At 35.8% G+C, this 144,179-nt stretch overlaps 5 protein-coding genes and 2 long non-coding RNA genes across 12 annotated transcripts in view; 2 read left to right on the forward strand and 5 right to left on the reverse strand.

Annotated features, from left to right (window-relative positions):
• Positions 1–12,664, forward strand: part of LOC147844409 (uncharacterized) — a 681,160-nt gene extending 668,496 nt beyond the window's left edge. For all 3 annotated transcript variants that reach the window (XM_087254270.1, XM_087254272.2, XM_087254271.1), the window contains one exon: positions 7,073–12,664. In XM_087254270.1, coding sequence (XP_087110396.1) covers positions 9,538–12,435 — 2,898 coding nt within the window. In that variant the 5' untranslated portion in view covers positions 7,073–9,537 and the 3' untranslated portion in view covers positions 12,436–12,664. The remainder of the gene's footprint in view (positions 1–7,072) is intronic.
• camk4 (calcium/calmodulin-dependent protein kinase IV) overlaps positions 1–13,676 on the reverse strand; it is an 85,283-nt gene extending 71,607 nt beyond the window's left edge. Inside the window, exons 1-2 of one of the 2 annotated variants that reach the window (XR_015490215.1) lie at positions 13,599–13,676; positions 13,363–13,490 (exon numbers count right to left, since the gene is read on the reverse strand). Coding sequence is in view for 1 of the 2 variants with exons in the window: in NM_001017607.1 (NP_001017607.1) it covers positions 13,363–13,472 (110 nt within the window). In the remaining variant the exon portion in view is untranslated. 2 annotated transcript variants of the gene reach the window in all.
• An 18,386-nt stretch (positions 13,677–32,062) lies between these two features.
• Positions 32,063–79,682, reverse strand: wdr36 (WD repeat domain 36). The gene is made up of 23 exons (NM_001308831.1): positions 79,372–79,682; positions 65,367–65,394; positions 65,159–65,259; positions 64,934–65,051; positions 64,714–64,846; positions 61,821–61,875; positions 61,461–61,593; positions 61,209–61,384; positions 60,981–61,101; positions 59,250–59,315; positions 58,652–58,735; positions 55,928–56,082; positions 55,726–55,840; positions 55,482–55,647; positions 53,162–53,270; positions 49,159–49,238; positions 45,093–45,200; positions 41,978–42,075; positions 41,748–41,893; positions 41,521–41,637; positions 39,230–39,311; positions 38,955–39,142; positions 32,063–32,314 (listed from the first exon to the last, which is right to left on the reverse strand). The coding sequence occupies exons 1-23, from the start codon at positions 79,531–79,533 to the stop codon at positions 32,165–32,167; spliced, it is 2,691 nt and encodes an 896-aa protein (NP_001295760.1). The 5' UTR covers positions 79,534–79,682; the 3' UTR covers positions 32,063–32,164.
• Positions 79,683–81,399: 1,717 nt separating this feature from the next.
• LOC137495526 (uncharacterized) lies at positions 81,400–84,087 on the reverse strand. The gene is made up of 5 exons (XR_015491884.1): positions 82,951–84,087; positions 82,728–82,846; positions 82,618–82,644; positions 81,754–81,849; positions 81,400–81,657 (listed from the first exon to the last, which is right to left on the reverse strand). It is a non-coding gene; the product is annotated as an uncharacterized LOC137495526 (long non-coding RNA).
• Positions 84,088–86,280: 2,193 nt separating this feature from the next.
• slc25a46 (solute carrier family 25 member 46) lies at positions 86,281–98,695 on the reverse strand. The gene is given in 8 exon segments (NM_001002558.1): positions 86,281–87,481; positions 93,187–93,244; positions 93,550–93,606; positions 93,760–93,860; positions 95,336–95,413; positions 95,898–95,955; positions 96,068–96,110; positions 98,403–98,695. Coding segments are annotated over 8 exon segments (1,218 nt in total). The 5' UTR covers positions 98,638–98,695; the 3' UTR covers positions 86,281–86,893.
• Positions 98,696–99,561: 866 nt separating this feature from the next.
• Positions 99,562–120,839, forward strand: tmem150ab (transmembrane protein 150Ab). Of its 3 annotated transcripts, none has more exons than XM_087251478.1 (8): positions 99,562–100,021; positions 101,723–101,970; positions 103,142–103,189; positions 109,384–109,470; positions 109,572–109,639; positions 111,190–111,317; positions 111,408–111,585; positions 116,725–120,839. In XM_087251478.1, the coding sequence occupies exons 2-8, from the start codon at positions 101,906–101,908 to the stop codon at positions 117,033–117,035; spliced, it is 885 nt and encodes a 294-aa protein (XP_087107604.1). In that variant the 5' UTR covers positions 99,562–100,021; positions 101,723–101,905; the 3' UTR covers positions 117,036–120,839.
• A 20,940-nt stretch (positions 120,840–141,779) lies between these two features.
• si:dkey-189h5.6 overlaps positions 141,780–144,179 on the reverse strand; it is an 8,342-nt gene continuing 5,942 nt past the window's right edge. Inside the window, exon 4 of the long non-coding RNA NR_125780.1 lies at positions 141,780–142,184. This is a non-coding gene — a long non-coding RNA (si:dkey-189h5.6). The remainder of the gene's footprint in view (positions 142,185–144,179) is intronic.

The raw sequence follows: 144,179 nt of genomic DNA on the forward strand, positions 1-144,179 counted from the left end.
AGTCACATTTGGACAGCTTTGAAACGATAGCTTTATTCTAATTTACCTGCTGTTATCCTCTTTGAACTAATACTGTTGTCCATCAGCACCATCTCCTGGACTGATCATTTAAAGAAATGCGATCTAATAGGATGGAAAACAGCTGCTGTGAGGCATTTTCCTGCTACGAGTGTGATATTGCATTTATACAACAGTTTGACGGCATAATATAAATTTATTTTAGTTTTTTATAATTAATCACTATTTATTTTTCTGTTTTGGTTAGTTTAAGGTGTAAATATAATCCAACTTCTATGCAACACATTGGCAGAAAGCCCTCAGCCTTTTGAGTTGTCATGATCCTGTAGTTTGTGTTGTGCATCCATGGCGTCTGCCATTGCTCAGCAACCATCAGCTTAGCCGTTCTCTAATGAAACACCAATACAAACTCTGATACAAGTTTGTTTTACTCATAAAGAAAAATGCATTGTGGTGTTTGTCTATTTTAAATTTGTCTGGAATAAACTGTTTACTAGTAAATGCAACACACATTCCATTTGTTCATTTGCAGAAAGGGCAGTGTAAGCAAATTGCAGAAGGCATTTACCAAACCAGCATCTTTAGCGGTGATTTTTGCACAACCAATCGCAAACATTTTTGGTTCTCAGGAAATGCTTAAATCTGGGTTATTTATAACGTTGTGCCTCAGTGCTGTCCGGTAGGTAAGCACATGAACAGATATATTACACCCCCGTCAGCGCAGATGCATGTGATTACTTTATTTCACGAGTTAATCGCATCAACTGAATTTATCTTTAAGTGCCAGCAGATACACATCACTCTCAGCTCAGCGGATGGCAAAGTTCATTATTCTTGCTTCCCCAGGCTAAACCAGATCTCTGTGCAGGTGTTGTGCTTTAATTTGTTCATGCACTGGATTTCCGTTCCTCAAATTAGACAACTTGATTGCTATTGTTCAACATCTGCCACCAAACAGCCTTATTAAAGTGTGTTCATTTTCAGCAAATTCTATTTAACTTCCTTATAGAAAAAAAATAATAAACACCCCATACATTAAGCTAAACCATGGTGGACACTTTTTTTTTTTTTTTTTTTGAGCAGTAGGACATTATTTTCGTTTACAAAATTTCCAATAAGCATTTTTATATTCACACTCCCTAGAGAGGAACTTAGTGTCCATTTCATGATGGAACATGGCCCAGGTCTTTGCGAGTGTCTGGAAAGTACAGACTGTAACTCTCGTTTGGCTGATTTAGTTGTGTTGTGGCGCAGTCATTGTTAAAGGAAGCAAACAATTTATGGTTGTTCAGCAACAATTCTTGGCCCACCCATCACAGATCGATGAATGTTCCCCCTCCTACGCACTACCTGTGCTCAGTCCAGAGCTGCTGAAACACCACAATTTTATCATCCAAGATAGTTTGGGTTCAGCACAAACACAAAATGTTGTATGTTTGATACCTAAAATGAAATTAATTATTATAATTATAATTATATATATATAGTCTCAGAATAATATTTTAACTAATAAATTTAATGCAAAAACCACAAACTCCATTGCTATGCTATGGGAGTATTTTGTCCACTGGAAATCTTACATCTTGTCATATACTTGCTATTTAAACTTCTTAAAAACAATTCGCATGATACAAAGTCTGTATGCTAAATAATATACACTCTTTTATATATTTGCTTTAGTAACCTGTTAGCATGATCTTACAAAAGTGCCATGATTTCATATTGATCTCTGAACATGTACAGTTGAAGTCAGAATTATTAAACACCCTGAATTATTAGCCCCCCCTGTTTGTTTTCCCCAATTTCTATTTAACGGAGAGAAGATTTTGTGTCAACACATTTCTAACCATGATAGTTTTAATAACTCATTTCTAATAACTGATTTATTTTATTTTTGCCATGATGACAGTATATAATATTTGACAAGATATTATTCAAGACACTTCTAAACAGCTTTAAGTGACATTTAAAGGCTAAACTAGGTTATTTAGGTTAACTAGGCAGGGTAGGGTAATTAGGCAGGTTATTGTATAATTATGGATTGTTCTGTTAAAAAAAATATAGCTTAAAAGGACTAATAATTTTGACCGTAAAAACATTTTTAAAAAACTACAAACTGCTTTTATTCTAGTTGAAATAAAACAAATAAGACTTTCTCCAGAAGACAAAATATTATCAGACATACTGTGAATAATTCCTTGCTCTGTTAAAAATCATTTGGGAAATATTAAAATAATAATAGTAATAATAATTAACTGTGGTTTATTATTTCAACTGTACCTTTTTGTACATGAATATAAATAATAATAAACAGTATAAATATAATTTATTGAATTATTATATTATTATTATAAATAAATATTATAAATAACTAATGTGTTTTAGCAACTGCCTAATTTATTATAATAACTATTATATATCCAATATCTATATACACAAAAATGTTTAATGCATGGGTTATTATAGTGTGATATAGTTGTTTTATCTCCAAAAAAAATTATCAAATTATAACATTATTAAATAATATGTAGATTATGTAGATTATATAGATGGTAATTATATACATAAAAAATAAATATATAAATACATTTTAAAAATATATATACAATTTTCTGAAATGATATATAATTATTGTAGGCACTGATTTTTATTTTAGTATAAATTTGTTTTATAATATATCTTTTTTATAATTTATTTTTAACTCTTGCTTTGCACTGTTCAAATGTATTACCCTTTTCTTTTCTTTCACTTTTTTGACATAAATCTGTAGATCAACCGCAGTCCTGATCATAACTACTAAATGTTTTTAAAAATTACAGGATTTTAACTCTTTAATTGCCAAATTTACAAATGATGCCACTGATTTGGTGAAAAACACACACACACAAAAACATATTTTCAATATAAAAAGTAGATAAAAAATATAGCTTAAAGGGGCTAATAATTTTGTCCCTAAAATAGTGTTTAAAAAAATTAAAACTGCTTTTATTCTAGCTGAAATAAAACAAATAATACTTTCTCCAGAAGAAAAAATATTACCAGACATACTGTAAAACTTCCTTCCTCTGTTAAACATCATTTGAACAATTTTTAAAAAGAAGAAAAAAATTTGAAGGGGGCTAATAATTCTGACTTAAACTGTATATCACATTCTTAGACAAGTAAACAATTAGTAACAACATTGGCTTTTTTTCTTCCTAACTTACTGTTGGTGGCTGTTTTTGCCCCATTGACTTCCAGTATTACCACATTTGATGGAACATTAGGTCTTTGTTTTTGTTTACTCCATGTAGTTCTAAGAGCTGAGATGCTTATTTTGATAAAGGTCCCTGGGGAGGCAGTGGCGCAGTAGATAGTGCTGTCGCCTCACAGCAAGAAGGTCGCTGGGTCGCTGGTTCGAACCTCGGCTCAGTTGGCGTTTATGTGTGGAGTTTGCATGTTCTCCCTGCCTTCGCGTGGGTTTCCTCCGGGTGCTCCAGTTTCCCCCACAGTCCAAAGACATGTGGTACAGGTCAATTGGGTAGGCTAAATTGTCTGTAGTGTATGAGTGTGTGTGTGTGAATGTGTGTGTGGGTTAATGGGTTGCAGCTGGAAGAGCATCCGCTACATAAAAACTTGCTGGATAAGTTGGCGGTTCATTCCGCTGTGGTGACCCCGGATTAATAAAGGGACTAAGCCGACAAGAAAATGAATGAATGAATGAATAAAGGTCCCTCTCACACACTTACAAGCTATGTTTCCATCCAAAAATGCAAATTAACTTTATGCGCAAAACTGGATTATTGCATAAAAGATATGGGAATAAAGCAGCCTTTCCATACAATGAGTCAAAGAGATCAAAATTGTCACTTCCAGATCCAGAAACTAAGCTTTTTTTTTGCACAGGCCTATCTAAAGGGTTAATGGTGCCAAGTGAAGATCAACAGTAAAAAACAACAAATTTTACCTCTTTCCACCAGAGAAAACCACCAACAATCAAAACTGCATGATTACATGGCTTTATGGTTTTGCAGTCAAAAAATATGTCTATAATGAAGGTCAATGGGGCAAAAACCACGAGCGGTAAGTTAGATGAAAATCAATGCATCAAGGGCAATGTTGTTTCACATGTTCAAGACATAAAGTTTAAAAATCCAGTTCACAAATACTTTTATATTAAAAATATGTCATTTTGTGTTTGTTTTTCCACCAAATCAGTTAAATCATTTATGAATTTGGCAATAAAAGAGTTAAAATCCTGTAATTTTCTAAGCAATTTAGTAGTTATGATAAGGACTGAAGTTGATTAACAGACTTATTGAAAAAATAAATGAACAAAAAATGTTATCTGATCAAGTGGATGTTTTCATCCCGAACATAACAAAAGAGTAGTGACATTCCCAGAGTGTATCATTAAATATGTTTCAAAATACATTTTTTTTTCAACAAGAATCATTCTGCAAGCTGAAACACAAAAAGGTTAGACTCAAAAATTAAGACTCAAATTAAGACTCAAAATCAGCCCAGAGTGGATGAAAACATCCCCAACGGTACATATGGGTTAAAATATAAACCGAAACATAAACCAAAACATCAGATGCAAGCTCTTTACTTTCCCTTTTCATTTCCCATGTCATCTGCACAGCAAGAACTTGAAAGCATTGCTTCAGTTGTGTATATGCAAGTGTGTGTGTGTGTGTGTGTGTGTGTGTGTGTGTGTGTGTGTGTGTGTGTGTGTGTGTGTGTGTGTGTGTGTGTGTGTGTGTGTGTGTGTGTGTGTGTGTGTGTGTGTGTGTGTGTGTGTGTGTGTTATAAAAAGGTTTTCTTATGGGTTGTTTGAGAAGAGATTTAATATCATAATAAAACATTGTCTCTACACAGTTCTAATATGTACATTTGTTAAACTGAAGCAAGCCTTTCCTGCATCTCGCCCTAGATTACTTGCAAAACAAAGTGCACTATGAAGTTCTGCTGATTTAATGATACTGTCGAACAGTTCAGACTTAGTGTCCTGGAAACATTTTGTGTTTGATAATGTCCTCTCCTGTTACACTTATTGCCTGGTTACAAATAAATATGGTATAATGTAAACACTAAAGACTAATGACACCTGTCTTAGACTTATGAATCCTTTTCTAATGATGATATAAGTTTTCCTATGAGACTCGTAAAAATGTCAAACTCATAGTTGTCATAAATATATATATATATATATATATATATATATATATATATATATATATATATATATATATATATATATATATATATATATTTGTTTATTTACATATTTATTTTACCGTATTTCATGTAAAAGGGCATGTGTGACCAGGTCAGTTCAGTCGAGGACTTATTTCCTCTATACAGGGTAAGTAACAGAGATATTAAATTTATGATCTATATCTATTTATATTCATATAATTTTCTTCTTAATTACTACTATTATGCATAATCGGTCACAGACATCCCAATGCTTTTAACGCAGTAAATGTATCACATTTAGTCCATTTTTGCTACTTTTGTCGTTTATAAGCTTACTTGTTTAATCTAAAGAAATGTAAGAGTAACTTCAAACTCATTTGTGAATTTCAGATGCTGTGACATCTTATATCATCTAAAGAGAAAAGGTCCCACTCAATTTTACCAAAATGCACTCATAACAGTGTACATTAATGTATCATATAGCATTGTGAAGAGATTTCACATTCACAAGAACTTGGTCTTCACTGTATCTATATCCTGTTTCTGTTTCCTGTTTCACTTCTTTACGTACTAATTATAGTGGTACAATTTCAGTGTGTATGCATATATATATATATATATATATATATATATATATATATATATATATATATATATATATATATATATATATATATATATATATATATAGTTGAAGTCAGAATTATTAGCCCTCTGAATTATCAACCACACTGTTTATTTTTTTCCCTAATTTCTGTTTAACAGAGAGAAGATTTTTGTAACACATTTCTAATTCTAACAGTTTTAGTAACTAATTTCTATAAACTGATTTATTTTGATCTTTACCATGATGTCAGCACATAATATTTGACAAGATATTTTTCAAGACACTTCTATACAGCCTAAAGTGACATTTAAAGGCTTAAATAGGTTAATGTGGTTAAATAGGCAGGTTAGGGTAATTAGGGTAATTAAGTCATTGTATAATGATGGTTTGTTCTGTAGACTATCGAAAAAATATATAGGTTAAAGGGGCTAATAATTTTGACCTTAAAATGGGTTTGAAAAAATCAAAAACAGCTTTTATTCTAGCCAAAATAAAACAAATAAGACTTTCTCTAGAAGACAAAATATTCTCAGAATTACTGTGAAATTTTTCTTGCTCTGTTAAACATAATTTGGGAAATATTTCATTACGAAAAAAATCATTTATAAAAAAAACACAATGGCATTTAAATTGTGTTTTATGGTCAAGACTAGATAAACAACAACAACAAAAATACTATCAGTACTACTACCGCTAATAATAATAATAAAAGTAAAATATATACACAGATAAAGTCAAAACTATTAGCCCCCCTTTGAATTTTTTTCTCCTTTAAATATTTTCCAAATTATGTTTAATAAAGTAAGGAAATTTTCACAGTATTTTTTTATTCTAGAGACGGTCTAATTTGTTTAATTTTGGCTATAATCAAAGCAGTTCTTAATTTTTAAAAGTCATTTTAAGGACAAAATTATTGGTCCCCTTAAGCAATACTTTTTCGATTAATTACAGAACAAACCACTGTTATACAATTATTTGCCTAATTACCCTAACCAGTTACCATAATTAACCTAGTTAAGCCTTTAAATTGTTTTTGACTTGACAAATATCTAATAAAATATTATTTAATGTCATTATGGCAACGATAAAAGAAATCAGTTATTAGAAATGAGTAATTAAAACTATTATGTTTACAAATGTGTTGAAAAAATCTTTGGGAAAAAATAAACTGGGGGCTAATAATTCTGACTTCAACAGTATATATATATATATATATATATATATATATAGCACTCAAAGGATTCTGCTTCGCGTCGTCCGCCTCAGTTTCGGCCCTTGTTTTGACTCGGGAGGCGTGTCCAAACGCCAGGTAACCACTATATAGTGAGCACGGTAGCATTAGTCGGCAGGAGAAGCACTTTAGCAGCATCTAGAACAGCAGCCTGTAAGTACATTTAAGATTTGTTTCAGTTGTTGTGTATGGTTTGAGGACTTGTTTCCAGCTGTTTGTGTAAAGTTGTAGGACATTTAAACTTGCTTTCAGTTGTGTATAATACTAGAAGTTGTTTAGCCACTGTTTCCTTGGTTACTATAAGAGCTTGTGTAGCGAACGCAGACGCGGTTCGCGTCGTCCGCCTCAGTTTCGGCCCTTGTTTTGACTCGGGAGGCGTGTCCAAACGCCAGGTAACCACTATATAGTGAGCACGGTAGCATTAGTCGGCAGGAGAAGCACTTTAGCAGCATCTAGAACAGCAGCCTGTAAGTACATTTAAGATTTGTTTCAGTTGTTGTGTATGGTTTGAGGACTTGTTTCCAGCTGTTTGTGTAAAGTTGTAGGACATTTAAACTTGCTTTCAGTTGTGTATAATACTAGAAGTTGTTTAGCCACTGTTTCCTTGGTTACTATAAGAGCTTGTGTAGCGAACGCAGACGCGGTTCGCGTCGTCCGCCTCAGTTTCGGCCCTTGTTTTGACTCGGGAGGCGTGTCCAAACGCCAGGTAACCACTATATAGTGAGCACGGTAGCATTAGTCGGCAGGAGAAGCACTTTAGCAGCATCTAGAACAGCAGCCTGTAAGTACATTTAAGATTTGTTTCAGTTGTTGTGTATGGTTTGAGGACTTGTTTCCAGCTGTTTGTGTAAAGTTGTAGGACATTTAAACTTGCTTTCAGTTGTGTATAATACTAGAAGTTGTTTAGCCACTGTTTCCTTGGTTACTATAAGAGCTTGTGTAGCGAACGCAGACGCGGTTCGCGTCGTCCGCCTCAGTTTCGGCCCTTGTTTTGACTCGGGAGGCGTGTCCAAACGCCAGGTAACCACTATATAGTGAGCACGGTAGCATTAGTCGGCAGGAGAAGCACTTTAGCAGCATCTAGAACAGCAGCCTGTAAGTACATTTAAGATTTGTTTCAGTTGTTGTGTATGGTTTGAGGACTTGTTTCCAGCTGTTTGTGTAAAGTTGTAGGACATTTAAACTTGCTTTCAGTTGTGTATAATACTAGAAGTTGTTTAGCCACTGTTTCCTTGGTTACTATAAGAGCTTGTGTAGCGAACGCAGACGCGGTTCGCGTCGTCCGCCTCAGTTTCGGCCCTTGTTTTGACTCGGGAGGCGTGTCCAAACGCCAGGTAACCACTATATAGTGAGCACGGTAGCATTAGTCGGCAGGAGAAGCACTTTAGCAGCATCTAGAACAGCAGCCTGTAAGTACATTTAAGATTTGTTTCAGTTGTTGTGTATGGTTTGAGGACTTGTTTCCAGCTGTTTGTGTAAAGTTGTAGGACATTTAAACTTGCTTTCAGTTGTGTATAATACTAGAAGTTGTTTAGCCACTGTTTCCTTGGTTACTATAAGAGCTTGTGTAGCGAACGCAGACGCGGTTCGCGTCGTCCGCCTCAGTTTCGGCCCTTGTTTTGACTCGGGAGGCGTGTCCAAACGCCAGGTAACCACTATATAGTGAGCACGGTAGCATTAGTCGGCAGGAGAAGCACTTTAGCAGCATCTAGAACAGCAGCCTGTAAGTACATTTAAGATTTGTTTCAGTTGTTGTGTATGGTTTGAGGACTTGTTTCCAGCTGTTTGTGTAAAGTTGTAGGACATTTAAACTTGCTTTCAGTTGTGTATAATACTAGAAGTTGTTTAGCCACTGTTTCCTTGGTTACTATAAGAGCTTGTGTAGCGAACGCAGACGCGGTTCGCGTCGTCCGCCTCAGTTTCGGCCCTTGTTTTGACTCGGGAGGCGTGTCCAAACGCCAGGTAACCACTATATAGTGAGCACGGTAGCATTAGTCGGCAGGAGAAGCACTTTAGCAGCATCTAGAACAGCAGCCTGTAAGTACATTTAAGATTTGTTTCAGTTGTTGTGTATGGTTTGAGGACTTGTTTCCAGCTGTTTGTGTAAAGTTGTAGGACATTTAAACTTGCTTTCAGTTGTGTATAATACTAGAAGTTGTTTAGCCACTGTTTCCTTGGTTACTATAAGAGCTTGTGTAGCGAACGCAGACGCGGTTCGCGTCGTCCGCCTCAGTTTCGGCCCTTGTTTTGACTCTCGAGGCGTGTCCAGCTGAATTCAATCAGCTAGTGCTTTAGGGGTTATATAAACAACTAGTTCACCGCGGCAGCGGTCGCGGCAGCCTCGTGTGAAGACCGCCTCGTGTGAAGACCGACGAGGGTAAAGACCATCGACTCTACCTGCGCGACTCCACCGAGCAAAGACACCGACAAAGCACTTGAGTACTTTACTTTGTTGTTTTACTTTACACTTATTTTTTTTTGTTGTCAGTGCACTTTTATTATGTGTTTTCTAATTCCTGTTGTTACTAACACTCGCAAAACACGGGAGGTACGCTGCAGGCGTAATCCTCACAACCTTCGTTCAATACATGTATCTACTATTTCACAACTCTCTCTCTCCGTGGGCCTCTGGAATTGTCAATCAGCTGTTAACAAGGCTGATTTTATTACCTCCATAGCTACATATTCTGACTATAATCTCATGGCTCTAACTGAGACCTGGTTGAGGCCGGAGGACACTGCTACACATGCTACTCTTTCTGCTAATTTCTCTTTTTCCCACACTCCTCGTCACACAGGGAGAGGGGGTGGGACTGGACTACTAATTTCCAAAGAATGGAAATTTACTCTGATACCGTCCCTGCCAACAATCAGCTCCTTTGAATTCCATGCAGTCACCATTATCCACCCCTTCTACATAAATGTGGTTGTCATCTACCGCCCACCAGGTAAATTAGGTCACTTCCTAGATGAACTGGATGTTCTTCTCTCATCTTTTTCTAATTTTGCCACTCCCTTATTGGTGCTAGGTGACTTCAACATTTACGTTGACAAACCGCAAGCTGCAGACTTTCAGACTCTGCTTGCCTCTTTTGACCTAAAAAGAGCACCTACTTCTGCTACCCACAAATCAGGTAATCAGCTAGACCTTATTTACACACGACACTGCTTCACTGATCAAACAATAGTAACTCCACTACAAATATCTGATCATTTCCTTCTGTCTCTCAACATCCACATTACTCCTGAGCCGCCACACACTCCAACACTGGTTACCTTTCGCAGAAACCTACGATCTCTCTCACCCAATAGACTATCCACCATTGTTTCAGACTCTCTTCCTCCATCTCGCAAACTCACTGCACTTGATTCGAACAGTGCCACTAATACACTCTGCTCCACACTAGCATCATGTCTAGACCGATTATGTCCTCTTGCATCCAGGCCAGCCCGTGCCAGTCCTCCTGCACCCTGGCTCTCGGATGCTCTCCGTGAGCATCGCTCAAAACTTCGGGCTGCAGAGAGAATTTGGCGGAAAACTAAAAATCCTGCACACCTCTTAACATACCAAACTCTTCTGTCCTCTTTCTCAGCTGAGGTTACTTCTGCAAAGCAGACGTATTACCGTCTGAAAATCAACAATGCCACTAATCCTCGCCTACTTTTTAAAACATTTTCCTCCCTCCTCTATCCTCCTCCTCCACCCGCATCCTCCACACTTACTACTGATGACTTTGCTACATTCTTCTGCACCAAAACTGCAAAAATCAGTGCTCAATTTGCTGCACCTACAACAAACACGCAAGATACAACACCAACACCACACACACTCACCTCCTTTTCTCAGCTCTCTGAGTCTGAGGTGTCCAAACTTGTGCTATCTAGCCATGCAACCACCTGTCCACTCGATCCCATTCCCTCTCATCTCTTGCAAGCCATCTCTCCTGCAGTCATACCAACACTGACTCACATAATTAACACATCTCTTGACTCTGGTTTATTCCCCACTACATTTAAGCAGGCTAGGGTAACCCCACTGCTAAAGAAACCCAACCTGGACCATACGCTACTTGAAAACTACAGACCAGTATCCCTGCTTCCATTCATGGCCAAGATTCTGGAGAAAGTAGTGTTCAATCAAGTCCTGGACTTTCTTACTCAAAACAATCTCATGGACAACAAGCAATCCGGCTTTAAGAAAGGCCACTCAACTGAGACTGCCCTGCTCTCGGTCATGGAGGATCTCAGACTGGCTAAAGCAGACTCTAAATCATCAGTCCTCATTTTGCTGGACTTGTCAGCTGCTTTTGACACTGTCAACCACCAGATCCTGCTATCTACGCTTGAGTCACTGGGCGTTGCGGGCACTGTTATACAATGGTTTAGATCTTACCTCTCTGACAGGTCATTCAGGGTGTCTTGGAGGGGAGAGGTGTCCAACCTACAGCATCTAAACACTGGGGTACCTCAAGGCTCTGTTCTTGGGCCACTTCTCTTCTCCATCTACACATCATCTCTAGGACCAGTCATCCAGAGACATGGATTCTCCTACCACTGCTATGCTGATGACACCCAGCTATACCTCTCTTTTCATCCTGATGATCCCTCGGTTCCAGCTCGTATCTCAGCCTGCCTATTGGATATTTCACACTGGATGAAAGATCATCATCTTCAGCTGAACCTCGCAAAAACAGAAATGCTTGTAGTTTCTGCCAACTCGACTCTACACCATAACTTTTCAATCCAGATGGATGGGGCAACCATTACTGCATCCAAAATGGTGAAAAGCCTTGGAGTAACGATTGATGACCAACTAAACTTCTCTGACCACATTTCTAGAACTGCTCGATCGTGCAGATTTGCACTCTATAACATCAGAAAGATCCGACCCTTCTTATCTGAACATGCAGCTCAACTCCTTGTTCAAGCTCTTGTTCTCTCCAAACTGGATTACTGCAACTCTCTACTAGCTGGGCTTCCAGCTAACTCTATCAAGCCTCTTCAACTGCTCCAGAATGCAGCAGCACGAGTTGTCTTCAATGAACCTAAACGAGCACATGTCACTCCACTGCTAGTCCGTTTGCACTGGCTGCCAGTTGCTGCTCGCATCAAATTCAAAACTCTGATGTTTGCCTACAAAGTGACTTCTGGCCTAGCACCTTCTTATCTGCACTCACTTCTGCAGATCTATGTGCCCTCCAGAAAATTGCGTTCTGTGAATGAACGTCGCCTCGTGGTTCCATCCCAAAGAGGGAAAAAATCACTTTCGCGAACGCTCACGCTCAATCTGCCCAGTTGGTGGAATGAACTCCCTAACTGCATCAGAACAGCAGAGTCACTCGCTATTTTCAAGAAACGACTAAAAACTCAACTATTTAGTCTCCACTTCACTTCCTAAGCTGCAATTGCCTCTTTGAATATCACACTAATTGTACAAAAAAAAAAAAAAAAAAAAAAAAAAAAAAAAAAAAACTACTAACACTTCCCTTCTTAGACTTTACAGACCTGAAACTTGCCTTTAGTACTTATTCATTGTTGCTCTTGGTTGTGTAAATTGCTTCCTTGTCCTCATTTGTAAGTCGCTTTGGATAAAAGCGTCTGCTAAATGACTAAATGTAAATGTAAATGTAAATGCTATTGTTGCAAGTCGAATAACCTTTTTTTCCCTAAGATTGTGGCCTTCTTATTTTTATAGAACTTTCCTTGTATTGTTGAGTATATTTTACTCAAATGTGTTACCTAAATGACTGTTAAAAGAATTAGCAAATAATTCTGAATATTTAAGGAATATTAATATTTAAGGAATATTTAAGGAATAGCTTAAATATTGGACTAGTCCATCGGTCTCTAATATTATAAATCCCTCAGTATTAACCTTTCTAAAGCAGCATATAAATAAGTGGCTAAATATTAATTTCAACAGACAATTTTAAAAGATGAACTCGGTGAGAAGTAAGATTTAGATTAGTGGACCTAATAATTTATTTGCGACAAAAATATTTGCATGAAATTAAAGATCGGACTGCTTATATCGAGTTCAGCTGTTATTAAAACAATTATTTATTGCAAAGAGAAATAAGCAAAATCAACATAACAACTATAAGTTTATTAATAGTAACTCTAAAACCAGTTTCCATGTCAGCCAGACACTCCACAATGACGATAAATCTGCAACTCTGATATGGTGTGTATTAAAATAGGGGTATAAGCAGTGAATCATATCTTAATAATCGTTTGGATGTAGGCTTATTTACAGAGCTATCATGCATACAGCACATCCGCCCCCAAAACTCGTATCTGACATGACTGCTGCACTTGCACTTACCGTCCCAATTCAGACTCCAGCTCGTAGAAGTCCGCCAGCGTCTCCTTCTTGGATCCATCGATCCAGTATTCAGGAGCGGCTCTAGAGGCGGGCATTGTCACTTTCAGCATCTCCAGCGCTTCACTTCACTATCAGCGGAGCACAAACAACAACATCGTCAGGGAATGGCGTGGAAGAGCGAGCACAAAATATGAAGAGGCAAAAAATGGACATCATTTCGAAGAGTTTGACATTACGTGTAATGTATGTTGGTGATGTGCGCTGAGTGGCCGTGAATGTGTGTATCCTCAGTTGATCGCGGTTGTCATGTCGCTCTCTGAACGGGGCGCGCGCGGCTTCCACTGGGTCTTACTGTCGCCTACATGTAGGGCGCTGTGTGTGTGAGAGAGAGAGAGAGAGAGAGAGAGAGAGAGAGAGAGAGCGTCAGTGAGTAATTTACCTGGATTCAGTGAACGTCACTTATATTACATAACACACTTCCTAATCTCCTAATGTTTAAACGATATTTACATTTCAAGATATCGGTAGATTTGATCCATTTCCTTCATTAAGAATTATTTTCTCTCCAAGGTGAACAAAAGCCACACATTGTAACATCCACTTTGGTGAAAGACTCTCATAATAAGAAATTTTACACGATTTTGAATTTTCTTAAGCATTACTTGGCTAAAACACAAGTTAAGTGTAAACTGATTAAGGACTTAAAATAAAAATAAAATGTAATGTCAAGCTGTGGGTGTAATAATGTTTCGTATAGTTATTCAGCGTAGGCTATGTAAACTGCTACAGGCTTAATTTTTAAACAACATATTCATTCTGACTTAAGGCAAAGTCCCTTTATGTAGTATATAGTGTTTGCTTAAGCATATAGCTGGTAAAAAAATTTTTTTTTTAAGTTTTTAAGCACACTTAACTGTATTTTTTTTTAATCATTAAAACACAATGCGGACCAATTGATATATCTATTAGTTGGGATGGGAGGATATAAACATTAAAACACAATTCTAATTAATATTTTAGGGCTTGCACCTCATTTCATAGATGTAATCAAATAAATTGTAAATGTCTCACAAGACATATTTACTGACCGATGTACCATCCATGCAAATATTTATTTATTTATTTATTTAAAAAACAGAACATGCTCTAGTGTATGGGTATTTTTTTTAAAAAGTGGTATAACACTTTTATTGTTTTTTTTTATATATATATACGTAGTGTATCCGGAAAGTATTTATAGCGCTTTAATTTTTGCAGATTTTTTTATGTTACAGCCTTATTCCAAAATGGATTAAATTCATTTGTTTCCTCAAAAATCTTCACACAATAACCCATAATGATAACGTGAAAAAGATTTTTTGAAATTGTTTCAAATTTATATAAAAAAAGCTGAAAAATCACATGTATATCAGTATTCACAGCCCTTGACGTGACGCTCTAAATTGATCTCAGCTACATTCTGTTTCCACTGATCATTCTTGAGATGTTTCAGCAGCTTCATTGGAGTTCACCTGTGGTCAATTAAGTTGATAGGACATGATTTGAAAAGACATACTGTCTATATATGGGCCAAGGGTTGACAGTGCATGTCAAAGCACAAACCAAGCATGAAGACAAAGGAATTGTCAGTAGACCTCCGAGACAGGATTGTCTCGAGGCACAAGGCTGGGGAAGGGTACAGAAAAATTTCTGCTGCTCTGAAAGGTCCAATGGGCACAGTGATCTCCATCAGCCGCAAGTGAAAGATGTTTGGAATCACCAGGACTCTTCCTAGAGCTGACCAGCGATCTAAGCTGAGTGATCGGGGGAGAAGAGGTTATCAAAAACCCGATGGTCACTCTGTCTGAGCTCCAAAGTTCTTCTGTGGAGAGAGGAGAACCTTACCGAAGGAAAACCATCTGTGCAGCAATCCACCAATCAGGCCTGTATGGTAGAATGGTCAGACAGAAGCCACTCCCTGCCTAGAATTTGCCAAAAGGCATCTGAAGGACTCTCAGACCATAAGAAACTAAATTCTCTGGTTTGATGTTGAACTTTTTGGAGGGAATGCCTGGTGTTACATTTGGAGAAAAGCAGGCAGCGCCAGGCCCGGATTGGCTAATTGGGAGGACCGGGAGAATTCCCGGTGGGCCGGTCCGTTTTTTGGCCGCGAGGGCCGGTGTCCCTAGCTCCAGAATCTGTTGCTCTCAGCAGTCACACTTTTTAAATTTATTTATTTACTTGACCACAGCCTTTTTATTCATTATTTTATAGCAACTCTTCTCTTTATATCTATTTTAATGATAATAAAACTTTATTGTGTCTCCACACTATACACAGCTGTTGTGGTCCAGCGGTTAGCACGTTCGGTTAAGACCCTGTGGACCCGGGTTCGATCCTCGTTAGAATAATTTATTGTTTTCATTTTTATTGTTAAGATATATAATACTGTTAGGGTTGTTGAACATTTGAAGTTCTAAAGCAGCTGTTTTCTCAAAAAAAAGACGTGATAGTGTAATTAGCAACTGAATTGGAAATGACCTTACTTTAATATAGTCAGTCGTGAACTGAGGTGGGCCGGTCTGAAGCTTGAAACTCCAGGGCTGAAAAGGAGTCCCACTCCGGCCCTGGGCAGCGCTCATCACCAGGCTAATACCGTCCCTACAGTGAAGCATGGTGGGGGGAGCATTATGCTGTGGGGATTTTTTTTCAGCAGCAGAAACTGGAAGACAAGTCAGGATAAAGGGAAAGATGAATGCAGCAATGTTCAGAGTCATCCTGAATGAAAACCTGCTTCAGAGTGCTCTTGACCTCAGATTGGGGCGACGGTTCATCTTCCAGCAGGACAATGACCCAAACCACACTGCCAAAATATCAATGGAGTGGCTTCACAACAACTCAATGAATGTCCTTGAGTGGCACAGCCAGAGCCCAGACGTAAATCCTATTGAACATCTCTGGAGAGATCTGAAAATGGCTGTACACCGTTGCTTCTCATCCAACCCAATAGAGCTTGAGAGGTACTGCAAAAAGACATGGGCAGAAATTCCCAAAGGCTGTAAATACTTATGTGCATATTATTTTTTAGTTGTTTTTTTTTAATAAATTTGCAACAATTTCCAAAAATCTTTTTTCACATTGTCGTTATGGGTTATTGTGTGCAGAATTTTGAGGAAATAAATTAATTTAATCCATGTTGGAGTAAGGCTGTAACATAAAACAATGTGGAAAAAGTAAAGCGCTAAATACTTTCTGGATGCACTGTTTTTATGTCAACAGCATTTTTGAACCAACATAAAAAGAGGCTACATTGATGTGGTGGTAACCATAGCACTACAGTGCACAGGCACTTTCCCTAAGGATTGGCATGCATTGATTAATTGTTGTTATTATGAATCACTGTAATTGTAGATTTAAAAAAAAAATGTAAACAATAATTAAAGAAATCAGACACAAATTACAATAAGAAATATTTGTTATTGATTTTAAATATATACATTTATTGATTGAATATCTTATATTTGGCTGTGGTGTCTCAGTGGTTAGCACTGTCGCCCCACAGCAAGAAGGTCGCTGGTTTGAGCCCCGGCTGGGTCAGCTGGTGTATCTGTGTGGAGTTTACATGTTCTCTTTGTCTTTGCATGGGTTTGCCCTTGGGGCTCCGGCTTCCCCCACAATATAAAGACATGCAGTACAGGTGAATTTGGTAAGCTAAATTGGCTATAGTGCGTGTGTGTATGTGTGCGTGTGTCAGGTGTTTTCCACTACTGGGTTGCGGTTGGAACGACATCCGCTGCATAAAGCATATGCTGGATAAGTCGGTGGTTCATTCCAACTGTGGTGACCCCTGATAAATATAAAGACTAAGGCGAAAAGAAAATGACTGTATGTGTTTTGAAATGCTTATTCTTTAAAGTTATTTTGAAATCTAACAAAAATCTTCCAGAGCTCCCAAGTACATTTGATTTCAGTCTTATTTCCTTTAGATGGCATCTATTGATATCTACTGAGTTGACTTAATGTAAGTTATTGATGCCTTTTTTTCTTTAATCTCTTAAACATGGCATTTTTAATAAAAATTTAAATGTGCCATGAGGAGGAAATCACCCACACTGAGTCCAAATCTGTACTGGCCTGCATGACTGGTCATCCTTTAAAGCTCAAGCAGTGCAGGAGTGTTCTGGGCTCCCACACAGAGAACCCATCTGTTCAGTATCTGCTCAACACAATCCCAGCTAGCCACAAGCTATAGCGCTTTCATCTTACATCCACTTCCTTTCCATTCAGTCACACAAAATGAGCAGAAATGGGAAAGTGTGTGCATAGCCAGAGTTAGGGAGTCACAGAATACAAGTATTTAAAACGCTACATCTTATTTTACAATATATTTTAAAACAGATACAGCTAAAGTCAGAATTATTAACCCCCCAATTTATTTTTTTCCCCAATTTCTGTTTAACGGAGAGCAGATTTTTTTCAACACATTTCTAAACATAATAGCTTTAATAACTAACTTTCTAATACCTGATTTATTTTATCTTTGTCATGATGACAGTAAATTATATTTGACTAGATATTTTTCAAGACACTTCTATACAGCTTAAAGTGACATTTAAAGGCTTAACTAGGTTAATTTAGTTAACTGGGCAGGTTAGGGTAATTAGGCAATAAAATTGTATAATGATAGTTTGTTCTGACTATCGAAAAAAATATAGCTTAAAGGTGTAAAGCTTAAAATAAATAAATAAAAATGCGTTTAAAAAAATAAAAAGCCTTTATTCTAGCCAAAATAAAACAAATAAGACTTTCTCCGGAAGAAAACTGTTAAAATTTCCTTGCTCTGTTAAACATCCCTTGGGCAATAATAAAAAAAAAAGAATATTATCCAAAGGGAGGCTAATAATTCTGACTTCAACTGTGTATATATATATATATATATATATATATATATATATATATATATATATATATATATATATATATATATATATATATACTAAATATGAGTATTTATAAGAGATGGGTTGTACTCAAATAAGAGCTTCATTTTATTTACTCCACTTAGACATTATCTGTAACTTTCCTTATGTAAATGGCAACTAGTGATTTTCTTATGCTGCAAAAGTATCATAAGGTGTTTTATTCTGTTTACATGCCCCTTCATTTTCCAAAAATAAGATCATATTATTGCTTTTTAGCATATTTGACATAACAGATGTTCAAACACATCACCATAAGACAAAATAACATAATTTCTAAAAATTATCCTGTCCAAAATGTACATATCCTGCATGTTTACTAAAAGGGCTGTTGGATGACCCTCAACAGTTTTCATTATTTTTATTAATAAAAAAATCTGTTTTTTTTTTTTTTTTTTTTTTTTTTTTTTTGCTTTGTTTGTTTAGGAGCAGACCTTTTTGTATTATTATTTTTTTTTCATTTATTACTGCCCTTCAGCAGCTAATACATGCATGTTTCCAAGAAAACAAAAAAGTACAATATAATGCAATTATCTATTTCAAAAAGCTCATTATGTTGCCTTTGTGAATATGAGATTGCCAGCATTTTTTTAAAAACTGATTTTGTAAAGTGATGTTTAAAACTTATGCAGGACAAAAATCATTTGTGGATGTCTCTTTTCTTTAGTGAACCCCACACTCAACTTTTCGGTATTCCAAAGTATTTTGATTAAGATACTAAACTTGAGTAATTTAACAAAATGATTTTTAAATAACCCTTTAAATAACGTATTTTGTATCTGTTGTGAAAAACATTTTAAATGTGACCTTCACTATCATGTACACTGTAGAAAATGCAGAGTTCCACACAATTCATTCATGCTATTTCACAAAACTATTTCACAAAACATGACTACTCATGATTATTTACAGTTAAGTATATTGAACTTAAACCAATTAAGTTGTGCCCCAACAATCTAAAGAATTGTGTTTTTCAACTTATTTTAAAGGGCACCTATGATGAAAACCATCGTTTGGACAGAACTGTGTGTAGTGTCCACAGTCATATTGGGGTGATATAAAGGCAACAAGTCTCTTTTTTATTTTTCTGACATTAAAATAGGAAAATTAAAGGACATTAAAATCCCTCTTAATATGAGTCCCACCGTAATGTGACGTAGTAGTGCTGTTTGCACATCCACTGAATTGATTGACAGCCTCGTTTTAACAAGTAGTATCGCGTATAATCATAACAATCCAGGAAGTGCGCAAAGCAGCTGGGATTAAAAGATCTGTTCAGCTCGATGTGTTCATCGATCATCATCAAATGTGATCAAGAATGAGTTGTACAAGTATAACATGTTTTTAAAACAGTGCATGTATGTAATAAAGTAAGTAAAATTGCTGGAATTCTTCACCACAGTCGCATGTCAGTACAATTATGAAAGAAGAAGCTTCAATACTGGTTTGTGGACGTTAAATCAGGTTTATTGTGTACATTAACATCACAGATATTCATACAGTTAAGTGTTAAGGCAAATTTCTAATCAGCCAATCACATGGAAGCAACAACATGTGTAATTGTTGGACAAATGTAACATTCTTTAGCTAAAAATTGTGTTATTTTGCTTAATATCTGAATTTTGACAACAAATTATGCACATACTGTACCTATCCCACTTCTCTGAATTAATACCAGATATTGTGAGAAACAGTCATTTAATTTAACGTTTTTATACTAGACAGTAATAGATGTTATGTTTGCAAGCAGGGGCTATGTTAAATTAATAAAAAAATGTTTTTAAATAAATAAATAATATGTTTGTGTGTTTTGCCGGTTTTTGTTTTTGTACTGAGTAAAGTTTTCTTATATTGTTAAGATGCTGTTGTGTGTGTGTGTGTGTGTGTGTGTGTGTATTTACTACATGTATTTTAGGCACTATTTTTATTCATTAAACACAGCTTTTTTTTTCCATAAGCTGTAGATTGTTTGTACTGCGTTTCATTTCATACATGCATTTTGTAATGTAATTTCATTGGGTAGTGGAAACGTAATAGCATCAATGCCTACGTTTTGTCAGTAAACAGGAAATGCATTTACACCTTCTTAAATATTGTTTTTATTGTTAATAAACACAAAAATACACAAAAGTGGACATTCTTGCTGGGTGTTTTATATGTTAATTATGTTAACAGTTATGTCAATTTCATAATGGTATTTCTCCTGCCAAAAAAATATTACAAATGACCCAAAAGTCTCTTTTCACAATGGTGTCACTTCACTTCTGCCTTTTAGAAGCACAGTGATTTTAGTTCTGATATTTTAATGGTTTATTATTTTGCTTCAAAATGCATCAATCAGGTGTGTAGTTTCTATGGCTAGAGATTGCATATTTACAACAAATAAGGGTGGAGTCTGAAATAAATAAATAAATAAATAAATAAATAAATAAATAAATAAATAAATAAATAAATAAATAAATAAATAAAAATGCAGTGTGGCAAGGCAGTGGCGCAGTAGGTAGTGCTGTCGCCTCACAGCAAGAAGGACGCTGGGTCGCTGGTTCGAACCTTGGCTCAGCTGGCATTTCTGTGTGGAGTTTGCATGTTCTCCCTGCGTTCGCGTGGGTTTCCTCCGGGTGCTCTGGTTTACCCCACAGTCCAAAGACATGTGGTACAGGTGAATTGGGTAGGCTAAATTGTCTGTAGTGTGTGTGTGTGTGTGTGTGTGGATGTTTCCCAGAGATGGGTTGTGGCTGGAAGGGCATCCGCTTCGTAAAAACTTGCTGGATAAGTTGGTGGTTCATTCCGCTGTGGCGACCCTGGATTAATAAAGGGACTAAGCTGACAAGAAAATGAATGAATGAAAGAAAAACGCAGTGTTTTTAGTTCATTTTATTTTTCCCCTTTGAATGTGAAAGTTCTCTGAAAAATTTACAACGAAAAATATTAACATTACACTTTGATTTAGGACTGTTAAAATATTGGGCGTGTGTACAAATGTTTCTCTTTCAATACTGCACTGCTTTGAGTTTGAAAATGATTTATTTATTAAGAGCAGGAATAAGCTATAATTTATCGAAGGAAGTATATGTTTGTAACCTTTTCACTTGTTAAATCAGATTATTTCATCATATAATGGATTTATTGTTACTTTGATGCTGCTATGAATATAAATGTATGTTTTCTTTTAAATGTAAATGTTCCAGCTTGAGTAAAATTCTTTTTTTTTTCATATTACCTGGTATATCATCTATGAATGCAATCAGTTTCATCATTTATTATTTACTGATCCATTAAAGTTTTGTTCCCCTTCGGTTGGGGAACTCCAGTGCTATAAGTGGATTTGATGTTAAAATCCACATATGGGAGGATTCGGTTCAGAAGCCGCTTGTCTGAAAGAGTATTGAACGGGCCAATAAAAACCATGAATTGGCAGCGTAAGCAAACACCATGCGAGCAAACACCATCCTTTTCGCTTCAGAGACTTTTCTGATCGAGTCTCCCTTGCCTGGCGATCCTTTGGGTCCGGTCCTCCAGAGCGGTGCATATAAAGTTGCAACTTCACAAAGAGAGCAACACAGTCGTGCAGCACGTCCTTTTCAGGACGGCGCTCTGACTGTGCGTTTCTGGATGCTGTGGGTTTCTGTCCTCAGGTGATGGGCACGGGCACTGCATTACATGCTCCAGCATGTTAATGCGCTGCTCGCGGGCAGTTTATATCGTGATTGCGATGCTATGACTGCTGCGCAGTAAAGATCGCGGCTAGCCTTTTCAAAAGGGCAAACCACCCCAGTTGTCCATGATCCAGACCCGTTCGCCCCCTTCGGGCAGGTGAGCGCTGTCAAAACGGATCCTGAAACGGACATGTTAGCCGTGCTTTCCCGGGCTGCGACTAGAGGGGCGTCCCCTTCTTCCCGGAAGCGCAAAGTAGGCTCACGCGGACTTGAAGGGCACTTTTTCTGCTCGTGCTGCGTGTCCCTCCACCCTCACCACTCTTGATGGTGGAGCAGCCAGGGGGTATGTGGCGATTCCTCAGGTTGAGTGCGCGATGGCGGTTAATCCGCGTAGTGCCTCTTCTTGGCGGGGTCCGCCTCGTCTCCCATCCAAAGCCTGTAAGTTTTCTGCTCCAGGCTGCTTCCGCCTTGCATGCTATAGCCACCTACCAGAGCTACCAAGCGCAGGCGCTGGCCGAGCTGCACGAGGGTGGGTCCAACCCAAGCTTATGAGCTTCGCACCGCAGCCGACTAAGCTCTTCGGACTACTAAGTTCGCTGTGTGTGCTTTGGGGAGGACGATGCCCACACTAGTGGTCCAGGAGCGCCACCCCTGACTAAAACTTGGCTGACAAGTCGACAAAGTCCGCTTTCTTGACTCGCCCATATCCCAAGCTGGTCTGCGAATTCACCCAGGAATTCGAGGTGGTGAGAGAGCAGTCTGATGGGTGATGTCTTATCGGCGGGTCCGTAAGCCCGCTCCGCCCGCCGTGCCATCCATACCTGCTCCTCACCGAAGGCTCCCGCCTACGAGAGCTGCACCGCGGAAGCAGGCAGCCCCCCCTGCCCAGAACGCCGCTAAGTCCGGCAACGGACCAGGAAGCGTCCCTGAGACAGGTCATCTGGAGAAGAGGGAACTTGCTCTTTCCTCCCTGGAGGGCGGGGCCCCATTTCCAACGGCACCTTTTACTGCCATGAAATGAAAGGGCACTTTTCCACTTCCCCGGATGTGACAGCCCAAAATCTGCCAGTCTGAGATACTGTGCTCTCTAGCTCGCAGGTTTGGTGCGCTCCGCCAGTGGCTCACGAGCGCTGCAAGCCCTGCCAGTCTAGTACGCACCGCCTCTCAGCTCGCAGGGTCTACATGCTACAGGTGCTGGGGGGACGGTCTCCCTTCTCCCAGCCCCCAAGCCCCCTTTCCGGAGTCAGGGTGCGGAGCCAGAGCAAATCGCTCTTCTCCAGCTCTTCTGTGGGACCCTCGCGCTCCCCGGATCACCACACCCGCTCCGTGCTGCCCCTCCGCTGGTACGTCAGCGATTGTTGCGATGACTCCATTAGCGAGGGCTCTGCCTGCCTAGTTAGCGCGGGCCAGCCCCTCGCGGTGGCCCATACGCACGATCAGACTCGGCTACGAGCTTCAGTTCTCGAAACGGCCTCCCAAGTTCGCGGGCGTGTATTTCACCAGGGTCAATCCCCTGTCCGCTCCTGTCTTGCGAGAGAAGATTGCTGCCCTCCGGGCGAAGGGTGCAATCGAGCCAGTTCCTCCAGCCGAGATGGAGAGCAGGTTTTACAGCCCGTACTTCATCATACCCAAAAAGAGCGGTGGGTCACGGCCAATCCTAGATCTGCGTGTTTTGAACCGCTGCCTTCGCAAGCTGTCGTTCAGATTGCTCACGCAGAAGCACATCCTCCGATGCGTTCGTCCTCAGGATTGGTTTGCAGCTATAGACCTGAAGGACGCGTATTTTCATGTCTCCATTCTTCCGCGCCACCGTCAGTTCCTGCGGTTTGCGTTTGAAAGTCGAGCATGGCAATACAAGGTCCTCCCCTTCGGGCTCTCTCTGTCTCCGCGGGTCTTCACCAAACTCGCGGAGGGTGCCTTAGCGCCCCTTCGACTCGCGGGCATCCGCATACTTAATTATCTCGACGCTGGCTGATTTTAGCCCACTCACGGGAGCAATTGACAAGGTGCTCTGGCATATTCGCCTATTGGGGTTGCAGGTCAACTGGGAAAAGAGCAAACTCGCCCCGGTGCAGCAGGTATGCGTTTCCCCCAGTGAGCCTAATCGCACAGCTACTGTGCAAGGTCAGGGAGGACGAGGAGCAGGTTCTGCTAGTTGCGCCCCTCTGGCCCAACCGGACCTGGATATCAGAGCTCTCCCTCCTCAGGACGGCCCTCCCTAGCAGATCCCTTTGAGAGAGGACCTACTTTCTCAGGGACAGGGCACCATCTGGCACCCTCGCCCCGATCTCTGGAACCTCCACGTGTGGTCCCTAGATGCGAGGAAGACTTAGGTAACCTGCCGTCTGCAGTGGTTGATACCATCACTCAGGCTAGAGCCCCCTCCAAGAGGCACGCCTACGCCCTGAAGTGGAGTCTATTCACTGAATGGTGTGTCTCTCGCAGAGAAGACCCCCGAACTTGCCAGATCAGTGTTGTGCTCTCTTTCCTTCAAGAGAAGCTGGATAGCAGGCTGCCGCCCTCCACTCTCAAGGATTACGTTGCCGCCATCTCCGCTCACCACGACGCGGTGGCTGGCGGCACCGTGGGAAAGCATAACCTCATCATCCAGTTCCTCAGAGGTGTTTTTAATTAATCCAACTCGCCCCCCTCTCATGCCCTCTTGGGATCTCGCCCTCGTCCTCACAAGCTGCGTTCAGATCCCTTCGAGCCACTCGATTCAGTATCCTTAAGATTTCTGTCCTTGAAGACAGCTCTGCTGGTCGCGTTGGCCTCCATTAAGAGGGTCAGGGACCTAAAGGCATTTTCGGTCAGTGACTCGTGCCTGGAATTCGGGCCGGATTTTTCTCACGTTATCCTGAGACCCTGCCCGGGTTATGTGCCCAAGGTTCCTACCACTCCCTTTAGAGATCAGGTAGTAACCCTGCAAGCGCTGCCCCCGGAGGAGGCAGACCAAGCCCTTTCCTTACTCTGTCCAGTTCGCGCCCTGCGCATTTATGTGGACCGTACTCAGTGCTTTAGATCCTCTGAGCAGCTCTTTGTCTGTTATGGCGGACGGCAGCAGGGAAGTGCCGTGTCCAAACAAAGATTATCCCACTGGATTGTAGAGGCCATTTCATGTGCTTATTTGAGCAGAGGTCAGCCGCGTCCCCCGGGAGTGTGTGCGCACTCCACTCGGAGCGTTGCATCCTCTTGGGCGCGTGTACGCGGCGCCTCTTTAACAGACATTTGTAGAGCTGCGGGCTGGGCGACACCCAACACATTTGCAAGGTTTTACAATCTGCGAGTGGAGCCGGTTTCCTCAAAGGTATGAGGTAACCCTTGGTGATTGAGGAAGCAATTTGGTGAGGTGTTTTAACACGCTTGCGTTGCATTTTCCCCTAACATGGAGAGATGTGCACCTTCCTGTCTGTCAGTAAAGCTCCCCGTTCGGTGAGCCCTGCAGATTCCTCCGAAGACCCAAGCACTGACTCAGCGGAGGAGTCACTTGCTGGCCCACTACGTTAGGTCTGCCCGCTGGTCAGCCCGTGTTTTTTGGGTATAGGTGCCGGCTATGTGTGATCCCCTCCTGCGATCCCATATGCTTATTCCGCCACGATTTAGTCCCCCCCCCTGGGTGGACCCGTGTCTTCCCTATCCGCTAACCACCTTCTTATGCGCACTCCCCCTCCTTAGGGTAAGTCCATATGAAATTCCATTTGTCCCCCTATTGGGTGTGGATGGTCTCCGCAGCGTCCTCCCTACCAGGATTGCACGCTTCCCAACATACTGTCGTATTCCTAGAATTATCTAGCCGCTAGCGACTCCCAAAAAAGATACCTATTCCGTGAAGCTTCTTTTGAAGTGGGGATAAGTTAGGTCCAAGGGCACGTTGGAGGACCGTGCCTTCCATGATTTGGGTACGTCATGCTTGCCTGACTGCCCTTTCATCGGAGGCGTTGGTAAGGTGCAATCATTATGGCGTTTTGATTTTAACATCAAATCCACTTATAGCACTGGAGTTCCCCAACCGAAGGGGAATGTTTGAGGTTACAGAATGTTCCCCGAGGAGGGGAACGGAAGTGCTATACTCCGTCGCCATAATGACTGTCCCTTAGCTGTTAAAAGTCTCTTCAGCTTAAAAAGGATAGCGTTTGCTGGCGCCAGGTGTGCTTATATGCTCAGTTAATTGGTGATGCAGCACACCTGCGCAAGCTTACGCTGCCAATTCATTGTTTAATTGGCCCGTTCAATACTCTTTCAGACAAGCGGCTTCTGAACCGAATCCTCCCATACGTGGATTTTAACATCAAATCCACTTATAGCACTTCCGTTACCCTCCTCGGGGAACGAAGGGTTACTTCTGTAACCTCGAACGTTCAGTTACTCCGTTTGAATGAATTAGGACAGTGCTCTGCTGCCACCTACTGGGTGGTTTTGATATTTGTTCTACATTTTACTTAATAAGTTACTAAAATTTCATAATCCAATATTACTGACTAAAATGCAGTCTTCTTGGTTTTATTTTTGTAATATTTGTAAATACAGGGTAAATATTTTAATACCAGTTTCTAACATCATTTTAAGTTCATTTCTGCACCGCACAGATACTGGAGATCTTTAAAATATTTTTTTAAATACATTTGACATTAATAAGTGCAGCTCTCGTGTAAACTTCTGAATTCTTGATTTAACAAATGCTGACAAGTACATACCAACTTCATCTTCAGTACAAACACCAACACAAATACACTCAGTTGAAAGTCTCTCTTCTCGGTTCAAGTAAAAATCTGGCTGATCTGTATGTTTTTTTAGATGTCAGATGTCTCAGCTACAGAACATCTGTGTATGCGCATGCACACATGTACAAAAGGAAGACTGACAATTTATAGAAAATAATAATAATTTAAGAGACAGCAGTTTGTGATTATTATCACCTTTATTTATTCATTCATTTTCTTTTCGGCTTAGTCCCTCCATCAATCCGTGGTCGCCATAGCGGAACACACCGCCAATTTATCCAGCATGTTTTTACATATCGGATTGCCTCCCAGTCGCAACCCATCTCTGGGAATAACTTTTTATTACCTACACTAAATGTTGACAAATGAAGGTACATTTGTAACAACCATTTACTTGTTAGACTACTTTATTGTCAAACCATGTTGCATATAAATGCATTCAACAGACTTATGATAAAACATGAACACTACAAATAAAACACGAGACAGGTGTTTAGAAAGAATATAGTTTATTTTGTTTGACCTGCAAATTTATATAAACTAGATAAACTTTCAGAAAACAGCACGGGAACGAAACATTATAATGCGGTTGCTAATGAATAAAACCCACGGTTGTCTTCAGCGGTTGTCTTCAATAGTCCTTCTTTGCTCAACAACTCTGCTGAAAAACAAAGCAAAACATTACAACAGCCAGACATACAGTTAAAACATTAGTTACCATGGTTTCAATTTTAAACTATGGTAAACTAAAGTTTAAAACTATAGTTTAAAATAGACGATGAGTGGGCCTCGCTTCTCCCACCCACCATTACCCTCGCAGCGGGTTCCCACTACCGGCCTCCCGTGTTTCACTGAGGGTCCTCAGGGCTTGTACTGATCCCTGCCTAGGGTTCCCAAACCGCCTCGCCCCAGACAGTGCACGAGCTAACCGGGATCCAGTCCGTTCCAGTGCTCACTGGAGTGTTGCACGGCGGCACATTTCGAGCACCAAACACGTAATATTCTTCGCAATATTGCGCTTATGTATGCAAACCGCAAGGAACTACAGCACAGACGGGTCAGAGTGAAGCTCAACAAAGCGGCCTTTGTGAGATTGGCGTGGCTCCACTCATACCGTCGGTATTGAACCCACCTTGGTCAAGTACAAACAGCAACACCGAGCGATCTGACAACACTGAGAGAGAATCGACGAGTTTTATAGGAATGCAGATGCAAATGTTTACAATGCGACATTTTTTTAGACAAAATTAATATAAAGAAAATAAATTATGACCAGGAGAAAATCTGACCTGTGCCTGAAACTGTAGGTGCGCTTTTACAGCCAAAATTCTATTTAAAACATGTTTACTGAAAGCATGAAACCTGTTCTAACTTTTCAGGCCTTTAGCCAAGGGGGTTTGGAAGACCCACCCCTCACTGACAAAGGCCCATGAAGTTGGTCCCATACATGAGCTCATTTGTCCTATTTTGACTGCTATTTGGACCTTATTTCTAAAATAAAAATGAGCAATAAAAAGGTGTGAAGCACAAGAAGTGCGCCATATTAAATTAATTTGAATACATATTGGCTATTGTTGATATCCACGAATTTTCAAATGTACTTTTTTTTTTTTTTTTTTACCAAAGAGACTAGAAAAATTCAACAGAATGTATTATTATTGTTTTATTATTACTATTATTATTATTATTATTATTATTATGTTTTCATTTTTTCATTATTAAAATGGCTAAATTGTGACTGAGGGCAGTTGCATTTGCTGGCTAGTTGTTTTTTTGTCTAATAAATAATAGTGGGCTAGTTTTTTTTTTACTTTAAAACTTTAACAGACTGCTATTTTTTCCTAATGATATATCATGTAATAAATTTGTCTTTTTAAAATTTTTTTATTGCAAATTTTTAGGACATATTTTTAGTACATCAAAAAGTGTGGTTTTGATGACATCTGACTAGTTAATCCAGCAAAAAATCACTAAAATGCATTATTTAAATCTCATAGTTAAATAGAAACTGAGACGTATAAGGGCGAAAAGGTCCACTTTTTGAGAAAAAAGAACCACCTGTTTTACCAGGCTGGCTACAGGCCTAACTTTACCTGTCACCGTTACTTTGCTGCAGCAACCTGTGTGTAAATATAAAACTGGCAGAAACCTCTGTTCATTTGTAAAGATACTCAAAGACCTAAAATGAGTTCAGCTCATTATACACATTTTCTTTTTTCGATAATATTTAAACTAGGCTATATTTCACGTGTTTTTGTGAGCTGATGTAAGTCATGGTTAGAAAAGAAAAAAATGTATGACTAAAACAGCCATTAGGAAGCAGCAAGTCACAAAATAACAAACAACAGTTCACCCGAAATCAGGGTGCTCCGGTTTCCCCCACAGTCCAATGCGGTACTGGTGAGTTGGGTAGACTAAATAGTCTGTAGTGAATAAGTGTAAATGAGTATGTATGGATGTTTCCCAGAGATGGGTTGCGGCTGGAAGAGCATCCGCTATGTAAAACATGCTGGACCCCAAACATTTGATAGAAACTCATGAATGATGTCCTATGCGGACCGGTTTTACTTTGAAGTAACGCAATGCTTAGCACATGAGCTAGCTGATCGGTATTCTGTTGAAAATTATAACTTGAACAATGTTAGATGGTGTAGCCATTAACTTAATATATAATAACCATAACATATAATAACCATAATATTTTATTTTCCATCAACAGAAGTCAATGGCTACAGGTTGCCAACATTTGTCAAAATATCTCCAATTATTTGAAGCCACTTAATGGTGAGTGAACGTATTCATTGACTGCATTCAAAAGCATTACATTTAGAACTGGTATTTTAAGTTATTTTGCAAGATAGTTGTATTCAGACAAAGTCCCTTTACATATTCTAGTCTTTGATTTAGATTAAAGTGTAATTTAAAGACTGAACTAAGTTATGTTAACTAGGAAAGCTTGGTCAAGTCATTGTATAACTGGTTTGTTGTGACCAGTGGTCTAAAAACTTTTTTCAAGTACCACCTCAGAAAAAAAATTGTTTCTTCAAGTACCACCATTAAAATGAGCAGCATTGAAATCCAGTAGCGTTGTTGGCCCAGTTAAGCAGTTACACCTCTGCACAGTTAAAAAAAACGTGGCAGATTACCTCAGAAATATAGGCTTTATGTCATATATGACATATTATATGTAAGAGTTGAAATATTGCAAATATTTTGATATCTTTGACAATTCAAAACATGAGCTCAAAACAGAGACTGGTGACTCCACAACCCAGCAGGTGGCAATGCGGGTAAAACCAGTTCCTGCTGCATTTGCATCTGAGTCTGCTGAAACTCGGCTTCATCCACCCCATCTCACACATATGGTCATTTCAATGTTTGAATGTTCTAGATTAACCAAACTGACTTTATCTGTCATGTTTGATATCATTTGAAATGTCTCAGTGCGATTGGTACAATGGTCTCATTCTCTCAGAAACAGACATAATCAAAACAATAAATATATAACTTCAGGCATCTTTTGAACCACTGTGAAGGGTGTGACTTTTCCACTAAGTGTGAATGCCTTTTGTTATACACACAACCCCTTCCTTGAGGGAATTCTTGGATTATTTAAGGTAAGGTTTGAGAAAGGCTCAGGGCGATTCTGCCTAACCAGATCAGCCCATAACATGGAGCCTGCTCCATGTTATGTATATTTTTGAAGTCAGGTATGCATCTTTCATCTTGGATTTATCTTTGATAATTTGATGTTTTGTATTGATCATTTATGAATTGACTGATTGAATTTGGCATAATACATTTACCTGACTAATAAATTATGTTTTGAATTATTCAAACCTCGTGTTATTATCACTGATAAATGTTGTTGTCCATAGCACTACAAGCCACTGTACAGGTTAGTAACTGACTAAAACATGTTAGACGGAGCAGCGTGACACGCTATACAATGTTGTTAGAGATCCGACTAACAAAGTGGCATTAATTCAAGTATACTTAGACTGTGAAAGGCCAACTATTTAGAACAACAAAATATTGTTGAAACTAATTTAAATGTGGATATTTAGGCCTTCATCTACAAACTTATAATCCTGTGCGATTATTATTAAAATACTTTGTCTTGATTAAGTAGATAACAGATCTATGGGGACCACATAAAAATCTCCTAAATTGAGTAATGTAGGGTTCTGCCTATTTAGGAGAGTGGTTAATCGCTTAATCGCTAATGACCAAGACTGACAAGCTTGTATTAAGAGATTGTATACCCGGCCGGTGCAAGACTCGAGATGCTATAGGAATCTGAGTAAATGAGAATAAGGTACAATAACAAATCAAAAGAATATTCAATCATAATCCAAAATAATGTGAAAGGAAACAAAATAATCTTATCAATGTTTTATAATTGGAGTCAGATAAAACGAGGATAAATATATTAATATTCTAAACCACCTCATACTAAAATTGGAGTCAGATATAAGCTAAGTTTAATGAAGATCAACATTGTGCACTGGAAAGACCGAACATGCAGTGAACCTTCAACCACCATTGGATACCGTCATTGGACCAACTGGCTGGACCCTACATTATATAAATAATTTTTGATAAATTTTGAAATGTGTAGCATGTACATGACATATTTCATCTCTCTATGAAATATCTATATTCATATTTTACCAGTGGTACACGTACCACAGTTTGAGAATCACTGGACAATTAAAATATCCAGTAAATATTTCTTAAGAGGGTAATAACACTGACCTCCAAAAAAAAAAAAAAAAAAAATATATATATATATATACATATATATATATATATATTTTTTTTTTTAAACTGATTTATTCAAGAAATATAAGACTTATGATTCCACAAGAATTATTTTTGTTTAATAGGAAATACTGTGGAAAATGTCCTTGGTTTGTTAAAGATCACTTTAGAAACATTATTTTACAATGTATAGGCGGGCAAAAAATGGACTTTAACTGTATCGGGTAAGTTTACAGGTGCAAAAATGTGCTTTGATGTACTTGAATGTTGAAAATGTGTTATCCTAGTACATGGATCACCAAACTTGTTCCTGGATGTCTTGCAGATTTCAGCTCCGACCCTAATCAAACACACCTGAACAAGCTAATCAAGGTCCTACTAGGTACACTTGAAACATCCAGGCAGGTGTGTTGAGCTAAATTCTGCCGGGAGACAGCACCTCGAGGAACGAGATTGGTGTCCCCTGTCCTAGTACAATACGAAGATACTTGTCAAATAAATTAACATGGAAGATTACAATAAATGTTTCTCCAAATAGGGGCATCATCCATTCAATGTAAATAAGGTATGACATATACTGTAAAACAACACAAAACAAAACTACAGATTTGGTCAACTTTTAATCTGTATTAACAAAACAGGTAAAGAATGTGACGTCTGATACAAATATTCATCAAAATCTTAAAAAAATGCAGAAGGTGTTTCACAGCAGCGCACTCTTGATATAAGACAACAGACAAATGCTCTGGTTTAAGAGCGTCTGTATGCACATCCACGTCTCCTCCAGCTGCGCAGACACTCTCTCTGCCTCCTCCATCAGTTCAGGCTCATCCGAGATCAACCGAAGATGCAGCTGAAACAGGAAGACAACACGGTCAGTCAAAGTGGAAAAAAACATCTTTTTTCATTAAATACCATTTAATTTACAGTTGTTTTAGATCTAATCAAAACAACTGAATAAGATAAAGAATAAGTATATAGAAATGTTTGTAGTAGTACAGACAGGGGGAGCTTGAAACGGAAGCCATAAAGAGAAATGTTCTAATTTACATTTGCTGCCATCTGCTGGTCAAAGTTAAATTACGCTTAATCATGTCTGTTCAATCCAGCAGCATTCTTGTATAACTTATGTTCACTGTGAATCTAAAATTGTACACTGGATAATGTTATAAAATTGATTGCATTATTTTATATGATGTAGTCACTTTGCAATGTGTTATGCTAACATGAGCTATTAAAAGCACATAATATATATAAACATACATCGGTATGTGCCAAAAAAATTCTTATATCGAGGGGGAAAGTCCATTTATTTTTAGTTTTAAAAAGTGAAACATGTATGTTATTAGTTCACTACACACAAAGTAAAATATTTAAAGAACTGATTCGATTCAATTTGAATAGGCTTCCTGTGTCTCAATCTAGTCTGCTAATTAATGCAAAGCCTTAATATTGTCTCAGTCTGGCTTAATAGGCTTCAGAATCATGCAGAAGGCTTCTGACTTGACGGTTGTGCAGAAGATCATCAATGGAACGCTCCATAAGGAGGAAAAGGCAACTGCAAAAGAAGCTAAATACTCTCACAGTGCAGTTTCTAAGTATATTAATAGAGTGTTATGAGGAAGGGAAAAATGTGCCTGGAAAAGGTGCACAAGAATGATGGTAGCCTTGAGAGGATTGTCAATCAAGGGCGACTGAGGCTGGTGTCAGAGCATCAAGAATCACCACAGGCATCTGCACGACATGGCGTGTAGAATTCCATGTGTCAAACCACTCCTAAACCAAAAACGATGTTAGAAGCGTCTGTGCTGGGCTAAAGAGAAAAAGTGCTGGTCTGTTGCTCAGAGGTCCCAAGTCCTCTTTTCAGATGAAAGCTAATTTTGTATTTCATTTGGAAATCAAGATCCCAGAGTCTAGAAGAAGAGCGGAGAGACACAAAAGTTAAGCTGCTTAATGTCCAGTGTGAAGTTTCCAGTCAGTGATGGTTTGGGGAGCCATGTCATATGCTGGTGTGGGTCCATTGTCTTTTATCAAGTCTACAGTTAATGCAGCTCTAGACCAGGACGTTTTAGAGCACTTCATGCTTCCTGTTGCCGACAAGATTTTTAGAGATGATGGTTTTATTTTTCCAGCAGGACTTGATACCTGCACACAGTGCCAAAGCTACCAGTACCTGGTTTAAGGACTATGGTATCCGTGTTCTTAATTGGCAAACAGGGAAACTCACCAGACCTAGATGCCATTGAAAATATATGGGCTATTGTCAAAATGAAGATGAGGGAAGAGAGACCCTGAAATGCAGACAAGCTGAAGGCTGATAGCAGCTTGGGCTACCATAACACCTCAACTGTGTCAAAGGTTGATGGCCTCACCGCCTTGATGCTGTAATTAGTGCAAAAGGAGACCTAAAGGCTGATTTATACTTCTGCGTCAAACGCCGGCGTATGCTACGCTGACGTGCACCTCACAAAAAATGTAACTACACGTCACACGTGTTGAGTCCTGTGAAGGAGTTCCGGATGGAAAGTTTTGTTTTGTGTTTACCTCATAGTTAAAGTTGTTGCACGTCCGCCGGATCCTGCCTTAAAATGAGCATGTTTGAGCCACTAGTACATCCAGGAAGTGTTCAGGAAAAGCAAAACAGCAGCGAAGAAACTCGACACAGAGGAACATCAACACCTCACTGCCAACAAGCGTTCTGGAAGTGTTAATGCAGACCAACAGAGACAGCGTGCAGAAGTATAAATGCACAGCTACGCGCGTTGCATGCGCCGTGGGTTACACCGGTCACTTGACGCAGAAGTATAAACCAGGCTTCGTAAAGTACTGAGGACATAATACAGTACATTAACACACTTTTCAGAAGGCCAACATGTGTTTAAAATACTCATTTTAATTGGTCACATAAAATATTTTAATTTAGTAAAATACTAGATGTTTTTTTTAATCTTTAATCCACAATCATTCAAATTGAAACAAATGAAGGCTTGAAATATTCCACTGTGTGTGTAGTGAACTAATAAAACATACAGGCTTCACTTTTTGAAACAAATTATTGAAATAAATAGACTTCCCTTTGATATTCAAATTTTTTGGCATATATATGTTTTTTTTTTTTTTATCTAGATTCATCTAGATTATTCTTGGAATAATCTAGATTAAAATGGCTCATTTGAATACTGTCGAAGGCATTCAGAATATTTGTGCTACCCAAAAAATAATTCTTTGAAAACGGGTTTCTCAAGCCAGGTGGCGCATTAGACCATGGGCTTATCTTCTGTTTCCAAAAATGCATCATAAACTGCTTGAGTCTTATTTGTTTTGTTTCGGCTAGAATAAAAGCAGTACTTAATTTTTTAAACACCATTTTAAGGACAAAATTATTAGCCCCTTTCAGCTCATTTTTTTCCCCGACTGTCTACAGAACAAATCATCATTATACAATAACTTGCCTAATTACCCTAACCAGCCTAGTTAACCTAATTAACATTGTTAAGCCTTTAAATGTCACTTTAAGCTGTATAGAAAGGTTTTAAAAATAGGTAGTCAAATATAATTTACTGTCATCATGGTAAAGATAAAATAAATCAGGTATTAGAAATGAGTTATTAAAACTATTATGTTTAGAAATGTGTTGAAAAAAATCCTCTCCGTTAAACAGAAATTGGGTAAAAAAAATAAACAGGGGTTCTAATAATTCAGGGGGCTAATAATTCTGACTTCAACTGTATATACACACACCCACACAAACACATATATTAGGGCTGTAACGATACACCAAACCCACGATTCGGTTCGTATCACGATTTTTGACCCACGATTCGGTTCGTATCACGATTTTTTTTTCGTGTGGGGTGGGAAAAAAAAAGATTTTTAAAACTATTATTTATTAAATAACATTTGAAAAATCTTTATAAACTAAACGTCAAAGAACAATATTAACTATGCAAATTATTAACAATATAAATAGCCATATATAAAATAAATAGCCAAAGCTATATCACTTTTGTGTTCTTTGTAACAAAATACTGTTGAAAAACCAAACACAACTAAACTCCATTGTGTAGATGGTTCAAGCATGTTAAAAATTCTTTTTCAATCAAGTTCTCTTACATAGAAAAAGTCTAGGGATGCTCATTTCGGTTAATTTTGCTAAGGACAACCGCCGCTCATTAATCGGTTATTAACAGTCAACTGGTCAGATTACTATTAATTTTATATTAAACAAATTGACGTGTCTATTTTGTGTCTGACACATTAAATATTGCATTTTAAAATAGGCTACTTATTTTAATTTTTTAAAATTTATTTATTTTTAAATGTTAGCATATTAATAACAGAACAGAACAACAGAGCATCTTCACGCACCTGCAGTGTTTAGCACAGAAGAACAGAATAAACGAAATAAAATGAATAAAATAAATAGGACTGCCCTAAATTATTTTCATTTAAATAATTAATTTATATTACAAAACGAAAATACTGACTGATTCTTTTTAATAACCGGCATAGGCTGTTTTTTTCCCAATCATGTTTTTTCTTCCGTCAAATAAATATCGCAGACTTCCTCAAATTGCCCGCTCCACGGAAAATATGCATTTATTTAATGCCCCGCTGTTATTATTATAATAACAAAACCTTTTACATTTTTAATAGAAAACATTATTTTAAAGAATATGTCCTGATGTTTTCCTCTCTCTCCCTCGCGGGTCAAGTGCGCGCTGCGTGATGAAAAGACAACGACAAGAACGCGCACAAATGTTGACTTTTTGTAAACAGTTTTGTTGTTTAAATATGCTATTGCAATAATGTGCATACATGCTTTATAAGCCGAAAACAAGGCGCACCTCACTGCCTTTATGTTGACAAGGAAAAAAGAAGAGAAGAAGCGCGGTCCTCTTATGAAACGACTGAATCAGCTGGGTATCGATTGTGCATAAGTGTTGCTGTCTGTGTTGTTACAATTGTAATATTTAATACTATTGTGATATTCGAGATTTGTTCATTCATACAGCTCTGGATAACTTAAAACATCGATTAGACCTTCAGAGCGGCATTAATGCGTCCTGAAGTAAAGCGAAACCTATAAACTCCAGCAAGATAGAGTGATTATATGCAGAGCCATATACCTTTATCTCTAAATAAAGTATAACTATAGAAACTGTGTTCATCTTAACTGAAAGCTTCGTCCTGTTTCCTGGCCTCACGCATCGCGCACCTGTCAGTCAGCATGTAACGTAACTCCCAAAGGGTTAAACAGAAAGCGCACAGCACGGTTACAGAAAAGTTTCCTCTGCAGAGGAGTCGGGGCATCTGGTGAACGCCCATCCCTCTCTGCGCAGCCACATTAACAACAATGCTTTGACAGAATTGGCAATGTTTCTGCCGTTGTCGGTTGTCAAGCGTGGTTAAGTTGGTTTTGTTTTTGATATTCCTGACACATTCAGACGGTCCCTACTAAGAGCTCCATGCAAGCTCTCCCGTCTAAACGCTTATTGTGAGGGCTTAAACGGAGCAGCGCTTGTAATGTCGAGCAGAAAAAAATTGTTTCCTTACGTTCTTCTTCAACTAGCTTAACTTTTGCAGGCACGCGTGACGTTATTGGAAAGGTAAGGGGTGTGTCGCGATTCTCCCTTATTACACCGCGATTTCGATTTCATATCGTGTATCGTTACAGCCCTAACATATATACAAGTATGTTACTTGTCCAACATCTGTAATATTTAGATTTTTACTTTGATTTTTTTTTTTGTTTTAAAAAATGTCTTATGTTCATAAGAATTACATTTATAAGCTTATATATAAAAAAATATATAACACATACATAAGTATTATGAAAAAAATAACATCTACCATTCTGTCATCATCTATTCAAGCCTTTTCTTGTTTCAAACCTTTATAGATTTCTTTTTTTTGTTTAACACAAAAGATATTTAGGAAATTGTTGGAAACCTGTAACCATTGACTTATATAGTATAGTATTTGCTTTTCTTAATACAAGTGTTATTGGCTGCAGGTTTTCAACTTTCTTCAAAACATCTTTAGTGTTCAAGAGAAAAAAGAAATGTTTGGAATCACGTGAGGGTGAAAATATTTGCATTTTTGGGTCAACTATCCCTTTAACAACAGTTTTGAAGAACAAAACATGTACAACAATTTATCCAATTTTTGCCAATGAATAAAAACGTAATGATAACGTTTTAGGATGTTTAATTTAGGGATTTTCTTATGTGTGTTCACCTGAAGTTAGAATAGTTGAAAAAAGTGCATAAATAACACTGGAACTACTGGACTTATTTTACTACTAGAATTACCACAGTGGCTATGTCTAAATGTAGTTCGTTTCACTTTCACAAGTAGGACAGGCTTTTTTTTGTGACACTGAATACGCTGTTTTAAAAGACCTATCCTAAGTTATGCATATTTAAAGTCATGGGGAAAAGCAGCAGACACTGAAATGCATGCAGTCATTTTGACCACTACAGTAGTTCTAGGCAGAAATAATAATTTAATAATACAATTAATTGGTAAAAGTAAGGGAATTCTAGATATGTGGGTTTTATTTCAACAAAATTAATAAATAGCCAAATCGAATAACATTCTAGTGTCAACTGAACAGGTTATATTTTAGTCAACAAACCCTAAACTAACTGAAGTTTATTTCTAAACTAATTTCAAGAGGATCACATGCTTATGATTGAACACAGCAGGTCCTGCATTAGCCAAGTCATGATTCATCAATTAGACAATTCTTAGGTCTCCATAAATAACCTAAGCTCCATACCACAGTCATCTGTTTTGAAGAATCCCCCCTTCCACCTCCTCCTCCTTTCTTAGATGAGCGGCATGATGGCCCAGTGGTTAGCACTGTTGACTCACAGCAAAAACATCACTGGTTCTAGTCCTTACAATGCCAGTCAACTTTTCTGTGAGGAGCTTACATGTTCTCCATGTTCTAGCGTTGGTTTCCCCCAATAGTCATCTCTTTATAGATTCCTATTTGTTTATTAGCTATAAACAGCAGGGGAGTTCTCAAGATCTACATGAGCTCAAACTCCCCTCTTGCCCTGCAAACAGCAGGGAGCCCTGGGCTCAAGGATGTTATGAGCTCAGGGATCGTTCCTGCATTACATTGGATATCATTATTACACTAGAAATAACAAATTGCAAGCGGAAAATACGTGATATGGAACGGCCGCTGCTATAGTTAATTCGGTGAGCGTATTAGCCTTTTTGTACATACTTGGAACTTTAAACTAGCGCACAGTTGGCAACTTGGCATAACTTGGTTTAATTGCAGCAGTTTCATTTTGTTCCATGCAACAGAAATGCGGCTTTTACGATTAATTAACTGTTATAAATTAAAGCGCAGTTAATAGTGAAATCAGCTAATCGTTGCATCCCTATTGACTATATGAAAATTTTGGACTTCAGTGTGCAAAGACCTTACAACTAAAACTAAATCAAAAATTGCTGTCAAAATGAACACCGACCTTTAGGAATAATGCCAGATAGGCTTGGGCCAGGTCAAAATCTTTTTTGGACTTAAGGATGCAGCTGATCATCTTGAGGAAGCTCTTCATGACTCCAACATCTCCACCCATATCTGGAGACAGGGCCCGAAGTTCTGTTTCAATGGCAGAGGGCCCCAACTCTCTCAACAGCTTTACCGGCTCTTCATCTATCAGGAAAAAATAAAAAGATGACATGCTGTGATCTTTCACATCACATCACAGCAGCACTATAAAGAACCACATAAGGGACTTACAGGAGTTGCTCTCTATAGCATTCTCAAGCTCAATGTAGAAGTTGGACTTCTGTGCCAATACTCCTAAGTTGACAACTTTAGACTGAAAAACAAATTGAAAAATGTCATGAATTGCATATTATAGTATACACCTACAAATAAAGTCAAAAAGAAATAGACATACACGTTATATATACAGTGTAGGGCTGGGCGATATGGCCAATATATCATATCCCGGTATTTTCAGAAGGAATGATGGTAAAAGATATACATTTGGCATTTTCCCATAAATGAGTTAAAGCCTTTTTTAAAACTTCATTAAACATTTTTTAGCAAAATTGAGCAAATTCAAACACAGGGGTTTCCCCCGTTTACAAATAAACAGCTGCACAGAACATAACAGCTGCACAAAATCTTTGGTAAAGAAAATACAGTACAGGTTTTTCTTCAACTTAAAGCTTTAAGTAGCAAAACATTTCAAATTATAAACAAAATCTTTGATAAATAAATATTGAACAGTTTTTTTTCCTGCTCAACACTATAAACAGCACTACTGTGCTGTTGTACAAATAACAAAATAAACAGAACCATAGAAAACAGCTACATTGTCAGAGTAAAAAAGAACACACTTAAATAGTAACACAACAAAAAGTATTGTAGGATAGAAAAGAACCACAATAAATATAAATATAAAATAGTTTTTTATTTTACAATTACAGGGTTGTTAAGTAATCCTGTATACCACAGTTGTGTGATTTTTAAACAGTTAATTCAGCTGTACATGTTTTTTAGTTACACATTTAAATGTATGTATTGTGCAAAATTACTAAACAGTGCACATATGGAAGATATCTAAAATTAATTCTTTCACTCCATGTAAAAAATCCTACACCTTTTCTTTTGTTTTGACTTGTTTCACTAAATATTAAATAAGGAGATGAAATTGAATAGACTATAGATATGAGAAGTAATTAAATTTTTTCAGAGTACTGAGGTGAAATGCTGGTTAAGTACATAAATAAGCATGTTAACAGTCATTTTAACAGAGCAGAACGCAGAGCTAAATGTGTTATAACGTAAATGTAAAGAAGAGACCGTCATGTAATAAATAGTGAACTTATAATCTGTGAATATTAGGTGGTTTTACTTTCGATATGCGGTATAAATTCATCCCATTTTGGCAGAATTTAATTCTTTTGAATACATTCAGGTGCTGCTTGCCAATTTGACAAGGCTTCTACGTTTTTTCTTGCTGACAATTGTAGAAGAAATGATCGATAAAACGTTTCTGATAAATCGCAGTGACAGCTGCAGGCACTGTGTAATGTGTGTACATCTGAGGGAAGTCAGATTTCAATACAGCATTTACATTTATTCATTAAGCAGACGCTTTGGGTATGCATGTTCCTCCATGTCGCATCAGTGATGGGTTGTTCTTGAACGATTCGTTCATTTTGAACAAATTTTTGTATGACTCATGGAGTGAATCGTTAATTTGCGCAAGCACACATTTGTGCAAGTGGAGCTCACATGCTACCTTGGAGTGGTCTGTTTCGCGCAGAATGTGCATGTATGGCCATATCGATATTGGATAATACCGAATCGCGTTGGGAAATCCTATCGATATATTCCCAGAACCCGATATATTGCCCAGCCCTAATACAGTGCTGAGTATAAATTGAGTACACACCCTTTTGAAAATATTTTCTTTAATTTTATTATTTAAAGAAAAGAAAATATGGTGCATTTAAACAAAATAGTTTTTATTATGTTTCTCTTGATTTGACCTGTTTATTAACATTTTTATTTAATATTTTAACTAAAAAAGTTAGGTTAAAAGTCATTGGACATCTGTATAAAAATGCAGTACAATATATGTTTTTTTAAGAGGGCTAATAATACTGCATTTAGCAATTTTTACAAACTTAAAGACATACAACTTTTCCCAGAAAAAAAAGGAGATACAGAAATATAAAAAAGTATACATTTAAAAAAGTATTTTTTCACAGGATGGCTAATAATTTTGTCTTCCATACATACAAAGTTATAAAAAAAAATACCACAACTTTGAAGATCTGTATTTAATCAAAGAAACATGATGAAACCTTGCGCAATTAATCAATATGAAGAGTACTTGACCAAGTTTTTTTTTCAGCAGAAAACTAGTTGATAGATGTTCAAAAAGACCCCCTTCAGACACTCTAGTGACATCAACCCGAAAGTTGTGCTATTCTTTTTGAATCACCCGGTATAATAAATATAACAAATTTTTATCATAAAAATACAGAGGGAAAGAGAGAGTTTATTTTTACCTGGGCTTCTGAAGGTGTGTTGGGAAGAGAAAACTGGGGCACCAGCCCTGGAATGGTGGGAATAAAGAAGGGTGCTGCTTTGGGCACTTTTGGAGGCTCTTTGGGTTTGTTCTTTTTCTGCAGATAAAGATTTATTTGTAACATTATACGTTTTTCAATTTTAAACACACCGAACATTGTTCTGTGAGCATAAACCACTGTTTTGCTCTGTTTTTACAAGCACAGACCTTGATGATGTCGAGATGCAGCAGGTTCTTCCAGCGTGAGTCAGGAAGCAGTGACAGAGTGACCAGATGTTCATCTAACTGTGCTGGAGAAATGTACTCTGCCATCTCAGAACTGTCAGAGTCTAAGACCTCCTCCTCTTCTGTATCTGTTCACAAGCACAATCAAGGAGATTTTAGCCACAAGCTATATCATATTTTCAATTGTAATCAGTATGGTAACGCAATGACACCTTTGCTTGGGCAATTGCCAGGCAGCATGATCACAGTCGGCTCATAGTCTGCAGGTAGAGGGCGCAATGACACCAAACTGCACAGCGTGTTATTGGACCTGGAAAAGTGCCAGAACAAGTTCACATTTTGAATTATGACATTAAAGATATGCTTGGAACATAAAAACCATTATACTATTAACCTTCAAATGGTCACCAAAAATGCATCAAAAATAAGATTCAATATTTACTAATCCTTGTCTAAGACAATATATTTAAATAGATAGCCAATAATGTATATCTGATGTTAATTTACTCCCCCTCTGGTAACCCAAGTTATTGTATTTTACCCCTAAATTTAAAGTCTTGTGCAGTAAAATAGCTATTCTGCACGTGTAATCTGTTTGTTCATTAGCAAATTATTTTTAAGTGTTTTTTTTTTTTTTTGTGAACTAGAATGCAGGCTTTCCCACTTTTATCACACGATGTCTCATGAACAGGAAAATATGCCACTGTTGTGTTTTGCATAATATTATTAGCTTGAATAACGTTTGCATGAGTTTAATAGCAATAATTAGAACAATTAATAATTTACCTTGCTGTTAGTGCTCCTGGAGTTCCCTCTCCCATATTTGATAGCAGTTTGAACTTCACATTTAGCTTTACTGTAATCTAGTTTTTAACTCTCAGTATTTGAAATAGTCTTTCAATTTTAAAGTCAAAGCTGTTAAAATTTATTAGCCTTAAATTTTTTTAAGCAATAAAGCCACAAACAAAAAATCCTGATATTTTATGACATGGTCCCAAAAAACAAACAACAACAAATAAAAATTCCTGACTTTCAATGACAAAATTTTATGACATTCCAATAAAACTGATTGATTTGTCTGAAATGTTCTCTGAAAACTCACTTTCAGGCCACCCCGACAGTCACTGGGATTAGAAACTAGCCAATATTCTGGTGTATGAGATCCTTTGATGCTGCTTATATGCAAACTTTGCAAAATTTGCAAACAGCATCTCATTAACTCCAAACACTGACTGAACTGAAAAAACAGTTCTGACTCTGAACTGATGAACACATGCTGGAAGCAAAATAAACTATTTATGATTTCTCATGGTTAATGTAGAAATGTGAGTTGACAAAGACAAGTTTATACACTTTAAATGCTTATATAAATATAAAGCATTTTCATAAAATGAGTGCTTTAATAATGTTATATAACGACTTACATGCTAGTCACTATGTAATTATGTAAACAAAGTTATTAGAAACAGAAATCATCTATAAAATGCTATGCATGGCAATTATACTGACCTCAGCCAACTAACTAAAGCTACAGGGGTTTGGAAAGTATTCATAGCGCATCACTTTTTCCACATTTTTTTTTTTTTTTGCATTACAGCCTTATCCTATAATGGATTAAATTCTTTTATTTCCTCAAAATTCTACACACAATGTGAAAAAAGATTTTTTTTAATTGTTGCAAATTTTTAAAAAATAAAAATCCTGAAAAGTCACATGTACACCAGTATTCACAGCCTTTGCTCTATACTTTGTTGAAGCGCCTATGGCAGCAATTACAGCCTCAAGTCTTTTTAAATAAGAAGCCACAAGCTTGGCACATCTAGGGATTTTTGCCCATTTCTCTTAGCAGTACCTTTCAAGCTCTGTAATGATGGGAAGCCATGGTGTACAGCCATTTTCAGATCTCTCCAGAGATGTTCAATAGGATTTAGGTCTGGGCTCTGGCTGGGCCACTCAAGGCCATTCACTGAGTTGCTGTGAAGCCACTCCATTGATATTTTGGCACTGTGCTTTGGGTCATTGTCCTGCTGGAAGATGAACCGTCGGCCCAATCTGAGGTCAAGAACACTCTGAAGCAGGTTTTCATTTAGGTTAGCTCTGTACATTGCTGCATTCATCTTTCCCTCTATCCCCACAGCATGATGCTGTCACCCCCATTCACTGTAGGGATAGTATAAGCCTGGTGATGAGCGGTGCCTGGTTTTCTCCCAAACGTAACGCCTGACATTCACTCCAAATGGTTCAATGTTAGTCTCATCAGACCAGAGAATTTAGTTTCTTATGGTCTGAGAGTCCTTCCGATGCCTTTTGGCAAATTCCAGGCGAGAAGTGGCTTCCGTCTGACCACTCTACCATACAGGCCTGATTGGTGGATTGCTGCACAGATAGTTGTCCTTCTGTAAGGTTATCCTCTCTCCACAGGAGAAAGCTGGAGCTCAGACAGAGTGACCACCGGGTTATTGATCACCTCCCTAACTAAGACCCTTCTCCCCGATCACTCAGCTTAGATGGCCGGCCAGCTCTTGGAGGAGTCCTAGTGGTTCCAAACATCTTCCTCTTATGAATGATGGAGGTCACTGTGCTCATTAGAACTTTCAGAGCAGCAGAATTTTTTCTGTAACCTTCCCCAGCCTTGAGTCTCGAGACAATCCTGTCTCGGAGGTCTACAGACAACTCCTTTGTCTTCATGCTTGGTTTGTGATTTGACATGCACTGTCAACCCTGGGACCTTATATAGACAGGTGTGTGCCTTTTCAAATCATGTCCTATCAACTGAATTTACCACAGGTAACCTCCAATTAAGCTGCTAAAAAATCTCAAGAATGGTCATTGGAAACAAAATGTACTTGAGCTCAATTTAGAGCTGTGAATACTGATGTTCTATGTGATTTTTCAGGTATTTTATTTGTTATAAATTTTCAACAATTTGAAAAATCCCTTTTCACATTGTCATTATGAGGTACTGTGTGTAGAATTGAGCAAATAAATGAATTTAATACATTTTGGAATAAGGCTGTAACAAAAAACTGTGGAAAAGGTGAAGCGCTATGAATACTTCCCATATACACTGTGGATCTGTTTAAATATAACAATATTAATAATTAAAATAATAATAAATTAGCAGTTAGTCAAAAATTCCTCAGCATTCATTCTGCAGTCTCATGAACTCATAACCCACAATTGCTTTTCACTGTTCATTGTAGATTAACAACGAGATAACTGTGCTAAAAGCTTACCCCCAAGTTTAACACTCTTATCTCATGTGTGTGAAAAAATCAATTGAAAACAAGAGTTCACAAAGAACGTATCTGCATTGCAATCTCTTACCATAAGTAAACACCGAGGCCGTCAACGTGCGACGAGGCCAGGAAGTTCCCGGTAGGGGACAAACTGACACTCACGGCTGCTGCTTCTACCAGGAAACAGTCGACCAAACTATGAAAAAAAGCAAGAGAAAGTTAAAGGATGTGAAAGTGTTTGAGGAAATCATTCAATCATTAGATTTGGCCAGAGGGGACTTCATGGGCTGGAGGAATCCCCGCTAGAACAATCAAAAAAATATCCGACACACTAAATGTCACTATGGCCACATCTTCGCAAGATAATAATTATCTCTGAATTTGGCTTTACTGGTTACTTTGAAAAGTATCAAAGGCTGACTAACCGAAAAAAGGTCATCATAAATATCTAACCAGTAAATAATATAGAAAGTGGAAAAGGTGTCACTGGACAGGTCTGGTCTTTCCCTCCTGCAAAAGGCTATTTTGGGTGATTTGGTGTAAAACTACAATGATGCAATCTCACTAACACTTATCTTAGTATTACCTGTGGCATAAATGTTGAGATATAAACCTAAAAAGTTGTCAAGATATCTAATAAAAAATGAAGAGGGTTTTTATTAGATATTAGCGCGTCCACTAAAAGAAACATTAACACAAATCAAAAACTAAACTATTACAGTTTTAAAATATAGAAAAGTTTGAAACTAAAGCCTTTTCATGATCTGTTCAATTTACTGTAATTTTGTGCAAAGTAAAAGTTTAATTAAACTTTTGAAAATGTTTATTTTTGTTCTCCACTCTCCATAAAACTCATTGAAATGTAACGGCATTCTGTGAATTAAAAATATGTTTAAGTATAACATTAAGTATAAAACGAAAAATTATTTTGTAATTCACTGAAAAACATTTACTATGAACAACTTGCCAAACTGAAATGACCAGTGTGTCCATGTGTGACTATTCAAATAAATGTTTGGTTTGTTCTGTTTGTCTTGAAGAAAAGAATAGACTTATAATACAAACACTTTCTTTTTGTTTGAGGGTTTATCTAGAGCAGTGGTCACCAAACTTGTTCCTGGAGGGCCGGTGTCCTGCAAGTTTTAGCTCCAACCCTAATCAAACACACCTGAACAAGCCAATCAAGCTCTTACTAGGTATACTTGAAACACCCAGGCAGGTGTGTTGAGGCAAGTTGGAGCTAAACCTTGCAGGGACACCGGCCCTCCAGGACCGTGATTGGTGACCCCTGCTCTAGAGAAACACATAGTAATCTTGCAAACATGTTAAGAAATGCTGGCAGAAATGTAGAATATTCATATACGTTTATGGTATAAAATACACTACCTGACAAAAGTCTTTGCACCTACAGTATCCAAGTTTTAGGAACAGCAAATAATAACTTGACTTCTAGTTGATTATTTGGTATCAGAAGTGGCTTATATGAAAGGCAAACTCCTAAAGATTACGCTTATATTTCCAAAATAAAATATGATCATGCCTTGATTTTTATTTATTTCATTCGGACAATAAGATCTGACCTTGCTTAGACAAAAATATTGTCACTAAACTAAAATAATGCAGGGTATAAAATATTAAGTCATGGTGCAGTGAATAAAGAATAAATATTCTGTTTGACTGTTGTGAGCTTGAACTGCATTCATACAACTCTGCAATGACTCAAATAACTTATTAATAAAGTCATCAAGAATAGCAAAGAAAGCGTTTTTTAAGGACTCCCAGAATTAATCAAGATTCTTTGGATTTATCTTCAATGCCTCCATCTTAACACAAACACAAATCTTAACTTTGATGTGGAGGCTGAAGTATGAGGAGCGCTATCCTGCTGTAGAATTTGCCCTCTCTAGTGGTTTGTAATGTAATGGGCAGAACAAGTGTCTTGATACCTTAGGCTGTTGAAGTTGCCATCCACTCTTCAGATCTCTCGCACGGCCCCATACTAAATGTGACCCCAAACCATGATTTTTGCTTCACCAAACTTGACTGATTTCTGTGAGAATCTTGGGTCTATGTGGGTTCCATGCGGGTCTTCTGCAGTATTTGTGATGATTGGGATGCAGTTCAACAGAAAAATCAACCTTCTGACACTTCAAAATGATCAACTAAAAGTCAAGTTACTAATTGTTGCTCTTACAACTGGGATCCATGACAAGACTTTTGTCAGGTAGTGTATAAGGATGCAGTAATGCATTAACAAGTGATTAAGTGATTAATATTTTATACATTTTTAAAATATTGGTGTGTGTAATGATCCAGATACTGATACCATGATTTTATATGAAATTCAATTTAATGTCTGACATGGTTATAAAATAATATTTTCTTAATTCAAATGTGTAGCGGCTTGGACCTAGAAACAGTATTTCATACATCACGACTTAACAAGTGAATAGATGCTTTTGGCTTCGCTTAACACAGGAGTGTCCAAACTCGGTCTTGGAAGGCCGGTGCTCTGCAGTTTGGTTCCAACACCAATCAGACACACCGGGGCTAGCAAATCAAGCTCTTACTGGGCTTTCTAGAAATATCCCTGAAGCAAGTTGGAGCAAAAATCTGCATAACACCAGCCCTCAAGGACCGAGTTCGGACACCCCTGGCTTAACACTTCTTCATATTCCTTATAAAAGAGGTGAGACGCGACTCTCAAATATATTTTTATACCAACTGTTTGCTGGCTCATCTTGCATTATTTGATACAAATTGAAAGAAAATTTACAGGCAATCTGAGTCTTGACACATATTTATACTCTGATTCTTTAAAGAAACTCAAACAAAATACATCTTGCTGGGAGAAACGCAGGTACTATCTAAATTCTCTCCCATTTGGGGTAACATATTAGTTTCAAGGAAATCAGACAGGGGTTTTAAGCTGTGGTTTCAGAAAGGCTTACAGAAGATATCAGATCATTATGAAGATAATATATATTGACATTTGAAACCTTAAAGAAAAGACAGAAAATTCCTCAGTCTCATTTCTAAAGTATCTTTAGATACATAATTTTATGTAAAACTCATTCATGTCAGTGCCCAGGCCCAACGTAGTTAAGATGAAATTGCAGTTAAAGATCCCATTGCCAAATACAATATTTCTATGCTGTATAGCAAATTCGTAAATGCTTCCAAAGAATCTACATATCATAAAAACCTGGCTTGGACTGTTAATGTTCAGAAAACGAATGGGAAGAACGTTGTGTTTAAGAGCAAACATTAACGATCAATGCCCACTTTCAACTAATCCAATATTATTGGATAAAGAAAACATATATAATACAAGAAAAGTTAAACAAATGTAATAAAATCATTTTGGACATTTGTGGAAATTATCTGACTTTTCTAACATTATAGGAAACTTTGTTCCATTTTGTTTAGCAATGTGAACACTTGCCATCTTTTTGGAAAGAGTTAATAGGTGTGTTCTCTAAAACTATTGGTAAAGTGAACTGAAGTTTGTATTCATGGTCCATCTCTGTCACTCTGGATAAAGGAAATGTTTTCTTGTATAGCAATGGAAAGACTAACTTAATCAAACAATATTTTTTCCCAAGAATTGGGACTTTCATTGTTTTAGATGAGAATGGACTAACTGTGGAGTAACACCAAATAATGTGATCATACTGTGTAAGTGTTTAATGATAGTTGATTGCATTAAATGATAGTTGATTGCAATGTATTTTACAAAATTGACCTTTTTATTTTATAAATATTATTATTTATTTACTTTTGCATGTGTATATATATATATTTTTTACGGCTCTGTCGGGATAGGGTTGTTTTTTTTTGGTTGATGTTTAGTTACTAATACAGTACATATGCATCACATTTTTTTTATGTTTTAAACCAATAAGAAAATTAAGAACAACATTGTTGTATTCAAAAAAATTTCATAGTAACAATGAAGTTTTTTCCAATTATGTTGAGGGATTTACACTTGTGGATGATTATCTACAAATAGTTAAGGTCTTTAAACTTTTTTTTTTTTTTTTACAATGTATCTTAAGCAAATACTGACATGCACAAATATAAATGTGCAGTAATGTCCTCTATTATGTGTGGAGCTCATTGTTTACCAGCCTTTGTCCCCTAAATTGTTTTACCTGCCAGATGGAAGATCCCATGTTCTGATGGTGCAGTCCATAGATGCTGTAATCAGCCAACGTCCATCTGGACTAAATGTCTGGGAAAATCATAAAAGCTTCATAAACACACATTAGCATACTTAATTCACCCTCAAAATTAAAAAAGACATTTACTCTCCTTTATGCAAACCTGTTTGGCTTATTTTCTTACATAAAACACAATATAGAACATATATTTTACACATTAGGAATCACAATAGTAATTGTGACTTGTCAGGCTGCAATACTGACCAATAAATAAACAAATAAATCTATAACAATAGCCCAAAACTCATTCCGAGTCCTTCGAGTGGTTACATAATTTTGCACATTCCATTTCACTAAAAATGTCTATCGTGTTTTCCAGAAAAAACAAGGTCAATTGGTTTAAGAACAGGTTAAGACCACTTTGGTGAGTAAATGATTAGAGAGTTTAGTTTTTCATGACAACTGTCAACTTTAATAGGCTTTTTTTTTTTAAGGCTGGTTTACCCATAAATGAACATTCGGTTATTAAATACTTGCCTTTATTTCGCTCAAAATCCCCTAAAATCTTTGTTTAAATTAAGATTTTTAGTGGTCACGAGATGTTCAAAGTCCCAAAAAGGAACCAAAAACATTTTATGTGACTCAACTGGTTAACCTGTAATCATATGAAGCTTCAAGAACACTATTCTCTGCAAAAAAAAAAAAAAAAAGAAATAGTAAAAGCGACTTGCCTCAACTATGTATCCCATGTCAGAACAGGGTGGGTGTTTACTATGGTGAATATTTTGATTGTGTGTTTACCACCTGAAAAGTAGTAATTATTACTGTACAACTTAAAAGTGCACCCTGAATACCTGACAAGAAAGAAAATACAAAGGATTTTTATAGTTTTTTTTAGTCACACAAAAATGTTCTTGAAGCTTCTTATTATTACAGTGAACCATTTAAGTCACAAAAAAAAGGTTTGGACACATTTTTTGGTTCCTTTTCATAGGTCAGTTCTTCCTACCTCACTTAAACAATTTAAGATGATTTGACAAATTCAAGATCTTTTAATCTTGATTACTCAACTCAGGCTAATCGGATTAAAATAAGTGGGTGAATTGAACAGATTGCTGGCTGTCATTTTAAGTGTTGTGAAAGCTGGAGAGAGAAAAAAACTGTGTAATGACAACATATTATGATTAATATTCAATTATTTAAGCCACTGACAACATGTGAGCAAAATTGAATGGTTTGTTAAATATAATACACTAGAGCTGTGGTCTTTTGTGGGCTGTTTGTACAGGGTTTACACTCTCATGTCTCTAGAAATTAGCTATTTATTTGTACCTTTAGAGCAGAATCTCTTTAGTAATTAACCAATCAAATGGCACAGGGCAATCAATTAACCAATCTTCTATGGCACATGGCATATCTGGCTATTTTAATCAAATTTTGTCTCAAAAAAGTATTATTATATTTGAGAAGTGTCTCCTGCTCCATCAAATCACCAGCATATCCATTAATGTTGCATAACATTGCTCAACTGGTGCAGTACGTTTTAAAAATCTGCATTTGTATCTTAAAGATCCATATTTATATCTTAAAAACATTACTACCTAAAGTCTACATATTAATCACTAAAAAGTACAACGATGTTCTTGTAAAAAGGTGCCACTCCATAACATTTTTTGTACTTTTATTTCAGAGTGCAGATTAGAGCTTTTTTAAAATTACATTTTAAAAAAAAAGATGGAAGTCATTTATATATATATATATATATATATATATATATATATATATATATATATATATATATATATATATATATATATATATATATATATATATATATATATATATATATATATATATATATATATATATATATATTTGACTTCAACTAGAGATCTGAGCGGGACAAAATTTTGAATCCCGCTCCCGCCAGGTTTTAGCCTGAACCCGACCGCTCCCGCTTATATTAAGAATTTAATATAATATCTCTCTCATACGCTCGCGCGCACTAACACACACACAAGCACCAAGCAGACACACAGGCGTTTCCTGTTATATCAACTCAAAGACTTGTAATACCATGTATCAAGTACCAATGTAATACCAAAAGGTTTTATATAAAGGTATATAAATACTGAGTCGCGACAGCTCCGGGCCGCAGCGCACATTACTCTCGGGCCGATTCCGGCTCGGATGCAGCGTCGGCTCGCTTACGGCTGCCGCATCTGGCCCGATTGATTCGGGCCGGAATCGGGCAGTGAGTCCACAAGCATCCGGAGTCCGGCAGCCGGAGCCAGGCTGAGTGGTAAGTCTCCGGCAGGCGAGAATCTAGCTGGAACTGGCCCGAGTGTATTTTGCTATCTGGGAAAGCTCTCTCTCTCTCATTTGTGCGCGCGTGCACTAACATACACACACACAAGCACCAAGCACACACACAGGCAAAGCTCGCTCTCTCTCTCTCTCATTCGCATAGCAATATCCGCGATATTGCTAGACAGCCCGCTCCCGTCCCAAATTAAACCCGTTACCGACCGCTCCCGCAATTTATTCGGAAATTTAGACCTCTAACTTCAACTGTATATATTCTGACAAAATTCAACTTCAACTGTATGTGTGTGTATATATATATATATATATATATATATATATATATATATATATATATATATATATATATATATATATATATATATATATACATATACACAGTTGAAGTCAGAATTTTCGGCCCCACTTTGAATTAGTTTATCTTTTTTTAAATATTTATGAAATGATGTTTAACAGAGCAAGGACATTTTCACAGTATGTCTGATAATATTTTTCCTCTAAGATAAAGTCTTTTTTGTTTTATTTCAGCTAGAAATAAAAGCAGTTTTTAATTTTTTAAACCCCATTTTAAAAGGTCAAAATTAAGCTATATATATATATATATATTTTTTTTTTTTTATTTTTTTTTTTTGTCTGCAGAACAAACCATCGTTATACAAAGTTAGCCTAATTACACTAACCTGCCAAGTGAACCTAATTAAATAGTTAAGCCTTTAAATGTTACTTTAAGCTGTATAGAAGTGTCTTTAAAAATGTCTAGTCAAATGTTATTTACTCTCATCATGGCAAAGATAAAATAAATCAGTTATTAGAAATGAGTTATTAAAACTATTTAAAAAATAGGTTGAAAAAAAATCTTCTCTCTCTCAAACAGAAATTGGGGAAATATATTAACTTAAATTATCACTTTTACTTGAAATGACCTAATCCTGTTTATAAATAAGCTGTTCTCAAGTGAGTTTGAGTTTACATACCTGTTCCAGATCACTCAGACCTTTAGGATCAAATAAACTAGAAATTCCAAGGGTTCAGTCAAAGCAGGGAAAATCCGCCTTCAGCTACTGTTATACGGCCCCCGCTGCTGGAATCAGCTTCCACAAGTCGTCAGATGCGCTTCAACATTAGGCACATTCAAAATCAAGACTGAGCACACATTATTTTAGATGTGCCTTTACTAAATGAGCACTGTGCTATGTCTGAAAGATTGCACTATTATGTCTTTCTTTTTTTCATTCTTTTATAACCAGTTTTAACACATTTAATCTGTTTTTAACATTTTTTTTATTTTTGTTCTTTGTTTTTATTTTCTTTTAGTTGTCTCTTTTATTCCTGTTTATGTAAAGGACTTTGCATTATTATTATGTATGAAATGTGCTTTATAAATAAACTTGCCTTGCCTAATTGAGTAATTCACATTTGAAGGACCGACTGCTGGACTTTGAACCATTGTTGTCTATGGAGGACGAGGGAGCTCTCTAATTTCACCTAAATTATCTTAACTTGTGTTCTGAAGATAAACAAAAATCTTAGGGGATAAGAATCACGTGAAGGTGAGTAATTAATAACAGAATTTTCATTTCTGGGTGAAAGTTATGAAAGATTACCAAAGATATGTGTGAATCTCAAATAATAATAAGGAAAGCTAGGCTCTCGTGAAGCTGAAACACACCATGTCATTGATCTGGCCACGATGTCCAGAGAATTTGCGGACAATCCTCCTAGTTTCCACGTCCAAAATGTGAATGGCAAAAACATCTAGAGCAATGGCGAGCATCCCACTGTTTGAAAAGAACAAAAATGAACATCTTTTAAGAGCTATGAACACTTAATGTTTATTTACATTACTTGTCATGCACACTATGCTGCTGTTTCACTGAGGTGACTTAAGGGGAGTGAAGCGACCTGAAAGGGTGCCATCGGAATACTCAGCAATCCAGGGATGTTATAGATTGCACCAAAAAGCTGAGTTCTGGGGGAAGGGGGTGAAATTCCAGGAGTTTTCCAGAAGAAATGACAAAACGGGAGATGGGTTTGAAATACGGGAGACTCCCGCGAAATAGGGGAGTAGTGCCAGGTATGGGGGGCAGAGTCAAGTGAACTAGGGCATTTACTGCAGGCCCAGACCCACTGGGCTGTAAGGCCACCTCAGTAAAACTGTCTCCAGCTGATGACATCGCTTAAATGGATGCAGTTCAAGTTCCCTTGATTACGCCCCCTTGTCAAATCAGGGCCACAAAGTAAACGTGCAGAAACGTAAAGTGCAAAAAGAAATCAGCATCGCAAACTCACGGTTGAATTAATAGCAAATCAAAATGAGCACTGCAATTGAGTGGACAGATCTTTTTTTAGTTTTAGTTTACAGTTCTTTTTTTAGTTTATTAAATTTTATTTTTATTTCTCAAAAATTTATTTCTGCTATGCAATTTTTTGAGATTTACATTTATTTATTTCTTTTTTTTGCTCAATACTTTATTTTTGTTTGCAACACTTTCTTTTAATTTGCAATTATATATGGCCCTAGATTGACACCTTTCAAAACAATATGACTACTGCTTACACACTACAAATATGTTCACACATAAACTGTAAACAGAGCAGACTATATTTCAGAATGAAGATTGAATAAAAACAAGAAATGTATTATTATACAATATAATACAGTAAAAATAAAGCATTGGAGAACAGCTAATTAAACATAACAATGATTTCAGCCCTTGCAAGAATTTATTTTCAACCAAACATGTGACCCAGCACAACAAAACTGGTCATAAATGTTCGGTTTTTAAAAACTAGGATTTAAACATAACCTGAATGCTGATTAAACTAGCTTTTTATTGATTTAGTTTGTTAAGATAGGACAATATTCGACTGAGATACAACCTTTTTGAAAATCTGAGATCTGAGGTTTCCAAAATTTTTTTTTTTTAAATACTGAGCAAAATGACCATTAAAGTTGTTCAAATTACCAATGAAAAATTGTGTTTTGGTTTATTTACAGTAGAAAATATGACCAGTATCTTCCTGGAACATGATCTTTACTTAATATTCTAATGATTTTGGGCATAAAAGAAAGATAATAATTTTGATCCATACAATGTATTTTTGGTTATGCGAAAAACATAGCGGGGCTCAACAATAAGGACTGACCGGTGGCCCAGGGCCAGCGTGAGAGACACTTGGGACAGTAGACCGGATCATTAATGGCCCGATTGGGACAGTGCTGCCTTGTCACTAATTTTTAATTTGTCTGTGACTATTTGTCAATTTCATGCATTTTAAGTTTGTGTCCGCAAATCTTTAAATGCTACCTTCTCTGTAATGTCGTAAACAACATATTGCTTTCTGATTCGTCTGATTCATCTGATTGATTTGACCAGGCTATTTTTTTTTTTGTAACCTGGTAACAACCAGTACAGCGTAGAAACAGCAACATGGCGGCAACATCAAATTAAAAGGCTAAACGAAAATGTCTGTCTCTAACGTGTTGGAAGTAGACATTTACATGAAAACAACACAACAAAATAATAATGAAGTGATGTTATGCATAGTTTGCCGTCAGTTTGACAAGTCAGCCACCATTTTTTTTAAAATAATTTCAAACTGCAATAAAATGCCTCCACATTTTCCATACTGCTCTTTTTGTTTGCATAACACTTATATTTACAATTGTTTTTTAAGTATTGAAATTCTAGATTTACAGACTTTATTTTTGACACATTGTTTAAAATATGTGGTTAAAAATAGCTATTAACTTCTCTTTTTTTGGTGGGGCCAGTGAAAATTTTGGCAGGGCAAGTAAAAATCTAAACCACTTGCCCGATCGGACCAGTAGCAAAAATCCTTATCGTTAAACCCTGCATACCCATGGAACATAAGACTTAGAGGTTAAAAGAGGTTTTGTCATTCAAGGTCATATATTTGAGATTGCCAATAATTCGGTAAATTCCTAATACTTAAGACAAACAAACAAATAAAGATATGTCTAATACCTGTCCCTGTGAAGCAGAGATGATGCCGGGGCTGCAGGTAACCTGTGAGTATGTAAGTGCTCTTTTGATTTGAACTTCCAGATTTTCAGAAGATGGTCTGCTCCCACACTAAAAGTCAACTGGTTTAAAGCATCCACAGCCACTCCTCGCACAGGCCCTTCATGTGCTGTACACAAACAAAATAACTCCATTGAAATCAGAATTGACATTTCTTTCACTCCTGATATTAAGTATGGTAACTCACCCTTGTCCTCTCCATAATGCCCACGATGAAGACCAGACTGCATGTTGTACACATCGATGTGTCCCGAAGACAGCGCAATCACAGCAAAGTTCCCACAAGAGCTGATATCCACAGCCTGGACAACCAAATTGACCAAATCCGATCAGAAGTCTGTTATAAAGCTATATGATAATATAAACTAGCATCACATCTTGACACTTACAGTTGCATGGACATTGAGGCTACGGTTCCTGTTGAATCGTTCAGGCTCCAGTTTGTGCGCACCCATTGAACCCTTCTGGTAGTTCCATGATGTTGTCATAAGAAAGCCACGATGGCATGCAATAATGCCATCCCAGTCACTCTGACGTGCTGTTTCTACACACAATAAGTAGACTCGAATATTAGCAACAATAAACAAAGTTTCAACTTCTTGCTTTATTGGGTTATTTATAGGTAAACACATCCACCCTTTTCCCGATGCTAATGTGTGAATTATGGGAGTATTTTTCGCTAAATGTAAATAATCAGTGATATATATATATATATATATATATATATATATATATATATATATATATATATATATATATATATATATAAAAAATAAAACTACAGACAATTATTCTCCTCAAAGTTCATCCATTAAATTTTGAAATAAAACATGCCAGTATTAGCAAATACCTTTTAACAGACAAACCCAAAAATATGGGACTATTTTTTTCCACAGCAATGTTATGTGTTTTAAGTGAATATTGATGTTCTTTAAGAAAAAAAAAATGAGATGAAACAATTGGAGAATGAACATGAACTCCAAAGAGTTCTTGCCAAAAGTATTTTTGGTCCGATGCTGAAGTTACATTAAAGGGATAGTTCATCCCAAAGTATATTTTAATTTACTCAGTCACTTTTTGACTCACCATTGACTTCCATAGTAGGCAAAACAAATACTATAAAAGTTAATGGTTAAATGCTTTCAGCATTCTTTAAAATATCTTATATTGTGTTAGATAGACAAAAAAGAAGCTCAGAGGTTTGGAACAAGTAAAGTCTTTTTAAAATAGCAAGCAAAACATCATGATTACAATAAATCACAAAGATAAACTCCCAAACGGGACTCTCTATATTTGTGGGTCATTTGTAGAGCAACCTTATTTTTTTAATTATTTAAGTTCTTTTAAATTAAAGTTCCCCATATTCAAAGTGAACCCCATAATTTGAAATGCAGCAATCACCTGAGGAAAAAGGTGGATAGTTCAAAATGGATGAAATGAATAGTACAAAAATTAACATTAATCAATCATACATCTTCATCATGACACATCAAACCCATGAGATTTGATTATACGTAAATAAAGGTCTAACTCTAAACAGTTGCAATTTATCTAAATCGAGACATGAATTATTTTTAAGATAATAATTTTAATTTTTAAGCTTAAAATATTCACCAAACAAATGGATTAGGAACCACATGAAGGTGAACAAGACTATGTTCACACTACTTAGTGTTCAAATCAATTTTTTCCTTAGATTTATTTTTTGCATAGCTGCTGACATTGTTCTTTTAAATGCGTCCAGTATCCGATTTTCAGTGTGACTTGATTATGGTCCTAGACTGACCCACATGCGCAAAAGAACATCAACAGACTGAATAAACATTCTAATTATGTACACAATTTGTATACTGCATGAAGTGAATAAAGCATGGATCATCAGATTATGTTTATTATGACTGATACTGCCATATTTGCAGACAACAGTAGTGTATTATAAATGGTTGGTTTGCTTGCACTAAAGTGTCTGAAACCTAAAATAAATGTGATTGAAATCACAGATAGGTTGTGATCTACGTTAATCTTGCCACGCTTGTTTCTCTGGCACAGCACCAGCCCTTGTGGTAAAGCAGATTTGAATTTAGCGGCTGATCACGCAACGTGCTGAACATTTGAAATCACACAATGTGAACAATCACTTCAGAAAACTAGACTGACCACACTGGTGTAGTAAATGCAGAATAACAACATGTAGAATGAGAACAATGTGAAAGTCACATGAATTCCAACCAAACCTTATACACCTAAGTCACATTGCAAAACATCTGTATTAGGGCTGCACAACATCGTTATGGCAATAATAGTATGTGCAATATACGCATCGCAGGCATGCATGATAAATTTGATTTAAAATTTGCTGTTTATCTAAATTTGACCAATCACATGGGACCATGCTATCTTTATCCCCGCCTCCCCAGAAGTTGCTGTTTTGCTATTGGCTGGAGAGACCAAAAGGTGAACCCAGAGCTGATAATAAATCAAGTCAAGATAAGAGACAAAAATGACAACAGGTAATCAGAGTCTGAATATCTGCTGAGGATTTCACACAATCACTGTGTTTTAAAGACTTCATGTTAGCACCTTCACAGTTTTTAGTCTGAATTAAAATGAACCACATCTGAAAGTTCATTTTTCTAGAGAAATGTTGTAGTGTTATTGAATATTCAACAAGATCGCATATTTTTCCAGTATAGTGCAACCCTAATCTGCATGTAATTTAACACAACATATGAAAGTGGCACAAATCATGAACTGAAAAGATCAGATTCTATGTGGTTTGTACTGTTCATACGGTCATGACAAAAACAGATCTGAGCCACACACGCGGGCAATAATCATTATAGCATAATCTGACTATGTGCTTCATACAGTATACACATTGTGCATAATTAGACATTTTGTGCTGTCCGTAATTGTACTTTAGCGGATCAGTTTAGGACCACGATCTGTTCACACTGCAAATCTAATATTGGCCACATTTATATGAGTGTGAACAGCCATGCAAAAAAATCTGTCAAATCAGATTTGAGCACTAAGCCTCACAGTGTGAATGTAGCCTAAATGACAACAAAGACTTTAGTAAACCTAATTCAGAATGAGATAATAAATCAAACCTGAAGCAAATGTTGTGATGGATGGGAGTTTCGCTGTGTCATACTTCACGCCTTTCTTTTTAGCTTTTGCTTTGTTGAGGGTTCCTGTTGGTAGAATAAAACATTACAAAAGAAATTCACAGCAATTATTATGAAAAGATAAACAATATGACATCAATGGTCAAAACAGCCAAAATAAATAATTAACTGGTCACAATTTACAATAAGGTTCATTGGGTAATGTTAATTAATGCATTTACTAACATGAACAAGCAATGAACAATACATTTACTACTGTAATTGTTCATGTTAGTTAACGTTAGTTAAAGAAAATACAGTAGTTCATTGTTAGTTCATGTTAACTCATGGTGCATTAATTAATGTTAACAAGCATGGACTTGGATGTGAATAATGCATTAGTAAATGTTCAATTATGATTAATAAATGCTGTACAAGTGTTGTTCATAATTAGTTCATGTTAGTAAATGCATTAACTAATGAACCTTTTTGTAAAGTGTTACCAATTAACTGTAATACAGTACTTATTTTGTGATTCTGTTTGTTTAAAAAAGGAGTTTTGAAATTTGACATGCACATAAAAATGCCAAGTGGTTCTTACCATGCCCCAAACTCTTGTTGAACCTTTCATGAACAGTCGAAAAGGACTGCAAAGTGCCATCTTGACCTATTACAATAAGAAAACCCATTACGTCCAAACACTTGATGTGGATGTTTGCAATATCTCTGCATTACTGCATTCAAGTCATCCCTTGTCCTTTTTATTTATATAAACAACTTTATAGTATCAAACATGAAAAAAAATAAAATAAAATAAAAACTAGGGATGCATGTTATAGATTTTTGGGCTGATATCGATAACCGATAACTCTTAATAATTGGAAGCAGATAACCGATATACTATAGCCAAATAATATACATTTTGACATTTTTATAAAGTGAACAACTGATTTTATTTTAAAAACTTCATAAAAGTTTGAATTGACCATATGAATTGAATAGCCTACTCAAAGCAAAAAAACTATTTCAAAATGGCAAGGTGATTATAAAGACCTATATTCATTATTTCACATAAATCAGAATGCAAAAAATACATTTTTCATATAACGAAATGTCACTTAATTAACAAACAAGTTAAAATTAATAAAATATATTTTATGTAAAATAAAAATGAAAGAGCTATAAACTGAAACCAGCTCAAATGTTCTTGAATAAAACGTGTTACAGTAATGTACATATGTAGAAATATGTAATGTCCGAAAAGGCATTTTGAGAGGTATTTTGACAGTTTAGAGCCACCATACAAGTGAAAAATCAAAATACGGATTGTTTCATTTACTTTAGAAAATGTGGCATAAATTGGTCCCATTTGGCATTTTAGATTCTTAGGAACACGTTGGCACTGCTTGTCAATCAGACAACACTTCCATGTTTGTTCTTGCTGTCAATTGAGGGAAAATGATCGATGAAAGGTTTATAATAAACCGATGTTAGTTTGAGAGTTTAACCGCAGGTGCTGGGTTGTGCGCGCACACGAAGAGGAGTCAGATTTGTCCTTGAAATTTTGATTCAACACCTGAGCATTGGGAATAGATGACTTTATGACAAACACAGCGCACCTCTCCCCTGCTGTTGTGTAGGCTCTGATGGCTCACTAGTCACTATGTGTGTGTGCGTGGTTATAGTCATCATGTGCGCTCATTATAATCATTAGAAATATGCTCATCAAACTGAATACAATCTTACATCAATAACACACAGCAAGCAACGCGTTGATAATAACTAATAATCATATTAGATTACAAACAACCCAAAAAGTTGCTTAGCACGTGTGCATCACTGCTACTGTTTACACGTAATATTTTACCCAAAATACACAATGGCATTCTATCAAACACAAAGAAACACAACAATACCACACAAAGAACTTTGAAGAAATAAACAATGTAAGGAAAGCTTCTTTATAGTCCACTGAACAATTTTGACCTGCGAATGCGTGAGGCAGTTAGTTCTGTACAATGTTATCTTATGTTATCTATTGGCTTAAAGATATCAGCCTAATTTTGACATTGGATCGATAACGATAACATTAAATATAGCATTTATCAGCAAATATCGATATGGCCGCCAATATATTGTGCATTCCTAGAAAAAAACAGTTAGTGTTGCTTTCATTTATAGTAAACATCGGTCTTTTCTAAAAAGGTCAGAATTGAAAGCAAATTCCAAACTTCGCATTGGACTAATTTTATTTGAAATTACATCACAGCAGTTCATTGATTGATTGAATGAATAAAATATAATCTTCATAATTTATTAGTAATGAAAGTACCTGCGCTAAGAATGTTCAAGCCACTTTGATCATAATGGCGAATTTTTGTTGGTGGGGCGCTGTGACCCATCCTCTGTCTGAGCAGACGACCATCTCCACCAGCAACGTCAAAAATCCACACCTACAGGCCATTGTAACAAGTGTTCATACACATAACCCACATTCAAATTCATATTCTGAATGATATTTATTAGAAAAAAAAAACAAGTCTGAGCACACAATACAAACCCGTATTGCATTATCCGCTCCGTTGGTGATCAAAAGAGGTTCATTTTGAAGAAACGTGAGGCCAGCGATTGCGGTTGTATGAGCATCTCGCATTTGACTGACTAGTTTCTTCTCCTCTAAATCCCACAGTCCTATGTGTCCAATAGGACTTCCAGATGCCATTATTGGATGTCCATCTGTGACACAAAGATAATTTAAGTGAAATGTAATGGTTTAAAGAGTAGAGCGTAGATGTTATGTGTAATATATTACCTGTCCTGAAGGATAAAGCTGTGATTGGACCCCAGTCTTGTTGGAACTTCATAAGTGTTTCGTCAAATTTAATATTGTGAATGATGATCTGGCCAGATGCTAAACCCACACCTACAACATCCACAGCTGGGGTCTATAAATAATAACAATGATCTATTATAGTAGGTAGGAATATTATTATGTTATTTAACTCTGAAAAATGTGTGAGAGCATCCTTTTGAACCGGACACAACATCCTGGAGAAGATACTTGAAAGTTTTTTTTTTTTTTTTTGTTTTTTTTTTTTACAGCTTTAGTAAATTGTGATTATGTCTAGATCTTAAATGAGCTTAAGTAAAGAACAGAAATGTTGAAACCAACCTGTTGAAGAACAGTAACAGCAGCTGACCATCCAGAAAATGTGAACAGGAGTTTGCTGTATTAACAGAAGAAGGTTTATTTTTTACTAACAATATTTTCTAAACTACATTACAAGTAAGAATAAAGAAATAGCCCAACTACAATCGGAAAGTTTGTTAGGAAAAGTTCAGGTATTTCTTGTATCCAATCAAAACACAAAATATTCAAATTTTTGAGTAATATCTGACATAATTTTGTGGTTTTCATGATAATTATGTGTATTGCTCTTCTCTTCTAACATGTTTCTTATTATAATGTGTAAAAAGAAATATGCATTTAATAGACAAATACAGTCAGTGAAGGCAAAATTAATAGCCCTCTTATGTGTCTTTTTAAAAAATTTCCGAAGTGATGCTTAATTGAGCAAGGACATTTTCACAATTCAATGGTCCCTCGCTATAACGTGGTTAAACTTTCGCAGCCTTGTAGTTTCACAAACTTTTTTTGTGCGATTTGTCATGCTTCCCTTTTTTTTTTACAGAACATTTTGTTCTGCTTCCTGATTGACTGTAGTCAATTGTCAATCAATCTCTTCCGTGTCTCATGTACAGTATGTTTGCACCTGACAACAGGTTTGATCTTTGGTTTTATTCTGTAATACTGGACCTATTTTTCTACAAAAGTTTTAACTATGAGAGCATTTAAACAAGAGAGAAAAGTGAAAATGGTTATGCCTGCCAGAGAAAAGTGTATAAGGTGTGTATTGAGAGGTTTTACAGCCTTAAAACATCTAGAATAATTGTAAAAAATAAAGCTGACTACTTTACACATTTCGCCTATTGCGGGTTATTTTTACTCCCACAAATAACAAGGGGCCACTGTATTTCCTAATAAACTGTGAATATTTTTTGGTCCCACTTTATATTAAGAGGCCTTAACTAATATGTACTTACAAAGGAATTAATAGTTTGTTACAATGTACTTATTGTGAAAATACATGTATTTATTGTGTCTGATTGATTAGGTATTAGGGCTGCGCAATTAATCGAAAATCCGATTTCGATTTTGGCTTTGTAACAATTATGAAAAACCATTAATCAAAATAAACGATTATTCCATCACATACCACCCACTTACCAGTTGTACACGTGTTGCTGTGCAAAGCTCTGTTCCACAAGAAAATGACTTAAAGCATGTGCTGTAATGTAACTTTTGCAGCACGGGATGCGCATCATTCATATTTTTTAAAGCGCAAAAGAGCACGTGCTGTTGTGTGTGTGCGCGCCGTGCTTAGCCTCGGACAGGTAGCGTGTGTGTGTGTTTGCGCGCGCGCTTGGCCTTAGACAGCATAACACACACGAACATCTAACGCCATCTTAATGCGAGCGCTTTAATGGTCAAATACATGCACATTTGTGTCAGAGCGCGGTGTTTAGTGATTATTCATATTGACCCTCATTTGTTTAATAAACACACAAGTTGAGAATTAAAAGACACGTGAAAGAGAAACCATATCAGAGCCGCACAATTCTTAAAGTGAAAGCGCGCAATTTCCTAGCTGCTGCCGACTGTTTTTATTATTAATCAATAATAAAATCAAAAATACAGTGAAGATGCTTAAAGCACAGTTTAAATATAACAGATTTAATAACTCATTTCTAATAACTTATTTATTTTATTTTTACTATGATGACAGTACATTATATTTTACTAGATATTTTTCAAGATACTAGTATTCAGCTTAAAGTGACACAAAGGCTTAATTAGGGTAATTGGGCAAGTCATTACATAACAGTAGTTTCTTCTGCAGACAATCAAAAAAATATATTGCTTGAGGGGGCTAATAATATCAAGCTATTAAAATATGTTTCAAAATATTTAAACCTGCTTTTATTCTAGCTGAAATAAAACAAATAAGCCTTTCTCCAGAAGAAAAAATACTATAGGTAATACTGTAAAAAAATCCTCTGTTAAACATCATTTGAGAAATATTTATATATAACAATAAATTCACAGAAGGGCGAATAATTTTGACTTCAACTGATAATCGTTTTGAATAATTGTGATTACAATTATGCCCAAAATAATCGTGATTATGGTTTTTGCCATAATCTAGCAGCCCTAACCTGAATGTAATTACATCTGTAATTAACTTCTGTAATTACATTTGTAAATACACTGCTGACCATTTCCTACACCTTAACCCACCCTTAAACCTACCCATACCACCAAACCTGTCCATAACCCAACCCCTATCCCAACTCAAGAGCACCACAAGTGTTCTCAAATACCTTATAAACACCATAAGTACATTGTATTTATTTTTTGATTCAAGTATATAGTAGTTAAGGACACTTAATATAAAGTGGGACTTTTTTTTTCCAAAGAATGTCTTAAATCTTTTAGTTTGGCTGGAATAAAAGCTATTTTTTTATTACATTGTTAGTTGTTGTTTTTTTTTTTTGATTGGCTACATAAACAATTGTCTAATTAACCCAACTTTTTAGGTCTTTAAATTGCACTTACTGCTGAATGCTAGTATCTTGCAAAATAACTATAGCAATAGTATGTACTGGCATTAAGGCAAAGACAAAAGAAATTAATTTTTTTTAGAAAATAGGTAATTAAATCCATTTAATCATTTTATTTTTTAAATATTTATAAAATAATTACGATTTTACCGCTTGCAGTTTAAACTTTAAGGTTCAAAACGTACAAAACTGCACAAAATGCTAAAAATAAAAAAAAAGTTCTACAAGATACTCAGCTATCCAAAATGTATAATATTTTAAGCAACGCAATTTAATTTAATAAACCAGCTTCATATCATTAAATCATAAAACAAACTTTAAGGGTCACGGAATCCTATATATGACAATCTACATTCAGCGTTCACTAGCTTAGAAGTGCATACTTTGATTTGATGTTCCATAACTGAAGACTCCCTTGACTGCTTCCAAACAGGATTTTGTTCAGGTAGGTGCTCGGATGCATCAAAGCGGAGACCTCAAAAGATGCTTTGTCATATGAAATCTGCAGATATGTGTCTGTAAGGATGACAAAACATAATACATGCATTGTAAAAACAAATCAATTAAAGTAATCAATTTAAATAAATAAATACAAAAACAAACCCTCAGACTCCACATCCCAAATGATAACCACATTATCCTTATCAACAGAAATCAAATGATTTCCAAAAGGCAGCAGCAAATGCACATCAGCTTGGTGACCGGTGTATGTGTGAACAACCTAGATGAAAACAACAGCAGAAAAAAATGACCATTACTTCTGGCTTATTCTTATTTTCAATTCACTCCAGTGTTATGCAATGCACTGCGTGTCTATGTATACTTTACCTCTCTGCTTCTAGCAAAAGCGGAGATAAGTTTTCCATATGCTGCATAGACAAGCATACAATCTGCTGTCACGGATGAAATGTCTTCTGGGAGGGCATTACCTGAACAGGGGGATAGTAAAAATGTTTAACTTCACAATGGTTTGATCATGTTGGAAAATACACTATGGTTAGATTACTGTTAAATAAATGTACTGAATCCTACTTACTGACTGCAACGATTCCTAGTTTCTTTACCTGAAAGGAAATGACATTATGAATGGAGGAGCTGGAGTGCGAATTAGAACTAAAATAAAGATTCAAATTGTCAATTTAAGAATTGAAGCATTAAAATGTGCATAAACAAATCACAATTAAAACGTACAATTAATGGATAAATAAATAAGACATTTAATTGTGTTTATTTAAATTGTGATTTTAAATGTTATTTAATAAAGCAATAGAACAATGCATTTAAAAATATATTTTACATCTAGAAATAAAGACATTTTTTTAATTCATGTTTTAAAATAAAGAATAATCAAACAATAAAAAAGTATATTTATAGATCATTTAAAATGCATTTAAATGCACAATTTAAATTGCTTTTAAAAAAGGCATATGACAAATGCTTTTCTCTCTCCATTTGCCACTTTCTTTTCTTTTCCTTTTGCCATATCGAGTTTAAAAATGCTATTGGAGTCAGCGCCTAGTGGTTAGTGTGTCGTCACATAGCACTGAGGTGCTCACTGCAACCTGGGTTTGATTCCTAGCTCGAGGTCCTTTGTTGATCCTTCCCCTATCTCTGCTCCCCACAATTTCCCGTCTCTAAAGGCCTCTCAAACTACACGTTGCAAAAATGCGTAGCACAGGCTCTGTGATTGGTTGGTTTGGTAGCGGAGATGAGTGTGAGCGGAGGTGAGAGCAGCGCGATCCAGATGGAGCGAGTTTTTACAAGTGACGGGTCCCGTGAAGGAGCTTCCTTATAACAAGCAAAATAATCTGCCTATTAGGTAAGCAAAATAATCTTATGTCAAAAGGAAAAACAAGATTATTTTACTTAAATTGGCAGATTATTTTGCTTGTTTTAAGAAAAAACTCACTTGATTTTGGCATTTTATTTCTCAAAACAAGACAATATGTTTTACTTACCTAGAAAATGCTTCTTGATAGGCTTGGGCGGTATCCAAATTTTGATACCGTCAAACCGCCTCCATATTTTACCCCGGTATCCGGTATTACCGGCGTAATAAAAAAAAATTATGTCTTAAGGCTCAGACAGCGTCACCAAACTGTTGGCTTAAGCCTAAACCATTCAGAAACTGAATACTTTCTATGCGACCTTAGGCTCGCGGAGAGAGAGAGAGAGAGAGAGAGAGAGAGAGAGAGAGAGAGAGAGAGAGAGAGAGAGAGCGAGAGAGCGAGAGCGAGAGAGAGAGAGAGAGAGAGAGAGAGAGCGCAAAGCGACGCACAGCACCTCTCTCTCTCCCTTTTACACATACACACACACACACACACACACACACACACACACACACACACACACACACACACACACACACACACACACACACACACACACACACACACACACACACACACACACACACACACACACACATCTCTCCCGCAATTTATTCAGAAATCTGGCCGGCTCCCGCGGAACAGCAGTTATACCCGATAGGTCCCGAGTCTGACAGGTACATTTTGATTGACAGCTTTATACAGCCCAAACCCGTTCACAGCCTACATTAAAATGTGCTCATGCACACAGCTCTAATGCATTTTTTTCAAGAATGAGTCATTTATATGTTTTAACATAATTTATTTGTAACAAGCGTAGACTATAGGCCACTTGAAAGTTGGAACAAAGAAATTAAATAAGTCCTACAGCTGTAACATCGTAACATCTCAGCACTCTATAGGTACATGCACTCAGTGGCGCAAAAAGAGGGTATGCAGTATATGCGGCGCATAGGGGCGCCACTGTGCCAAAACTATTTTTGAAATTATACATATTATTATACATATTAAACAAAATAAATACATATTTTTGGTTAAAAATGTTTATCCTGCATTTTATATAAATATACAATTGTATTTTATTGAATAAAAAAATTATACCACCCCTCCCTCTTCATTGACCATTTGATTGATCCGTTGCTCGGTTACAGTCACATGTTAAAAATGGAAAGAAGAGTAAAGAGACATGGAGGTCAAAATAGAAAACAAAAAGAGAACAAACAATGCCTTAAAATAAAAACTGCCATGACAAATTGGATAATAAGGAATTGGTAATCAACTTCTAATGTTTTTAGGAGCGACGGGCTGCCATATCATTAATTATTCATTATCGCCACTCAGTCACTGCATGCATGTGCTTTTACTTAACTTAAATGCAGACAAGGTGGTTTTGTCCAGGCAGGGGGACAGTGACGCACGGCCACACCTGAACTGCGTCCGAAATCGCATATTTGCATCCTGTATAGTATGCGAATGTAATTCTATGGACTAAAGCCATGATAAGCTGGTGTAAAGTTAACTTTATGGTAAAGGCTTTTGACAGTCGTAAATTCATGGACCGTCAGCTTCAAAAAAGAAAATTTTTATTTACTGCATTTAAATATTGATTACAGGTACTATAGTTATTTACTAAAAAGCAAAAATGAATCTAGTTTGATCCTCTGTTTTGTTTGATAACAGAGGTGCGAGTCTGACTGTAAGAATGCAATGAAAACATTTGTTTTGCTTATGCTAATTTAAGATAATATTACTTGTGTTTCAAATAAAACATGTTTACATATTATTGTGTATATTTTTTTTTCTATTTACACACCTGAATCTTAAAGTATCCGCTCTCATTCATCTTCAAATCGCGTGTATAGAAGCCGTCTTTATCACTATGGAGCGCATCCGTCGGTTCACTACCGACCGTTATACTGATTCAGAGGCTGCATAAGGGCTACAAAAGACCCATAAAGCTTTACTGGAAAGGACGTGAATGCGGCCGTTTTTACATTAATTTCAACGTGCTGTCAATCAAAATAATGTGAAAGCTTAATTCTCTTAAACAGTTCTTACATCACATTTGAGATCGGCTCTGTGCAGCTGCTACTTTCACTTTTCATAGAAACATTACAAATGCGGGAGAAATACTGGAAAAACACACACGGAAGACAGCGGATAGAATGGTAAAATATGGTAGAATTAATATGCCAAAAACGAGAGGGTTTATAGGTATGAATTGCATTCATTGGCACACACATTTTAATTCAAAATCATTTAAAACAACATGCAGTCACACATCAAAGTGTAAAGTTTATGTAAAAGTTTTATCAAAATAAACTTTCAAATCATACTTACAGTTGAGCTCAAATATGAGTAATGTGAAACATTTTATTATTAATTGATTATTTAGCAAAAAATAAGAGGGATCAAACAAAATGTATGTTTAAAACCTAAATATTAGGGCCAGACAGAATCTGCAAACATTTTTTGCTATTTCTGCTGAGAATTACAGGCAGAAAATACTACTTTACCAACTGTATTGTAAATAAATCATATGAACATTTTAATATTACTATTATTATATCACAATAATATTAGTGAAATGAATTTGAATACTGAGTAAATATAAATGTAAACAAATTTACACAAATAAATAGATTCAATGATGGGCTAAAAATCTGTAGAAAACTGCAGATGTCTGCGCACGCATACTCAGTGTGGGACTATACTGAATATATTTTAGACAAAATAGAAAATAATACATGGATTAAAAAATTCCCCTATATAAATTTTAGATATCTAATTATAATGATTTTTAACCCTGTTAAAACTACAGTCAGAATATTCACATTTTTTGGAACTGTCATGTTTATTAATCCCATCAAGATCTATTTTTATACACTGTAAAAAATTTCCAGGTTTTCACAACAAGTTACTGTAATTTTCACAGTAAATTACATTAGTATCCCTTCACAGTATTTAACTGAAAAATTCACAGTAATATGTTGTATTCATAATTTTATTGTGAAATTACGGCAGGTAGCATGATTACAGCAAATTACTGTGAAAAGGGCTATATCTTTTGCACGTTAGTTATAGAAATTCAAACCTTTTTTAATTCAACGTAGAAATTAATACAAATGAACTTTTAACAGATAATAACAGAATGTTATAGCCCCCAAAACGATTTGGTTACCAACATCTTTTTGGTTGTACTGCACCTTTATTTAATTTTATACAGTTAACATAGAATAGGAAATAATATTTAATGAACATAACTGTGTGCTTAGCCAAAACATAATAAACTGGAATAAAAAGTAATTAATTAATGAAACCAAAGACTGTTAAACAGCCAACAATTATTTCAATGTCAGGGTAAATGTCTGCTTTAGACGGTTTCATGAGTATTGGGCACCTGTCATCGCCTGGAGGTCAATCTATAATTTAGAATTATATATATATATATATATATATATATATATATATATATATATATATATATATATATATATATATAAAAATTTTATCTATATAAATAAACCACAGATTAGAGTTTTAACCAACTACATTCTAGCATGAAAAACAGTTAAAACTTCATTTTCGGACGCATATAGAGCCATCGAAGACGGGGCAATTGTCCCAATGTCTAGCCTGAAGAGAGGCGCCTCTCGGCGGATACATGAGTAATGAGCGCCGTTACCGCCTTGAGGTCATAGATCTCCGCTACCGGCAAAACACACTTAAAATTACACACAATCTTTACTAACAATCCACAGATTTTAGTTTTGAAGAACTACATTCTCGCATGAAAAAGTGTTAAAACTTTATTTCATTACATATTATAAGCAATATTTATAATATTATGTGCCTTCTCATCCACCATTACAGCTTGATGCAGCTTGGTGCAAAATGAATCCTGGGAGGAAAAAATAATAATTCTCAATACACTCCAAACGAACTTTATTCTTATTGTTAAAATCAGAGATATGTAATATTTTGAATGGCGAAGAAAATAATTAACTTTATATTTCAATCAATATATTACTTTTGCACTGCTTCGGTTCAGGACTCGTGTTACATTGAATCAGATTCAGATATTTTATCAGACGTGTTCATGAGCTCATAGTCATCAACAAGCAATTCGTGTACAAGCAGTACAAGAACCAAGCAATATGATGAAATATTAATGAATTATATGTTTGCGTCTTACAATATTATAGAAAACGGAATCGTTTTCAGGCGAATTCGACTCTTTACTGTTCACTTTAAGGAGCTGAATTCGACTCTTTACTGTTCACTTAAAGGAGCCGATTCATTTAACAGAACTGACTCGACCGCAAACAAGCGCCATCACCACAGACAACGCCTGCGTCGTCTCTTCACCCAACGGATTCATCCTCGGTAAGTGTTTAAATGTGACTTTTGTCTGTTAAATGATTGTTGTATGTGTATTTCTGTATAGTGCATGTCATTTAACAGGAATTTACAGAGTACTTCAGTTGTACTCGCACGTACAGGGTTTAAGCGCGCCTTTTTTAAAACAAGAAATTAACAACGCCAGATGGTGATTGTAGTGTTTTCTGAGGTATTAGCATAACGTTAACGTTAGTTCCTGAAAAAAGAAAGGGAATTTTCTTTAATTAACTTCTTGTTAACTGCATTTTCTGTTTCAGTACAAGACTGAAGTAAAGGTAAAATGACAAAAGTTAAGGTAAGCTCTGACCTTCACTTAAGTTAACGTTACGGTTACGTTAGTCACCATCATGTACGTTAATTTTGTTCACTGTAACGTTAAGTTAGTTAAATAAACTAAACTCATTATGAAAGAAGTCTTAATTGTTTTATTAAATGAGGCTTATAATACAATTCAGTTGTATTCTTTTAAACTAACACTAACACAGTACATATTGTATATTTCTCACTGGTGTTAATGCAGTGATAACATTTACTAATGAGAACTAATTGTATATTGCCACTAACTGTAGATTTTATTTTTTGGTGTTCAGGTGTACCTGGTAATAGCTGAAGTGTGAGGTGAGTGTAAATTCTGAGCACACAAATATAACCTAAATTCATTATCACAATCTAAACCTATATATATATATATATATATATATATATATATATATATATATACATACAGTATGTGTGTGTGTGTGTTAGGTTAAGTCTTATTCTACTCTTATTATATTCATATTTTTTTGCAGCCACAGCCATTGATGTTGAAACACTGATGCTACCAATCAACCCTCGCTTGATTATTAAAGGTAATGTTGATGCCTTCCTCATTTTTATTAGATTTTTAAATGTCAGGTTTTTCACAGATTTGTTGTGAGCAGTTTCTTGTACAAACTCTTTTTCTTCTTCCAGAAGTTCCACCAGTACCTCCAGTAGTAGTAAATATTAGACAAAGATTTTTTTAAACTATAGTTTTTATTTTTATTAGCAATTTTACTGGGCATGTGTGTTTGTTTGCTTGGTTTTTAATAGGCAGAGCATGGAATGTCAACTTTGTTTCTACAAAAAAATTAAATTATTCACAAACACCTCTAATTTAGTCCTTCTTTCCCCCTTTTAGTCTTATTCTTTGGACTCGGAGGGTCGAGTGGTCCTGGGACCTCACCTGGATTTCACAACTGACTTTGAGTCTGGTCTGAAACTGAAGTATGCTGAAGATGCCTTTTGCACTCTGGAATTTAAGGTAATGTCTACAATAAATATTGTAACTGAGGGCTTGTTTTGGGGGGGTTAAACAAGGAATGTATAGGAGCACAAGTCATGACTCCCCTTGTCCCCTTGTTATAAAGGGCCGTGTTGCAGACACAATTTGTTTGTCTGTGCTGGAGACCAGAGGGGAAGCTGTCTTTAAAAGGATGGGGCTCTTATACCATATGTGAAGTTACCTATTCAGGTGAGTGGATTACATGCAAGTCATTGCAAAAGCATAAATAGTGGGAAATTTTTACTGGGCAGCACAAATTAAGTGAAACTCAAAAAACGTTGAAAAATATTTGAAATATTTGCAAAAAACTTGATTGAAATGAATACAACACAAGTGCTGTATCACTTCAATCAAGTTTTTTTTGCAAAATTTTCCTAATATTCAAATCATAAAAAAAATTAGCTTGATGCAAGAAACATCCTGCTAGTATTCAAGAGCAAGTGCTGTGATGCATGTGTTAACTTTGCAATAAGTGTGAACCCAGCGTTAGATTATAGTCTGTAAACAGAAGGTGTAAATCAAATCAACTGTTTTAAAATGCTCTGCCGAGGTCATTAAAACCACTATTTGTTGTTGGACTGTTCTTGATTGTGTGTTTGTGATGGAAATGTTTTTCAGATGTTTGTGTTTAAATGATTGCAGTTTGACTGAGCTACAGTATTGTCAGCATGTTCAAACTGAGCTAACAGTAATTTTGCTCTCTAGTGCAGCAGTAGTGTCCCAGGAGTGTTGTATGAAGCTAACTGTTTGTCTGCCTTTTTGCTTATAGGTGCTTTTTTGAGTTTTGGGTCCAGTTTGGAGATGGAAGACAGACGAAGTCAAAGAAGCAGAGAAGACACATCAACCAGCAAGTGTGTAAAATTATCAGGAAAATGATTGACCTTGAATAGACGACTGCCTAATTTAGCAAGAAGTTTTGTCTCTCTCTCTCTCATGTGTGTGTGTGTGTATATATATATATATATATATATATATATATATATATATATATATATATATATATATATATATATATATATATATATATATATATATATATATATATATATATATATATATATATATAGGGAGAGAGAGAGAGCGCACTCTGAAGCACTGCTTTTTATATGTATGCTACATATGATGTCAGATTTTTTTATTAATATGTTCTTATAGTATTTTTTGAGGCTTCACCTTCACCTTTTGAAAGTTTTCTGAAATGTTTACACAGATGTCATTAAGCTGTTAAATAAATCTGTAAAATGTATGTGTGTTTGTTTTTATTTTGATTTTAGAGTCTTTTCAGATCACCCAAAAATGAAGATTCTGTCGTCATTTACGCATCCTCAGGTTGTTTGGACACAAAGAAGAATATTTGATATTTTTATTCCTGTGTTTAACAAAAAAAATCATTTTTAACAGAGCTGGAACAACCTGAGGGTGAGTAAATTAAGATAGAATTTTCATTTTTGTGTGACCTAAAATTGCTTTGAAATTTTACAGCACCAAACTGTTTAATTACAGTAATCCGGGATATAACTGTAACTTTACAGTTAAATCAGGTATTTAAACTGCAACCTACTGCTAAATCACAGTAATTGTTTTGTAAATTCACAGTAAAATATAGTTAACTCTACAAGATAATACTGTGAAATCACTGTAACGGACTTTTTTTTGTCTACTGTAAAGTTACAATATATGGTTGTAATTTCACAATAATTTAATGTGACAAAACCACAGTAAATTACTGTGAACTATCTCACAATAATTTACTGTGAATTTACATACAGTAATTTACTGTGAAAGTAATGCAATTATTAGCCAGTAATTTACTGTGAATTTAAGGTCAAATTTTTTACAGTGTACCATATACATGTTTTTTATAAATTAATTATGTATCATATTGATACATCAGGCCTTTTGGTAACTTTTTCTGCTCAAAGTTCAATTTAGTTTCCAAAAAGTTTGCCTATAACATTTTTATCAAATAAAACATTTCAGGCAGTTTGTCTCTATTTTTTTTAACTAAACATTGTACAGTCTTTTTTATTTCACTTTGTAAAAGGTGTGATAGCAGTTTCAGTCAATTGTTCATGTGAAGACACACCTTACACCTCTCGCAAATGCATGTTAGAAGTTATTGCATTTTTAAGTTATTTTGCCCTTTACCACTCCCATATCTTTCAGTTTGTTTTGACAGATGTACAAAAAGAAACAAAAACAAGACATGTCAAGGTGCTATAATCATTTGGTGAGGAAAATGGAATTAAGAAGAAATTTGGGTTGGGATGAGATGTAATTCTTTGTGACTTAACATGCTTAATGTAATTATACTTTTACTACTTCATACTATTTCAGTAGCGTTCAGAACTTCGACATGTCGATGAGGAAATGAATATGGTGGGGCGCAAAACTTGAACTCGCATACCCCTCAGTAAATGTGCAGTTGCGCCCTTGCATGCACTTAGCCTTTAAATTAGCCTACACACCAATGAAAAGTAATCTTGCTTAACAAATCAAATTAAAATAAACTCTAAATGGTGACGGGTATTTTGGCAATAACGAAATTAAGATAAAGGCTCTGCAAGATGCGTTTCTCCACTTCTCTTCACAATCTGGCATTAGGGCGGCGGTGAAGCTCAATAATAAAAGAATAATGTCACCATTAGTCTGTATACTCTGTCTACATTATGATTATATGGTTTAATTAATATTTATTTATAATTTAAAAACCCTTTACGCACCAAGATTACGTTACGTGTGTTTGTGGAGGAACATTATTAAATCCACTGCCTTTAGCGCAGTCTCTCACTCATGGTGCGTCCAGCAGAACTGAACACCCTTTCCTGCGGCTACAGGTCGAGATGCAGAGTTCTGATCCGGCTGATTTTGCAAGTTTTTTGGTAGGATTGTTTGTTCATCTTCTACCAGTCAAGAACATGCATTTAATTTTCCATGACAGCAGTTTCACTTTAGCGAATGGCCTCTTCTTTTTACCTGTCAGCTTGCGGTTTAGGGCTCTACCGTAATACGCAGTGTATGAGCGAACGCGAAATACCTGCGGCTGGAATAACCGCTCCTTCTGAGCTAGTGACTGACTTGACCGCCGTCAAAATTCTCTTTTTTTACTACTTCGTCATCATTTGTTTCACCTTTGCAGGGATTTGGATTTTTTCGGGTCTCGCCGGGTTCGGTCAAAGATCTTTAGCTCTAATGCAGACCTCTCGTTCATATTAACCACGTCTCCCTTCTGTTCAGTCGAAACTCCCAAACTGCTGGACACTTTGAAGCGTGACTCGTCACGTCACCTCTTCCCCTCCCTCTCCCCCTTCTCTCCCCCTTCCTTTCCCTCTCTCCTCCACACTGTCCCGTGATGACAACCACACATACGTTTTTGTAGGCATTAAATAAAGGATATTTAATATTTTATGACGGTATAACGGTATTGAAACTGACACCGTTGCTATTTTTAGATCCCGCGGTATACCATAATACCGTAATACCGCCCAAGCCTACTTCTTGATATAAGAATTTTTAGATATTTAGACTAGAAACAAGTAAAAAAAAAAAAATCTTATTAAGAATAGCATTTTTTGCAGTGCAGTTGAGGGGTGACGTTACTGCGGTCAGGCGAGCTAATTTGGAATATAAACTAATGAATACTAAATAATGCCAGTATTAATGATGCATTATAGTGATATCCGTAATGATGCATTAGTAATGATGCAAGGGTATTATTGATGCATGTATAACGCTTTATTAATGATTTTGTTATAATTGTATAATTTTGTAAATAATCATAACACCTGTTATAAAGCTTAGTATCTTCTGGTTTGCTACTTTTTACAGGTAGACATCGTTGTTGTCTTAAGTTCTGAATACAACTGTGGTGCATATTCTAACCCAGGGGTTCCCAATCTTTTGAGCCTGCGACCCCAAAAATGACAATGCCAGTGACTCGTGACCCCCAATATCCTCTGAGGTGGTTATAAATACAGAAACCTTGGATGCAATGGCGCACACACTCCAATAGACCCAATTCTATTCTTCGTTTAATTTTTTTTAAATGTATGTCAGTGCTGTAAATGGGCCAGAAAGTTTAACATGGTGCCATAAAATCAATCTGCTACATCTGACGCTATTGCTGTGTCTTTAATATTATGTAATTACCCCAGGGGTCGCAATCCAATAGAACTATAAGCTACTATAGTAACAATATTGCATGCAACTATAAACAACTATTTTTTCTCTTCAGTAAAAAATGGTAATTCTAGTGGTTAATTGAAAATCACCAGGGGCCTCATGTATCAACGCTGCGTACGCACAAAAACTTTGCGTACGCCAGGTTTCACACTCAGAATCGCTCACGTTTGGATTTACTAACAATGAACTGAACGTGGGAATGTGCGCAGCTTCACGGCAGCTTTCTGGCAGGCGTACGCACATTTTTTGTGCGTGTCTGTTTTATTTCCATTGGCGACTCCTAGAGGCAGTTGTGTTAAATTCCTCTCTACAAAGTGTCTGAGCCTTGCAATGGCAGCTGTATGAGACGGGTTCAGCAGGTATATAAGGTTTCCATACCATACAGTTGACCAGCTAAACGTTAAAGCACAATTTGCAGCAGTCGCCTGTTTTCCCAATGTAATCTGAGCGATCTACCGCACGCACAATACTATAAAGACACTATCTGAAGATGAATTTGCATTCGTGAATCAGAAACATTTCCATTCAATAAATGTGCAAATAAAATATGATGCTTATTGATATGAACTTATTGATGATTCCTACTTGTCTTTCTCGTGATAAATAGTTGGCAAAATCTGATATGTAGTGGGGGGAAAAACAAGAAAGAGTTCATCAGACGCTGGATTCGAGCCGAGTTCATGCTCGAACGTATCAATTCATGATCACATGCGTCTTACGAGTAGTGCCACTGAGACTGTTAAGCGTTCTTCAACATTTTACAGATATAAACCACACTATTTCTTTTTTTTAATGCACTCAGTGCGATGTTCAGACCCAACTGTGTTAACCGCATCAGCTAAACTCTCCCACTCTATTTTTTTCTTTTGTTGTTAATTCCGGAGAACAAACTTGCAAATAACACCGCTTTTCTCCGGTCTACCTCTGAAAGCAGCACTTCCAATTCACATTCTGTTCAAAGTTTCTCTTTTTGCTTGCTTTTGACATTGCTTTTACGTTGGGTTTTGCCATTAGCATAGTCATTTGCATATTCATACGGGGGAGGAGGCAGGGAGGGGTTTTGTGCTCGTGCATGTTGCGCTCAGTTTCACGTTCATTCAGATGTACAAAAGAATATGCGTGAGATTCGGCGTACGCAGTGTTTCATACATCTGAAATTTTTTCTGCGTACGCACATTTACAGCTTTGTGCGTACGCAATGTTTTAGTAACATTTCCACGCAAGTCTTCGTACATGAGGCCCCAGGTGACCCCTCTTCATTATACCGCGACCCCTAGGACGGTCCCGACCCCCACTTTGGGAACCACTGTTCTAACCAATGTCCGTATTTTAAAGCTTACTTGTTACTTCACTTTATCCTACAAGACTGTATTCTACATTATGATTATACAATAAGTAAAATTGTTATTATTGCGATAATAGTATATGAAATGTACATTTATTTTGTGGCAAGCAACTGTATATTGCATTAATAGGTTGTTTAACCAAATTTGAGCAATCACAGGCAAAGTCCTTACTTCAGTATATGGAAGTACTTACAGTGCTCAGCATAATTGAGTACAAACCATTTTGACAATTAATATTTTTTTATTAATTTCTCAGTAAATATAAGGAATGTATTTTGGTGCATTTTAACAAAACATATTTATTAAACAGATATATTTATTAAAATAATATTTAAGTCACCAAACATGTAGAAATTGAAAGATAATACAATTAAATTCAAGCAAAATTTTGCAAAAAAATTTAAACTTACAAAACTTCAACTTAATTTTTCTATAACATATAAATTTGGGTGTACTAGTATTTGGACCATTATTGTAAAAAATTTTGTTAGATAAGCTCCAAATTTGGCTTCATTACTGACTAATCTAATGTATATGCAAAGTTTATTATTATACAATTTGTTTTAGTATGACTGCCAATGGATACTGAAAAAAGCATTTAAACAAACATTTCATGGTTAATATTCAATCAACCAATTGTGAGGTTTTAGTAAAAATAATACATGATTGAATTTCAATACTGTACATCCATTATAATACATAAAGTACATATATTCAACATTAATGTTATTATTTATTTGATTATGCAATAAATTATTAGGTCATTTATATTAAAATGTTAAGACATTTATATTTGAATGGTGGGCATTTAAAATGCATCTGATTTCTTAGTAAAACATATTTATGTTTTGAGTTGTGTTGAGGTATGTTTAATGTATTCAGACCTACAGTAATGTAGATACAAACAACTATTTTACAAGAATATTGTCTTGTGAACACTGAAAATGTCAATCGGTGCTCTGGATCTTCTGGTTTCAGACTGTTGAATGAACTTTATCAAGCACAGACTGACTGGCAGGATTATCCCTTCACAGTGGCATGAACCATTATAGAGGTGGTCAAATGTATAATTGTTTTAGCTATTATTTTTTAATAATATTATTATTTAAGATGCAGATCAGAGAAAACTAATCCCCAGTATTAAAGGGCTGACAATGCCATAGATTTAGTTTTGACATCTTTCAGAGGGGCTGGAGCGTCAATTAGCAATTTGCACCATTAGAAATGTTTAAATACAAAAACCTCTAAATGCCATTTAATACTTTCTTCTAAAATCAGGATTCATACACATTTTTACTACTAAAGTTCCATGACTTTTCCAGAACTTTCAAGTAAATTTTCCTGACCTATTGAATTATGTAATGTCTACGTATACATGGTAAATAATAAGAAAAATAATGCACATTCAAATTTATTACAGCATATAATAAAAATTATAGTTAAAGAAATTAATTATATCTAGGTAAAATTGATATTATTAATGTTTAAACAGCAATAATAATGTGAAGTATGTTTTTGGGCAAGGACAGAAAAGAAGTAACGACAAATAACCTATATTCAACATGGTTGGTAACTATAATCCAGGGTCATAGATATATACGTATGTATATATCTATGATCCAGGGTACTTCCAATATGACCACAGAACTGCCATTAGTAACGTTAACGTTACAGGTTTAAGACGTAATGGCTTGATATGACATCACATGCTACCACTGTATTTTGGACATTTACAGAAACGATATCTTGACCATAACAGATATGACTCTAAAATATTTTTTTTTTGCAGTACGAAAGTCAAACTTTGGTATAAACTTTGTTATAAACAAGTAGAGACACCAAGTTGCGCACTTTAAATGCTTAATTTCCTAAAATAACAAAAATGTGTGCTTAAAATACTTAATTACTATGGTAACTAACAACCATAAACCCGTCCGAAATCATGTCAAACCAAGCATGAAACAGGTATTCACTTACGTTATATGTATGGAAACATTGTCCGACTGCAGTGACCACATAGAACTCTCTGTGTTTCTTATGGAAGCGAACCACGTGCGCCAGATGATTAGAGTAAAGCCCCAGCGCCCTGAATCCAGAGAAGATCACGCTCCCTTTTTTGTTCGCAGACATGCTGCTCATGTATATTCGCCAGCACAATCTTAATCTTCGCTGTCTGTGCTCAAAATCCCGGTTAACGTTTATTGCACTTTCAGGCACATTTCTGTACCAGCAGAGAACAGTAGCAAAACAGTGCTACGCTAAACACGGGTCGTGTGGAAACAATTTCCTTCGGTTCCTACCAGTAAGTTACTTAAAAAAAGTAATCACTTCACTAAGTAATGATTCTTAATTATTTAAATTTAAGTCAATCAGAAAGTTTTGTTTAAATAAAATAAAACAAACACTTGAAATTTAAACAATATATGTATCAATATACAGTTGAAGTCAGAATTATTAGCCTCCTGAATTATTTTCCCACTGTTTAATTTTTCCCCTACTTTCTGTTTGACGCAGAGGATTTTTTTTCATGTTATTGTATAATTATAGTTTGTTCTGTAGTCTATCAAAAAAAAGTTTAAAGGGGCTAATAATTTTGACCTTAAATTAGTTTTTAAAAAATAAAAACTGCTTAAATTCTAGCCAAAATAAAATAAATAAGACTTTCTCAATAAGAAAATTTTTTTATCAGACATACTGTGAAAATTTCCTTGCTCATTAAAACATCATTTGAGAATTATTTAATTCAAAGGGGGCTAATAATTTTGACCTCAACTGTTTTATTAAAGCACAAAACCATATTTTAAGCATATATAGTGATATAGATACTAATTTCATTGTTTATCAAGCTTGTGCATTTGTCAGACCTTTATTTGAAAACTGTAGTTAATGTGCAAAATATACGGCTAACAAAAAAAAGTTATACATACACTGACAATTATTACTCTGCTTCTCTGAATTTTTAACTTATATTGTCTTCAACTAAATTCTTAATTTATTTTTAATAAGCAAAGGCAGTTGTCTTAATAATTGATAAATGTTCTTTAAAATAGAATTGTTCTGCAAAATCTATATTACTCTGCTTCTTTCAATTGATTTATATACAGTTTAAGTCAAAATTATTAGGCTCTCTTTGATTTTTTATTTATTTATTTATTTTTTTAATATTTCCCAAATGATGTTTAACAGAGCAAATAAATTTTCACAGTATGTCTGATAATATTTTGTCTTCTGGGGAAAGTCTTATTTGTTTTATTTCGGCTAGAACAAAAACAGTTTTTAATTTTTTTTAGAAATCGTTTTAAGATCAAAATTATTAGCCTCTTTCAGTTGTATTTTTTTCGATAGTCTACAGAACAAACCATCGTTATACAATAACTTGCTTAATTACCCTAACTTGCCCAGTTAACCTAATTAACCTAGTTAAGCTTTTAAATGTCAGTTTAAGCTGTATAGAAGTGTCTTGAAAAATATCTAATAATTACGGCTAATAATTCCGACTTCAACCATACAACTGATCTTATGTTACATACAGTAATTAAATTACCAAAAAATCTAAAATAATCCCTTAATTTACTTTTTTCAACAGTAATTTAATTACAGTAACTAAACACTTTGTAACTAATTACACCCAACACTGGTTCCTACATTTTGTTTTCATTCATTAATTCATTTTCTTGTCGGCTTATTACCTTTATTAATTCGGGGTCGCCACAGCGGAATGAACTGCCAATTTATCCAGTAAGTTTTTACACAGCGGATGCCCTTCCAGCCGCAACCCATCTCTGGGAAACATCCACACACACACACATTCACACACACACACACACTCATACACTACGGACAATTTAGCCTACCCAATTCACCTGTATACCGCATGTCTTTGGACTGTGGGGGAAACCGGAGCACTCGGAGGAAACCCACGCGAACGCAGGGAGAACATGCAAACTCCACATTTTGTTTTGTTTTTTGTGTTGGGAAAAAAAGAGCACATAGCCATACTGAATGAATTTAACATAATAAACTTTATTGTACACATACATAAATATATATGAAGTAAAAATAAATAAAGTAAAACAAAACATAAACAAAAAAAAAACACAATATAAACAAACAAACAAACAAAACATTCACACAAAGCGGGTTAGAGTAACAACTTTAAAGTTGCTATAACCTCTGGATCATAAAACTGCACCAGCATTTCAGGAAGAACTCTTTGGAGCAACTCCTTGGTGATTGCAGAAATGAGTTGCTCTCACACTTCTCCTAAAAAAAAAAAAAGCGCATGTATACAATTACTCGAAAATGTTTTCATTCTGAACGTGAACTTTAGTAATTGCAATGTAACGCAAGTGTTCTTACACTGCTCGCTTTCAGCATCTTTTGTATTTCTGGATACAATGTACACTTTCCAAGTAAAGTCCACCTTAGGATGCATGAATGCACTCTTCTCGTACTCTTTTGGGGAAAAGAAGAAAAAAAACACACAAGAAATATGAGTTGTTTAAAAATAATAATTTATTTACTTACAGTTGAAGTCAGAATTATTTTTTTCCACCAATTTCAGTTCAAGGAAATGCGATTTATTTTTCAACACATTTCTAAACATAAAAGATTTAATAATTGATTTCTAATCGTTGATTTCTTTCATCTTTTCCATAATGACAGCAAATTTCTTTCTTTCATTCATTCATTCATTCATTCATTCATTTATTCCAGCTGCAACCCAACACTGGAAAACAGCAAATTTCTCCAGAAGAAAAAAATATTATAGACAATACTGTGGAAAAACTTCTTGCTTTGTTAAACATCCATTTTCCATCAGCTTAGTCACTTTATTCATCAGGGGGTCGCCACAGTGGAATTAACCGCCAACTAATCCAGCATGTTTTACACAGCGGATACCCTTCCAGCTGCAACCCAGTACTGGGAATACACACTCAGTCACACTCATTCAGTCGATTTAGTGCATCCAATTCCGCTATAGCGCATGTCTTTGGACTGTGGGGGTGCAATGCATGCAAACTCCACACAGAAATGTTAAACTGACCCAGCCGGGATTTAAACCAGTGACAACGACTGAGCCACCTGGAAAACACACAGGTGGTCTAGTAATTTTGACTTCAACTGTATGCATAACAGTACATTATGTTGATATTTTAAAATCCTAAATTAACATATCACATATTCAAGTGGAAAAGTCTTGTAAGCAGATAAATAACTTACTATTTTCTCACAAGACAAGTTATAAATCTGGTGGTAAGGGGAAAAAACAAAAACTAAATTAGGTCAATAAATCATCATTGAACATTACAATTACGAGAGTAAACACTTACTTTTAGATGAGGCTTTATTGAGTTCATGGCATCATCTTTAATAATCCTAAAGCAGTCTTTGGATTTTGTATTTGGATTTGGCCTGATGAAGGATAATGTAAGAAGTATAATGAGCAACTCTGTAAAACAAATAAAAATAAATAAAAGTTAAATAAATAAGAAAAACAAAACAAAAATAAATCACAACTTTTCAGTGGATTAACGCAAATGAAATCCTCCTTACCACAAAGCTTTCTGCTGTCCATCTTTTGTCGCTTACTGCAAATCATAAAAGACTTCTCATTTATATACCAACAAATTTAACCTCATGCTTGACTGTGTTCAAAAATTCAATCATTACCCGTACGGACTTATCACACACGATGACTCAAATCATATTGCTTATCATCAACCCACACAATTTCACATGAATTCCAGATGCAACAAAATCATCCTGAAACTATGGTGTGTGTGTGTTTGTCTATGGATATTTTCAATAGTGATGATTTTACAATTGTAAGCGTTTACGCAAAATTGATTGAAAAGTAAGAGCAAGCAAAATGAATTGGAATCAACTGTTCCTACTGAACATGTGTTGTGGTCTTTTTATGATAAAGATCACTACAGCTGTCCCACAAAATAAGATTAGCGTCGATATGATCTCACATAAACTTTTTTTAAACTTCTTTTAAAAAACGTAATAGCAAGAAATTATGAGCCACAATGTTTCTCGCCATGTATGCGGTTAATTTTTCTCTTCCTAGCAGTGGATGTGTGGTCGTTTACAAAAAATTCTAAAATATATTTTATAAATTGTAACATATTAAATGCATAATTGCAAGTAAAATTTTGAAATGCTCTGCATTGTCTTTCAGTATTTTTGCAGAAGAGCCCAAGAAAAATGGTTTAATGGATTTATTTCTAAACAGCAATAATAATCAGCATACCGGAATGAGTTGTGAATGATCATGTGACTCAAAAAACTGAAAATATCTATTCTGTTATGTTAGACATTTTCTGGTATAGAAACATTTTTAAATTAAGTATTAAATTAAATAAAATATCTGACTGAATTGAGTTAAATATTCAAACTCTGAATGTCACTACAAGCATGTAAGATGACTACTCAGCATTTGTTTGATTTTGTTTATGCTTTCATACAAAGTTTTTTTCCTACACGACATTCCAAAAGTTCAATTCAAAGTGAAAGCAAAGGTAATGCTATTAATATTATTGCAACTGCAAACCCTCAGATTTTCCAATAATTATCAGATGAAAAACTGGAGAGGTAGTTACCCAAAACCAACTTGCTCAGTTACCACAAGATCAAATCATATACCCAAAACCATGTAGGGTTCCTAAAGCATTGTCTGACTGTAGTGCCTGGATCATTTTTAGATTTAAATGTCTCACAAAACAAACAAACATTATTAATGCTTCATTATTATTATTTTACAAAATTTAGTTTTTAATGTAATCCCTTTAGACCAGGGGTGCCCAAACTTTTTCCAATAAAGGGCAAAAAAGCAAACTTGATTAAGGGTTGTGGGCCAAATACAGTGAATCCAGATATTCGTATCGCTTCACCTTTTCCACATTTTTTATGTTTCAGCCTTATTCAAAAATGGATTAATTCATTTATTTCCTCAAAATTCTACACACAATACCCTATAATGACAATGTGAAAAGGCTGTAACATAAAAAAAAAAAAAAAACGTGACGTGCTATGAATACTTTCCGAATGCACTTTAAGTGTGTGTATATATATACTGCAGATATATATATATATATATATATATATACACACACAAAACATTCATTCATTCATTTTCTGGTCGGCTTAGTCCCTTTATTAATCCGGGGTCGCCACAGCAGAATGAACCGCCAACTCATCCAGCAAGTTTTTTACGCAGCGGATGCCCTTCCAGCCGCAACCCCTCTCTTGGAAGCATTCTCACACACACACACACACACACTCATACACTACGGACAATTTAGCCTACCCAATTCACCTGTACCACATGTCTTTGGACTGTGGGGGAAACCAGAGCACCCGGAGGAAACCCACGCGAATGCAGGGAGAACATGCAAACTCCACACAGAAACGCCAACTGAGCCGAGGATCGAACACACGACCCAGCGACCTTCTTGCTGTGAGGCGAACATGGTACCAACTGCGCCACTGCGTCACCATATACGAAACAGTATATATTATTAATAATAATTTCCTGATTTATTGGGTAATATTTACAAATAAGAAAATGTTGCTTTAAATTATATTAACTAATGCAGTATCATGTTTAACATTTAATAATCAACTTATTACAGTAAAAACATCATCAATCCCATTTATAACACAATGGAGTTCAACACGGAATAGTCCAGCTGCTCCTGCCTTTACCTTGATTTACTCACAGATATCTTATGCATTGTCCGCTATCTGACAGTATTTACACTTTAAAAGTCTGATTCATTTACACCATTTAATAAAACCATTTAATTTCACTCTGCTTTTTTTTTTTTTTTTTTGTAGCTTAGCAATAAAACAAAAGGTAACGTTAAACTGCTATGACAATCTGTCAAAGGCAATCACCTCAACCACCTACCCGTCATTCTCCCTCTCGGCCCAAATCAAAGGTTACCATGGGACAACTTTGGCCCGTGGGCCCTACTTTGGGCATCTCTGCTATAGACCATTTCAAAGTGGTCATGTCATTGGCCCATGAACATGTCCTGCTGGCAATCCAATCATAACCCAATGTTAAAACAGCTGTCATAACATTATTCATCAATATGTGGCTCTTTTTGGATTCTCAGAAGCTATAGAACTGAAAAATGTAAAACAGTAAATAGGGCGGGACCATTGTTTGTGTTTACATCCCTCAAAAGGGTCTATAATCTGATTCCTGGTAATAAACCATTTCAATACAGCACTCCATTATCAAACCTATAAACTAGCTACCCAACCACAATTTGGTTTATCTAAACTCTTTATCCAGTTCAATCCAAAAAAAAAAAAGTGTTTAAATTAGTTATTATCTGTTTATTATTTGTAGTTTATCATTTGTTATTATTATTATCATCATCAGGGCTAAAAAAATGTTGTTCTGCTAAATATTTTAGATTTTTTAAATATTTAGTTTAATGCATATAGCAGGGGTCATCAAACTTGTTCCTGGAGGGCCAGTGCCCAGCAGATTTTAGCTCCAACCCTTATCAAACACACCTAAACAAGCTAATCAAGATCTTACAAGGTATACTTGAAACACCCAGGCAGGTGTGTTGAGGCAAGTTGGAGCTAAACACTGCAGGGACACCGCCCTCCAGGACCAGGATTGGTGACCCTTGGCATAGAGAGTTCAAAATATCAGCATTTATTTGAAACAATCTCATTTTGCCTCACCTGAACCACTTTGAATCATTTTTTTGAACATTTTCTATTAATTAGTATTAATATAAACACTTTACAGACCCCAAACATTTTAACAATAGCACAGTATTTGCAGTAACATCAGTTAAAGTCAGAGTATGTGACATAATAGCCATTCACATAAAAAAAATAACACAACATTCATTGATTTTAGACATTTATTTTAAAGCATAGCGCCCAATAATTTAAAACCTGATTATTAACTCACCCAGAGCTTTACACATGCATTCTTGTGTATTTCTTGTGAATTTCCATAGCAAATGTTTAGGAACTGGAACAAATAGAAACATTTTCACTGTTTGAAACACCGCTGGCACAAGTATCACTAAAGTGCAAATAATAATTTAATAACATGAAAGCCTTGGCATAGGGCTTCGACCAAATGTTGCCAATAGAATAACCACATTTACACAACACATCATGAAACCTAGCAGCCATTGATGAAACTAGCGGTTTGAGAATATAAAGGCTGATGTATCAGTTTTGGCGTGGATAGTGAAGGATAATGAAGAGTTGGGGTCACAATAAGAATAATTCAACTCCAGTGCTAATATCAAAGCATATTGGCTATCAGGAATAAACCTGTCGTGCAATCAACAAGACAACCAGTGCTTTATGAAACAAACGTAGACTGACAAATCACATATCTGCAATCATCAGTTCATATTAGGATCACATTTTTTTGGGGAATGTCCAACTCAACCAAAAAAAAAAAAAAAATGGACCAATTGATGAATTGGGAAGGAATCAATTGGATTCAAGCGTTTCGCAGAAGAGTTGAGTAGATCATTTTGGTGATCTGTAGAACTGTAGCATGAAGCGAATACTGCACTACGATGGAGCCAAAGCCTTTATAGAAGCCCATGGTGCCTTCTTCACGTCGAATAGCATTAATACAGTCCCTCATTCCTTCATATTGAGTGTTTATGGGCAATACTTCGAAACCCAAATCGGTGTTGTCGATAATAGTGCGAGTTCCCTGAATGTGCAGCCTGTGCAACACTGTTTCCAAAGGAAAAAGCAGCACATCTGCACACAGGCTGGCGGCAAAGCTGGCCATGAGCTCTGGGAAATATGCATCCAGCATAGACTGGACCGTGTCCATCCCTGAGCCAGGGGACGAGTGCTTCGGCGAGCCATTGTTCCGACGTCGCAGCAGGTAAAGAACCAGGCGCTGAATGCTAGAACTAATGATGTAGTGGAGGATGCCGTGGAGGACTGTCGGGAGCACCAGGTTCCAGAGAGGAAGAAGACGCTTACTGTGAGGTATTCCCATACCCATTACACGTCCCAGACCCTCCTTCACGCAGTCCAGGATGCCAGGGTTGTCTCTGATGATCTCACTCTAGTTAAAGGACATTTAGAGGAAACACTGGATGAAGACTGGATAGTATAACAATCAGAACAAAAAAAAGTCCATCTGTATTTTGCAAACTTGACCAAATAGCAAATAAATGTTTTCAATACATTTAAATAATAATAATCTTTATTTTATATAGTGCCTTTAAAAGTAGCATCTCAAAGCACTTTTTTTCAACGCACAAAGCATCCAAAGTATTTATTTGCTTCACTTTTTCCACATTTTTTATATTACAGCCTTATTCCAAAATGGATTAAATCAATTTATTTCCTCAAAATTCTACACACAATAACCCATAATGACAATGTGAACAAATTTTTTTTTTAATTGTTGCAAATGTATTAAAACTAAAATACCTGAAACATCACATGTACACAAGGAGAACCTAACAGAAGGACAACCATCTGTGCAGCAATCCACTAATTAGGCCTGTATGGTAGAGCGGCCAGACAAAAATCATTCCCTGCCTGGAATTTGCTAAAAGTATGTATCATGTATCTATTGCACATGAATCTATTTTATTTTCATTTTGTCAAGCCTCCAATGGACAGGTGTTGAGAATTAGCAAGTTTGCTAAAACACTTAAACAAATGCATTTAGTTGTCCAGTGTAATTGTAATGTCCATGTCAAATAAATAAATGAATAAAACTTCAAGACACCTCCTTGGTCACATATAATGGCAGTATTGTGTACAATTCGGCATAAGCATCTTTGCTTAAGAAATGAGATGGAATAAACGACATGGATTCCGCTCCATTCATTCTTCAATGGCGGGGCTCCACGCCAAAATTTCTTCCGCCATGGCTACATTACAGCTTGTCATTCAAAACATTTTATTTTTTCAATAGCGGGTAGTAATCACACCAAAACATATTAAAGGGTAAGTGAATTATAAGAGCGCAAACTTTTCTGTAACCGTGGTAGTGCTGTGCCCCGTTTGTTTAGCCCTTTAAGGTTACGTGTTGACTGACTGACAGGTGCGTGATGCTAGCAAACATGACATATAGCCGTTTCACTTTACTTCAGGACGCATTAATACCGCTCTGTAGGTCTATTGGACACCTTCATATATTCCTAGTAAATCTAATAAATGCTGGAGACATGGTCGTTACATAAACGCACTAAATCGCACTTCAGCAGCATTTATTTGAGAGCACACAAGAAGATCAGCCTTAGAGCAGCTTATATTTAAGGGGGCGCGCAAGTAGTTTTGTGCACGATTCGTGCTTGTAGGCTTCATTCGTGCTTCATGCTTGTAGGCTATTACACAAATGCGATCTTGACTACTAATACTGTGCTCACGACATTTGTCATTGAAATAACACCACTCGTAGTTGGTAGATCTGTGTAAAAAAAAAAGGCCTGCAGCCACAGTTGGAAAAAATCCTAGAGGAAACACTGACTTATCAGTCCTTAAGAACAGAATGTGGAGCCTTCAGCACATAATCATTCTCAGTCTCAGTGCTGCAGGTGGAAATGCTGAGGAAATTTAGAAATATTATACACCCAAATATGGTGTACTGTACTGGTGTTCACTAAGAGGGGTAAACTGGGACTCTCTTCCTGTTAAAGAAGAACTAAAAAAATCTTGGGACAATGAGTACACTGCTTAAATAATAGTGCTTTTGAATTAATTGCATTAATTAATGTAGACGCCCAGAAAATAAGACAAAGATAAAAGTCCTACAGGGTGATTTTTACAATACTTCATTGGCTGTTTCAAATGCCAGTAGCTGATCTGCAAATAGGGCTGTGCAATTAATTGAAAATTCGATTTCGGTATCGATTTTGGCTTCTAACGATTATGAAAAAACATTAATCGTCCCCCTTAATCGTGCCCCCTTTCCAGTTGTACACATTTGTTGTTCTGCAAAGTTCAATTTCACGTGAAAATGACTTTAAAAAAGTATGTACTGTTATGTAACTTTTGCAGCACAGGATGCGCAACATTTATTGATGTACCTTCATATCATTCATGTTTTTAAAATCACAAAAGAGATTGCATGCTGCAGTGTGTGTGCGCTCAGCCTCAGAGAAGAGCAGAGTACACACACTGGTCAAATACATGCAAAATTGTGTCAAAACGCTGTGTATAGTGATTATTCATAACAACCCTCATATGTGTAATAAACAAACGAGTTGAGAATCAAAAGACATGTTAAAGTGAAACCAATAATCAGAACAGTACTGCTCTTAAAAAGTGACAGCGCGCAATATTCCTGCTGACGACTATTTTTATAATTAATCAAACAACAAAAGGACAAATCTCTCACTGCTCTTAACGGAAGGACTGCTGTAGCAATAATTGACGTTTTTTTTCTTGCAGTGAAGATGCTTTAAGTGAAGATGCATAGTTTGTTTCATATTTTTTTCTCTATTGTATTTATTTCCCTTTCCTTATTAACAGGGAGGAAAATAAATAAATATATATATTATATAGTTTCAGACAATCAAATATATATATATATATATATATATATATATATATATATATATATATATATATATATATATATATATATATATATATATATTCTTTAAGGGGCTAATAATATTGACCTTAAAATAGATTTCAAAATATTTAAACCTTCTTTTACTCTAGCCAAAATAAAACACATAAGACTTTCTCCAGAAGAAATAGCATCATAAGAAATACTGCAAAAAATTCCTGAATCTGTTAAACATCATTTGGGAAATATTTTTTAAAAAAAGATTCACAGGAGCGCTAATAATTTTGACTTCAACTGATAATCATTTTGAATAATCGTGATAAAAAAATAATTGTGATCATGATTTTTCCCATCGAGCAGCCCTATCTGCAAGTGCTCTTTATAGTTAATGAAGAGGAAAGATGTCTTTCTAAAGAAGTCAAAGTAGCACAATACAGTAGATGTGGAACAGATATTTTATAATACTCCAGTCTATACTGACTTGTAAAAAACGCAAGACCCGCATTACACAGCAGCAGCAGCAGGATATGAAGAGTTTATTTTGCAAAAAAAGATTACTTCATTTTTAGAGATATTATGTTTTATGTTGTGCATTGTGTAAAAGTGTACAACTCAAAAAACATGATTTTTGGAAATGACTAAAATTGTAGATCATGTTTTTTACACAGAGTTTTGAAGACTTCAATTGCAAAAAAAAAAAGTGTTTGGGTGTTTCCCAACTGGAAGGGCATCCAACATATGCTCGATAAGCGGTTTATTCCACTGTGGCGAACCCTGAATAATAAAGGGACTAAGCCAAAAAGAAAATGAATGAATGAATGAATAGCAAAAAATAAAACTAAAATAGATTCATGAACTTAAAAAAAAATAAATATCCTCTTCATATATCACCCTTTTAAAATCTAAGAGATTTTTGCAGTTTCACTGGCTACGCAATGGATGGAAACACAATGAAAAGATACAGTACTATTTTCTAACTCATCTGCATTAGACTTTAGACAAGACTTTCTGTATGAAAGGTGTACAAAAATGAAAAGAGTAACAAAAGTTTAAGAATACCGCCTCATGTACAGAAGTAGAGGTGAATAAGTTGGCAGATAAGCTGACTTAAACTTGCCCAGAGAAATGCTGTTGCTGTCAAACATTGTTTACATCACTAAGTCAGTTTAATAATGAAGGGATTGAAGAATATGCCTATTGATCGAAGGTTCGCGAAGAAATGTCATGCTCTCTTGTAAAAGTATTTTGTAGTATTTTCAAAATACAAAATACAGTATTTTATTTTGATACTTGATGTGTCTGCTGTATTTGGATACATGTAAAATTGAGGCATTTGATATTTTATTTTAAAATTAATTTCAATGTATATCTGCCCATCCCTACCAAAAACCATAACGCCGATCCTGGTCTTGAGATATTTACTTGCATATAACGTATAACCCTGAGTTAATTTTGTTTTTAATTTTCTGAGTTTATATTACAGTTGCAAGTTTGCAGTTTACTTTTTCCCCACTATAAAGTAATAAGAACTCAAGTGTGTGTTATAAAATTAGGAGTTTGAAAAATAAACTTACACATCAGCTTTTTTCCCAGAAATTTCTGACATAAAGTTGCAATTCTGAGAATCAGAATCCCAGGATTATATCTCACATGTTTAATTTATATCATACACCTGAGTTTCAATTATTTTATTAGAAATGTGAAGTGACAATTGCAAATAAAATAAAATATAAAAACAACCTGCAATCACACTTATGTTTTATAAAGTTGTTAATTTTATAAATGACAACTTTACATACCCTACTTTATAAATCACTTTATAGTTAAATCACCAAATTCTTAAACCATGGTTTAAGAAATCACGAATTTATTGACTACATTCACGTTTGCAATCCATTTTTCTCAGATTTGTATACCACACTGTAAAAAAATCCTGGTTGCTTTAATTTTAAGCTGAATCAAATTAAATGTATAAGTCTATTGAACTTACATTACGTTAAACTGACTTAAAACAGCTTGCATAACTTATAAAAATAAGTTAGAAAATAATTAGTTTAATAAGTTACGATGACCTAAAAGCATATGCTGTCAGGACTAATTGATCATATAATTTTCCACAGTGCATATGTTTTTTTGCATTCTGTTTCAACAAATTAATAAATTGCGCAAACACAATTGCCCGTAAACTAACTACATTTTAAAATAATCACAGTAATACTCAAGGACCAATTTCAGTTCATGCCTAATAAAGAGATGGTTTAAAAATTTTAACTGTTATCATTTACTCACCCCTTTCAAACCAGTTTAAGATTCTTCTGTTGAACACAAAACAAGATATTTTAAAGAAAGCTGAAAACCTGTAACCATTGACTTCCACAGTGTTTGTTTTTCCTACTTTGGAAGTCAATGGTTACAGGTTTTCAGCTTTCTTTAAATGATCTTCTTATGCGTTTAACAAACAAAAGACGCTCATAAAGGTTAGAAACTACTTGAGGGATATAGCATGTATATCAAAATATAGTGTTATTTAATAAATATATATTTTACAAATATTTTAATGAAAAAATAAAAATCAAACATTAACCCAATACATCAAGCAATATGATCCAATAAGATAGCCTGAAATAATCATTAAAAGTGAACCAGCCTTAAAAAAAATCTATGTTCTTTTTTCCATCTGTGTCAAAAATCTTCTTCAATTTAAAAATTAAATACAAATCTGTGTAATCTGCACAATGGAATTATTCCTACAGCACAGTCCAAAGCATTAAAGTCAAAATGAAAGGACGATGAATGCTATTATTGCATAACAACAGTCAGATTTTCCAATTATCATCACAAGTAAAACTGCACCAGAAACAGAGACATTGTTACGCAAAACTTGAGACCACAAGATCAAATCAAACTGTATTTCCTAAACCATCAAGTCTGATCTTAGTGCCTGGATAAGGTTTGCTACAAGAAAACACTTTACTCATTATTGTTTTCAATTTTAATGTATTATTTTTATGACTAATTGTGTTATACACATACATTAACATAAGTTAAATATTGAGCATGTCTAAAATATTATTGTATTATGTGTTGCTGTACTGCCAGACATTTTCACTTGTTTAAATATTCACTGAAATTATTATTTTACTTCCTATATTTTTATGATTTTCCTGCTTAATGCAAAGGCCAAGAAAAAAAAAAACAAATGACACAAAAAGAAAAAAAAAGTGTATCAAACCTCTTACCTGTACAGTCTCTATGAGACTTGCTGAGTAAAACGGCATTGCAACCACATATGTCAAACTGAAAAAAACAAAACAAAATGTATTCAGCAGATCAAACGACTGAAGAACAAGAGATAAGGAGCAGGTTGATAATTTAAATGTCAAGCCTATGGAATTCCCTTTCCATATTCTTTCTGTATAAACAACCTGCATATTAAGCTTAGTAAGAAGATTATTCAAATAGATCCCAGATATGCAAGAATGGGGTAAATGTATGACTCATAATTATCAACAGAAACAACTTGCTGCTTGTGTCATTTTCCATACAAAAACCATAATTGAAATGAAATTAATTAATCTAATTAGGCAAAACTCTTAACTTACCCTTTGAGTACTAAGTGTCCCACAACTTGTTTAGGGTTCCACTTGTGTGATAACTCCCTGTGAAGATACAATTAAACCATAATTTGCTACATTAATGGCAGCTAAACAAAAACTTATTAATGTTCATTCAAATCCTATCAGACCTCTTTAAATCAGTGAATAATCTTTTTTTAAAGAGGATGTGATGGCTTGCACTGCATATTTCTATACCTTGGTAAAGGGGTGCATTCACTGATGATCCCCTCTGTTCCCAATGTGACACCCTGAACAACAAAAGTGCTTCCCATTCCTTTCCATAAAGCTTTTGGACCCTGTGGGTGATTGTGAGAGAGAGTACAACAATTGTTAGTTATAAAACAAGGCTGCACGGTGGTGCAGTGGGTAGCACGTTCGCCTCACAGCAAGAAGGTCGCTGGTATGAGCCTAGGCTGGGTCAGTTGGCATTTCTGTGTGGAGTTTGCATGTTCTCCCCGTGTTCGCGTGTGTTTCCTATGGGTGCTCTGGACATCCCCACAAGTCCAAAGACATGCAGTACAGGTGAATTGGGTAAGCTAAAATTGTCCGTAGTGTATGTGTGTGAATGGGTGTGTATGAATGTTTACCAGTATGAATGAATGAGTTATAAAATATTAGCAATAATTTAGGGTGGCTACGAGTGATTTTGATTTTATTTTAAGTAACACATGCCCTGTTTACTAGTGTTAAATTCATATACATTATGCATGTTTTAATTTTACTGGCAACAGTCATTTCGCCGGACTGCTCCGCTGACAGTGGGAAAGACAAGAAAGAAACAAAATCAGAGTCGACTAAATAATGCCACAACACACAAAATTGAGAAGAAAGCTGAAACTGAAAAGATGTGTATAAATGTGATAATTCAGAATCATTTTTTGACATTAAAATGAAGATGATATTAAGCCTTGAAGGGCAACGTATTAATTTAATTCATGAGTTTTTAATTACAATAATAAATATGACCATATTAATTACATAAAATTAACATCTGCACAGGACAAAATATTTAGCACTGCCTTGTATGCTTAATTTAAACAAAAAATAGTCATCCTAAAACATTAAATAAATGTTATAGAAAGCAAAAATGTCATTTTCTCAAGCATCAACAAATTGTTAAAACCCCAATTTTTATTTTTTAACTAAATTAATAAGCAAAATTGAATTTCTTGAAAACGAATACTTCAGCTAATGATCTGCCACATTGAATCTTATAATTCCAAGCGAAAAATGACTTTCTAGAATTAGAAGGTTCAGCCTAAATTTGACCCATTTTTTACCCCAATTTGCAACTTTAAGAGAATTTTGAAAATTATATTCAGAGTATATTTAGGGTCTCTGTCAAGTTAATGTATGAAAGAGAACTGTTAAACATATTGTTTGCTATATGGGGTGCAAAATCTTTGAAGCTCAATATCTCAAAATCAATTAGAATGCAGATAGAACCTTGTAATTCCAAGGCGACGACATTTCAAAACCATATTTCTGTTAAAATCAGAATCTATTAAATTAAAAATAAATTGGATATCCTCAAAGTAAATGTTTGTCTTATTCACTTTATAATGTTAATGAAATTGTGTGCATTCACATTCAATATTTGTAAAGCTGTGTGTCAAAAACATCGGATTGGTAGAGAAAACCATGTTTCTGTAAAATAGATCCCAGGTATGAAGTGTAAATGGGAGAAAAAATGGTCCAAGCACCAACCCTTGAGGTACCCCATATATTAAACATAAGTATTTATGAGTAGCAATGGTATGAAATATATTACCTGAGTTTTGGTGACATTGTACATCACACTGATGGCTGTCATTGGGGACAAGTGGTAACACCTGGCATGGTAATTAACCTGAAATATGCAGTACACCTTAAATTAATGTTCATTGTTTAATGCTATTCGAAGTAAACAACCTATTTCTGCAACTCATGTGTATCCATGTTATTTAGCAATGTGGAAGAAAGCTCTATTCTGTAATTGTGCGACCAATGTGTTACCAACTGTGCTTCCATTTCATTTGCTGCTATGGGTCAATAACAAATGGCAGTAAACAATCAAACTACTTGCACTACAATCAAATGTGTTTGAGACAATATATTACAAATAAAATAATATGATGACAATATAGGTTTGCAACATTATTAAGCAAAACAAGCTATTTTGTGAGCCTTTAAATGAATGGACGTGACTGAGACCGGACGTCTTAACATATTTAAGTTACAATGCTCATAATAATGTGAACTATAAGGTAGATATACAATGTAAGCAGCTAGGAGCTTTTAAAATAGACATGAAGGTTGTAGGATTTGTGTGCTCAGTGTCTTATTCTGCATACCTGACATTGGCGCCGAAACACAATGCAGGGGTGGGCCAAGACATTTTCTGTGAAGAGACTAATTGAAGCCATACAATATAATTAGGAATTTGGGAACACTATTTTGCCAGTTATAATCTTATACTCAAGTATTTTTTTTCTTTGAATGAAAATCGTTGGCGATTATTTACCTTGCGAGACCAATTCCAAACCCAGCAAATCGATTCAGTTGCTCTGAAAGAAAGAGTGGAGGAGTCATTTTAGGAAAAAAACTGTCCTGCATGTCTTATGTACATATTTTGTTTAAAAACAAACATGTGTGTGCATAGAAATAAACAGATGAAATGATTGATAGAAAAACATATTCCAATAATTTTATCAATTTAATAAAAGCTATGGAGACCAAAGTATGCTCTCCTTGCCTTACTATGCAGTGAGAGAAATAAGTATTAAACATTTCAGCATTTTTCTCAGCAAACATATTTCTAAAGGTGCTGTTGATTTGAAATTTTAATAGAAACCAAAAAAATCCATAAATGCAAAGAAAGCAAATCTAATTAGTTTACAAATGATGTCTAATAAAATGAAATGATGCAGTGAAAAAGTATTGAACACATGAAGAAAGGGAGGTGTAAAAAGGCAGTGAAAGCCCAGACAGCAGCTGAAATCTCTCAGTAGTTTTTTAGCAACCCTCTGCCCATCCTCATTGTAAATTAATAACCGCTGCTTCAGACAACATCTACATTATCAGGATGATGAAGATGAAACCAGAGTGGACATTTCAGCAAGACAATGATCCCCAACACAGCCAAGGAAACTCAAATGGTTTCAGAGAAAGAAAATCAAGCTACTAGAATGGCCCAGTCAATCACCTCACTTGAACCCATAAGAAAATATGAAATAAAGATCAGATTTGATAGGGGAGACCCACAGAACCATCGAGATTTTTTTACACTTTTTTTTTTGAAGTCTATTAAAAAATAAAAATCACATCTTTGCAATGCATGTGACTTCATTCTCTATATGAGATCCATCTGCCATGACCAAAAAAGCCCTTTATTTAAAGTATTAAATACATTTCAGTACATAAAAGTATAGAAAGTATTCAGTATTTTCTCCCTGTGCTCTTCCATTATTATTACACAGAAAAAGTTTCCAATTAGTTTAATTTTTTTTTTTTTTCATGTTTGTATTGTTTGGGTTTTTACCAAAATCTGGTTTAATTCCTTGTCAACCGCTTCTTTAGAAATCGATTATTTCACTCACTGTATATACATACATACATACATACATGTTTATATGTAATTTTTGTCACTTTCATTCATTTAATCTGGAACTATACTGAACATTATTTATATATATATATATATATATATATATATATATATATATATATATATATATATATATATATATATATATATATATCCTTCTGCCTGGTTATAATAATATTGGCTAAAAATTTTCTTTTGAAATAATTTTTTGTGTATTAAAATCAATGTAAAATAGGTCTAGGTGACACATTAATGACAACCTTTTTTACTAAGCAAATGCATTGTTTATGATTCTGTGTCTTCAGTGTGGAATCGCTTAAAACAATGGTACACTGCTTAATTTAGATTACTGTGCGAGATATTAAGCTACCTTACAAAACATTCATTGAAATACTGTAGTTATAACTATCTTGATTAAATAATACAAAGTATCATTAGGTTATGCATATGCCTGTCACAACAATCGTTTTATCAACTTATCACACAATACATGGACTTGATCGCAATCATTTTTAGTGATGCAATAAACATTGCCCGTACAGAAAATCCATTCTATTAACATTTTAGCTGAATGAGCAACATTTCTATCTGTATTGGAGATGTCAGTATACCATAGTATACACTGTAGAATTTACTGTAAATTAATTTAGTATGTTTTCATATGGGTGTCTGACTAATAAATATATATCTTGTAGCAGATATCGCAGCCTCGGTTATATTTTATTATTATTATTTATTTGTTTAGGATACTCGTTTAACATTCTGATTCCAATGCCACATTATTAAATGGTAAAAATGACATATATAATCAAATGAAATATTCTTAAGAATAAAATATGATGTGTTCTTCGGAAGAGCGTACTTGCATTGTAATGCTATTATATTTTTATGCTGGCATTATATAAGTGGCTTAAAATGACAATAATATTGTTTATTGCAATATATTTTGGTTTAATATAACGTACAACAATAATAGATAACGTGGCAGGTCTAGTTATGTAGTATTTCTGTTGTAGGGGGTAATTAAAACACTCTTTTTGTCTTTTTACCTCACAAACAATTCTCTTAGAGGAGAGATTCACAATCCATTCATGGATCAAATGATGGGCGGGGAGTGACAGTGACAACACACACATCATATGCGCAATAAGCATGTTTAAGGCCATGTCTTATATACAGAAGATAATTGTAATAATAACATCTCACTGAATGCACACTGATCATCAAATTCATAAACTGTACTCAATGTTACCGGACGGTGGAGCCGCTGATTGAGCCTCGTCCGGTGCGGTCTCAAACTGGGGTGTGCGATCGTCAAAATGCAGGTTTCTGCTTCCAGGTATGTCTGGAGGTGTGGTGACCCAGTTCTGGAGGTCAGAGCTGGATGAATTATTGAATGACCTGCCCGAATAGCCCCCGCTGAATGCCGGGTCCTCCCTGCCCCTGTAACCCAAACCCTCAAAGCTGTCAGGCCGACGAGAAGTCATGCTGTAAATCGCCAAAGCAACTACAACGAAACGACAAGATATTTTAGTCTGACGTTCTGCGACTTCTAGCCTATGTGATGCGGGACGAGTTCATTGAAGAATATAGCAATTAAAATGGGAAATGAGAGAAATAATTGCCAATTGACCGACGCAATGAACAAGGCTAGCACTTTAGCAAAACAACATTACACTCGTTCGGGTGACTTTTGTCGAGTGACAGTTTACTTCCGGTTTGAATGCAGCCTTTTGGGTAATGTAGTATTGCAAAGATGCAATAGTTACGAGGGGGAAATCGTTAATTATTGTTAAGTATTCATTTTATTATTAAAAGAAGAAAGTATGCTTTGGAAAATACAAGGAAGGTAAAAAGGTGAAAAGAGGTAGATTTGGGATCCATATGTTATAATAAAACAATACAATATAAACACATTTTATAGCATTTTATAGTTTGATTGTACTATAATTATACCGTTTAAACTTTTAAAATGTCTTGTTTTATGTTTGTGCTTTTACAAATAGATGCTTTAGCATTGTTGATTTTATTTGGAGTTTTAGCCTAACTTGTCTCTTTTTTACCAATTCTAGAGGTTAATTAATTATTTCTTTAAATATAATTTTTTGGGAAGAGCATATCATATATATTTTAATGAGCGTAATTTAAATTATGCTTTTAGAAATAAATCTGCGGTTCCATTTGTGGATTTTTTTGAGCCTTCTGCACAATTGTTTTAAGTGTAATCGATTATTTTTTTTAAATATTCATTTTTAGAAAACATATCTTGCATATTTTGTGCGTCATTTAAATAAAAGTTAATTATCCTTTTATGATTTTACAAAATATTTGTGTGTGTGCGTTTAATTGTTTTTAATACATCCGGGCAGGCGCAAATGGAGGTGAGGGCGCCCTCTGTTGATGAAGATATCAGTACATCAGTTTGAGCTTGAGATGCAGCAGAAGCAGCATCCGCTCAGGAGCCGCGGGGCCTGCGGTAGGATCATGGTTTTACATATAAAAACATAAAATGTCGATAATGACAAGCTGATATACGATAGTTCAAATGCTGTAGAAACACACACCTGCGTGTGTTAGTACGTTAAAACGTAAATAAGGATATCTGTATCGTCTTAAAAAGTTGTTTACTTGCAGTAGCATCTGCTGGATAGCTTGCAAGCTACGTTACACGATGTTTAGTTTTATCCAAGTAAATCTTCGCTTTGTTATTATTCCAGATCGTTTCATGCATTTGTTATTATTTGTTGCGCCACAGTTAACGATTTTAACGTTAAACATATATCTGGTCAGCTTTGTCGTTTTGTATTTGCTGATGTGACATTGAGGCTGATCTGGACTGAAGGGGACATTATTAATAGAGCTTTTTGTCAGGTTGTTGATCTCACTTTGTGCTTCACAGGTCCTATCGTTTTTCAGAATAAGCGACAAAAAGTATACCATCTTTCAGTAGATTATCGTAAATATATATATTTAAAACTGCACCATATTTGATATAGAAAGTCAGTGTAACTTAATAATGTTTTGAACATTATTTCTCCGGTGCTAACGTTAGGTAGTTTCATTTGTAGTTAACGTTACATTATGTTAAGTCGTAGTCGTTAAACTATGTTCATCATTTTAGCTCATATTCTCTCATTGTTTATTTGTTTATCTTGTTTTTAAAACCTTAATTTGAATGGTATTATTGTGTAGGATGTTGACAGAAAATACTATAAGAAAAATATATTGTATGCCACCTCAATTTTTTTTGCATTGACCATATTGCACTTAATTTTAAATTCTAGTTTGACTGGACTGTATAATATATATTTACTTATTAGAGCAATTACAGTAACACTGAACCTGCTTACACACATAACCCATGTTTTTACAGTACTCAAGTACATGTAACGTTACAGTTGGTAGTTGGGCTGACCAATTTGGCCTAAAATCGATCAATGAACAATTATTTTATTTATTTTATTTCATTGCCCTCATAGTTCACTGACAAGTTTTGTCCACTTAATGCTCACATATTTTAAATTAATTGAATGATTTTAAAATAATTGAAGGAAACACACACTATCTACTATCTATGATTATTTACTAAAATCTACGTTAAACAACTGATGTTAAAAGACACATTGCCCAAAACGTACTTCTTACAAAAAAGGTTTCCAACTGGAGCTTGTTAACGGCACTTGACACTTGATAACACTCGCTCCAATAGGATTGCAGCTGTATGTGTCGCCCACGCTGGTCACTGCTTCCAAACCGATCAATCACAGAGCTTGCGCTTTGCGACGAGTTACATTTTTAATTATTATTTTTTTTTATAAAAAAGGTGCGAGGTTATGCGAACATGCTGAACTAAACGCGTGCACAAAACACAAAAGTACTTTACACACGGTTGGGTAAGTAATTGAAAAAAATTACCTGGAAAAATTAGATTGATTATAGTTTCTGATTGTTGATTTCAATTAATTTTTAATTAATTTCTCAGCCCTAGTTGGTAGATATTTTTACTGTAAAATAAAGCGTGTATATATATATATATATATATATATATATATATATATATATATATATATATATATATATATATATATATATATATATATATATATAAATAAAAAAAAACACGTGACCATCAAAAATAGAAGTACATTCTTTATTTGCTTCTTTGGGGCTTCTCCACACTGTAACTCTCCTGGATGTGGGAAAGTTAAAGGCAGACTCATCAGAGAACAATACATGTTTCACATTGTCCACAGCCCAAGCCTTTTCGCTGCTAACTCCATTGCAGCTGTCAATGTATTTCTTAACATGTCACAAATCTGTTTAAAGCAAAAGTTTTTGTACGTTGAACAATGCATATTTATTCTTTTACAGTATTAAGCTTAGTACTGTACAGAAGTGTGTTTTTACATATTTTAAGTTTAAAAATAATTGCATTTACTAAATTATAATTATTAAACAAAATTTTTTTGTAGTTTAGCAAATTAGCAAAGCATTTTAACATTATCTCTTGTTTGGTCTTAAAAAAATGTTCAAACATCTATTTACATACAGTGTCCCAATTATTTTCACTAGATATTATTGGTTGCTGGCAATCATCGGGGGTCCAGATGTAGTTGCAGGAGAATCACGTTGCCCCCACTGATCCACATATCCCACACTGCATGGCTTCAATTGCTGGTGACTCGCAGCGTGTCTCCATTACCCCAGTCCTGCACACCCTCATGCTGGGGTCTCAGGCCTCTCACAGACTGACCAATGACTGCTTGGATTGTTCTGCCTGTCAGCCTGTCTGCCTTCTCCATCACGGGGATATGGATCGTGTAAGTGTTTATGTCATTTATGGTTTATGACAGATCAACCAAAAATTTCAATTTGATGTCATACATAACAGTCATGTCATTCCAAACCCATATGATTCCTTTATGTCATTATATGTAAGATGAAACATAATGATACAGTTCAGTGCTCCCACACATAGTCTTTACTTGGGCGGGCTGCCCAGGTATATTAACAAACGCCCAAGTAAATTTAGTGACATTTTTCTACTGTTACAATAATTAAAAAAAAATGTTTGTGTCCGCCCAATATAAACAAACATTTAGTACATTTGGCAAACGATTTAGTAGTGGAAAATCTTCTCTCCTTTCTCTTGTTTCATACGTCCTGTTTCATTAGGTTCTGAATCTACAAAAATGTCTGGGATTTGGTTTTGCGTTCGTTTTCTATGCTGTGGTTAATTTTTTTGCGCATAGCCGCGAGAGAAAAATGTAATAATTAATTCTTTAATCTAAATGTCTCAGAAAAACTGAAAAAAAAAGAAATTGTACATCATTAGAGACGGGTCATTAACTCATTAGTCTTAATTAAATACGTTTTGTTCTTGTAATTATCATAATTTTATAAGATTTTGCCTATTTTTCTAAATTTTTTCTGTCATTTCTTTCTCATTTGCTGTATATTTTATTCATTTGATTGTCAACATGTTACATATTTTATCCATCTAAAATGCTTTGGCAATACTGTACAAAATGTCCTGCCAATAAAGCAACCTGAACTTGAATGGGAGATAGAGAGAAGCAGATTTGACCTGGTAGTGGGTGCGTGTGGCTCCTAAATAGAGAAGTAGTGGATTTTTTTTATTTACTTTAACCCATCTAAAAGAATGTTTTAACCAGATAATAATAAGATTAGTGTTGAAATCAAAATATGTATTGTTTGTTGTATATGGTTAACTATTTATGAACTGTGTGTAAAGGGTGTGTTTCAATCCGGCTACCACCGCAAGTATATTTCAAACCTGTGGCAAGCACTGCAGTTATTTACTATTATTATATATCATAAGCAAAAGTAAATTTAATAATAATATACATTTTAAAAAAATAATTGCATATACTAAATGTAGTTTTATAATTCCCTCTATAGTTTATGTGATTCATTTGTTAAATGTCATATACTTACCAACTGATAATCCTTTAATATTTTGTTCTTTAGTTACGCCATGGCTGTAATGAACCATCATGTATGTCCGGTTGAGAACTGGTAAGTTAACCTTGTAAATACTACTCCATTGTAATTGATATTCACATTCCTAAGTTTCTAATGATCAACATGATGTAAACTTGGGTGAAAAACTCAGTAAATATCGTATTACAAGCCTTTTTGTCTCAGATTGATGGATTTAGAAAGTACAAAAAAGTTTTTGTATAATTGTAAAAATGTTGAACTCCTGGTTGTGGTGCACATGTGGCACAAGCTGTTATACTGTAAATCTGGCCCAGAGAGTGAATATAATATATTTATATGCAGTTTATGTTAGAGGCCGTTACGGGTAGCACGATCGTCTTATAGCGAGAAGGTCACTGGTTCGAGCTTCGACTGGGGCAGTTGGCATTTCTGAGTGGAGTTTGCATGTTCTCCCAGTGTTGGCGTGGGTTTCCTCCAGGTGCTCCCGTTTCCGGTTTCAAAGACATGCGCTATATGTGAATTGGGTAGGCTAAATTTTTTGTAGTGTATGTGTGTGAATGAGTGTGTATGGATGTTTCCCAGTGATTGGTTGCAGCTGGAAGGGCATCTGCTGTGTAAAACATGCTGGATAAGTTGGCGAGTTATTCCGCTGTGGCGGCATCAGATTAATATGGAACTAAGCCAAAAAGAAAATGAATGAGTTTATGTTAGTAGTCTGCTAAACTGCTGTGAATGTCTTACAGATTTACATTACAAACTGTCAAAAACAATTTTTAAATATATATGTGTTTGTATGTATACGGTGTTCTTCTGCAGACATCATGTTATGTTCTGTATCTTTCTGTTTGTCTGAAAACAAAACATTCGGTAAAAGCAGAATGACGGTGATATGCGTACGTCTTTTTCACCTAGCAACAGCCGTACACACAACAGCAGCTCGATGACGCAAGCGTACCAGGGTTCAGAAGAACAAAAGGCACTGTAAACACAAACCAGCCAAGGTGGCGGCAAGGGGGGGCAATCAAACTTGGGTACAGTCAAGGCAATTTAAGTGTGAAAGCACTCTTAGTCCCTCAGTGTGAAAAGATGGATCTTAAAATCATACAGTTACGGTCGAGAAGGGTTCAGATCTGCAGCTGCTGCTGGAAACCGAAATAATCCGTAGGACATGGAGGGTTTTTATATTTAGAACAAGTTTTGTGCACTGTATACAAACAAACACCCTCAAGAATAAAAAATGTCAGTTTAAATAGGCCAGAGCAGAGGTGTGGACTCGAGTCATGTGACTTGGACTTGAGTCAGACTCGAGTCATGAATTTGATGACTTCAGACTCGACTTGACAAAATATCAAAAGACTTGCAACTCGACTTGGACTTGAACATAAATGACTCGGACTTTCACTTGGACTTGCGCCTATTGACTTGTAAAGACTTGCTAATTTCTATAAAAAGCCCAAAGATAAAAAGTATGTTGACACAGAACGCTCTATCTCTGCGTGTGTGTGCGTGTGTGACAGAGAGCATGCACGCATACTTTCGACCACTAGCGCTTTGTGGCGCACTTCCGTGTTTTTGCACCAGCGGGAAATTTGAAGATGCCATTTTCATTCTGACTCAGAGAGTGAAATAAACACATCCGCGATCTGCTCCTTTTGTTTTTATCAGCGGATTTACAACATCTGTCAAAGGTAAGAGACTTTACTACTCGCAATGTGTTACTGTTGTGCAAAAGCATTGTTTTACTGTTGTGTATAAGTCAATGAACTTCAGTTTTTTTTAAACCAAATTTACCCTCTCGTGATTTATATCATATAATTATGAATGAACATGGCTGTAATTTATGTTTTTGCATTTGGTGGTTTGTGTCAATGCGCATATTATGTTTTATCTTTGTGTTTTGCACATCCTCTGACAGTATTTTCTAACTATTTAATTAGTAGTAACATTAATTACATGCCATAATAACTAGATATATAATTTATTTTTAAAGCTCTTAAAACTGTAAAAAAAAAAAAAAGAAAAGTTTTTTTGTTATTTTCTGGTGACATTTTGCAATAAGGTTTCTTTAGTTAATCTATGTACTAACATGAACTAATAATGAACTATACTTCTAAACCTATATTAATTATAGTTTAACATTTACTATTGCATTATTACAATTTAAAGTTATGCTTGTTAACATTAATGTTAATGCACTGTGAGTTAACAAGATTTAACCAATAATTTTATTTCCATTAATTAAAGCATAAAATAATGAATACTGTAATGAACTGCACTGCATTGTTTGTTCACATTAGTACATGCATAAACTTAACTAATTAATACAACCTTATTGTAAAGTGTTACATTTTTCATATTTTGGATTAATACTATTAATTTTATTTAGTATTTAAAACCTTAACGGTATTTTTATTATTGTTGATGTTATGCCTCTTAGCAATATTTTAGTCCTCTATATGGTTTTTAATTAAATTTTTTATTGCGAGATTGTAATGTAATGCATATATATTGTTGAATTTCTGTTTGTTTGTTTTTCTGTATTTCCCCCTCTATATTTAAGGATTATCTACTATTTTTAAAGTACTTAAAACCAACCATCTAATAAAAAATACAATTAACAATCACATTTTGTTTCATGAGTGTCTTTGTTCCTGTTTTGTAGGACTCTTATTTTAACAGATTTCATTTGGAAACACTTGACTGATCATTCAATTAAAGTTTTACCTTTTTATTCCATCACTCAATGAGATCATTTAATTGTGAGTTGAATTACTCCATTTGTAATTGTTTTTAAATAAACTAAAAACGAAGACTTGTTTTATTCAGTTTGTTGAATGTGAACTTCTCTACTTTACATATTAAAAGATATTTAAAACCACTATGAATGTATTTAAACTAATATTTAAATTTATATAACTGTTTCACTGTGGGTATTTCTATTTTAATTTATTTAGCACATTTATTGGCTATGCAAACATGAAAACAAGTTTTAGATACTTTGTGGCTCTTATAAATGGTTAAACATAACAATATCCCTGCAGAAAAATCCAGCGACAGCCAGCCTAGGCTGGTAAGCTGGTTTTAGCTGGTCGACCAGGCTGGTTTTAGAGGGGTTTTGGTCATTTCCAGGCTGGTTTCCAGCCATTTCCAGCCTGGTCTTAGCCTGGTCTTGACCAGCCTGGTTTAAGCTGGACATAGCTGGTTTTAGCTGGTCATCTCCCAGCCTGACCAGCTAAGACCAGGCTGGAAATGGCTGGAAACCAGCCTCGAAATGGCCAAAACCCCTCTAAAACCAGCCAACCAGCCTAGGCTGGTTTAAGCTGTTTTTTCAGTAGGGATTTTTGACAAAATGTTCTAAAATGATTGTTTACAAGTGCCTAAGTGGGATTCGAACCCCGTTCTTTATGAAAAGAAAGAAAAATCTGATTGGCTCTGACATTACTTTCACCAGTGGGCAGGTACTTCAATCTGATTTGCTGGTCTCTCACGCGCGTATTCAGTCTCTCTGCGTTTGCTTGAGTTTTGTCCACACTGGCGCTTCATAATTTTCCTGCTTTTGCTCTCCAGAGATCCTCCTGATAAATTGATTATTCCAGAATGTTGATATGGTTTATATATTGCTAAACTATTTAGTAACAATACACGAAAAACTATGAGGTTAAGGTAAATTCTATAATAAATACTAGTGTTTTTGAGAGTTAGGTATACTGCCTATGTTTAAGCCTAGTATTATTTACAAGCTGTTAATGAATGCTTCAGCATACTGTAGTATTAAGAATAGTGAACTAATAAAATGAAATACAGAGTGTAGTTTTACTACAGTAAAGTGTGGTGAATTGTAGTATAATATACCCAATACTGTAAAAAAAAAAACTACAGCACTGGGTCATTTGTTTATATTACACTTGTGTTACCATAGCAACTATAATATTACCCCAACAGATTAATTAAAGTACTTTACTATAGTACTGTACAAAACCCTGTCTATGCCAATAGATGTGTTCAGGGGCCCTGTGGAACAGCTTTTCCTCAAAATGAAGAGGATGACATGGAAAATGTCCTCCACAATCTCATCAATAATGTGGAAGACAGCAGAGACTAGTTCACTTTATTTTAGTTGCCATGATAAAATGGGATTGATAATGAGATTTATTTAAAGAGTGAATAGTACAGTAGGCTATAATACCTAATCAAGTTTTTCCTTATTTTTATCACAGTTACATTTCTGCTTGCGTTAGTTATATTTTTTGTTTAAATGTTTTTTTTATTTGATTAGTATAGTGAACCTTTTGGATGTTTAATAAATGTTTGTAAAACAAAATGCATTCTTTACATCCAACCTCTATTATCTGTGTCTTTAAGTGTTTGAAACTGGAAATATCTCATCATAAAACATACAGCCAAAATGTTATGGTTTATTAGATTAAAAATTTAATATGTAAGTCTATTTTAGTATTTTGGTTTTTGTTAATAAATAGTCAATATTAATTCAATAGTCAATATTAATTATTAATTCAATATAAATCATATCAAAAAGCACAAAAGGAAGAGGAAACACAAGACACAAATTCTATATATAATCTCTGAGAGCGCGCAGGAAAATGTGTGCATTAGCAGTGCATATTTGAGAGGGAGAAAATTTGCGCGTGAGCAGCGTATATTTGAGAGCTCGCAAGCAGTTTTGTCCACAGAGGAAATCGGTGCACGAGCATCACACAAGGTAGAGAGCAAAGTTCTTCATTGTTATGTGAAGAAAACAATGTTATTGTTTGTATGAAGTAGCCTACTTCATTTAGAATATGTGCTACCATTTTACATTGCTGCTAGACAGATTTGCATCTCCATCTCTTTAGCACACACGAGATTCAATTGACAAAATACCAATTTCACTCAATTTTACTTTGCAGCATACAGGAGTTGTTGGTCTACTGCTGCCTCATTGAGGTTGTTTATGTAGTTTTAGTTAATCACAAGTTGATCACTGAAGACATAACATAGCACAACTAAACTTAATGAACTAGACAGCAGTAGACCTGCAATTTCTGTGTGATGTGAGGCAAAATGGACTCTTTTTTTGGTGGAACTCATTCTTGTGCAATAGGCTGTGTAGACGAGACGCAGCACTGTTTAGCACTTTTTCAGAAAATTACATTTGTATCTTTATATATCTAAGCAATGTTCTTTCATTAAAAAAAGGTTTGTTTATTTAATACAGATCTTACAGCCATACATAATCTGTTTAAATTTTATTTTTCTGTTAAAAAAGACTCGAAAAGACTCGAAAATCAAACTATAGGACTTTGGACTTGACTTGAGACTTGTTGCCTTTGACTTGGGACTTGACTCGGGACTTGCCTGTCTTGACTCGGGACTTGACTCGGGACTTGAGGGCAATGAATTGAGACTTACTTGTGACTTGCCAAACAATGACTTGGTCCCACCTCTGGGCCAGAGTATTTTTTTTTTGTAGAAAATGCAAAAGACAGTAGCTATGGATCCATCCACCTATTTTTATGCACATTTTGTCGCATGACGGAAACAGCAAGATGCAAATCAATTTTGAAAATGTGCATACAAAATGTATGCGCATAACTGAGTAAGATAAACCTTTTATTCGATAAGTAAATATGCACATAAACTATGATGGAAATACTTTTACCAAACAAATTCCAGTATGCACATAAAAAAAAAACTTTGATATTGTTATAAGGTCATGTAATGATGTGTGTGAATGGATAAACCTGGCTGAGCACATTGTAAAACATCTGAAATGTTGTTTTGATCATTCTTAATTGCCTTTCAGAGTTAGTGTAATTACATAGTTAATTACCTTCAGAACTGTCGAGAGTGTCTGTGCATCGCATCTCACGCCTTTAAACACCACTACATGTGTATTGTTTGTCTGCATTGTCTTCTAAGTCAAGTTATTTATTAAATAAGGAAAAGATTGACGCAGCTTCTCCTACCTCAATAAATTCCATTTTTACTTTTGATATTTGGTGCCAGTTAATCAGAAAGGGACTATTTTGTTCTCTTTGATTTATTGGATCAAATTGCTGCTTTATTCGCATGTCTTCTATGCGATATTTTAGTTTTGCTTATAAATTTCATTCGCATCTTTTGATGGAAACATAGTTACTGTCAGTAAGATAAGGTCCAGTGTTAAAAAATATGATTTTTTTAATCATTCTTGATTGACTGAAGATTCTGCTGACAACTCATTTATTTTTTTTAAAGAAAATTTCATGCTTGGTTCTGTTGCATCATAGGTCATACAATTTGACATGCACAGAGGAAACGGCTAAGAGGGGCTTCCCAAAGACCTGCTGTACCCTTCAAGACATCCCCCTTATCAGGTGAAAACCACAAAATGACCAGATTTGGAGACTTTAGGTGGTACTGTTTTGCATCAACATCTAAAAAGGTTGTAATATCTGGATTTCTGCTCTTTTACCAGTAAATGTGGTTGCTATCCACCAGAGAGCTGTCTCTTCAGTTTGATAGGCAATGTTGGGGCCTTTATGGGTAAGAATCAGTTTCAGTATGACTGAAAATGACACGAGAACAAGTCAAGATTTTTACACTATTTTAAAGAAATCCTTAAAGAGCCCCTATTATGGGTTTTTGAAAATGAGCTTCCATGCAATGTGTAACACAGCTCTAAGTGAATGAAAACATCCAGCTGAGGTTTAAATCTAAATGTGCATCTTGTTTAAAACTAATGATTCTTTAGTAAAATAATTGACTCTGAGTCAAATAAAATAAGAGTCGGATCTTTTGTTTGATCGCATCGACATCGTTATGGTAAATCACCAAATATGTACTTCCAGTTTCGTTAAAATGTGCACACGCTTTCCCTCCACACACTAGAGGAGGCACGGGGATCACTGGACTGATCATAACGCTAAGAGGACGATCACTGACAGATGGAGATTCGGCTGCTGGAAATAATGGGTTAAAATTAATTTTCACAACAATACCACAGTATAGCCAACCAGTGGCTGTGCTTGTTCCTGTAATTTTTCAGATTTTTAATACAATAATCTACGCTGTAATGCAGGTAGTAATCAATTAGTAAAGTTTTAATCACCCCACGCGGCTTATAATCACATATTTGTTATAGATCAGTGCTTGCACTGTATTAAACTCTCAGGTTAAATCTGTATGGGGCTGTTCACAAATCGCGTCCAAAACCACTTTAAAAACATGACATGTGCTTCTTCCTTTACCGATTTTAAGTGCGTTTCTGAACTGGCGATCTTCTGCTGTTTGCCTTTGCTATGGCCACCATCAGCTGTTCCTACACACACGGGGCACGGTCAATTTTCAAAATAGTTCAACTTTTGCCATTGTGTGGATTAATACTGAATGTGTGTAGTTGTTATTACTTGGGATTAGGTTTCAGAGTAGAGCAATATGCTGGTCTTTAACTGCATTCATTTATTGCATTCCTGCATTGGGCTCACACATACTCTCTGGCTGCTATTTCAAAGCCATGGTGGGCTTTTCTCTCTGTCTTGTGCTGAACGCAGTCGACCAACTGCAACAGACTGGATCATTGGCCCAATCAGCGCAGATTAGCTTCACACTACGGAGGGGTTTGGGAACAAATAAGTCGCTGAATGATTCATATGGGAGTCGATAATTAGGTAAAAATAAATGCATATTATAAGACAATGAATGTGTTATTGACCTTGCATGCAGGTCAAACCAAAATATCCCCCTTTTTAATGCAAAATAGGGGCTCTTTAATGATAAACAGGAATGGAATAGTCTTAGAATTCATATATTTTACATACTATATGAATGGAAAATAGATATTTATTAAAATAAACACAAAATGCAAAACAGTTTAGGTGTTTTTTTAATCAGCTTGTAATAAATTTACTTTCATTTTAAAGAACATTTAATTTTATGTATGACATAAAATGAAATATATATATGTAAGAAACAACTTTTCACCTCAACAAGAAATCTTGTGACACGAGATCTCGTTACACCCCTTCTAAAAAACCTTTTTTTTAAACTATAGCAGACTTGATCATTTATATTTATGGTGATATATGTGTGTGTAGTGGTCATGGTGTGCATGCTGCGATACGCTCAAGTGATTGAACACAGTCATCACTGCTGGACCAACACAAGTGCTTTGGTGTCCGGCTGCATCAATGCCCTTGGGTTGGTCATGGTGGGCAACTTCCAAGTAAGTTGGCTCATAACTTAACCCTGTTTTATACCAATCTATATAGTCTTGCATTTCTCTCACTCTTTCTCTCCATGTTTTTTGCCTCAGGTGGATCATGCCAAGACGCTTCACTATGTTGGAGCAGGTGTAGCTTTCCCCGCAGGCTTGCTGTTTGTGTGTCTGCAGTGTGTTCTGACATACCGTATAGCAGAGACAGCACTGGACTACTGGATGGCTCATGTACGCGTGGCTCTCTCGGCTGGAGCTCTCGTATCACTTGTCCTCAGTATCCTTACTAAAAATACTAATCACTATTTACAGTTTAGCATATCAGTATATACAGTCATGATCTAATACATGAAAATCAAATTTGTTTGAATACACTTGAACATGATGTTATTGGCATAAAACGCAGTGTGGCTAATTGGTTTTTAACAGAAGATTATAAAAGATTAAGTTTGGCAGTTGGGTTTTCACATTGCTAACATTTCAGTATTGGCCGTACTTCATCAAATGTCAAAGTTTGGCAAGTGAAAATCCCAGTTTTGTTATTTATTTATTCATTCATTCATTTTATTTTTGGCTTAGTGTCTTTATAAATCAGGGGTTGCCACAGTGGAATGAACCGCCAACTTATTCAGCATATGTTTTACACAGCAGATGCCCTTCCAGCTGCAACCCGTCACTGGGATACAGTTATGTTGTTATAGCAAATATTTTTAAATATATTTTTTGGGGGGAACTAAACTAAACTATAAACATAAATTTAATTTACACAATGGCATGTAGTCTTCAACTAGAGTATTTTTTGGTGGGCAAATGCAATAATAAAAAAAGAACCGTTTGAAAATAATAGATAAAATTAAAATAAAATAGCCAAATTCATACAGTATATCTGAGTACGTTACAAAAATGTGGTACTAAAACATCATGTAGACTGTTAAAATGTCATTTTTTTTGTGGCCTTTAAACTAAAGTTGTTGTTTTTTAAAAAAAAAAATACTTTTCATGTTTTTAGCTTAAAAACAATTTCAGATAATAACAGATTTTTGGTGCATAGTTTTACAAATTTGGTATCTCACGATTCATTATTCACAATAACAGATTTATCAAAAAAAAAAAAAAATTATACAAAAGTTCAATAATTTGATTACTAATAGAAAAGCTCTAGTAGACTTTGACAGTTTACAAATTTCAGTTAAGTCCATTTATTGTTATGAAATCAAAATAGATCTGCTTTGTTAGCTTACATCAGGTATGTAACGATTCACTCATGATTTGATACGATTGATACTAATCTCACGATTCAGTCACAATTTTTTAGCAAAAAGTATTTTATACAAAATTTAGATGAAGAGCGCTTTTGTTTTTTTGTTTTAGATGCTGCACATTATTTGCAAAATAATATATTTTCTGCCATTTAAAAAAAGTCCCTTTAAGGCAAGTCATTTAACTTGGCGACCATCTTTGAAACACCTCTCGGCCAGTATGCTCGGACATTCCGTTTAAATAGGGAAACATCAAATTCTCCAAAATAACTTGCCCACTTTACGATTCTATTTCATATTACGAATAACCAATAAAAATAAACGACAAAGCTCGCGTCTGGTCTGATCCCCTCCCCCGGAGAATTGTCATTCTATAGCGATCACTGATTGGCTTCTGTAATGGAAGACGGGCTTATTTGCTATATAGTGTTCACTGATTGGCTCCTGTACTAGAAAGCGGGGCTTCATTCGCCATATTGACAGTTACACTTTTCCCCATTCAAAAGTATATGAGTGACATGTCTTGTGTATTTTATAGTTTTTGGCCATAATAAATTTGCTATTTTAAAAACAAACATAGGATTTAAAAACAATAATAAAAACTAAATAAGACAAGCTAAAACTGCAGGGATTTTATATTTTTAAAAAGAACTATCAGCATATGTATGTTTTCTGGCATAAGCTAAGGTCTTTGCACATTAACAATGTCCCCTGCTGATGAAAAAACTCTTTCACTGGGGACTGAGTGGAGAGGTAAGCCTTTCCTAAACCAGAGAGAGGTATGTACAGAGGTGGTCAATAGTCCCGCTGATCCAGTGGACTGGGCACTGGCAAAAATAAACTGATTATTAAATTACTAATTATATAGTAGGATAGAGACAGCAGTTGACTTATGTAGGTAAATAATTAATATTACTTGTATAATGCTTTGTAAACCTATCAGTGTGATATACGTAAGAAGAGATAACCTTGAACACTTTTAAATATTCAATAATAATAAGCAAATAATTAAAATATGCATAAATTAATTTGAAAATGCTGAAAAAGCTGGTTCTGTAACAGGACAACCTTCTCTTTCAGTCTGAAAAAAAAATCTTTACACTTTGACTATTGTAACACTCATGCACTGTGTGATCTCCGTAGCACATATAAAGCAAGCGGCGCAGTCCAGTCCATGTGGTTTGGCTTATAAATAGTTTTTTTTTTTTTTTGTATAGACATCTTTGACAGTAGTTTTTTTACTGTGCTGAGAGATTATGTGCATCATATTCGTTCTGTTAGTGGAAGTAAACGTCTTTTTGCAGTTTCTGGAGACAGTTTGAGTTTTGTCTAGCGCACTTTACTGCTGTCATTTTACTCTGCCGTCCCAGCTCTTGCTCACCGCTGGTGTGCAAGTAAACAGCGCTCCCTCTGATCAAAAAATGTATCACAATTTATTTTACATTTCTACCAGTTTGATTCATGACGTATTTTAATCGATTTTCAGCCGACTTACGGTGAATTGTTACATCCCTAGCTCACATTTCTGTTTTTGAGGTGAACAGTTAATCCAATTTACAAAAATTAATGTTTGTCTTGGTGAAAAATGTGAATGATATGGCATTTGTCTTGCTGTTCCTTCTCTGATGTCAGTTTAGTCAAAGTCAAAGCATCTTTGCTTTAAACCACTCCCATACAACAAATGCATTGCTTCGAGCACAAGATAGCATTGAGGAGTGCTAAAATAGAACTCCATTCTCCATTCTGTAATCCATTTTAGGAAAAACATCACAATATTAAAGACAGTAAGAACTTTAAGCTGTTAACCACTGAATTGAAAAGTCTTCCAGTATCATCTTTAAAATGTTTATTCATTCAAAAATGAAAATTCTGTTATAAATTACTCACCTTTTATCATTCCAATCCCTAAGATTTGTGGTCATATTCAGAACACAAATTAAGATACTTGATAAAATTCGAGAGCGCTCTCATCCTCCATAGACAGCAATTTTCTGAGACACTCAGAGTCCAGAAACATTAATAAAACATTCCATGTCACCTAATTTGATCGATTGTAATCATACAAAGCTCTTTTTTCTGCACCCAATAAGTAATGTAAGTACAACTTTGTTTGCATTTGTTTGATTTGTCTACGCTTTGTGTTTCATTTTATCTTCTGATCTACTTGTGGAAAACAGACTACTGCCTGCCATGGGATTGGACGGATCCTTAATCCACATTTCCTTCTTCCATATGGTAAAACTATTTAGATGGTGCTCTGTGGTGCAGCAGAAATATTAACAGTGTATTGAGTCATAGCTTGGCGCTGTGGACAGCCACCGATTTGCAGCGCTGGTGTGCGTACACTGATAGAAATCTTTGTTTAGAATTCTATAGTGCATGGCGCTGTGTGGTGTGGCACATCTGGTGTGCGACCCTCTTTACAGTCAGCAGCGCAAACTGCAAGCGTTGTATTGCTTGTAGTAATTGCACATCTTGATCTGAAGTAGAACATATAGGCATATAGCAAAGTTTTTACTTTTTGTTTTTTTTGCACACAAAAGTGTCCTTGGTGCTTTGTATGATAACAGTCCAACCACTGAAGTCACAGTGACTGTTCTGAGGATTTTTTTGGTTGCTTTTATGGAGCTTGGTCTCTTGACTATTGCTATATCAATGGTCTTAAAGGTTTAAGACACCCTGGAGTACTTTTTAAAAATTTAACAGAGCACCTGGCTAAAATTTTTGCAACTGTCAGCTTTAATTGTTGGTAAAACTGGATCGTTTGAAGCTTTTGTCGGCTAATTTCTTCCTCCGGGTTTAACATTTTTTTGGGGGTGGGATCAAAATCGGTGACGTAGCACAAATCTGCTTGTGGACTGATGACAAGTCAGTTTCTCATTATTCAAAACTGAGTTTTCTGATCCTATAAGAAGACACTGCTTCTAAATTATTTATAAGGGCATGTGCTTTCCGAAGCCTGTGAGACCGCTTGAAAATGACTGAGTGAGACCATGTCCGCGGACGACACGGGTCGATTGTTTCTGTGATCCAAAGGGTTTGTTACAATGTTTTTTCCTGCAACGCTATCAAGACCGATGCATCAAGGCTGTTGGTTTGCAGCAAGCATTTTTGTCGGGAGATGCTGCTGTGTTCACACATGTTTAACATCTTCCAGATTACTGGTATGGCTAATGATTGAAATAGATAGGGCAAAAGACCTGCTGCACTGCTGTCCACTGTGTCTGCATTCAGACCCAGGATTTAGAAGGAGAAAAGTCCTCCTCATTTGTAGTGTTAATATAAACACGATTATCTCTATAATGATGTAACAAATTGTGGTTATGTGTATATGAAATTACGAATAACAAATGTTGCAGGGCATTAAATTACTTTTATTGCTTTTTAACTTTGTAAATTATAAAATTGTTCCCCTTACTGTTCGTGTCCCATTTTGTGAGCCAACTGACAACAGTTGTTCGCTCCCGCCTTTTTCCCCCGCTCTGCTGGCCACGCCCACACCTCCCTCAGCTCACAGCGGTTCAAGCCCATCTCGGAGCATTTTTGAGAAATTTCTGAGTTAGACTCAAACCGAATGAGGAGGTTTCATAGCTATTTAAACTCAATTTCTGGAGGGCAGCAGCTCTGCACAGTTTAGCTCCAACCACCTCCAAATCACCCTTGTTTAAATGTCTCTAGTAGTCTTGAACATCTTAATTAATTGGATCAGCTGTGTTTGACTAGGGTTGGAGCAAAACTGTTCAGAGCTGCGGCTCTACAGGATTCGAGACCAGCAGTATGCTATATACAGTTGGAAGAGTTCCTGCAGAGTTTAGCTCCAACCCTGATCAAATACAACTAAACCAACTAAGTAGGATCTGAAGGGGCACTTGGTAATTATAGACAGGTGTGTTTGATCAAGGTTGCAGCTGAACTCTGCTAGAAGGTGGATCTCCAGGAACAGGAGCAGCCTAATCTAATCTATACTAATTTGTGCTCCAAAGATGAATAAAAGTCTTAGGGGATTGTAATGTTATGAGGGTGAGTAATTCATAAAATACTTTTCTTTTTGTGCGTGAGCTAATCCTGTAAGTCTAACCATTTTTTTAATGTCAACCTGTTTTTAATGTTGAAAGTTACTGTGGTCATATTCCTTAACTTCATTCTTCCTTTTCAAGGTGGTGTCTTCTTCGTGCATGAGAGTTTTGTTTTGCAGCATGCTGCAGCCATCTGTGAATGGGTCTTCACGGTTTTGGTCCTAGTGTATTACGGCACCTTTACTTATGAGTTTGGCACTGTCAACACTGACACCATGATGGCGGCCTTAATGAAACGCAGTCAACATCACCATCCAGGGTCATCGGTCATTATGGGGGGCATTAGTAAGGGTGTTGCAATGGGATGTGGCGCCCGTGGTCTAAAGTCACCCGGAGGCAGCAGCACTTCCACACACCTCAACTGCACACCAGAGAGCATCGCCATGCTTTAGGAGTTAACCACTAAAGCACTCGCTCAGACCTCAGCACATAGACTCTGAACTCTTCATCTGGCTCATGGATTTGAGAAAAACTGGTACAAGCAATACAGCGTTTACAGTGAGTTTGCAGACTTGCTAAATATAATCATAACAGTAACAGGTAAGGTATTTATCGTTCAAGTGTAAGATAACTCAAAGAGAGTCTCAGTAACCAGCAGAGATGATTCTTTCCCCATGAATCATGGGAACTTTGAGAGAAAGGATTTAAAACTGCAATAATTCATCTCCAAAGGCACATTCACACTGACCATGACAAAAAGTGTTTAGGGTTAACCTAATTTCCCATTGGTTGAGGAAATTAGGACATCTTGTAGAGTGCTGCTTGGAAGATGCATTTTTATAGCTGAAACCCATAAACTATTTAGCATTTTAACTCATCCAATTTTTTAATCCTAAGGTTATTTATGTGTTATTATAATTTTTTGTACTTAATTTGTTTCGCTAATGTCATATGTATTAAAAAAAAACAATTCAAGAAATAGAAAGGTAATAGTGAGGGGTTTACTTTTAATCACGATGTTCACTTATTTATTTTTATTTATTATGCTTTGAAAATGAAAGTAGTACAAAACATCTCTTCTTTGTTGCTTAACAAAAAATTATTTATTAATTAATTAATCAAAACTAAATTAATCACTTGAGTCATTATTCCCTTTTACACATACAGACATTTCGCGAAAATTACCAGCTATTTCTGGAAAGGGATCATGTGTGAATGGGCCCTTTTTTAAAAATACTGGTAAATTTGTTCTGGCAATTTTTTGGAAAGAGAAGCTGTAACATTACAGGTAATTTTGCTGAAATGCTGCACTGTGTGAATGCAGGGAAAATTGCCAGAAAGAAATTACCAATAAGAACATTCAGACACATTCACATCCATGCTGTGTACGAAAATAAAAATCTTTGAATATTTTCCCAGACACATTTAGCTGCTAGATGTTAGTCAGATAACGTTCTATGTTCCTTCTTCAGTTGCTTTACGCGTGTGTACGCGAAGCAGCCAGTAAGTGACAGCACAAACGCATATTATATACCAAAAGCCCGACCCCTTCTATGTTTACAAATACAAGCGCAGCCGTTTAAAGGTTATTTCTGGTTAATTATGTCAGATTTAACTCGCATTTTGGAATGGATGTATGAATGGTCTTTTCCGGAAAAATTCTGGAACGTTCTTGCCTGTGTGAACAGTGTTTTTTCTTCATTTACCGGTAAAGTCATTTTGATAAATTTCTATCACTGTGAAAGGGGCTAATGATTTAGTGATCAATACTTGATAGCAAAGAGCTTAGAATGACCAAGAGGCGACACTCTAGTGTAATTTGGGAAATAGCCACTTGAAGGTGCGGCGGCCATTTTGGAATGAAAACTTCAAAAGAACAGAAGCATATTATAAGTCTGTTAAATAAACTATTAAAAGTGCTGATGATTGTGGTAGTAAGTGTTGTATTGTCGTCTTTCAGGTTGTATCTCAGCTTTAATGAGCTTTTTAAATAAATAAAAAAACAAACAAAGCAGCTGCTTGCCATCACAACAGTAATGCGATTCAATGGACAGCCGATCACTTTCACTCCAAAATGGCGGAGTCCGGGGCTGTTGCTGGGCGCTGCTGTGTCAATGGAACGTTCTATTGAGTGTCGTCTCTTGGTCATTCTAAGCTCTTTGTTGATAGTTACTAGTGTTTTAATTGAATCAGCATTTTTAAATTTCAAGGATTTGCTGCCACCTACTGGCTGTTTTATTGTCAGTTTTTTATCCATTATGGACGGCCAAAACACACTCAAAATAGTTTTTGTTTAACAAAGACAAGATGGTATTTATGTATTTATCTTTGTAAAATAAATTAGCACATCTTTTGTTTTTTATAACTTTTTTTACAATTCCATTAACTTGTTTTTCTTTAAAAAGGGCAGTTGTTAGCTGTTGGTAAACAGCAAGACAGGTTTTTAGGTATATCAAGGGTCACCATGACAAACAGAAAAAGCATGTTACTTTATGTTAGTGCAAGCTATTTCAAAGTCTCTTTAAGACAAGTCATTTCACTTGGCGGCTATCTTTAAAACGCCTCTCAGGCAGCATGTTCAGGCATTCTGTTTGAATGGGAAAACATCAATTTCTCCAAAACTGCTCTCCAAGATTATGATTGAATTTCATATTTGGAATTATCAGTAAAAGTAAACATCAACTGTCTTTTTAATTTAATTTCTAAACGTCCGATTCACATAAAATCTGCACAAACTCACGTCTGGTCCCAGCCCCTCCCCCAGAGTATCGTCAGTCTATAGCGATCAATGATTGGCTCCTGTACTAGAAGGCGGGCTTTATTCACCATATTGACCATTACACTTTTCCTCATTCAAAATGCTATTAGTGACATGCCTTGTTTATTCTAAAGTCTTTGGCTAGTCTTGGTCTTTCAGGGAATACATTTTTTTTTAAATATAGAATGAAGAAGTTGTTGGAAACTAGTGGGATGATTTTGATATTATGTGACTGGGGTGTAGTATATTAATAGTCTACATTTATCTTTTTTCAGTTCTATTTATTCTTAATAAAAGTGTCAATTTTAAATATTATCATGTTGATCAAAATGTGTTGTTCACAGAGTTGGGTTTTCACTGAGGGAACTAGTGTGATGCTAACTTCTGGGTGGCCTACAAAAATAAGGAATCGTTGCAGCACTCTAATGGTTGTCAGCAAAGTGTATGTCTGCAGAAATATGATGTGATTTGAAGCAATGGCCATTATTCACCAACTCTCATTTGGTCTCCTGTCTTTGTCAGTGTGAATCTGTTACAGAGACGTCAGCAATACTGACAAATTCGTCTTAAGTAGATAATTGGCTAAACCTGTCCAACCCCCCCGTAACCCTGTTTAATCTGCATAAACTGTGATTACACGACAGGTCAAGCCATCACCGTAGCAATGGAGAATTTTGAGTTAGTCGCACCAGCCATTGATGCCAAATGTTGGGTTGCAATGAGGTTGTATAAATTGTCAGTCTATAACTGAGCAGTCAAAAAAAAAAAAGCGATCCTTTTTAATCATACCTGATATGCAGGTAGTTCATGTTCATTCATTCCTGGTGTTCGCAGCTTAGTTTGATCTGTGGCACTGTAATAGCATGACCTTTGGTGCTGTGGACCTTCTGTCCTATAGCTCTAGATACAATGTGGTTAAGACTTTTTTCATTCCAACTGTTATAAGTAACATTTAAGTGCAACATTTTGGTGCTTCAGCCAAAAAATTTGTTAACACTTGATCAAAAACTGCCTGTGTCGATCAGTTGCATCCCAGGTATGCTGCGAACAAATTTGTAATATTTCAGGACCACAAGAAACAAGATGTTAGTGTTTTTTGTTTTAGTCTGTCTTTTGCATTTTAAAATTTCAAAATCGTCATTTTGCTTATATATTCACCATTAACATTTTTAACAACAGATTTAGCATTTTCTCAAACTAGTCAAGTTTTGTGAGCGAATGCTAAGATTCATTTAGAGAATGTGAAAGTTTTGTGAAATAATGCTGCGTTTAAAAGTGCTGTATGCAAGTTTTAGACTCTTTTAAAGCATACAAATACCATAATATGTTTGTAGATATTTAGGAAACATGCCAAGTGAACACCCTTGTTTATCTGAAAAACAATGCAGCCAGATATTCTGCTTTGAAAATGTGCTTTCTGTGCTGGAACGCTGTCTTTGTTTTGGGTCTTTTAACCCACCCAATGCCAGTTTAACCAATTAAATTTCAGTACTCGGGTTGCCTTGGTGGAAAACTGTGCATTTATTTATTCAGAAAGGCTTTGAAAGAATATGTCCATGACTGAAATGTGACTTTCAGTGGACAGTAGCAGACTCCGAAATGAGACCGATTCAGTTCCACATGAGGTTATTATTAGCAAATAAAATAAATATTAGGAAAGTAAACATTAGGTGAGCAGGCTACATTGCAACTGCATGTCCTAACAACAGGCTTCGTGATGAGATACGCAGTGATAAGCAGTTTGGCTGTTTGCACCAGACTAAACATGACAGAAATTTAAATACAGCCATTCAAAACAGAATATGCACTCAGTCACAAAATGGTAAGGTTTACAATCAATTTAATACATATTAACCCTCTTTAATATTATTAATGTACATGCGGAATCACTGATATGTGTTTAGTTCTAAAGTTCAATTTGAAACTCGTAGCTGATCTGACGTAAACTATCTGCTGCTGCTTTCAGTAGTATGGCAATAAATGTCATGTAAAATGGCATTCAAACTCACGTTATTAAGATTTAACACTAAATAATGCACATGAGGTTTACCTGAGTTGATCATTCTCATAGTTTTCTGTTGTTCACCTGAAGCCATTTCTAATATATCATTTATATCGATTCGAGGTGTTGTTTAGTACAAAAACTTTCTTTAATATGGAAAATATTCGTTCTATCATGTGTTGTTGCTTTTATTTAGAACACAGTTTAATTCATTCGTTCCTGTCCTCAATCTAGCAAACTGCGCTAGCGTTTGTTTTGATCCAAGAGTGCAATACCTAGTTCAACCACTGGGTGTCAAACTTACATACTGCACCTTTAAGGAAAGCGGTACTTTTTTTTTTTTTTTTTTTTTTTTTTTAGGGTTTTGGGCTCACCTACACTGTAAAAAAAAAAAAAAAAAAAAAGAAAAAAAACCATTCTGTTTATTTACGGTTGTGAATTGTGTTTTGGGATTTGTAGAATTTTTATGTTAAAAATTTACCTACAGTTTGACAAAGTGACTTTTATTGACATTTTTGCAGGCTAGTTATAATATACTTTAGTAATGACATTGTATAAGAAACAATATATAGAGAAATAAGTCTGTAAAATAACAAGAAAATCTACTGGCAGTTTATTACAAGGTTTTTGTACCGTAATACACAACACCAGCCCAGACAATATATCACTGTAAACTACTAAAAATGTTTATAAAAGTAACTTTTTAAACTTTTCAAGTTTACAAGTTGTTGGAAGAAAGATCAAAGTCCCATAATGCAATTCAAAAGCATGAATAAAGAGAGAGGGGAAAAGCAAGAATCACAAAAGAGGAAAAACTGCTAATTCACAGATACTTTTTACAGTGTAGAATCCAAGAAAAGTTAAACCAAAGGTGCTGAATTCCATTGTGAATGTAAAAAGCTATTAATTATTTACATTTAAAAAAGGAGTGAACCCACTGACTTGAGCAATTAAAAAAAAAACTGAACTTAAAACTTGCAACTGTTCAGTTGACAATGTTTTATATAATTTTGCACATCATTCATTTGCTAAAGCAATTTAAATGTGTTCACTTTTTTAAAGTAAAATCAACTAATCACTTTTTACTGAGTGATTATTTAGATTCAATATTTTGGCATTTTCTTGGAGTTTAGCATTCATCTAAAAAAATGGCAGACATGGAAAAACAAACAAAAAACAAGGATCTTTACATTCTCTCACAAAGCAATCTCTTGAAAAGGTTTTACACACTACGTTTGCGAATATCGAAGCACTGGATTTATTTCTCTTTCAGTCTTAAACTTTTGCCATGTCTCCATAAATTTTTTTTTCTGTAGAATCTTCATAAAATTGTTCGCAATTTCAAGATTGGAAATGATTGTTTTTATTTTGCTCGATGAAAATGCTCTTTTTACTGCTTTTTAGATGAATGTTCAGATGGCAAAGCAAACTTGATGGGTATAGGTGCTGATGACTGCTGGTGTGCGTCATTTTTTTTTTTTTGAAATATGTAATATTGAAGACATATTGCTTATTTGTCCAACACTTGTCTGACACTTTAGTATTAATCTATAGCAAAAGATAATCTTATACATATGTGATATGCATTTGTTGCAGATCTGCTTGTAAATGAATGCCTTTAGCTGAGCATAGTATTATATAGAATATGAGTACTGCAAAGAGAGAGAGAGAGAGAGGGGGTGGGGGGGGGGGGGGTCTAGTCAATAACCACACTGTAAAACCCAATAAGTTAAGGTAACTCAAACTATTTGAGGAAACTGATTGCAACAAACCATTTAAGTTCAAAAACTAATCCTAATGAGTACCGTGAACTTAATCCATTCGAGTAAATGGAGTAATCTGAACACAGTAAAACTTAATAAATAAAGAGAACTCAAGCGAACTGAGAACTGCAAAACCCAAAAGGTTAAGGTAACTCAAACCATTTGAGAAAACCGATTGCTACAAACAATTTGAGTTTAAAAAAAAAACTAATCTATATACTGTGAACTTACTCCATTTAAGTTGAAGTAATGAGGTATTTAATTTACTCATTACCTTTAACACTGAGTTTAAAACTCTTTTCAAATGAGCAGAAATAACTTTCAGTAAATTTTGAGTTAACTACACTTATTTAATTTGATAAAGTTGACTGTTGGGTATTACAGTGTATGAAAAGAAGAAAGCTTCCTAATCAGCATCACTCCACTGTTAACACCTCAGAATTACAGTACTTCAGTTCTTTTTTTTTTTACACAAGTATAATTTAGTGGACCCAAAATGTGAAATCCTGCATAATAAGCTGTATTTTGACTACTCAGTATTTTTTTTTTTTTTTTTGATATTGCTCAGTCGAAAGCAATACGCTCTATTGAGGAGAGAAACCAATGACAGTTGGTTGTGTTGTGTCTGTTTTTTATATTTAGTCATTTGTAATGCCACACATTGAAACAATGCAATATTCATCTTCTGTTTAAGTACTTGCAAACAAGTATACCTCTATGAAAATCCTACTGTGGTGAGATGTTTCCTCAAGGAGCTGCTAAGATGTATTTTACTGAAGATATTTCTGTTGTTTCTGTTTGAAGTGAAAGGCCAAATTAAAACTCCTGCAGATGACCTGATGCCGTATGTCAAATGAATTATATTTGTAGAGATGAGAGAATACACTACATGATTATTCATAGATACATATATATGCCATGAGGCCATCGGTACAGCTGTTTCAAAAAGGTCCTGATTGTAATGCAACAATAGTTACTTTTTGTTTACTGGAAAACTCAATCAAAATGGAAAGACTTTCAAAGAACAGGATTAGTTTTGTAGACAGATTGTTTGATAAACTTGTGAGATGGATACCGAAAATGATCTACTGACTTGTTATAGTTCATACTGCAACTTTGAATTATGAGCCATTCTGCACGTTTCCTTATCTTTCACAAGGGTTTTGTTTTGTGAAATAAAATGTACCTTAAATTGACAGACACTGTTCACTGAGAAGATTGTTTGCTGCAAGTATTAAATTGTTTACAGCAGTTACCATATTTACATGCCCATTAAAGTAGCTTAATACATGGAAAATAAATGAAATTTTAGATACCATTAAAGTGTAAAACTGGAAAGAAAGCCTCTGATAGTCATTTATGTATAGCCTTTGGTATTGAAGTGTCAGAGTACACACACACACACACACACACACACACACACACACATATATATATATATATATATATATATATATATATATATATATATATATATATATATATATATATATATATATATATATATATATATATATATATATATATATATATATATATAGAATAAACAAATGCTAGAATAAACAAATGTTTAAAAAATTTTTAAAAACATTTTAAGGTCAAAATCATTAGCCCCTTTAAGCTATTTTCCTCCAGTAGTCTACAGAACAAACCATCATTATACAATAACTTGCCTAATTACCTTAACCTGCCTAATTAACCTAGTTAAGCCTTTAAAAGTCACTTTAAGCTGAATAAAAGTGTCTTTAAAAATGTCTAGTAAAATATTATTTACTGTCATCATGGCAATAATAAAATACATCAGTTATTAGAAATGAGTTATTAAAACTATTATGCTTAGAAATGTGTTTTAAAAATCTTAGTTAAACAGAGTGTTATTGCAGCCCCAAAAACAATTTGGTTACATCTTCAAAAATAATTAAAAAGTAAAGTCATCCTGTTTTGAAACGATATGAATGTCATAGTAAATTTTTATTTTTGGGTGCACTGCACCTTTATTTAATTTTATAGGGTTAACATGGAAATATGAAGTAATTTTTAATGAACAAAGTCAGGGTAAATGTCAGAATCATTAGCTGAGAAAAGCCTGCTTCACACTCAAATATAGTTCATTCTACAAGATAATACTGTGAAATCACAGTAACGGATATTAATTAATTAATATCTACTGTGAATTTACACTATATGGCTGGGAACAGTAATTTAATGTAACATAATTACAGTAAATTACTGTAAACTAGCTCACAATAATTTGCTGTGAATTTACATACCGTATTTCACTGTGAAAGTATTAGCCAGTAATTTACTGTGAAATTTAGATCAATTTGTTTTACAGGGGGTGCTATTATATAAGCAAATGGTTTTCAGCCGATGAATATGCAGTCGTGGATCAACAGTGGGAGAGCTGCATTTCCCTGTTGAAAGCTTTGTGACTAAATTGTAAATAAATCTGTTGCCCTCACTTTCTACTGCCTTGACTTGGAAGAGCCAAAGGTTAAGAGAATAAACCCTAACAAAAAAATTTGGTGTGGAGCCCTGAAGGTAAAGGATCCCAAAAACAAACAAGCAAACATATTGGTGACAGCTATAGGAAGGGGTGATGAGTGGTGCCTCACCTCACATAAAATACACTGCATTTCCCTATTGACAGATTGGTGACAAGGCTAGTGCAAGTCGCCAGTAAATAAATGTTGCCCTTACTGACCACTGTCTTGTGGTTGACTCGGAAGAGCCAAAGACTAAGTAAATAAACCAAATGACTAAAAATATGGACGACGCGACATTACCTTATTCCATTGAACGCCTTAAAGGCAAAACGCCTCATAACAGGCACAAACTGTAGCAAAACACTGCTGAAATTGAAGCCTGGGCATGCGCAGAAGGGACTACCTGATGGAGCCAGAGCACATCTGTCAACGCTAATCATTTTTGGTTTCTAGCTTGCACTCATGCAGGACCACACATAATCAATATATTAGTTTCTGTAAATTGAAAAAGCATCATGATGCATTGATGGATCGACCGGTAGTGCTGTGACTGTGGGGTTATCAATCATACTAAAATAATCCATGACAGAAGTTCACTCAAAAGTGAAAGTTCTTTCTGTCTTTAATTAACATCAATTTAGATATTTTAGCATATAAAAATGCAATAAAATTGTGAAAATTGTAAAAGTAAAGGCAATAGTGCAGAGATCTGGTCCCTGTGTCCGGTCAGGGTGCGCCAGTAGTCTTTAAAATGCGCACGCGCCATGGAGGTGGCGCAGAGGCGCACTAAACTCTCATGGGAAAGAACTGGATATTAATTTCATGTTTTAGTTAACTAATGCTTTAAATACAACTCTCTTGATCTCTAAAGGGAAAAAAACGCAGAAGAAATGTGTCCTTAAATAAATTTTAGCAGAGACGCAACTACCTGTCATTTTCACATTCGTTTTCAGTTAGGGATTAGGTCTATTAGAGTAACCTAATAAAATGATTTGTTGGATACTGTACAGTAGTCTACACTATGATTAATATTATAATTTATTATAATAAATTATTATTAAAACTAAGCTATACAATTGATCAAACGCAAAAACCGTTTTAATGTTTGCTTTCATTTTGACATAGCTAACAGTTTTAATAAGAAACATCCCATTATGCAGCAGCAGTTTCAAGTTAGGACACTTAAAAATGCCTTTTGAGTTTAAAGATGATCAGCTTGCGAAGTCAAGTTTACAGTGTCATAAATGAAATAGGTATAGTGCATGAGTAAAGGGCATTTGCCGCATCAAACTCTGCAGGTAGGCTGAATGATAATCTTAAAAAAAATATGCAATACAAAACTTTAAACATTTGTGTTTTTTAAAGTAAAACGGAAAGAAATAAGGAGTAAAATATAATTTAAACCACCGGTCTGGCGCTGAAGCCATGATCCTAGAGCAATACTTTATTGTTTGTATCGCGAGAATAAAAAAAAAACATGAAAACCAGTTCTTATCTGTTATTCAATGAGAAAAAAACATAGACAGGACAATGTGAAGGCGTTTATCATGCAACAAAGTACGTGTTTATGATCATTAATCTTAACATATGAATAAATCTTCTCTCTCTAGACATTGTTTTGGGGCTTGTTCTTGTCGGCCCAATATAGGTTTATTGCAAGAATCAGATTATGAAGAATGATTAAGAGGTTGCATTTTTATTGCATCCTTTTTGCAAGTTATTTTATTTACCTATTTTTTGAAGTGGTGAGAACATTCACTGGCAAAAAATTTTCCTCCCCTACCACCAACAAATAAAGTAGCCTACCTAAGTAAATTTACCTTTTATGTAAAAATTAAGGAATAACTTAACATAAGTTAATTATAAATAGGCTATTAATTAATAAAACATCCGTAAAAACAAACGTGTTTATTTTTGAACTTTCGTTAATAAAAATACACAATACTGCTTATAAATATTGTAGCTAAATATTAAATAACTTCAACTGCTTGAAACCGTATAATAATAAATAAACTTTACATTTTTAAGAACTTCTCAAATAGAATAAATGGCACTTTACTAATCAGTAATAATATAAATAGTAATAATTATACGTACAAAAATATTAGCCTATAGTAACAATATAAGTTAAATGTTTAAAAAAAAAAAAAAAAACAGCATAGGTTCTCTCCACCTTTTGTTTTCTATTCATATTTTAAATTCTTTGCCAAAAAAAAAAAAAAAAACTAACATGTTGACTTTGTCCGGTTTAGGTCAAGACCTAATTGGGTTATAATGTTTCCAGTAATACACGTTCAGACGGTGTGGTTGTAGGGCAAATGCACAGATACTTTTTCATAACCGTGCAAGAGAAGGTTTCTTGCTTCTGTTCCGCCGCCCGCATTTCTCGGAAAGCAGGTTTCTCTACCTAATTTCTCTACCTAATATGTTGCTCCATTTCTCATCAATGTCTTCCATTTATAACTTTCTCTTTTGTATCTGGCCATTTTTGTAAATGCCTCTGCGATACCTGGCTGACTAGCTGGATGTTTGCGTTTAGAAGACAGGAGCAACTTTTTTCCCTCGTCGCCATCAATCGCCACTGGCTTCAATGGTTCGGGACCCATGGAGCTGCACATCGATGGATTTGGTCTCCAGTGTTTGGACTCTCAGCAGTGAATAGTAAGCCACACTTTAACACTTTTTAACACTTAAAAAAAAAAAAAAAAACACAAAAAGCTTAATCCAAATTAATGGGTTCACCTTTCTCGGTCGGCACGAATCCAAAATGTTTCCAGATGTAAGATTTCCTTTTCCAATAAGATTCATGGTTGAACTTGAACTTGCTGAATCGAGCCTTATGTTATATTCTAACAGAAATGTAATACTTGGCAACATAACCAATTTGTGTTTTAAAGTGCATAACGCAACGTACTACCGCCGGTGATGTGGTTGTCACGGTTACCGTCACAGCCCTATCAACCTATTCACCATAATATTAGACAGACAACACTACAATAGTTCTAATACAATAGAACAGACAAAATACACATAGCTCTTCCTGAAAATACAGAAAGCTATCCTGTTTGGGGTGGGCAGTAGAGTTTCCTGGTTGCGACATCTCATGTACGGTGTCATACAATGTCGTGACATCCTGTCTCAATAGTGGACTGATTTTACACATGCTTCATGACTCATCTCGCAGATGCCACTGTTTTCATCACAGCACAAGTTTCCTTGAGAAAAAGAACAAGCAAAGATATATCAGTATTTATAAAGTGCCTTTTAACCCAAGTCGAGAAGCTAAAGTCGACAGGTAATATGAAAAGATAAAAAAAAATATGAAAAGATGGCGAAATTACACAAGTAAGAGGCACAATGACACATGACCGGGATAGCTTTTGATGTTTCACTTTGAAATTGAACAGCATCCTGAAGCCACGGCTCCAAAACTAATCAAAATTGTCATGCAAGTAATTATTCACTGGTACGTCTCTCCAGTCACTGCACTATAGATCCAGGTTCACGCCCAGGTTGTCACAGAAAAAACAAGTGAGACATGGATCAAGAAACACTCATTGCCAAAGATCTGTTGGCAGTAGTTGCCCAAGATGAAGCCTCGTTCCAGCAGAGGAGTTTATGATGAAACACTCTTGCTGATGTGACGTCTTCCATTCAGCAACTTTTTGAAAGGCTCACTAGTGCTTCTCCTTCTGCTCCATTGGCTCAAAGTAACAACAGGCATATCCTAGTCTCAGCTGTTGCTGCAGAGCCCTGACTTCCTTTCTTATTACCATTCTTTCTGACAAGGAACTTTCTTGGACCTCTGCTGCGTAGCAGTCCCAGATTGGTTGTTGTGAGTTTTACACAGCCTTTGTGGAGGAGTTCAAGCGGGTATTTAATCGTCCTGTGAGTGGTCAGGAGGCTTCCAAGCATCTGCTTACACTCCATCAAGGCCTCCGTAGTACAGCTGACTTTATCTTTGCCATGCAGCGAATGAAATGATGAAGCCCTGGGGGTCTGCTTTCAGGGAGGATTGTCTAAACCGCCTCTGGATGAGTGGGCCACCCGAGAACCAGCTAAAGACTTTGAATACCTCATTGAGAGGGCCATTCATTGAAACTATCATCTAAGAGAACAGAGAGTGGCTCGATGCAGGGCATCTCAGTCCCAAATCCCATTTCACAACTCTGTATCGCCAGTTTCTGCACCACCATCCACTGCCTCCCTGATTTCTATATAGTCCCTTCAGAGGCTATGCAATTGGGTCGTTCCAAACTCACCCCCAATGAAAGGGAATGACACATGAGGGAGCGACGAGGCCTCTACTGCGGTACTTCTGGTCAATTCCGGTCCACTTGTCCTGAACTCTTGGGAAACGATTGTCCCCATCCAGTCACAGGAGGGCTGTGATGGGAAAGATAAGTGCTTCTCCTGCCAACACAGTCCTATTTATTCCAGCTACTCTGTCATGAGAGAGCCACCAGTTTCCAGTCCAGGCCATGATTGATTCTGGCCCTACAGGCAACTTTCTGGATCTGTCCTTGGCCAAGAGACTTAAAATCCTTACCCACCTGCTCCATTATCCCCAGTCAGTTACTGCATTGGACAGTAGATCCTTGGAATTAAGCAAAGTAATAGAGGTCACTCAGTCCATACGACTTACTGTTACTCAACATCATCAGGAGACTTTCAACCTTCTTGACTCTTCAGAGTATCCTGTCATTCTGGGTCACCCCTGGCACAGACATCCACCCCTGGCACAGACAATCCCCTTTTGATTTGATTGACTGGTCATCTGACTCCATACTAGGTTGGGGTCTTTCTTGTCACATCACTTGCTTAACCCAGAGCCCCTCAGTCTCCACCCTCGACTCTGTAGACCTGTCTCAAGTTCCCACGGTCTATCGTCAGTTTAAGGCAGTGTTCAGTAAGTCTTGAGACACCTCTTTACCACCTCACCAGCCACATGCTTGTTCAGTTGACCTTCCTGCTTACTGTCCTCACAGGAGTGAAGTCTTCTCTTATTTATGAGGTATTTCAGGACATGTTAAATAGGTTTGTCTTTGTATATCTGGACCATATACTTATAGTTTTTCAAGTCAGTAAAGGAGCATGAGAGGCATGTCAGCAAGGTTCTCCAAAGAGAAAACCATCTCTATGTCAAGCCAGAGAAATGTGAGTTCCATGTAGCGTAGACTCCGTTTTTGGTCAGCCCTGGTCACATGAAGATGGATCCTAGAAAGATTGAGACTGTTCTCAACAGGCCCATTCCCACCATGGTTAAGAAGGTTCAACGGTTTGTGCACTTTGCAAACCTCGAAATTTATTAAAAAATGTTGCTCTCTGATGGCTCCCCTGACAGCACTGACAAAGCGAGAAGGATTTAAGATTAACTGGGGCCCTGAGGCTGCGGGTGCCTTTGTGGATCCCAAGTGCCGCTTTACTTCTGCTCCCATTCTTTCTATCCCAAACCCAGAAATACCCTTCGTAGAGAAGGTGGATACCTCGAAGGATGGTATAGGAGCTATCCTGTCACAGAGGGGTGAAGCTGGAAAGTTACTCCCTTGTGCTTTCATGTCACATCTGATGCTAAGTGCAACTACCACATGGAGGATTGAGAGCTGCCAGTTGTAAAATTTGCCTTGGACAAGTGGCGCCATTGGCTCGAGGGGGGTTAACACCCTTTTCAGGTTGTTACAGACCATAAGAACCTGGAATATCTCCAGCAGACGAAGAAGTTGAATCCTTGACAGGCTCAATGGTCCCTTTATTTCTAATAGATTTCACGGCGTTCTAACTTACAGACCTGGGGCCGGTTGCACCAGCAGTGCTTAAGTTCAAACGTAGCCTAGTTGTGTCTTAAAGGGACATTAAGTTACAACTTACACACAACTAAATATTTTTGTGTTGCACCACTGAACTTAGTTTAAACATAGGGCTCTAACTAAATATTTACGGCAGCCTCTCCCCATGTATAAAAGCACAAAAGAGTTGACAGCGAGATTAGTTTATGTTTAGGAACTCACGATGATAGTGAAGAATGATCTTTTCTCTACTCACAGCCATAATTTCCTCCCAAATCTCGCTTTTTTCATTTTATGAAAGAAGAGTTTAATTTTCTTTTAGGGAGTGTTTTGTGTCAAATGTAACCATCATTTAAAACAAGAGTTTCTTCATGACTAAGCTTTTCTTCCTGCTTATTTTCATGTGTAGGATATTTTAAAAAATCAAATTTATTGTTTTGATAAGTTCATGAGTATTTTGCGTGCATTTACAGCTCCAGATGCAGCTGTGTGGTTGTCTGTTATTAGTAACTGAGTGTAATGTAATGTTTGTCTACCATAAAAATATAATTAATCAAATAGATATATTAGTTGTAGTATTTTAAAGCAGTTTAACAATTTAAAATCTTTTTATTGGATAGTACGTCATTCATTGCAACTAGGCATGACTTTACGGAGACTTACTACGGTTTCCCTTAAGAACATGTGGTGCAACCGAAGTGAGAACATATTTAGTAACTAAATAGCTAGTATTTACTAAGCCCTTAGTGGGGAATTTATTTTCCAGTTAATGAATGGACTTACGAACAGCTGGTGTAACCTTACCCTGGCACCAAAAATCTCAAGCCAGATGCTTTGTCCTGAGCCTACTCTCTTGAGGCCTGTGGCATCAGTTCCTTTTTTAAAGATAGTTGCTTCACTTCAATGGGATCTTGAAGAAGTGGTGCTAAAAAGCCCAAGCCCAAGCCCAAGAACCTGATCCAGGCAGTTGGTCCAGTGAATAGCACGTATGTCATTCAATCAATTTAAACCTAGGTCTTACAGTGGAGTCATGAATCTTCTTTAAAACCTCCGCCCAGGTAGTGCTCGCACCTTTGAATTCTTCCAACGCCGCTTTTGGTGGCCATTTATTAAGGAGAAAGACAAAATGTATGTGGATTTCTGCCCCATATGTTGCCAGGAAACGTGGGTCAGCCGGTCTGCTCCGTCCATTACCTTTTTCCCACGTTTTGGTCGCATCTCTTGATTTTATTGAAAAGAAGGTCCAACTTCCCAATGCAACACAGTAATCCTGGTGGTTCTGGGTCGGTTTTCTAAGGCTGCCTGGTACCTTTCTCTGCATAAGTTGCCTTTGGCCAAAGAGACAGCTGAGCTCCTTATGAACCATGTCTTCAGAGTACTTAGGATTCTCCAGGATACTGTTTCTGACCAAAGTCCACAATTTTCATCCAGGTTCTGGGGGGCCTTCTTAACTAATAGGCCAAACTTAACTAATTAACCAAGATCTGGAAACCACACTATGGTAAATGGTAGCCAACAACCCCACGACTTGGGCTACTACATCTTGTGAATGGAGTAGGCCCACAACATCCTTGTCTTCAGCCACTGAGCTATACTCCCTTTGAATGCCAATGTGGTTATACCACCTCATTGTTCCCAGAGGTGGAGGTGCAGGTTGAGGATCCCTCAGCCTAATTATTTGTCTAACATTGTCGGCTAACCTGAAGGAAATCTAGGAACACCCTTCTTCGAACCTCTTAGAGGTACCTCCATCAGGTGAATCACTGTCCTTTCCATGTTGGTCAGAAAGTCTGGTTGGCCACCAAGCACCTCTCACTCAGGGTTAAATTTAGAAAGCTCTCCCAAAACTTCGCTTAGCCAGAAAGTTATCCTTGTGTCCTATCATTCATTTCTTCCTCGTTCTCTTAGAATTGATCCAACTTTTCATGTCTCATTATTAAAACCAGCCTTGTCTTCTCTATTTGGCCCCCTTGCAGACTCCCTCCACCTCCCTCGACGGTCAGTATGTCTATCCAGTCCACCCGATACTGAACTGGCATTTAGGAAAGTCAGGAACTGTTCCTAAAGGAGGGGGTCCTGTCACCATCCTGTACTTTGTCTCTGTACCCCTAGACATCCCCATGCTCCCCTCTGCCTTAGTTCTTCCTCATGTGTTCTTTTTTACTTTATTCTAGTCATCTGTGCCTTGTTTTAACTAAGTTGTTTAAGTGATTTTGTTTCTCCGTCTCTCACTTGGTTTTTGAGTCTCAACTCAGAGCTTGCCTTGCGTTCCCTAGAGCAACAGTACTGCGCCTGTGGCTCAATGGTAGCTTTCTCCCAATGGTAATCTTTCTCCCAATAGACAGCTCACCATGTGCTTCATCCTTAGCGTGTTTCTTCCCCGCCTTCTTGTTATCCTATCTTTTCATTAGCGTTCAGGGTTGTCACCTGCAGTTTGTTGATTTCATCCCCTATTTCATCCCTTTTGTCTCCTCACCTTTTGTCAGACCGTCTTTGTGTGTTGTCTATGCAACTCGCCCGAGATCTGTATAGTTTGATCACTCTCCTGTCGTGTCCTGTCAAGTTTCTAGACTCCTAGTTCTGTAGTTTTGGTTTCGTTCCTGCCCTATCTGCTCATCTCTCCTCTGTCCTCTCAGAACCTCTGTGTTGGTGTCAGATCACGGCATCTATCCTTTGTTGTGTTTAGCCGCCACCATCAGCGATCTTCCACCCACCAGCGTCTCCTCACCTCCGCCTGCCTGCCGCTTCGTCCGCCGAACGCGGAGTTTAGTCACACCACTCCGCCCACTGAGCACGGACACTCACCACGCTGCAAGTCCGCCACCGTGTGGCCAATCTTAGGAACAGTTCCACTGGTCTCCTCCAGGCAGCATTAATACTTATCTTTGGACTTATTATTTTTGCTCTTTTTCCTCTTTTTGAGGTGTTTTTTGGTTTGATTTACTAAAATAAACTTTGAGTGTTACCTGCATTATTGAATCTGTGATTTCTCCTAACACGTGCGGCTTGTACTTTATCTCTCTGGTTAACTCATTATGGGGCAATTTACAAATTGTGTTTAAAACAGCTGGAAACATGATCTGTGCATGTAAAAGAAACTGTTTCATAATAAAAAATATATGAAAAGACATATGCAAACATATAAGAGAACGCATGACTCAGACATCAGAGAACAATCTTTCTCCCATTTCTCCAATTTTTATAAATTACCCCCTCCCCTCCATCTCTCTCTCTCTGGGGGACAACTTTATTTTTACTCATAGCTTGTGCTGAATAAAGTTTAGAATCTGCTTTGGTTCGGAAAGCACTGGCACCACCGGAGCTGTTGCTGCCAGAGTTGCTAGATACTCCAGATCTGTCAGAGTGCCAGATCCCCCAGAGCTACAAGATGCTCCATTGGTGCCAGATCCTCCCAAATTCCCCGAATGGCAGTCACCAGATCCTCCTGATTTTCACAAAGGGCAAGAGCCACCACCAGAGTCCTAAAAAAGGCCAGAGCCACCACCGGAGCTCTACAAATGGCTGCCAGAGCTTTATGACTTCCCAGAGCTGTGTGACTTCTCAGAGCCGCATGACTTCCTAGATTTGCCAGAGCCATGTGACTTCCCAGATCCACCAGAGCCATGTGACTACCCAGAGCCATATGACCTCCCAGAGCCATGTGACCCTTCAGTACCTCCTGAACCAAGACCTCCTGAGCCACTGGGATAAAATGAACTGCCAGTACTTAATGAACCAAAGCCTCCTGTCACACTTTGGTTAAATGAACTGCCAGTGCCCCGAGCCAAAGCTTCCTGACTTGATTCAAATCTACTGGAAAAGGGCCAAACCACATAAAGCTTATGGACATAGTTGAAAACTCCAAAAATATTAACTAGGGATTTTGTTTTAGAAAATTTGGCAGTGACATAGTAAAGCAAAATAGATTAAACAAAGGTTAAATGTTTTTTCAATACTATCGGATTTCTCATTTAAGGAATCGCTAACAGATGCTCAAAACACTGAATACTTATAATTGCAGAATAAATTAGATGAGCTGTAGAGAGCCCAGGCTAAGAAAGCCTATCAGATCCAGAAAAAACATGGCTGGAGGAAGGAAAACAAAACTCAGCCTATTTCTTCAGCATGGAAAGATCTGATGCCTTAAATATTTCAATTGATGGACTTCGAGCAAACAATAAATGACTTCATAATCCTAAAGAATTTTGCTCTCAATTTTATAATAATTTGTTTACATGAAAATAGTGTGATAATTACGGCAAATAATTTTATTCCTTTTTAATTTTTTTTATTTTATTCATTCAATTAATTTTTATCTATTCATCAAAACAAAGTTCTCTCATTAGAATATAAAGAAGCCCATAAGGGTGATTTATTTTTAAGAGCATTTTTAAAAGCTGTCACAGAATTGTTACCAAGACTTACAGATTATTGAGCTGAATTTTGATTACAAAATTAAAATCAAATGGCAATATCTTTCCAAAAAAAAACAACGAACATCACAAGTAGGTATTTTCCCCAAATCGCACAGCCCTAATATCTATAGTAAAAATAACGTTTTATTTTTACTTTTTATCTGCACCAACCCCCGCAGCAACTTCCTCGCATGCTGAATTGACTCATTGTGAAGATTTGCTCAAAGACTTTTTGTTTAAATACATGAATCAAATACTAACAACATAAGAAAAAAAGTCTATGTTGTTGTCAGTAATGTACAGTGAAAGCCACTTGATAAGTCTTCAATGAATGCTTGTTTTATGTGACCTGAAAGCACCACCTCTCCATACTAAAGCTACTTACTACTTACTTACCCTATAGGATACTTAGAAATTAAAGGCTGGTTAATAAATGCATTTTATAGCTTTCATCTTCAAGACAATATCATAAAGCAACAACGTCCAGCATTTAGTTTTTTCCCCATTGCTTTAAAACGACCAAGGTGCGATGGTGCTGCTACATGCACAGATCAGCAACAGGCACACGAGCAGAACAGCACAGACTCCAGTTTACATGTTATGCAAACTACATTTTTAACGAAAAAAAAAAAAATGTTTTTTATTTAAATTTTTAAATATTTCGAAAGGTAAGTTATTATGAAAGCAAAATGATTGCATTTTCACTGCAATTTATTTTTTGCAATTTTTTACTGCAATTATTCAGAAATCAAAGCTCTTTTCAAACTAAGTTTAAAATTCAAGTATTTCGAGGTATTCAAAACTCCATAGTTAATACCCTGCAGACATGTGAATTATGTAATTCGCACCCTGCTGAACATCGCTTTTTTTTTTTTTTTTACCTGATTGCTTGAGTCTCCAAATAAAAGTAATCAAATATGCAATATACAACCAAAACATAAAAAAATACATATAATAATGACAGATAAACCGTCTTTTCCTTACTTCAACCGCACAGATAAATCATAATGTAGAAATGATTGCTCGGTTTACAGAAACACTCCGGGCGCACTCGAACTGTTTTAGAACGTGGAACGTGCTCCAGGAATGTTGACGTCATCTCAAATAGGATCTGCATGATCTGCATGAAACACGTGAACTCAATATCTCTTGTGGCATTTAATTAATACTGTTTAAGAAAAAGCGAACTCGACATGCATACATTTACTTAAATAAATTATAATAATATTGACTACATCATTACTAACTGCCAAATTTATTAAAACCAACAGCATCACTTTACTTCTGCTTTTCCGTAACGTTTCGTAAATTTTTAGTTTTTGTTTACCTTTGAATGAGAGATAGCCTACTTCTCTGGAAAAGGTACAACTGAAAATATTAACATTCCACACAGGAATTTAAGACAAATGTTGGATATGTGTCCCAAAGTGCCTTTTTCAATACTTAACTGCTTTCTGAGTTTGAAAATAATTCTTCAAGTTATTAAGAATACGAATAAGCTATTGTTTATCATGTAGACTATGTTTGCAACCTTTTCCCTTATTAAGTTTTTTCCCTCAATAATGGGTTTATTTGATGCTGCTATGAGTAAGCTATATATATATGTAAGTGTTCCAGCAGTTAATTAGTTTGAATGAAACAAGACTCTAAGTGTCTTACCACCACCTACTGGGTGGTTTTAATTTAATATCTGAACTACATTTTAACTAATAATAATTGACAAATAATTTCTAAATCTAATAATACTGAATTAAAATGCAGTCTTCTTAGTGTTATGTTGGCAATTGAGGCTAAATGCAATAGTACCACTCTCCAACAACACTCCTAGGTCCATCTCTGCACTGATCTTTAAAAATAAGTTTTAGAATGATTAGTTCGATTCACATACCACATTGTTTTTCTGTTTCATTTCACTGTTGCCTCACAGCAAGAAGGTCACTGGTTTGAGTCCCAGTTGGCATTTCTGTGTGAAGTTTGCATCCTCCTGTGTTCATGTGGGTTTCCTTTGGGTGCTCCAGTTACCTCCACAGTAAAAATATATGCCAGAATAGTTGGCGGTTCGTTCTACTTATAAGATTATAAGGTATAAGATTCTGAAGGTATGAAAACCTCGGATATAAATATAATGGTTTCATGGAATTGTAATAACTGTTCTAAAATATGTTCTATTTAAATATCTGGGCTGCACAGTGGCGCAGTAGGTAGCATGATCACTTCACAGCAAGAAGGTTGCTGGTTTGAGCCTCAGCTGGGTCAGTAGGCATTTCTGTGTGGAGTTTGCATGTTCTCCCAATGTTGGCGTGGGTTTCCTCCAGGTGCTCTGGTTTCCCCCACAGTCCAAAAACGTGGTATAGGTAAATTGGGTAGGCTAAATTGTCCCTGGTGTATGTGTGTAATTGAGAGTGTACAGAGGTTTCCCAGTGATGGGTTGCAGCTGGAATGGCATCTGCTGCATACAACATATGCTGGATAAGTTAGCAGTTCATTCCCCAGATTAATAAAAGGACTGTACTGAAAAGAAAATGAAGGAATAAATGAATAAATATTGGGGTAAAAAAACAAAAACTTTTTTCCCCCTTTGAGCACAATTTATTTTTTTTTGAAAAACATTTAAAATATTTTGGAACAGTAAACATATCAGGCTAAATAATTCAATTAAAGCATTGACTTCGTCTGTCTCTTTTTAGATTTTAAAAACACAGATTTCTTTACAATTTCAAATGGTCTCTTTGAATATCTTTTCAGCTGGAGATAACAGTTCTAAAAAGAAAGAAAGAAAAAAAAACCTCACATATACCTTAGAAATGATATGGCATTATAGAAAATATAGAGAATGTTGGCTGTTTTAAAACCATTACTTTTCTAAGCCATAGTATACCTTGAAAACGGTTATCATCCCATGCCTAACTCTGCTGTGGTGACCCCAGAAAAATCAGGGACTAAGCCGAAAGAAAATAAATAAATGAATTTAATAGACCTAATATAATATTAAAATATCCTTACAGTATCTGGAAAAAATGGCTGAGAATTGAGCAGTACAATTTGAATAATAAGAACGGGTTTGTGAATCAGCTGTCCACTGTAAATAATACCAGTAAAACGTCCACAGTTTTTATTTATTAGATGTTCTTCACAACACAAAAAAGTTATAAAATAAATTTCATAAAAAAGTACAGCACCCGTGTAAACATCTGAAATCTTTATTTGACAAATGCTGACGAGTACATGCCAAATTCATCTGCAGTATAAAGACAGCAACACAAAGCATGACACCCAGTTTAAAGTCCTATTTTCTCAGTTCAAGTGAAAATCTGGCTGATCTTTAAGGTTTTGACATGTCAGGTGTTTCACTTTGAATCCAGACAAAAAAAAAAAAAAAAAAAAAAAACAGCCATAGTCACCTGTAGTCACCTTTTAACTGTATATGTAATAACTGTGAGTTCTCTACAAGGAGTTCTGTTTAGGCTGAAGTAAAGATACACTGCGTCAAGTCTAACCCGGCCTCACCCCAAAATTCAAAGCTAAATTACATAACACCAATATCTAACCAATACTGCAAAATGCAATCTGATTGCAATAATATGTGTAGAATCAGTATATTTTGTAACTTTAAATCTGTGCTGTGATAACAAGAAACTGCTTTACCCATTTGCTGTGTGTCAGGGCTCAGTGTTTTGCATGAGAATTGTTGACAGGTCGCTGATTGCAGATAGAGAACCGTATGCTGCAGAAGAAGGTTGTGTATATATTTCTGTATTCACTTAAAAATGTACTATAGTTGTATAACAGGAGTCTCAAACTCAAATTGGCGGAGAACCATATCAGTGACTGACAACAGGAGGGCCGTTTTAACATTCTAGCACACGAAAAAAGTGGAAACCTGATCTAATTGATACACTTAGATATTCTTCCCTAGAGTAAAGCTCCTTCAATTTGTTTTCTTGATGTACATATTGAAGCGGTAGTTTAAATTGCTATAAAAATACTAACATTTTTATAATATGCATATTAATAATTATTTCCCAATCAATTGTTTCTTAACCAAAAGTTTAACAGATATAAGACAGCAGAATGCAGTTTGGGTAACTTTATTGATTTTACTGGCAATTATTCTTCTCTATATCATTATTATTATTTTTTTTTTGTAAAACTACAACAAAGAGGAGAAAAGTATATATTCACTATTTTACTTTAACATGTTTAATTTAGCCAGCGGTAAAATTTTGACCAATGTACATTTTGTACACAATTCTTAATAAACATATTAGGAAAAACTATTCATGAGATTATTTAAATCGAATAGCAAAATTATCATATTTACACCAGTATGTGTAAGCCATGAAGAAGTGTTTGTCCAACAAAATACAGGTGGTATAAAACCCTTGAATATTTACAAAAAAAAAAAAGAGCTTTAATAAAGATAGAGCTCTTACGGACATATATTTCAACGTTTAAATCAACCTCAGAAATAATGTGTGACTCTTGACCGCACACTGAGAGAAACCGAAAGTATCCTAACCCGAATATAGGCTACTGTATAGTAACAGTAACTTAAATGTACAGTAGGTGGGGGTCAAAACCACAAGTGTATGTAAGACTGCACAACAATGATTGAGATTCAAAGATATATGTTTTGTTTAGTTGCGGGCTGGAGGGAGGTGGAAAGTCGGCCACAAATGACCCGCTAGCTGGCAGTTTGAGTCCTCTTCATGGTTGTATAAGAAACTCCACTCTTGCAGCACAAAACATCTCTTAAACCATGACACTTCCTCGCTTAGTCTTAGCCCAGTTTGACAATAAACAAGATTCCCATACCCAAATAGATTAAACTTTGTTTTCATCACTAAGATGAACTTTTTACCCATTCTTTGTCCACACATTGAGTCTAGTGCTTGTTTACATTATGAAAAAGTGAAACGCCCTTACTAAAATAGTCTCTTTCTGTGTATTCTCAGAAAAGTTTGTTTTTAGTGTACCCAACACAAATTTAAAATCATTTCAGAGTACAGCAATTCACTTACGTGGTTTTGTATTCATATTTTGACCACTAATATCAAAGTTTATTTCCATAACAATGCCTTTAGAACACGACAAATCATATTACAATATTATACAGTCAAGCCCAAAATTATTCACACCCCTGGAAAAATTCTGATTTCAAGTTACTTAAAGAAATGTTTTTCTTCAAGAAATATTTTTTTTTCCCCACAATGATGTCTCTTGTACATCATCTTATTATCTTTTAGAAAATGCTTGTTATTTCTGGTCCAAAAATATTGCTGGTTGAATAAAAGTTACTTTAGGACTGAATTTGTCAGAGTTATGAATAATTTTGTGATTTAATTTGGCGTTTGATATTGAAACTGAAATGCTTGGTTTTAAATCACAATAATTCAGTAGGGCCTCTTTTGTGGCAATACAGCGATTCGTCTTAGGAATGTCAGATACAAGTCCTACACAGTGGCCAGGGGATAGTAGGTTATATGTGGGTTATTTTACTGAAACATAACATGATCTGAACACTGTGAAGTTCAAGAAACTCCTGAGAATATAATGAGAATATAATGCTTTAATGCTCACAATATGATAAAAGATTAAAATAGATGGCAACATTTAATTTAGCATTTAACAAAATAAATACAGTTTTCGAAACAAACATGATTATCACAATTGAGGCAATTGACAAGTGAATTTTTAACATGCAAAAGCTGGTTGTGAACAAAAAATGCTGTGATTTATATTTGAAATCTTTAGCCTCATATGACCCCTCCTTTGTAACCACAGCAAAAAAAAAAAAAAAAAAAAAAAAATGGAAAAAAAAAAGATCTGTGCTTTTTTTGTCACTCAGAATAGAATAAATGATGCATTTATGTACTTGACCTTAGAAAATGCCCTCAGTTGTAACCACATCTTCTAATGTTTATATACCAAACAGTCAGCACAGTGTGGGGAATGCGTTTTTCTTCATAGTGTTTCCAGAAAAGTGGTATTTATATGACAATGAAGCTGAGTCAGCTTTATTGAACAACTTTGGGACAAAAAGTTGTGAAGATAAGGGTGAATAAATAATGGCAGAAATTTCTTGTCAGATCAAATTACACAAAACATGATTCAAAGTCTTGTTAAAAACAAAAATGATGAACTGATTTATCCTCTTGGTCTGCTGCATCTCCTGTTAAGGTTTTTTTGTGATGTTGTGCAATTGGGAGCGGCCATGCCCGTGACCATGGCCATGCCCGTCTGATTCCGTAGTGGCAAGCATGGCAACCACGACAGCAAATATAATAACAGCTGAAACCAATACAATGGCAATGAGTCCTTTATTAGCCCGCAGGTACACCAACTTCTGGTTCCCTTTTGGTTTTGCTGGAGATTCCTTACAATTCTTACTCTGAAATTGAAATGGAAATAGAATTGGACGTGAAGATTCTATGTACAGAAATGTAAATAAAGTTTCAACAAATTCTGTGAGTAATCTTCACTTGCTTTTATCTTCAGTTTACACTAGTAATAATATGACTATTACGTGAATGAACCCAAATAGACTGTTCACCTGTTTAGAGCTGCACTATAAATCATTCAACAATGACTTATATACTTAGAAAGCATTTTCAAATGAGATATTCCAACATGCACTGTGATCAAACTAAATTTGATTTTCATTTTAAATGCTTAAAATCTCTAGCTGACAATAGGTAAAGCAAGTGTTTGTAAGATAAAGTGAATAAGATTTTTTAGTATTTTGTGACTGTGCTGTGATCCTTTAAAGAACTCTACAACTATTTTTTTAAATAGACGCCCTGTTTTTTTTTTTTTTTTTTTACTCCTGTAGATTTAAACAATTTAATTTTACCATATTTGAACGCATTCAGCTGATCTCCAGGTCTGGTGGGAGCACTCTTAGCTTAGCAGCACAGATCATTGAATTGAGTTAGACCAGGGCTATTCAATTACAAATTCAGTTGGGCGTAAATTGTCAAACCAAGAAGATTAGTGGGCCAGTCATTTTAGCTGCTTTGTAATGACAAATGTTAAAACCAGGACAAGCACATAATTGAAAAACACAAGGTTTATTTGTTGTTTCTCTTTTAACTTTGGTCAGTTTGCAGAGCAAAAGGTGCATACAAAAAGAGCTGAATTAACAAAACCTGATGCAGCCCCTATTTTTTCTACTTACAAAAGAAAAGAAAAAAACTAACCTAGGCTACAGGTATGTAACCTGTAAATATCACACAACTTGCACACATTTGACCCAGGAACATCTCATAGTGTATAAAATAAAAAGTGCACAGTATTCAACTATATCAACACTGAGGGAACATATTTTAAATCACCATGTGTGATTAGGCATGTCTCTGTTACGCATCCCACATTATATTGATGTATTGTAGGCTAGTTACCCAGCTGATTTAGTGGAAGAAGTGACAATTTTTGTTTTGAACGAGAGCAGTGACTTTAGGCTCATAAGTTGTCAATGCAATTCGAAGGCATTGGTGGAGTTTATGGTCAAGTCAGGGAGCAACGAGAGTTGCTTTTTATGAAGTTCATGTGTGAAAAACATGTATATGTTGATCCAAACATACTGAGCATAATGATCGATACTTTCTTAATGTAAGAGTACTGATGTGCGCTGACATCAGTCCAAAACATTGCAGACTCGTTCGTGCAAAGCTCCTGTGCCATGGTTACAGATGAATGCATGTCAACAAGTTTGAGTGTGAACTTCCCCTCGTCAATGGAAGGGACCAGTTTCTTAGCTCTGGCAGATAAATCCCCTTCTATTACAACAGTGAACGGGTCTCTGACAAAAACGGCCAACTCTGTGGGCAGATCAAGTCCATCCAGTCGACCAGCAAAGTTATTTTTCAACATCGCTATGAAATCTGTCATCACATCCGTGACATGAACAATTATTTGTCAGTCCAGGCAGGGTTAAACTTATGGGTTAACCACGGGCTGGGCCACTTGGAGGTTAATTCTGAATAGCCCTGAGTTCGATCATTAGCATCTTGCTCAAAAATGACCAGAATTTTATGGTTTTCCTATTTAAATCTTGATGCTTCGGCCGCTACATCATGTATTTAGACCCATGAAAAGATAAATGTCAGTATTTTTTCAATGATATTAAGCAGCACCTGATGCACCTGCAATCAGGTAACCTTTGTCAATATAACCTTGTCCCTTAATGTTTTTGTTCAAATTCTCAGCTACCTGATTTGTGAAAACAGTTCCATTCACATTTGACCATATAATTGTGTCTTAAAAAAGTTTCCTTGTCAGATAAACAAAAATTAAATTAAACAAACATATCAAACTGTTTTTAGTGGCAGATTTCTGCAGATTTTTAGCCAATCGTAGTCTTTTTATTTACTTGAGTAAATGCGTG

This window comes from Danio rerio, chromosome 5, assembly GCF_052040795.2.
Source record: "Danio rerio strain M-AB ecotype USA chromosome 5, GRCz13ab, whole genome shotgun sequence".
NCBI classification, from domain to species: Eukaryota; Metazoa; Chordata; class Actinopteri; order Cypriniformes; family Danionidae; genus Danio; species Danio rerio.

Excerpts from the sequence above, each read along its gene's own strand:
- wdr36 (NM_001308831.1), bottom strand. The coding sequence starts at position 79,533 with ATGAGCAGCATGTCTGCGAACAAAAAAGGGAGCGTGATCTTCTCTGGA. Across the intron at positions 45,201-49,158 it reads TGGGATCTTCCATCTGGCAG|TTTGGTCGACTGTTTCCTGG; the intron begins GTAAAACAATTT and ends TTTTTTTCATAG. Across the intron at positions 41,638-41,747 it reads TGCATCTCGACATCATCAAG|AAAAAGAACAAACCCAAAGA; the intron begins GTCTGTGCTTGT and ends CTTTATCTGCAG.
- tmem150ab (XM_087251478.1), top strand. The coding sequence starts at position 101,906 with ATGACTGCTTGGATTGTTCTGCCTGTCAGCCTGTCTGCCTTCTCCATC. Across the intron at positions 101,971-103,141 it reads ATCACGGGGATATGGATCGT|TTACGCCATGGCTGTAATGA; the intron begins GTAAGTGTTTAT and ends TTTGTTCTTTAG. Across the intron at positions 109,640-111,189 it reads CAATGTTGGGGCCTTTATGG|TGGTCATGGTGTGCATGCTG; the intron begins GTAAGAATCAGT and ends ATGTGTGTGTAG.